General features: G+C 37.5%; 6 protein-coding genes and 2 long non-coding RNA genes across 14 annotated transcripts; 3 read left to right on the plus strand and 5 right to left on the minus strand.

Moving 5' to 3' along the window:
* Positions 1-27,437: 27,437 nt before the first annotated feature.
* Positions 27,438-29,881, plus strand: LOC131537555 (uncharacterized protein C2orf16-like). The gene is made up of 6 exons (XM_058771092.1): positions 27,438-27,526; positions 27,872-27,971; positions 28,245-28,843; positions 28,934-29,142; positions 29,237-29,396; positions 29,586-29,881. Exons 1-6 carry the CDS (start codon positions 27,448-27,450, stop codon positions 29,735-29,737), a joined length of 1,299 nt encoding a protein of 432 aa, XP_058627075.1. The 5' UTR covers positions 27,438-27,447; the 3' UTR covers positions 29,738-29,881.
* Positions 29,882-40,194: 10,313 nt separating this feature from the next.
* On the minus strand, positions 40,195-50,580 carry LOC131537569 (uncharacterized). 3 transcript variants are annotated; one of them, XM_058771124.1, is made up of 10 exons: positions 49,194-50,580; positions 47,265-47,612; positions 44,233-44,547; positions 43,818-44,123; positions 43,670-43,738; positions 42,756-42,797; positions 42,297-42,377; positions 41,980-42,008; positions 41,681-41,752; positions 40,195-41,493 (listed from the first exon to the last, which is right to left on the minus strand). In XM_058771124.1, the coding sequence occupies exons 2-10, from the start codon at positions 47,293-47,295 to the stop codon at positions 41,452-41,454; spliced, it is 987 nt and encodes a 328-aa protein (XP_058627107.1). In that variant the 5' UTR covers positions 47,296-47,612; positions 49,194-50,580; the 3' UTR covers positions 40,195-41,451. The 3 variants fall into 3 exon arrangements, with proteins under 3 accessions (XP_058627107.1, XP_058627106.1, XP_058627108.1); XM_058771123.1 differs by lacking the exons at positions 47,265-47,612; positions 49,194-50,580 and adding an exon at positions 45,071-45,449; XM_058771125.1 differs by lacking the exons at positions 42,756-42,797; positions 47,265-47,612; positions 49,194-50,580 and adding an exon at positions 45,071-45,449.
* A 140-nt stretch (positions 50,581-50,720) lies between these two features.
* On the minus strand, positions 50,721-57,879 carry LOC131537594 (rano class II histocompatibility antigen, A beta chain-like). 3 transcript variants are annotated; one of them, XM_058771163.1, is made up of 8 exons: positions 57,628-57,879; positions 56,248-56,345; positions 56,051-56,162; positions 54,522-55,958; positions 54,014-54,286; positions 51,686-51,967; positions 51,403-51,528; positions 50,721-51,316 (listed from the first exon to the last, which is right to left on the minus strand). In XM_058771163.1, the coding sequence occupies exons 4-8, from the start codon at positions 54,589-54,591 to the stop codon at positions 51,261-51,263; spliced, it is 807 nt and encodes a 268-aa protein (XP_058627146.1). In that variant the 5' UTR covers positions 54,592-55,958; positions 56,051-56,162; positions 56,248-56,345; positions 57,628-57,879; the 3' UTR covers positions 50,721-51,260. The 3 variants fall into 3 exon arrangements, with proteins under 3 accessions (XP_058627146.1, XP_058627148.1, XP_058627147.1); XM_058771165.1 differs by having other exon boundaries at positions 51,403-51,516; positions 56,248-57,875; XM_058771164.1 differs by lacking the exons at positions 56,051-56,162; positions 56,248-56,345; positions 57,628-57,879 and having other exon boundaries at positions 54,522-54,708; positions 54,804-54,823.
* A 1,959-nt stretch (positions 57,880-59,838) lies between these two features.
* On the minus strand, positions 59,839-61,900 carry LOC131537623 (uncharacterized). The gene is made up of 3 exons (XR_009270345.1): positions 61,793-61,900; positions 60,775-60,934; positions 59,839-59,976 (listed from the first exon to the last, which is right to left on the minus strand). It is a non-coding gene; the product is annotated as an uncharacterized LOC131537623 (long non-coding RNA).
* An 80-nt stretch (positions 61,901-61,980) lies between these two features.
* LOC131537627 (uncharacterized) lies at positions 61,981-63,181 on the plus strand. Its single transcript, XR_009270350.1, has 4 exons — positions 61,981-62,059; positions 62,160-62,211; positions 62,493-62,573; positions 62,843-63,181. It is a non-coding gene; the product is annotated as an uncharacterized LOC131537627 (long non-coding RNA).
* A 255-nt stretch (positions 63,182-63,436) lies between these two features.
* Positions 63,437-88,434, plus strand: LOC131537600 (H-2 class II histocompatibility antigen, A-U alpha chain-like). 2 transcript variants are annotated; one of them, XM_058771176.1, is made up of 4 exons: positions 63,437-63,494; positions 79,878-80,123; positions 83,989-84,279; positions 84,387-88,434. In XM_058771176.1, the coding sequence occupies exons 1-4, from the start codon at positions 63,464-63,466 to the stop codon at positions 84,506-84,508; spliced, it is 690 nt and encodes a 229-aa protein (XP_058627159.1). In that variant the 5' UTR covers positions 63,437-63,463; the 3' UTR covers positions 84,509-88,434. The 2 variants fall into 2 exon arrangements, with proteins under 2 accessions (XP_058627159.1, XP_058627157.1); XM_058771174.1 differs by lacking the exon at positions 63,437-63,494 and adding an exon at positions 78,235-78,619 and having other exon boundaries at positions 84,387-88,433.
* A 4,844-nt stretch (positions 88,435-93,278) lies between these two features.
* On the minus strand, positions 93,279-96,050 carry LOC131537596 (H-2 class II histocompatibility antigen, E-S beta chain-like). 2 transcript variants are annotated; one of them, XM_058771169.1, is made up of 6 exons: positions 95,908-96,050; positions 95,365-95,640; positions 94,959-95,240; positions 93,640-93,775; positions 93,515-93,537; positions 93,279-93,384 (listed from the first exon to the last, which is right to left on the minus strand). In XM_058771169.1, exons 1-4 carry the CDS (start codon positions 95,987-95,989, stop codon positions 93,642-93,644), a joined length of 774 nt encoding a protein of 257 aa, XP_058627152.1. In that variant the 5' UTR covers positions 95,990-96,050; the 3' UTR covers positions 93,279-93,384; positions 93,515-93,537; positions 93,640-93,641. The 2 variants fall into 2 exon arrangements, with proteins under 2 accessions (XP_058627152.1, XP_058627151.1); XM_058771168.1 differs by having other exon boundaries at positions 93,515-93,542.
* Positions 96,051-99,663: 3,613 nt separating this feature from the next.
* LOC131537597 (H-2 class II histocompatibility antigen, A-F alpha chain-like) lies at positions 99,664-101,955 on the minus strand. The gene is made up of 4 exons (XM_058771170.1): positions 101,819-101,955; positions 100,912-101,157; positions 100,410-100,694; positions 99,664-100,245 (listed from the first exon to the last, which is right to left on the minus strand). The coding sequence occupies exons 1-4, from the start codon at positions 101,874-101,876 to the stop codon at positions 100,064-100,066; spliced, it is 771 nt and encodes a 256-aa protein (XP_058627153.1). The 5' UTR covers positions 101,877-101,955; the 3' UTR covers positions 99,664-100,063.
* Between the last annotated feature and the right edge of the window lie 9,703 nt (positions 101,956-111,658).

The raw sequence follows: 111,658 nt of genomic DNA on the forward strand, positions 1-111,658 counted from the left end.
AGATCATAAAAAACTAAAACAATAAAATTCCATTTATAAAAAGCATTCAAAACAATTTCATTCATTTTTATGGTTTGCCTCTGTAGTTGAAAAACCGTAAATGTTGTAACCTTTTTTTTTTAATTCACGAACTCCAAAAGACCTCAAGGTTAATAAAACAGTTTGCACATGAATCCATATGCACATGAAATTGAAACTCTAAAATACCTCAAGAACTGTTTGTTTCATGCAGTATTGTTTTTAGCCTACATTATGAACCTGTTGTTTTTAGTCTACAGTATGAACACAAAAATAAAACTATGAAATACGTTTTGCCAGTAAAAATTTTTCACAAGAAATGTCATTGATAATCATCAGTATGTGCACATAAAGTAATACTCTTGCTCAAGCAATAAAACAGTTGTTTATACAAAAAACAACAACAAACAAACAAAACTTGTGCGCAAATAAAATGCAAACTAAAATGCTACCTTATGTACTTGAACCGCTGCTTGTTCAAAGAACCTCTTATCATCTACTTGCAAGAATGTAGGGCCGAGTGTAAAAATTTCACTGTTGGGGATTCACTTCTCTCCAACTCATAAATATTTTGAATAAGCCCAACTATAGAAACACTGTTTTGAGTAGTTTGCATCAAAAACATAAAACGATTTGAAGCATACATCTACTGCCCCAATGAGAGTGCTTTGCTCCAAAGCTTCTCCTGCGAGGATGACAAATGCCTGCGAGTCAATGTGTCCATTTTCAAGTGACAGGACATAAGGGTAAGGTCTTGATGCTTCAGTCTGCTGGAGGTACTCCACCTAAAGGACAGATAATGCAAATGAATAATGGTGAAAGAACGGGGGTGTCGGGTGTGGGTATGGGTGGTGTGTTGGGGAGTTAATCCGAAATGTTTATTCAATCAAGCAGTCTTTAGAAACAATACAGTATGTCTTGTAGGGCCAGAGCTTTGGATGTAAAATATACATTTTAAAATATATTCAAATAACAAACATTAATTTATTGTAACAATATTTCACAACATTACTCTTTTTGCTGTATTTTGGATCAAATAAATGCCTTTGTGAGCAGAAGAGACTTCATTTAAAAACATTAAAAATCTTACAGATCCCAAACTTTTGAATGGTAGTGTATTCAAATACCTGGTAAAGTCATAAAATGATTGAAGTAAATTTCTTGAGTCGTACTTACAGGCTTAATATCAATGAAAGCTTTTTTGCTTTCGTCAGTGCTGGGCTGGACTGTTTTCTGCCAATTTTTTTGTCAGGTGGAGGTGGAAGCAAAACAGGTAACAGCTTTAGTGCAAGATTTCCCTTTGCATCTGTCAGAAAATAATTTTCCATTTATCAACACTACTAAAAACAGAAGCAAGCTGTCATTTACTAATGTAGAATATAGGGCCATATTTACTAAACAGGGCAAATTAGCGTGAGACCAAAATCCCATAAAAGTGTAGACTGAAGTGTAAAGTTCTGCTGTTGATCCACTGACAATGTGCAAATTAAAGAACACGGACACATAATGACCAACATAAGCTACCAAGAGCAGCAGAAATTAAAAACAATGTGGCTTGACGAGCGATATGTTCAGATAACATCTTTGTCTGGCATTTCAAATAAAAGAAAGCATCTCCCAGCAGCAATTATTGCCAAGCATAAAAATGGGTCAAATGCACATGCAATAATGTTAGCTGCAAAAATAATGTCCCAAATTTTCTTCACTAATTCTTCACTGTGTGTCTTTAGTAAATCCTGACAGTAGTATGGTGCAAGCTGGCCTGTAATATCAAAATGGTGGATAAACTTTTTAACCTTCTGTCATCTCTTCAGCTGAACATGGAAGCTTTGCTTCTCACTTCGCAAAATGCAAGATCCTGTCAGTATACCAAGTAGGCATGGGCCGGTATGAGATTCTGACGGTATGATAGCCTTAGATAAAAAAAAAAAATATATATATATATCACGGTATCACGGTATTGCGACTACAGCTCTAAATGTGTGGGGGTTTTTTATGTCTGGGTAAAAACAACAACTTTTTTTGTAACAGTAAACATGTCAGGCTAAATAATTAAAATAAATAATTGAATCCTTCTAAATGGAAAAAATGCAATTACTTAAGTGAGCCTAAACCTACAGCTCAATAATCAAAAACATCAAAACATAATTTCTGTAAAAAAAAGGCAGTCAACCTGCAGCTCAACAAGGTTTTTGGAGACATGCTCACTTTCTACACATTCATCGTTCAGTCCAAGTTATGAGTTAAGTTTGGAGCAGTGAGGTACGAGGATGTGTGCACATACACATAAAGAGCGAGAGCGTGAGTGTGTCACGCACACACACACACACACACACACACACACACACACACGGTCTCTCTCCGTAGAACACTCAAAGAGTGGCAAAGACCTGAAAGCCAGCACTTTGTTTTTTTAAATGATGTAAACAATGGCAGGAGGCTTAAAATTATTGACGTAATACCAGCTAAATTTAATTATTGTACTAAATCGTAGAAACGTAGTACTTTAGTCTGCTATTCCCCGCTCTGTGAAGTAACGTGAGGGAGGAAACTAGTTGACGTTAGCTAGTTAATTAGCCATGTTATCTGCCTCGGTAGCAAGCCAAATAGTATTTAAACACTGAAACAAATGGCGGGTGGGTCTCTGTCTTGATTGGGGGTGAAAGAGGGAGAAATGAAGATGACACAGATATATAGTTTATGTACGACCTGGAAGTATTTATTTATTTAGCGATTGGCGCTAAAACATCATCTGTACGGAACATAGTCTACGTTACCCGAAAAATTCCCATATGGCAGACTTTGTCTTTTTCGACGGGGGAAAAAGTTCCAGGGATTCACCTCCTTCAGCCATCATCCTACACACAGGTGACTCTCACTGACCGCTCGCACCAACCGGAGGGAGAAGGGTCATGTGACTCGTTACATTCGTCGCTGCTCACAACTGAGGGAGTACTGCACTTTCCGTCTGTGACGACACATTAAAAATGAAATGGAAAACTTTAGTGGTTTTGAAACCGTGAGTTTTCCAAACCGCGGTATAGCTTGAAACTGGTTATTGTCCCATGCCTACTTCAAAACAATGGCTCTGTCATCCCTCTTCACAGATACCCTTGTCCTTCTGATTTTATCTTGGTTTGTCAGCCCACCTGGTTCTACCATTAATTTCCAGGCCTGCAAAAGAATCTTCACTTCTTCGGCTGCACTTTGGTCTTCCCAGCTCAGGATTAGTTCTCTGATCCCCCTTCTCCACCTTCTCAACTCTCTGGCACCTGCATGGAAGTTTTCCTTGTGGACGTTAAGGCATCAAGAGCCACCTTCAGGAAGGAAAAATGAATATCTGAAGTGTTTTCTTTGTTTTCCAACACTGTTACTCACCTGCATTTCCTTTATGCCCTGCAAAAAATGCTTTTCTAACTTAGAATTTTTGTCTTGTTTCCAGCCAAAATATCTAGAAATTCTTAAATAAAGAAGGATTTTCTAGACAAGTCAAATTTATTGTCTTGTTTTCAGAAAAAACTTAAGTGAATTAAGTGAGTTTTTGCTTGAAACAAGCAAAATAATCTGCCAATGGTGTAAGCAAAATAATCTTGTTTTCTGTTTGAAATAAGATTATTTTGCTTACCCCACTGGCAGATTATTTTGCTAGTTTCAAGCATTTAATCATCTCATTAACTTTAACTCTTTGAGGACTTGGGATTTGACTTCAAATAGCAAACTAGCAAATCCAGGTGATTGGAACAAAATACTGAGGAGGACTTTTACCTTTAAAAAAGGTGCAAATTTGACCTTTTAAGGGTACTGCTCCAGTGACAAGCCTTTTGTACCTTTTGATGGCAAATCTGTACTCCATACATCACATTAAAAAGGCCAGAATGTTGTTTATCACATTTATTAAACATTCAAAACTATTACATTCTCACATTTTTCACAGGATTGTTTAAAATAACATTTAAAAAATACAGGCATACTTTAATACATTCGCTTTATGTTTAAAAGTTATTATCTTGATTCTCTGCATAATCAATAAAATGTTGATATGTCAATACTGTTCAGAACTACTCAGTAAAGATGTACGTGCGTGGGCTCTTAAATATATTTGGTTATTTTGTGTATCTCTTCCAAATAACCAACAACTCATGAAAATTATTATCTTTGGGTGACCGTTTCATACACTTTGGCTTACTCCTTTTGTCACACAAATGATTGTACCTTTATTTGGGGATTAAATGGTCCAAACATGGACCCTCTGACAGTTGGAAACATATTTGTACCTTTTTTACCCTTAAATGGTACATATGAGTAGCCTAAGGTGCAACTATGACCCATTGAGGGTACAACTTCACCATTTGTACGCTAAGTGTTCACAAACGGACCCCAACCGTACCCTTTTTTCTGACAGTGAAGGGAACCCTTGTTAATTTATTGTTAATTGTTGTTTTTGTTTTTTTCTACTTGGAAATTGTTAGTAAATTTAAAAAAATTACAAAGATACACATAGTTTATATTTTGTTTTCCTTGTATTTTAATGGGGTCCTATTATGCTCTTTTACAAAGTCTTGATTTTGTTTTGGGGGTGTACTAGAACATGCTCTCATGCTTGGTGGTTCGAAAATTGCATTGTATTTCACATAATTTACATTATTACAATACCTTTCTCCCCAGCCTGGCACAAACGGCTCGATTAGTTCCGGGTTTGATGAAGTCCCACCTTCCGAAAAATGAAATGTTGTGATTGGTTAGCTGTCCCAATGCATTGTGATTGGCGAACAGTTTAGACGGCGTTTCAGTGCTGCCCCGCCCCTTGCCAAAACAGACAGTTCGTCAATATTGCCATATCAATTCAGACCTCGAAAATATTGAACAAGAGGATCACGCAGAATCTTTGCACGCACAGATATTGCAAGACATATTAAAAGTGGTAACGTTATTGTTGTTGTTTTTTTGGCTAAATCACGTTTTAGATAGGATATCAACAACAGCTTATAAATAACTGCATTTACTATATAGGCCTACAGATAAGTGCAACAGTAATATGTTTACTGTTCTTTAAATCTAACATTATAACATGAATTGCAGTGAAGTGAAACTGTTATACAGTTGAATTTATTTATACCATAGTCCCACAGACTTACACTATTTGTGGTGGCATACAGTATATAATTCAAATTAATTCTCTGCCAGCGGGAGGCTGTTGGAGCGGGAGAGAGCGAGGTTTTCCCGGTAACGCTGTACACAAAGCAGAGGTCTGCTCACAAACGTTGCTTTATCAGACATTACATGCAAGATGAAATAAAAATGAAATTACTTGGTTTCCATCAGAAATACAGTGACATAAAAACACCCGCACCGGGTTTCGGTTTTGAAACTCAACCAAGCATTCTCCCCACCCGCCAACCATTCGAATTTCCGTAGGCGTGATTTATTTTTGTGATATCAGGACAACAACTTTGTAGTCCAAACAAGCTGTTCATTGTAGTTCTTGAAAAGGGATTTTTTTAAAAGAAAATATCTCCCTTTGGAGTGGACTTTGAGATTTGTAACTTTGTAGATCTTTTTATGCCCAAAAATACACACTGACTAAAATTCAAAAAGTTAAAAATCATAATAGGACCAATTTAAATCAGGAGGAAACTGACACAAGTGGAGATTCTGTTGAGGAACAAGATCCAGAATACATTCCAGACTCCGAATCAGATACAGACGATGACCCTACAAGACCAGTCAACACTATTGGAAAAAAAATCAACAGATAAAACTGCTGTTTCAAGTGGAGGGCAAAATTTCTGCTTTGTTTGCCAAAAGCCAGTTTTCAAAATAGCGCAACACTTCAAAACACAAAGGAGATTTTTAGCAGACAACCAGGAGGCGATCAGACAATTAACGGAAACTTCAAACATTGAAAAAGAGACCGAAATTAACCGCATATTGGAGGAAGTACTCCCTGGGACACCTGAGATTCCCAGGTCGATAGGCAGACCCAACAAACATGTATACACGACCAAGAAAAACCAGGATTGGCGTCTAGACGTAAAGAAAATATACATTATTATCGGGGATTCCAACTGACCTACAAATCGACTATTTCCCGGGAGCAAAATTCCAACATGCGGGTAATTTAATGGAGAAGGCCACTATTACGTTAGAGCCAGAGATACTCATTTTTTCCTTTGGCATTAACAACAGGACACGAAGGAAATACAAAGAACCTACAAAATGGCACGTAACAGATTACCACACAGAGTTGTACTTCCCACTGATCAACTTCTCAGAACAATTACCATGGGAAGAACAAACGTATTTAGACAAGATGAATGAATACATTAAAAGCCCACTCAACTTCATTGTATAACTCCCTGCAGAACGATTCAAAGTTGAGCATGATTTAATTCACTGGACCACAGAAACAGCAAAAGCGATCCTCGATCACTGGGTAAACAATTTAAACTTCCAAGGAACTTCAGGCCAATAGATGGCACTGAGAAGCTAATTGTAAATATTTTGTCATCATTCGTGCTAATAGAGGCCCAGAGAGAAGTCCTTTTGAGGGGACTTATCATTTGTTCCAGCACCGAAGAATCAAAACACACAGAAAACAGAATTATTGAGAGGCTTACAAGAGTACCACAGGAGAGTAAAACTTGAAACTTTCTTTGAAGGAAAGAGGAAACGAAAAGAGAAGGTTCCCTTCACTTGTGGTTCTGATTGGACCCCTCCCCTTTCCAGATTGCCAATGCAGATCTCTCAAATTATAGAAGCAGATCTTTACGCCTACAGACACTTGCATTGGAGGAAGGGAGAAACGCGGATACATATGATTTTATACGGAAGACCCAGGACCTTAAGATACCCTCAGATGCGCTGTAGTTTACCATTGACATAGATAGCCTCTACACGAACATAGAGACTCAGGAGGGCCTTGAAGCCGTACGAGGGTGCATGCTGAAGTACCCAGACAGTTAAATACTGGATGAATACATATTAAAATTACTAGAGATCAATCTGACGAAAAATGACTTTGAATTTGATTCTAAATACTTCCTACAGATAAAAGGTACTGCCATGGGGAAAAAGTATGCACCCTCGTACGCGAACATATTTATGGCCCCTTGGGAGGAGACAGAGTTGGCCACGGCCCCTTTAAAACCTTTCTCATGCTTCAGATTTCTGGATAATATCTGGGGGGTGTGGACCCACCCCAGAGAAGAATTCATGAACTTTGCACAGCATCTCAATCAACATCAGAGATCGATAAAAATAAAGTTTGAGTTTGACAGTGAACAGGTGAATTTCTTAGACGTGGTCACCTATAAGGGACCTAAATTTAAAGAAAAGAATCAGCTCGACTATAGAGTATTTTTCAAGGAAACAGACACGCACTGTTTATTGCACAAAGAAAGCTTTCACCCGAGACACACTTTCAAAGAGATTCTTAAGTCACAGTTACTTAGATTTCACCACATCTGCTCAAAAAAAGAAGAATTTCTAAAAGCAGTTAAAACACTATTCAGAGCACTAAAGAACCGAGGATACACTAGACAGTTTCTAAGAGGAGTAGTCAGAAGGTTTAAGAAATTCATAGAAGAACCTGCACTGCCCAATCAAACAGAAAAGGAGAAGACCATCCCACTGGTTACGTTCTACTCATCTCGGAGCACCCAATTGAATTTAGCAATCAAACAGAACTACACTACCCAGTACCTACTGAAACACAAACCCATTGCAGCCTACAAAATAAACAAAAATTTATTGGACACACTAGTCCAGAGCAAAGTACAGAAATTACGTGACATCAAAACCAAAAAGGGAACTTGTAGATATGATGTACTACTGAAATGGGTGAAGAGCCATACCAGGAAGCAGAACTTCAAGACTGATTCAAACACTTCACCGGATACTTCAAACTGTATATATTTGATTTTTTGCATAAAGTGCAACAGACAATACGTGGGACAAACTAAAAATGAATTTAGATAAAGAATCTATCAACATACCCATAATATAATTCACAAGATTGAAAAACGTAGATACGTAGTACAACACTTTTTGTTCCATGGCCTCCTCTCTCTCAGAGCCACGGTCAAGGGCCTTAATGAGGTCTGAGAGATGGAAGGCCTTTCCCTGACTTCTTTCCCTATACATACCTACGCATTTATTGTAGGTCATAAACACACATATAACCACACTAAAATTAGGTAGAAATGCTGTTAAGAGGACAAACAATATTAGTATTCTCATTGTACATTTTTTAGTCCTCGTTGAGTCCTGCACACGATGACTAAACCAACACTCACTCTAAACCTACCCATCATCTAGCCCCTGAGGGATCAAACCCATCTGTCTCAACCCTCGGGATCTATAGTCTACTCTTTCTAACCCCTTTTGACTTTCTTAAAGAAAAAAATCACTCATTCTACCCTCTTGATCTGAAATCTACCCAATTGAACCCCGAAATTTAATAAATCTACCCCTTCTAACTTAGAACCTACCCATTAGAATCCCACAATTTTAACAAATCTACCCCTTCTAACCTAAAACCCACCCATTGGAACCCTAAAATATTATTAATTTACTTAATCTACCCAAATATAATATATAATAACATTCACCCTACCCATTATTTAAAGAACAATCCACTGACTTTACCTTTTTTTATTCCAAAACCTACCCATTTGAACCCTCAAAATTTATTAAATTTACTCAATCCACTCCAAATTGTTTCCTCTGACAGCAGAATTTATAGAAAAATGCCTTTACACATACATATTCAAAATAAGAAGTGGAAAACATTATGATATGCTGGGATGATGGGCTCTGGCCCGAGCAGGACCGGAAAGTGGCCAGAAGGAGTTGAAGGACAGCGCACAACCGAAATGGAACTTCGTTTCGATTTCTGGATTTGTTCATTCCCTAACCTAACCCTAACACTCACTGAAGACATCCAAAAACTTAACAAGCATCTTGACAAAAGTGCAGAATTGGCAACTGCAGAACCGGAGAAGGAGGCAACAGTACATAACTATTCCAGTCTAGCACATACAACATTGACCAAGATAGTCCTCTTCAACAGAAGACGCATTGAAGAGGTGTCAAAGATGAAACAGGAATCTTGAACGAGATCATTCAAACACACATGAAGGAATGGGACTGTAGGAATACGAACAGAAGCTGTGCAACTATTTTGAGCATGTTGAACTTAAAGGGAAAAGAGGGAGAAAGGTAGCAGTTCTACTAACTCCCAAAATGTCAACTGCACTCTATCTGATGATTGCAAAGAGAAAGGAATGTGGTGTGCCAGATGAAAACGAGTACTTATTCGCTGTAGCTTTTGCCAGCAACACAGGATATTTAAACTTAGTTTATTTTAAACTAAATTTAATGTATATTTAATTTATTTGGTGTTGTGGGCTCTTTAGTTTGTACATTTTTATTATTCTGTTGATGAGAAAAAGCTTAAGATTATTAAACTTAAGTAATTGTTTTTGTAGCAAATTGTGCATTAGACAAGGAAAGTGTGGTCAAATATGCTGGTCTTCTAGTCATAGTTTTAGCACACTAAGCCACATTTTACATTTTGTTTTTAGATGATCCACAGGGCTCGCAAAATTTCAAAATCCCTGGTAGCCCTTCAGGCAGCTACTCTTCAGATTTTGGTAGCCCGAAAATTAATTTAACAAATAAAAAATATATATTTTTTTAAATATACAAAATCAGATAGGAGTCTAAATGTCAATATCAACAAATATGAAGGAAGGAATTTTATTTCACTATTTACAGGGAATCTTAAAATTTTTACAAATAAATTTAAGGCAATTTATGACAAGTAAAATGAACACAGAATGAGCGAGGTTGGACAATATCTATGATAACATACAGTATTAAGCCATAAAATGACATGATTTATAGTTCAGATACAGGTTTTCACAAAAACAAAAATCTTATACAATAGCATTTCAGCCTTTAGACCATTTTATGAAAAGGGATAAATCAAGCATATAAATTATTATATTAATTTAAAACGAATAAATATTACTGTCTTAATTGTTTAGATTTTTAGAAGGCACATTAACTTCTTTCTCATTTACACTCTATGTGTTTGCTGCTTAAACATGGGTCGATATTTGCATTGATCTGACCATAAACAGCAAGAAAAGCTTATTGGAAATGCAAATTCATTCTGTGCCACGAGGTGTCGCTTTAGTGGTTTCCCTCAGGGAAATTCCCCGTTAGCGACTTTATCTGGCATTATAGGTAAGATGAAAAAAAAAAGCCAACGACATTTCTGTAGACAGTCGTACTCTTCAGATACATTCACATAAAGACATCCACGCCGCGTTTTGACTTGAAACGTGCAGTGCTCATATTTATTCAATGACATCATTGCCTTTTGAAGTTTAATCCAGCTGTATCGCGACTCTTGTCTTTCCGTCCCCAACTGTAAGACCTTTTGAAATTATAGTTAAGACATTTCTTATACCATTTAACATATTTAAAACTTTTTATGGCCTTAAGTTTGATACAACTCACTTTAAGAGTTTTTAAGGACCCGCAGGAGATTTGTATTTAAGGTAGCCCGTCGGGCAGGCGTTGATACATTCTGGTAGCCTGACTGGAAAACACAATAGCCCCGGGACGTCGGGCTAGCGATTTTGCGAGCCCTGATCCAGAACCAGGGCCAGATTTACGCATAGGCATTCTAGGCACGTGCCTATGCTCGCTCGTCCAGGGGGGGCCCAAACACAATGAAGAGATATATAATATTTTTGTTATATGGGATATTTACAACAGTAAAAGAACCAAAACCCCAAAAGACATTGAACAAATAAATATAACAAACAATAGGGTAAAATGACAAATTATTTCCATGTCTTCCACCTTTTTATGTACGGAAATCATGCTTTCTTTCTCCCGCGCGCTCTCACAGACGCACTCATAGTACAGAAACACAATCGCTCACACACGCAGAGACGCGGACAGAAACTTGTTGTCAGAGCAAATGTAAATAATACAATAAAAATACAATGTCATAGTCATGCAGCCCTAGTTCGAGTCAGTATATATGCTGAAAGCCTATAAAAGTGCTCTAATATTACTATTATTTCTGAAATGATACAGAAAATGTAGACAGACTGACACCCAACTTTATCAACTATTGTAATTTGTCCATATGAATCTAAATATAGTTTGATTCCCTACTGACTACATTCATAACAACAAATTACATTAGTCCGCTAAAATCTTACCGTTTTGTGTGTGTGAAGAGAAACAGGCAAATCATAAAGCCTGTTTTAGTTAGCAAACACAAAAATAGCACAGAACCCTATTGATAAAAACCTGTCAGAAATGACACTGTAAAATATTGCTTAAACAAACAGTGCTATATACCATGAACCGTTTACCTCAGGAGACTTCACACTGAATGACGGGAGTGCAGCACTGCACTGCACAGACCGTTCTGTGTGTAACATCAAAGTAAATTTTTACATTTTTGTTTTGATGTAAAATAAGTCTTGCTGCTTGGCTTTTTTGTTAAAGCAGTGTTGCTGTTGTAAAGTTATACAGCTACAGTTGTGTTGCTGGGTTTTAAAGCAGGTTTGATTTTTTTTTCTTCCTTATCACTTTGTATTTACAGCAATTTCACTGTCCACTCTGTTCAAATGTGGATGAATGACTAGATGTGTGCACACACTGTCAGAGCAGTGTGAGATCACTACCATCCTGCTTTTGCGGGAGTGGGTAGGGGTGATAAATAATTTTTGTTTGTTTGTTTGTTTTTTTTTTTTTTTCCCCATAGGTTTTTAACATTCTAAAAGCTGTTTATTCCAAAGATACTACAAGCTAGTCCGTGTATTCAGTAGGTGTAATGTATTGTAAGTTGCTTCAGAGGTATTGCAAGTATTACGTACAACAATAATAAAACAAAAGGAAAAAGGAAATTTACTTTTGGTACTTAAGTACTTTTACAAGCAAGTACTTCTGTACTTTTACTTAAGTAAAAGTCTGTCTTTACAACTTTTACTTGTAATGGAGTAATATTTGACCAGCAGTATCTGTACTTTCACTCAAGTAATGGAGTTGTGTAATTTGTCCGCCTATAAATAAAAGTATCAAAATAACACCTATATAAAAAGAAAACACACTCTACAAATCAATCAATGTCTATGATGTTCAATACTTTTCAACCAGTGTCTAACATTTCACATAAAACAATATTTTTAACTTTAAGTGTGGAGCTACAATAAAAACGACTCGCCCACAGCAGTTCTCCATAGCTCTGCTGCAGACTGTTAGAGCTCATTGGGCAATAGCGTCACCAGTGCAACCAATAGGAAGCGCGATCTCATTAGCGCAGTATTTACTTAAAGAACCTAAGAACTGATATTTATATAACATTTATCTCGTTACAACAGCATGAACAAATTAAAATACAATATAGTCCTCAAACAAAATAAACAAAATTAAATTGTTTAAACACCAAGTTAATTCGTTCTGATATTTTTAACACTTTTTTTGTTTTTTCTTAAAATGTTTCAAGACTCAAAAGTACTCAAAGGACTGAAAAGGTAAGTATAATCACCCTTGTTTAACAATGTTTATGTAAATTAAGTTAATTAACCTTTGATTTTATTCCCTTCTAGATTTCACTCTTATTTCTTTCAGTTTCTCAAAAAAAAAAAACTAACGCTGAATTCACCTTATGAGTGAAAAACAAAATTCTATGAAATAATCAGTTTAAATTCCTTATTTGATACCTTTTTTAAATTTGTTAAATGTATTCTCCTCGTTTTGAATTTGCAAAACAAAAGACAGAAAAGAAAAAAAAAATACATTTGATCAGTGAACAATTAGAAGGGGAAAAAAAATCCAAATAGATTCACATATAAATCCCTTCACAGAAATTTAAACCTCGGTTTTAAAAATGAGTTGATTCAAAATGAGTAATTCAGTCTCAAGTTATATTCACAACTTTGTGAACATGATCAATGAAGGACAATTGAATTGTTCGTTACTCAGTCTCTCTGTGATCGAATCTTTCCTAAGAACAGTGAACCCAGTGTATGTGCTGTTAGTTCAGTTTCCCACCGTCCAAATCGGCTCGCCAGTCCCGACTCCCTCCACGAACACGGGAGTTAGAATGAAATCCAGGAATCCAAGAACTCCACTCCAGTAAGCACCGGTTCAATGCGGCATCGATTCAGCAGTTCACAGCCTGCACTTGATCAGACAACGATGATATCAAATTGGGGAAGAAAAAAAACCTGACCTTGAATACAAGGTCACAAAATCACCATTAGTATTCTTTCTATATCATACACATGTGTCACTACTGTTTAACACAGCATCAAAATGACAATCACATTTTACATACGAAACATGCAAACACATTCGCCACGTTATCTTACATCACACACTGGCAATTAAATAAACTTAAAATACAGCTTTCCCGTTTATATTTCACTTGTATGAGCATATAATTAACTTTTTACCCAAATTACCCTAAATTAATTTAATTGGCATTTAAATGCCCATGAAAATAATATAAAAAACAAAAGAGAGAGAGAAAAAATTCGTCTTATCTCATTTAATCATGTTTTAATGCTGCTGGTAACCTGGCATGCATATGGCTGTGTTGTCAGCACTGACAAGGGGTCACCCGGTACCATGACACATTTATTGCTGAATAAATCTAAGGTCTTGTAATAAATCTTGTACTAAGGACTGAACCACTGAAATTAAAGGATTGCCTAAATGAGGACAGTGAAATTTCTTTGGGGGTTTGATCTGCCTTGCAGAATGTCTAAAGCCCCTTTCACACAGAGAAAAAATACACGGAAAATACACGGATAATGTGTTCCGTGATTTGTCGCAGGATCGTTTGATTTTGGTTCATTCACACTGCCAGTGATTTTCCTGAATCTGTGTGTGCATTCACACACATGCCGTAAAGATCCCGTAAAGACACCTGAACCTGATCTAAACCAGGTTGGATTTGTTTGGTTTTGTCAACTCTAAACCTGCTCTGAAACTCAGAGTTTGTTCATCTCGCTTCATGCTACAGGCCTAAAGATTTTTACACCCGTCTTACTATTTTCTGCTTTTATTTTTGCTGTTGTTTTAGCTTATTTTGTGATGTTCAGAATGGATTGGTTTTCTGAAAAATTGTTTTGATTTAAACCATTGTAGAGGCTGGTATGATGAGCGTTGATTTTTAAGTCTATCTAAGCATTTATGCAAAAGATGCTGTAGATCTATTTATATTTGTAGTGTCAATGCATTATAGTGACTTTTCAATCTCAAGAGAAGAAAGTGGTTTCTAGTTTGAAAGTCAGTTATGAAACTACAAAAAGCAGTTTAAATCAGTCATTAAAGCAAACAGGTTGATCAACTTTTCCAGCAATCTTTTTTTTTACCAGTGCAGACATGTTCTTTGAAAACAGGATTGCAACAGTTGAAAGAGAAATAAATAAACCAAGCCAAGGACCAAGTATCCAACTAAAGCAAACACTGATCACCATGATGGTAACAAATGAAATTCAATAAAATGAAAATAAATTTGTTAATTCTCAATAAGAATCTTTGCATGACAAATAGTCTAACTGGTTAGTAATAAGTGAAGCTGGTGATGCTGTTTGTGGAGTTGTTTAATCTTCCTCTGCTGAGATCTTGAGAGATTTAATGCATTTTATTTCAGTTGTTTTCATCTAAGGCTGTGACTGTAAGTCACTTGTAGTTTCAGATGATCTCTATTTTTTGTATAGACATAAAGACATAGAGTAGTGTTCATTTAACACTGAGAATTTTGCTGCTTAGAATGCCGAGTTGTTACTAAAAATTAAGTTGAAACATTTCAGGAATATCTTACTAACTTTTAAATTATGTTCTATTAACATTAAGGAAACTGGACAATTTTACAGGTGCATCTCAATAAATTAGAATGTCGTGGAAAAGTTCATTTATTTCAGTAATTCAACTCAAATTGTGAAACTCATGTATTAAATAAATTCAATGCACACAGACTGAAGTAGTTTAAGTCTTTGGTTCTTTTAATTGTGATGATCGACTTTTATTGATGTTTTGCGACAAGGAGCTATTTTAGCTATATTTAAATAAAAATAGCGATTTTTCTTTTTTTTTTGTGGAGATTTTTAATTTTTTACTTGGCCACACCCATCCGTAGTCCCGTGACCTCTCACATTTGCTCTCAATCATGCCAATGAGTCTGCGCAGTGAACACACATCAATCAGTACGCCACGCCTGCCATGACGCACACCACCATTTCATTATAAGCTTCAAGATGGCAGAGAAAAAATATGAGCAGCACTTTAGAAATTGCTGGTTGCAAGAACCTGCATTTAAAGACTGGCTTCAGCCTATTATTGGAAATTCATCAAAAGCTTTTTGCAAATACTGCAAAGTCATACAAAATGCTAAGAAGTCAGATCTCATTAAACATTCACTGACCTCCAAACACATGGCGATTGCAAAGCCTTTTTCTGATCAAAGGCAGGTGCGTATGGACTCATTTGCATTACCTAGAAATCTCTCTGTTGCGGAAACGGAATGTTCTTTAGCACTTTACGTTGCTGAACATGGATCAATCAGCAGTGTTGACCACTTATCAGATTTATGCAAAGCATGTTTTAAAGATGCTGCCACCATCAAATTACACAGGACCAAATGCACTGCCATAATAAAAAATGTGATTGCCCCCCACTTTGTCAGTGAACTTGTCGCAGACATTGGCGACGGACCCTTCAGTCTTTTAAGGTGTTTTGGGGGCCTGGAGAAGTTTAGACATGCCCTGACATTTGTGCTTTTTTCAGTTGCTTATAAACATATAAATGGCTAAAGTCTTATATCACTGTAAACAGCACAAACTGGGCTACAATAATATGTTAGCAGCATTTATGTACATGATTTTGTTTTTGAGAAAGAAACGTTTATGCGTGGTTAGTGAAAAACTAAAATTTTGAAGTCACTGAAATAAGGCCATAAAACACATACAGAACATTTGTTCACAAGACTTTTGAGAACTGGATCTTGTGGCCTAGAATTTTTCCTTCAAAATTATATGTAAATCATCTTGTTTACTTGCTCACATAAAACAATATATTGATTTAAAGATTCTAAGTCACTTTTTGAGTAAAAAGGCTCTATGCGAGAGGATGTGACTCACACCTGAGAAGACAAAGGCCTGCATAATGAGCTCCATAATGAGCCATTCAGTCAGGTGTGTGACTGAGAGAGAAGAGTTACAAGAAAGAATGTGAGGAAAAAAGAAATGTGTATACGTATAACTATCACATAAAATAACTTGAGATTCACTTGTGAGTGCAGTTAAACAGTTTATTAGGAACAAACAAACAAATAAACAACAGAAGAGCCAAGACATGATGGGTGCAATATCCAAAATATCCAAAACAGTGGCAGGAAACTGGAACCCAGGAAAACAGGAGACAGCAGAAACTGCATGAGAAAACAAAATGTGAGCAACACAATGAACGGACAAAGACAAAGCAAACATGGTGACAATACATACACTACCAGTCAAATTATTATTTTTATTATTTTTTAAGAAGTGTCTTCAGCTCACCAAGCCTGCGTTTACTTGATCCAAAGTACAGCAAATACAGTACATTATATTTATTATAATATATAGGCCTACATATTTTTACCATTCAAAATAAATAAAGCATAAAACATATAACTATCCTCACGTCGTGCAACATTTAAATGCAATGAAAGGTTGCCTATCATATTTCAAAATGTTGCACTCGATTTTACACATTTTGTTCTGGAGTTATAGTTTGGGAAAAGTTCAAATTAATTACATTGAACTTTGTCACAACAACACATTATCGAATGCCAATAAGAAACATTACTTACTCGATATAAAGTATCTCCTCCGCGGCTCCAGCTGCGCTCGCGTTCGGTTTGTGAGGTAAACAAAGCTTTTTCCTCTCAGCGCGTTTCTGAGGTAAATACAAGGCTTTTTCCTCACAGCATGTTCTTCCAAAACTGAAAAGTATCCGAGATGAACGCGTTGCTGCTTTGTTTATGGTGGTGTGGGCGTTTACATGCCGCGTGGCTCGCGTGGAGATTTGTAATAACAATAGCGCGAGCAGCGTGTGGCCGTAACCTAATTAGAGATAATGAGACCAGACGGAAAAACTGGACATGTCCTTGGTTTCATACGGATTACTTTATCACAGAATATTTGTTTTCGGTAAGACTTACTTCATTTAACAGAAGACATGTCAAGCTTTGTATAGATATATTTCTCAGCTCTGTGTGAAGTATTTGCTGAGTTACAGTTCATTTTAGTGACGTGTTTCAAAAAGCAGTTCGCGGAGACGGAGAAGACAGAGAGCACACCCTGTTTGTTTTCTTTATTCTTCAAAAGCACAAAGTTTAGTTGTTATTATGAGTGTATACAAATAAAAGTAGACCCCTTACAGATTCGAATGGTGTATTGCTCTTATCTGTACGATCAAAAATGGCAGAGTAATTTAAGCTCATTTCGGCCTTATCAGGAAAATCTGCCTCAAAACGCATATATGCGTTTGTCGAATTAAATGACATTTCTGCATCAAAAATTCTGGGCATTGTGATCCGCTAATTCAGTCTGTCTCAAAACTTATCAGCGTTATCAGCCGTTACTTGGCAGCAGTGGAGCTAGAAAACTTCACAGCAGATGGAATCGTTAACTCGTTGAAGTCTTGCCTGTCTTCTCTGGGCCTAGATATAAAGAAGATGTCAGGACTAGGAACTGATAATGCATCAGTAATGACCAGAATAAATAATGGCGTGTATGCAAAATTGAAGCAAGAAATTCCTCAACTGGTGTTGGTGCGTTGCGTTTGTCATAGTCTAGTTCTAGCTGTTTCTCGCACTTACGAGAAGACATTGCCGAAGTTTCTGTATTTCTTAGTCAGAGAGACATATAATTGGTTTGCTCACAGTGCTTCAAGGCAAATTACATACAAAGCTGTGTATGCTGCAATTAATGACGGTGAAGAGCCACTCTGCAGCGCTCTCTGATTGAAGAGCCAATCAGAGAGCACTGCAGAAAATTTACCGTTCTCCTTCTTGAAGAAATAAAACACCGCTTACCGGAGAATTTAGCGAAATTAAAGAAAGTCAACACACTATCAGCTCGTCATGCCCTGACTCCCTCAAAACCTTCAATTGTTGAGCTGGCTGAAGCATTTGTGACCTCTGCAGAAGAAATTGGGAAAATTGAGAGACAATGGCAAAACCAACTGAAGTGTACTTGTACAGAGACGCAGCAGGTGACAATCCATTTAAAGAGCTGTGTAACCTAGCTCTGACAATGCTGGCACTCCCACACAGTAATGCAGACGTGGAGAGAGTCTTCAGTCAGTTAAACATTGTAAAAAACAAACTCCGGAATCGTCTGTCTCTCGGAACTGTGAACTCCATCCTTCACATAAGATATGGACTTTTGGCTTGCGGCAAATCTTGTTGGGATTACAGACTTCCACGTAATGTAATTCAGAAGGTTGGGACAATGGCATCATATGAGGAGGAGAAGGATGATCCCAATGAAGATATTCTTTGCCTGTTTTAAGATGAGGTTAGCACACATTTACTTTATACTATATATAGATATGCTATTTATTTATTTATTTATTTATTTTAATATGCACAAATCAAAGAATTTTAAGAAAAAAGAATCATGGTTTCCACACACAAAAGGAAAAAAAAAATATATATATAATATATATATATATAAGCAGCACAACTATTTTCAACAGGTTAACATTTCTATCTCCCTGTTTCTCTTTCTTTCTTTCGGCTCTGTGTGTTTTCTCAGTGGGATGGTTGTGAAGGTTCAGGATAAGTTTCGTCACCCAGACTGTTTCGTGTGTACAGACTGTAAGGAAAACCTAAGGCAGAAAGGATCCTACTTCATTAGATGATGAGCAGTACTGTGAAATGTGTGCTCGCATGCTGTATTTTGCACTTACTTTGTAGTAATAGAGTGTTGACTGAAATAAGTTTGTATGAATAAAGTTTTTGTTTTTGGAGAATCATCTCTTTATCTGTTGTATTTGAGCAGGACAGGGATACACTTTGGTGGCACATGAAACAAAACCTCAACATTATGTGTCTTTACATCATTTCCATCATGTTCGATGTGCTTGCAGATCACAAGCATTTCCTAATTTCACTTCAATTTTTTGTTATACTTAATATTTTATGTTTTTATATTGTCATCATTTGTAAAGTGTGTGTGTGTGTATATATATATATATATATATATATATATATATATATATACACACACACTTTCCTTGACCAAATTTACCTGTATTTACTTACTTTTCATATTTGGCGACTTTTTGTGAAAAATTGAGACTTTTGAGGGTGGTTCTAGAGATTTTCTGAGGGAGGGGTTTGGCAACACTGGCAGTGACTTTGGTTTTCAAAAAACACAATGGACCAACACCAGCAGATGACATTGAACCCCAAATCATCACAGACTGTGGAAACTTAACACTGGACTTCAAGAAACTTGGGCTATGAGCTTCTCCACCCTTCCTCCAGACTCTAGGACCTTGGTTTCCAAATGAAATACAAAACTTGCTCTCATCTGAAAAGAGGACTTTGGACCACTGGGCAACAGTCCAGTTCTTCTTCTCCTTAGCACAGGTAAGACGCCTCTGATGTTGTCTGTGGTTCAGGAGTGGCTTGACAAGAGGAACACGACAACTGTAGCCAAATTCCTCGACACGTCTGTGTGTGGTGGCTCTTGATGCCTTGACTCCAGTCTCAGTCCATTCCTTGTGAAGTTCACCCAAATTCTTGAATCGATTTTGCTTGACAATCCTCATAAGGCTGTGGTTCTCTCGGTTGGTTGTGCATCTTTTTCTTCCACTCAACTTTCTGTTAACATGCTTGGATACAGCACTCTGTGAACAGCCAGCTTCTTTGGCAATGAATGTTTGTGGCTTACCCTCCTTGTGAAGGGTGTCAATGATTGTCTTCTGGACAACTGTCAGCTCAGCAGTCTTCCCCATGATTGTGTAGCCTAGTGAACCAAACTGAGAGACCATTTTGAAGGCTCAGGAAACCTTTGCAGGTGTTTTGAGTTGATTAGCTGATTGGCATGTCACCATATTCTAATTTGTTGAAATAGTGAATTGGTGGGTTTTTGTTAAATGTGAGCCAAAATCATCACAATTAAAAGAACCAAAGACTTAAACTACTTCAGTCTGTGTGCAATGAATTTATTTAATACACGAGTTTCACAATTTGAGTTGAATTACTGAAATAAATGAACTTTTCCACGACATTCTAATTTATTGATATGCACCTGTAAATCCAGATATTTAATAGACAACAGTAACATTATTTGTATCAATGATTCTTCATTAATAATAGGCTAGTAAAAAGATGCCATTAAACACATATATAAAATATACCATCTTCACCAAGTTCAGTGTGAAAATATGACAACACAAATATATTAATATGCGTTTAGTCACATTTTTTAAAATTAATTACAAAACAAAATGTGTGATTATTTAATTGAATGGCAGACAGCACTAACGTTAACCTTTTATAGATGTTACTGTTGGTAATATTAGTTAATTTTACTGCTGAATATGTATTTAAATTTAATTTCCAATTTTATAGGCCCCCCAAAAAAAGATCGGGACGGCCCGCCACCCCATTGGCCCCCTTCAAATGTTCAATTTGATAATCCGGCCCTCAAATGAAGTTAATTGAATAGCCCTGCTTTAGATGGTTGGGAGGCTACACTGCAGCAATGTTATAGATTTGCTTTCAGATTTGTATGATAACGTCTCCATACAAAATATATAGCCTACTTAAAACCTTTTCACTTGTTATTTCTCTGGATATTTTATTGAATTTATTTCAGTTGTTGCTGTTAATATTGTAATAGTGAGTACACTGTGTAAATTCTCTATATATTTACATGCAAGTGTAGTTGTTCTGCTATAAAAATGACAAACATCATAATTTTTTTTTTACTACGGGAAAAATTACATGGACCCAAGTCATACTTTTTAAATAAATATTCTCATATTACAAGTTTCACATCACATAAATGCAAGTGGTCTGAAAAGAAACCCAGTATTATCCAGTTCAAGAATAAAATGGCTTTATATTGAAACAATGCAAGAAGGACCGCCGTCAAGCTGTAGTGCTACTTAACTATGGACCTCTACAATTACTTAAATTCCTCTTTACATGTATACCCCTTTTTAGTGAATTATTACTGATTGATATGATTGATCATATTTTATGTTCGTTAAAGGCTATATGCAATGTGATCTTTAAAAAACAGCTGATGTGCGTTTTATATTTATTTACATAAATGCTCCCAAATCTGTTTTTAACGGTAAAAGCTTTTATGTAAACTTAATATATTTATTTAATTAAACTGTATCATGTTTATCAAACTAAAGTGGAAAAATATAGACCCCATTTTATTGATATTTAAATAGTAGGAGCTTATGTTGAATATTATTTGTCGTACATACAGACGCTGTATTAAGCAGTACCAGTACATAAATTATTGAATGAAAAGTCTTTCCGTTACCACATGCAAATATCTAAAACTTATTTGAAAAATATATCTAACTGCAATAAAGACAGCAACTCAGTCGTGGAAATCAAAAAGTACAACTCCAGTGCTCCATTCACAACTCTTCCCTCGGCTTCAAGCGGCAAATCTCACCGATCGGTAAGTTCGTTTGAGATGCCAGACGCCTTGCCTTGAATGAGGACGAGAGTAGAAAGCTGCAGTCATCCTTCAATTGTATTTGTGGCAGATGTATAAGTGTCTGGGTGAACTCCATGCTATAATAGGCCAGTTATAATGGTGATAATGGGCCAGTTAGTATTGTTGTTGTGTGCTTCTTCTTTATCCCAACCTTGAATATTTCTGAAACTCCTTGATAGTGTAGCGTTTGGACCAATCAGACACACAATCTTTCATTAGATTTAACAAATCAATTAGTCATTAGATTAACAAATAATCACAGACCCCTCACCCAATACACATACTCGATGCCAGTATGTCTGTGAATGACTCCAGGCCCCCGGCTACCATGGCAACCAGGACACCTCAGCCAGACCAGATAAACTTTATGACCTAATGGCATGTTGAGGGTTCTCCCGCTCTCCATCTTTGAACCTTAGGAAAGACATTATGCCATAAAAATTGACTCTTCTCTAATTAATTCATAGGAAAACCTTTCTTTGAATGAACACACATATCCTACAGGTCACTGTGTATATTATTACTGTTCTTGTGTATGGCATCCTGTTTTATGCATGCTTGTGATAGATCACTAGTTAATATCACCTCACTTATAACATGTTTGGTCTCTATCAATTCGTCTTCGGATGATCTAATTGAGAGTGCATCCCTAACTTCCGGCATCCCTGCGAGCACTTGCTTCATTCCTAGAAGCTGACACCGGTTCCACCGCACGTGCTTTTAAGCTTCTTGGACGTTACATCACCCCGCCCGTGACGTCTCGCCCATCTATTGGACTGATTACACATGTGATTCAGAGCGTGGTCACTCTGAAGGCGTTCTCCGACGGGGAACCATGGTTACATACATAACCTGGGATGTTTTACCTTTCATCTTGTTGCGTTTACTCCTCAGTCCCCTAGACCAGTGGTTCCCAACCTGGGGGGCGCGCCCACCTATGGGGGGCGCCAGAGTTCACAGCGGGGGCACGGGAGCAGATATACTTTGAGCAGTGGGGATTTCTTTAAGACTGCAAGGGAAGCTCAGCTTCCCCTATAATGTCAAAAAATTAATGGTAAAATATGTACTATTGTGTTAACATTTTATTGACTAAAAATGCGTTAGAACACGTTCATCTCGAAGACGAGTTCGTTCAGAATCAGCTACATATAGCAGGTCGGCTGACTCGATTTCCTTCTCATACACTCCCGTAGCTTCAGTGTATTTCTCTGTTGAAGCCGAGCATCCATTGACTTCAATGGGGCTGCTTTGAACAGTTTTCTTCAGCGCTTCCAAACTAGACGGCCATTGGATAAATGCTGCGATTATGTCCCGCCCCCGGACGCTCAGTGTCTCTGGGGGTGAATGGAGGAGTGGGCTGGCCTGGACGCTGAGCTTCTGCGTGATGATTGGAGGGTCTGTATCTCCTTTTGATTGACAGCGATTCAGCTTCGCTGACGCTGAAGCTATTCGAGCTCAGTCCCATCGCGGCTTTGCTCTTGGTTCTTATCAATCATTATATATATTTTTTTATTTATTTATAATGTTATGTTTTAATATACATGCTGCTAACTCGGAAATTTCAAGATATGCGAGCAAAAAATGCTCCTGACACTTAGGCAATACGACACGAGCAAGAGTGCTGTTTTTGTTTCGTTTCTGTGTTTGATCCAAATCCGCGTTGATTTGGGCGAATCACTGATTCAATGAACCATTCATAAAAACAATCATTTGATTCACTCCTGAAGGATTCAGCCGTTTTGAAAGAATCATTTGAATGACTCAGCGATTCAATCACGAACTTCTGCCACCTGCTGGCCGTTTTTAAGTTTCCCGTCTAAAAGTAGGCATATTACATTATTTTCCAACATATTTCTATATTCAGAATTTAGTATTTAAAACATTAATCTCATAACATTATTTATGAAATTATAAATACGGTCTAAATGAATAAATGCCACATCTAAATGTCACTTCATGCAGCTTCAATAATATTTTCTGTTGTATATTGTATAAGATCTGTGTAAACTGGCATTATATGATATGAGAAGCATTAAACTGTCCCGTTTTTGAATCGTTGTACCAGAGCGTCAGCACTTAACGTTACTTTAGCTGCTTACTGCTAGCATGTTCACCAAATCGAGCCCATTTCTCTGACCAAACCATGTTCCTGTACATTTCCAGAGATTTCTCCGGTGATTATCAAGAGCCAAGTAAAAGTAAGGTAATTGTGTTTTGTATGTTTTTAACTCGTTCTATGTTGCATTTTTTTTTTTTTTTTTTTGTAACGTTAGGCTATGGTTCAGATTACACGATTTTTTGTCCGTTACGATAGTACGGGCATACCGCGCAGCTACATTTGAAATAACGAACTTGAGATAACACGATTTTTTTTTGTCTGGGGCATACCGCGCGGCTACATTTGAAATGACGAACTTGAGCGCGCAAAAGACGCGATATGTGAGCAGGCCCTTAATTTGCACACTGTCACGCGCGCGAACTCTCTCTCTGTCTCTCGCTCTCTCTCTCGTCCTTGCTAGCTATAGCAGAGAGAGAATGTGTGCATGTGAGACGGCACGCGATGACTGATCGGAAAGCAACATGTAGTCTGACCATAGACTCTAAAAAATAGAGTCTGACATGTTTCTTGTCCACGACAAGATTGTAGTGAGTCAAAATCGCGTAATCTGACACAGTGACTATCGGAGCACACAAAAAAATTGTGTAATCTGAACCAGGCATTAGATGACAGGAATTTGATGAGAAAATTGCAAATGGCGTATGGATTCCCTTACGAAATAGAAGTATACTTCAAGTTCATTTTATGAAGTATACTTAAGTAATGTTCAAGTATATTTTTAAGTATACATTATGCAGTAAGTATACTAATGTCAATATGTACTAGTAGTAAACTTGTAAGTGTACTATTTTATTACTGCTTGAGACTAAATTGGCCCACTTTTAGTATATAAAAGTATGTTTAAGTGTACTATAAGTTTAACAGTAGTAAACTTTAAGTGCACAACTAGTTCATAATTACGTTTCTCATTTGTACTGCAAGTGAACGTATACTAGTAGTTTACTATTTTAATACTTGTAGCAAATTTTAAGCTTATGAAAGTACACTTTGAAGTATACTCTCAGTAAACTACTAGTTTAGTAGTTTTATACTGCAAGTTTTCTTTAAGTGAACTTAACATTATACTTATAGTTTACTATTTATATATTATTTTTGCACTTGCAGTAGGCCTATACTACTATGTTTAAATGTTATTTTTTATACTTGAAAAAATACCTTTAACTGTAGGCCTACTTTAATTTTAAAAACATTTTATTAGCTTCAAGCATCCTTTTTTATCAACACTTGAATATTGGTAAGTTTCACAAAGAAAAGCAACATTTTAAACAAAAAAGTTGAGAATCTCATTTTTGTCAAAGACTACGGCTTGATCAGATTCAGAACGATGATCAAAACACAGATGGACTACTTGGGACATACACTGTTCAAGACATGCATACAAAGAGCTTTCTCCTCTTTTCTCTCTAAATAAATCAGTAGTGTTAACAAATCTCTGTGTTTGTTTTTCCCCAGTTCACAATGGAGCGGTCCCAGTGGAGTAACATGCAAGCGAGCCATAAAAGGACAAATGAGAGAATTTTAGAGGTACAAAGAAGTCTTTGCACAGGTGTCGTAGAGCACAATGAGGTGGTAAGTAGTGACTTTGGTGAAGTTGTGGACACTGAGATGGTGAGTGAGGATGAGGTCTCTGAAGATGATGAGGAGGATGATGAGATTTCTCGTCCTTTAGATTTGTCCACTGCTCTGTCTGACTGGGCTGTTGAGTATGGTGTATCATTAGTGGCATTGTCTGCTCTTCTGTGCATCCTTCGAGTGCATCACCCCTTTCTTCCAAAGGATGGAAGAACCCTTTTAAAAACGGCAACCAAGTACACTCTGGAAAGGTTGGCTGGTGGGGTGTTTTTCTATTTTGGTATTTTGAACATGTTTCAAAACTTTTGAGTATTTGTCGTCCAAATTTCCAGATAGAAATGTGTTTATGTTGCAGCTTAATTTTGATGGATTGCCTCTGTTTAAGAGCTCGTCGACTCAGTTCTGGCAAGTGTTAGGCATGTTGCGTCACAAAGATTATGTTTCCAGCAGGCCACTGTTAATTGCTTTGTTCTGTGGTGAGACTAAACCCACTTCATTGCAAGAGTATCTTGGTGCCCTTGTTCAAGAATTGACAATGCTGAGAGAGGGATTTGTCATAGGCTCAAAAACCTTGTTTCTGAAGGTAGGTTCGGTCATTTGTGATGCTCCTGCTAGAGCCTTTATCAAACAGGTGAAAGGCCATTCAGGTTATGCAGGATGTGATAAGTGTTTACAGCCAGGTGTTTATGCTCGTCACCGCATGACATTCCCAGAGGTAAGTGCTGCTGATAGGACTGATGAGTCATTTGCGAGGGGCACAGATGAGGAACATCACATAGCAGTTTCCCCTCTACTTGAAACTGGTATCGGTATGGTCAGTCAGTTTCCTCACGATTATATGCATTTGGTTTGTTTGGGAGTAATGAGGAGGCTCTTAGATTTGTGGTTTGGCAGTTCTGGCCCTCTTCGGTGTCGTCGTTCAGGTCGTGACATGCATGAAATCTCTGAAAAGCTGGTAAGTTTGAAGGCATTCGTCCCAGTTGAATTTGCTAGGAAGCCAAGGAGTCTGGCAGAAAGACTAAGGTGGAAGGCAACTGAACTCAGGCAGTTCCTTCTGTACACCGGTCCTCTTGTTCTTAGGGGTGTGTTACCTGAGGAAATGTATAACAACTTCATGCTGCTGTCAGTTGCCATCTCGATTTTAGCCAATCCCCGCTTTTGTTCAGCTCTGAATGGTTTTGCGAAAAGGTTACTTGTGTCATTTGTGGAGCACTTCAGTAAATTGTATGGTCCTGAGTTTGTTGTCTACAATATACATGGGTTGATTCATCTTAGTGATGATGTAAAGATTCATGGTCATTTAGATGTGATCTCTGGGTTTCCATTTGAAAATTACCTGTGTACATTAAAAAAAATGATCAGGAAACCACACAGCCCTCTAACTCAGGTGATCCGTAGAGTGTCTGAAGTTCACAACCAAAAACATAGCGTTGAAGTTAAGTGGCCAAAAATGCAAGTAAATATAGAGCATAGAAATGGGCCTGTACCAGACTTGTTTGAAGGGGATGTTTTACAATTCAGAGAACTGGTAGTGAATGATGTGCACGTCAGAATTACAGGAGACAATTGTGTTAGAATCAATCAGATTGTTGCTTTGGTGGAAAATATTATTGTCTATAAAGACCAGGAGTACATCATCTACCGTGAATTTGCAAAGATGGAGACATTCTTTCATTACCCAGTTGATTCTCAAGAAGTAGGAGTTTTTGTAGTGTCAAATTTGTCTTCAGATTTAAAATGTACAAGGCTGAATGACGTATTAAAATATTTCAGGATGCCATTTGGGGAACAGGGCAGTTTTGTTGTCTTTCCCCTTTTACATCTAAAATAACTTTAAATTCCCCCCAAACCTCAGTGTATTTTATAGTGAGCTTCATTAAGACAAATGAAGTGGAGGTGGTGCCAGGTGTGTGGGTTGAAGGAGAGGTTTGTAAATGGCCTAACTACAAACTCGATGCCATGTTGAAGGCCATCAAGAACTGTGAGATGCCTAAGGAGACCTGGACAAGTTATGACATCAGGGTTCTTTACAAAGCAAGTGAGTGTTCACTTTAATCCATTGTTATGGTTCAAGACTAAATCAAGCCATCTTTTTTATGTATTTCTTAAAATTTAAATGTAACGTTAACACTTTATTTGAAGGTGTCTACATAAGAGTGAGCCTTATTAGCATGACGCACATCATGAACATTAATGACACTTATGTTTATGACTGGTGTCATTAAGTGTATTTATTTGTTTTTTTGTAATGTAAAGTTGACACTGGGATGCAGACATTACAAGAACCGAATGATTTAATATATAACAATCATGATCTAATCTCACAACACTAATACCGGTTTGGGTAAAGCTTTGTTTTTCACTTGGTTCCCTTTCTTGACAGATAGCTTTAGTGAGGCAAGGTTGAAACTTCGCCGGGCAGAAGATGACACAGACCTCCAGTCAGAAGCAGAGGAGGGGAGGCCAGAAAAAAGAAAAACCAGGTATGTCGCAAATCTGCTGAATCGAGGATAATGTGTGTTTCACTCAGATTTTTCACTCTGTTTGTCTACATAATGTTTGTCTCTAATCTAAGGCTTGTAAAAAGATTTAAGCATTTAAGTTGCCAAATTTCTGTAAGAAGTAGCACTGAAAAAAATAGTATGTGGGGTAGTTGGTGAGATGAGTAGATGAGTCTCTTCATAGTAGGCAGTGTAAACGGGCCTTACATGGCTGTAGGGTTGTGAATAATTGTAGTTATTTTTCTCTCTTCAAAGACCAAACCAGCGCTTCCTCTCGAGTCAGGAGGAGTCTGATGAGGAGCCTGTGAAGCACAAACCAGTCCTCCCTAAGGTGCCCTCCATTCCACCTCTGCCGTCACTGTTGCGTGACGCCATTTCCTCATCAAATGAATCTCCTCCAGCTAGTCAACTTGCCTCGCTGCAGCCGTTTCGCGCCCTTGGACCTCCTGAGCCATCCTACCATCTTGCCCCTCAATCGCCTCGCCACCATGTAACTCCTGAGCCATCCTGCCATCTTGCCCCTCAATCGCCTCGCCACCATGTAACTCCTGAGCCATCCTGCCATCTTGCCCCTCAATCGCCTCGCCACCATGTAACTCCTGAGCCATCCTGCCATCTTGCCCCTCAATCGCCTCGCCACCATGTAACTCCTGAGCCATCCTGCCATCTTGCCTCTCAGCGATCTCGCCACCATGTAACTCCTGAGCCATTACATCTTTCCCCTCAATCGTCTTGCCACCATGTAACTCCTGAGCCATCCTACCATCTTGCCTCTCAGCCGTCTCGCCACCATGTAACTCCTGAGCCATTACATCTTGCCCCTCATGCTGCTTCTGACATGGACCTGCACTCTGGTGAGACCTTATGCTCTATTCCCCTTTAAAACACATTTCTATGTTATAGCTAGCAAGGACTGAACAGTTTTTAAAATGTTGTGGTTTCAGCATTACTACGAGAGATCATTGCCAAACAGGAGGTGATGTGTGATATGCAAAGAAATCTGCTGCGCATTGTTCAGGATCTCTCTTCTACTTCTACACCTACACCACATGGACACCACATGGATGGAAGTTTCCTGCCGTTGAGGGATGCTGAGGCTCTTTTGGCGCTGGACCGTGAAATTAAGACCGAGCCAGAGAAGAGAAAGGACTTGGTAATAATTACTTTTATCTTTTTTTTTTGGTGCATTTTTTTTTCTCTGCAATGAACATTCATATTTTCAAAACTTTTATTTTTTATTTTTCCAGGTGCTGACACTGGGCCTGGCTGGGGGTGTGACCCTCAAGGACACTGTGTGGAGGGTCATGAAGATGCTGCTTCAGAATGACTTGGCCTGCAAAATTAATTGGACAGGCCTCCATGGCAAAACATCATTCCGGGGCCTAGAAGTCAAAAATGTTGTTACAGGTAAAAGTGTTGATTAGATGTACACTTTCCCTTAAGTCTGTCGCACAAAGTCAACAGAAGAATAGGACTTAACTTTAAGGCCTAAATTAAATTTAAGTTTAAATGGCATTGCCTGTCTTTACTTTTTCTTTAAAAAGTCTTATATTTAAACTCTGAAACCTGCCATGATATCTTTGTTTATGTTTCTAGAAGCCATTCGGAGAAATCCTGGATGTAGAGAATCCACGAACCAGGAGGTGGAGCAATGGTTGAGGCGTTGGTTGTATTTGGCTGGCGATCGAGAGGGGGGTAGGAGGAGGAGAAGCACAGTCCTCCACCACCAGCCACCCACCAACACATAACACACATAAGACACCAACAGACACACACTAACACACCAACAGACACACACTAACACACAAACTCTAACACACTAACACACACACATACATAACACACACACAAACTCTAACACACTAACACTGACACACTAACACACACATACATAACACACACATAATAACACACACACATAACACACACACACATACATAAAACACACACTAACACACACACACATACACACACACATATACATAACACACATATATAACACACACACACATACATAACACACACACACACACACACACACACACACATAACACACATACATAAAACACACACTAACACACACACAAACATAACACACACACATACATAACACACACACACACACACACATATATATACACACACACACATAACACACACAAACACTAACACACAAACTCTAACACACTAACACACACATACATAAAACACACACTAACACACACACATACATATATATACACACATATATATAACACACACACACTAACACACACATAACACACACACTAACACACACATAACACGCATAACACACACACTAACACACACATAACACGCATAACACACACACACACAAACACGCATAACACACACATTAACACGCATAACACACACACTAACACGCATAACACACACTAACACACACACTAACACGCATAACACACACACTAACACACACACATAACATGTATATATATACATTATATGTATGTGGTATACATTCCACTTTGGCCCGTTTCTGTTCATAAGTTTGACACACAAACACTGACACACTAACACACATACATAAAACACACTAACACACACACAAACATAACACACACACACACATACATAACACACACACACACACACACATAACACACACATACATAAAACACACACTAACACACACACAAACATAACACACACACATACATAACACACACACACACACACACACACACACACATAATACACACATACATATAACACACACTAACACACACAAACATAACACACACATAACACACACACACACACACACACACATACATAACACACACACAAACACTGACACACAAACTCTAACACACTAACACTGACACACTAACACACACATACATAAAACACACACTAACACACACACATACATACATAACACACACACACATAACACACACAAACACTAACACACACACTAACACACACATAACACGCATAACACACACACTAACACACACATAACACGCATAACACACACACACACACACACACACAAACACGCATAACACACACATTAACACGCATAACACACACACTAACACGCATAACACACACTAACACACACACTAACACGCATAACACACACACTAACACACACACACATAACATGTATATATATACATTATATGTATGTGGTATACATTCCACTTTGGCCCGTTTCTGTTCATAAGTTTGACACACAAACACTGACACACACACACTAACACACATAACACGCATAACACACTAACACACACACTAACACGCATAACACACACACTAACACACACACAACACACACATACATAACACACACACATACATAACACTGACACACAAACACGCATAACACACACACACTAACACGCATAACACACACACTAACACGCATAACACACACACTAACACGCATAACACACAAACACTAACACACACATAACACACACACACACACACACACACACACACACACACTAACACACACACACACACACACATAACATGTATATATATACATTATATGTATGTGGTATACATTCTACTTTGGCCCGTTTCTGTTCATAAGTTTGTGGTCTTTCATGGTTTAGTGTGATTTCAAAAACCAAGCTTTGTATCAAATGTTTTTACATTTATTTTCTTACATTTTATTTGTATTAAAAAATGTATTGTTTAAAATGCTTACCTATTTAGGTAATATGTTTGTTGATTGAAAATAAACACAAATTTTCAGCAGTTATGGTTTCCTGGTTTGATTTCTCTTTGAACTGCATGGTTGCTGTTGAGTGCAGATATTTAATATGGGCCAAATTAGTTTTAATAAAATCTGGCAGAGTTATGGCCTTTGCTCGGGAGACATCTGGCTTTTCAATGGCGATATCATGGCATGAATATGGGCCAATTTAGGGTCTTCTGGCTCTCGTCTGGTAAGGCATTGGCATTTTTCTGGCAGCTTTCTGGCGTGCTTTTGGCAAAACTGTTTGGGCCGGTTTTGGCCCTGCATTCCCGGCGGTATGATTGCCAAAACTAAGAACAGTGTTTGGGCCATAAAAGGCCCAGAACAATTTTGCTATCTGGGGCAGTGCTAAGATGAGTTTTGTTTAGATCATTTCATGGATAACAATAGCTAGTCATTCATTCACATTAATTACGAATTCAGAGAATAATATTGTCTGTTTTCACTTACATCTATTTATTTATTAAATTTTGATTCATTTTGTAGAACTGAATTATAAATTAAGCTGGTATAGTATTGTAAGACATTTTTATGGTATCATGACAACCCTATTATACACCACATTCCTTGTTTCAGTTTAACCTAATTCCCACATTTCCTCCGTCGAGTTTAATATCTTTTTTTTTTTTAGATTGTTCATTCATTCATTCATTCATACAGTAGGCTAGCCTAGCGTCACTGGAAAAGAAGCCTAGTTGGTACGAAAGGGTCACAGAGCATTTTCTTGAAAAGGAACGTAGGGCAGAATTTACGTATAAATAAATGGACAATTTTTATGATGTAGGCCGAAAATGAGCTTCCCCTCTTTGAAAGACCAGCAGCCGCCACTGACTTTGAGGTAGGGCTGGGTGATAAAATGATAACTACAATTATAGTGATATAATTTTCCTCGATAAAACAAGTTCGATAAACATTCAATGTAATGTTTATGCGGGAAAAGCGGAACAAAACAGCGCTACTCATTTGAACCGCGCCACATGGACCATATCCGCTCGGTTCAAACAGCGGCGCAGCGCAGAGCATGCTGACTAGAGCAGATGTGTTTACTCACCGATCACGCAAACCACTAAACCACGCTGTGAGATCCAGTGAGAAGCCTTGAATTCAGCGAAGAACACAAATGACTGGTATAAACTATCAGTAGATATCAGTCAACTGATATAAACTAGTTTAAATCCAGATGAAACAGCGCTGACAAACAGCAGAAAAAAAAAACTGTGCAACGATACAGTCAGAAGGCTTTTCAAGCTACAAATCGCCATCATTTACCAAGGATTTACTGTAGTAACATTAACTGCACCATGGTATTGTGGCAGAAATGTGTGGTATTTATGTCAAATTTATTATATTAAAGGTGCTGTATGTAAGATTTTGACTCTACTAAAGCATAAAAATACCATAATACGTTTGCAGATATTTAAGAAACATGCTAAATTAACATACTTATTTATCTGAAAAACAATGCTACAGTCAGTTATTCTCCTTTGAAAATGTGTAATCCGGCCCGGAATGTCTGTGTTTGTTATGGTTTGTGAAATCCGCCCACTGCCAGTTTACCCAATTGTATTTCGGCACCCCGGGTTGCCAGTTGGTTGAAAACACAGCGTATTTAATTGTATTCATCGTCATGTACGCTCATTCCTGTTGGTGTAGTTAATCTGGCAACCTGCGTGTGCGTCAAGTCTGAGGAGGAGGGGCCGGGTGAAAACAACCGTCTCCAATATTTTGAATTTGGACTGCAATACCTAGTTCAACCACTCGGTGTCAATCCTACATACAGCACCTTTAATGTAGACGTGTATTAAAGGAGTAATGGAATGTAATTACACTATATTTGTGATTAAGCTATAAGTTATCATTTGTGCATTTATAATAAATTTATTTAGACTACTGTTTTACATATAAATATGCTACATATGATTAACATATAGTTGAATTTTTACCCCAGCATTGAGGTGCTATATGTGTGGTTTTAACTCTGGTTATCATGATGTAAATGTATGCTACTATGGAAGAACAATGGTTAATTTTAACTCAAACAGTCAGAAAATTAAAATTTCACCATATAAAAAAAGGAGGTTGTTGCAATTTTTTTTACAGATGTTACTGATTTTGAAAATGAACATAAATTTACATCTGCATCCTAACTCAAACTACTACTGTCAAATCAATGTCAAATGTGCATTTTTAAGAGACAAATATAAAAAATTTAGATTATTATTATTGCATATATATATATTAGTGCTGGGCATAGATTAATCTAGATTAATCTCATCCAAAATAAAAGTTTTTGTGTACATAATATATGTGTGTGTATTGTGTACATTTATTATGTATATATGAATACACACCCATGTATGTATATATTTAAGAAAAATGTGTTATGTTTATATATTAAATATATTTATATATCATATAAATTATATTAATATAAATATATACATGTAAATACATGTAAATATTTTCAAAATATATACTGTATGTGTGTGTCTTTATATACACATAATAAATATACACAGTACACAGATATATTATATAAACGAAAACTTTTATTTTGGATGAGATTAATCTAGATTAATCTATGCCCAGCACTAATATATATATATATATATATATATATATAAAAGCGTGTATAAATATAATATGGGGGCATATGTCAGATTACCATATGTGTACGTAGGGGGGCCCATGAAAAAAGGTTGGGAACCACTGCCCTAGACTCACAAGTCGCAAAGAGGAAAAACGTTATTTCTTACTTAAAATTAAAGACATTTTTAATTGGTAGAACATACAAAGTCTTACATAATTTCACATTTTGTTATATTTCATTTTGTTTCATATGTTTCAGACACAGGCCTGTCATTTGTATTTACTACCTGTAGGTGACAGCATTACACCAACAGTAACAGAACCCCTTACAGTATTCAGAGCATACTCTCTTTAGAGTTTGAATAACTCATTGGATTAAATAACATGTTTTAACCACAGGTTTACAGTCTGGCATTTTTTCTCAAAGTTATTATATTTTTATAGTTTTTGATTTAATGGTTTGCTATGTGGAAGACATTATGTAACATTGTAAAATCTCAGAAAAAAAAAAAAAGAGAGAGAATCCTGCTGTTATTTGGCACAACTGCTCACAGAAATAGTAAAATAATGGATGCTTTTCATATTTCTGGGGTTCTCAGAAGTGGATGTTGGAATGGATGTTTTTTTATTTTTATTTTGGTATTTCCATTTGCTCCAATAGCAAAAAATCCATGATAGCGTTTCTATGACTTTCCAAAAGATGAAAAAATATACAAATATATATATATATATATATATATAAAAACTTTCACCTCCTGTTTTGTAATAAATGGCAGAAGAGAGTGTTTTGTACGTGAAAATGGTCCGTTGTCGTGATTACTGTATTATGAAACTATAGGGAAGTTACCCAAGTTACCCCAAAAAATTCCCATGATTACAAGCCTCACGGTTCCTGTTTGTTTGTTCACAGGAATCACGGTAAACCAGTTAAAAATAAAAATAAATAAAAAAAATCCCAAAGATGCATGACTGTCACGAACACAGCCAAAACTGCACCAAATACTTATCTTGTTATACTTCCTTATACAAAAGCACATGGGGTGAAAAAAAACATTCATTTAATCATGTTAAAGGTACTGTATGTCATCTTGATGAATGTACAAAATTCATCTATTTATAATATTTAGTCATGGCCCAGCATTTACAACATTTGATGCCCTTCATACATTAATAGAAAAAATTGCAATAAGGCTTTTTAATGTGGAACATGATTACTATCATTACTTGATACTCTCCCTATGATTTTTTGTATCATGTTTACCACAGAATGTCGACAATAAACTCTAGTTTCACAGTCCAGCAAAAACACAACCATGAATATTGCATTTCCTTCCTGAACCACTTTCTAAAACCAGTTTTTTCAAAGCTTTTCCAAAGACATTTTGTTACATATTGAGGGAGATTGAAATTGAAACATTATTTAATGACATACAAGTAATATTTAATTTTAAAACACAAACAGTTTTCCCTGAAGTCAGGCTGCTCACCTCAAATGTAAAGTATACAGCATAAGTTAGTGAACATGCTATTATTAGTGGGCATTTGCACCTGGTCTTTCCGTGATCGAATAGCTATGGGATCAGTAAACTGCACAAAGTGCCAAGTGTAAAAACTGTAGTCCCTGAATTGCAAGTAGTATTGGTCGCTATGTACAGTATACGTAGCATCTAACACTATTTACAAGAAGAATTTTTTTTTTGTTATTTACACTGTGTAAATAATTACTATCACAATTTGCACTTACTGCAAGTACTGTTAAACCATAGTGCTTTAAAATAACACAAAATAAAGTACATAAAAAGATTGTGCAAATAATATTTTCCCCACAGGTTATATTCATCTTTTGGTTTGGGTTACACGTGTGGTATTTTTCATAAGAAACTTCCGCCACAAACCAGTTTGAGGAACTTCCTCTGTTAGTGATCTGCTGCATCTACCAATGAAAGGAGAGAAATATTTATTTCACCAATTGACACAAATACTAGTTTCTTTCAAGGGTTCTTAAAAATGAAAAATGGTAATGTAATGTAATATGCAAGTTACAATATCTTTAAATGGTGTAGATTTGTACCACTTTAAATCTGATCTTTGGTACATTTCAGCATGCCATGTTTTATGATCCTGTCACTAGATAATGCAGACTTTACAACGAGGCTGTTAAGGATGAGTGAGTTAAAATCATATTGGACACAAAAGCAAACTTACAGTCAGTCTGTGAGCACTAGAGCATACTTATTTAAGCATTTATTAACCCTCTGGGGTCTGAGGGTGTTTTGGGGGCCTGGAGAAGTTTTGACAGACATTTGTGTTGTTTTCAGTATCTTAAAAACATATTAAATGGCTAAAGTCTAATAACACTGTAATCAGCACAAACTGGGCTACAATAATATCTGAGCAGAATGTATGTACATGATTGTGTTTTTGAGAAGGCAACGTTTATGTGTGGTTAGTGAAAAATCTAAATTTTTAAATCACTTGAAGGCGGCCATAAAACACGTACAGAAGATTTGTTCACAAGACTTTTGAGAACTTGATCTTGTAGTCTAGAGTTTTTGCTTCAAAGTTATGTGAAAATCATCTTGTTTACTTGCTCACAGAAAACAATATATTGATTTAAATTTTCTAAGTCACTTTTTGAGTGGAAAGGCTCTATGCGAGAGGGCGTGACTCACACCTGAGAAGACAAAGGCCCGCATAATGAGCTCCATAATGAGCCATTCAGTCAGGTGTGTGACTGAGAGAAGAGTTACAAGAAAGAATGTGAGGAAAAAATAAGTTTATATATTTTTGTTTGTAGTTTATTTAGTATATATACACAGAATAGAATAAATTTAGCTATCACACAAAATTTGTGATTCACTTGCGAGTGCAGTTAAACAGTTTATTAGGAACAAATAAACAACACACAATTCAAGACGTCGCGGGTGCAATATCCAAAATAGTGGCAGAAAACTTGAAAGCAGGAAAACGGGAGACTCTGCACGAGAAAACAAATGGATGTGATTACCACAATGATCTGACAAAGAAAGAGCAAACATGGTGACTAATATATATATATATATATATATATATACAGTGGGTATGGAAAGTATTCAGACCCCCTTCAATTTTTCACTCTTTGTTATATTGCAGCCATTTGCTAAAATCATTGAAGTTAAGTTTTTTTCCTCATTAATGTACACACAGCACCCCATATTGACAGAAAAACACAGAATTGTTGACATTTTTGCAGATTTATTAAAAAAGAAAAACTGAAATATCACATGGTCCTAAGTATTCAGACCCTTTGCTCAGTATTTAGTAGAAGCACCCTTTGATCTAATACAGCCATGAGTCTTTTGGGAAAGATGCAACAAGTTTTTCACACCTGGATTTGGGGATCCTCTGCCATTCCTCCTTGCAGATCCTCTCCAGTTCTGTCAGGTTGGATGGTAAACGTTGGTGGACAGCCATTTTAGGTCTCTCCAGAGATGCTCAATTGGGTTTAAGTCAGGGCTCTGGCTGGGCCATTCAAGAACAGTCACGGAGTTATTGTGAAGCCACTCCTTCGTTATTTTAGCTGTGTGCTTTGGGTCATTGTCTTGTTGGAAGGTAAACCTTCGGCCCAGTCTGAGGTCCTGAGCACTCAGGAGAAGGTTTTCGTCCAGGATATCCCTGTACTTGGTCGCATTTATCTTTCCCTCGATTGCAACCAGTCATCCTGTCCTGCAGCTGAAAAACACCCCACAGCATGATGCTGCCACCACCATGCTTCACTGTTGGGACTGTATTGGACAGGTGATGAGCAGTGCCTGGTTTTCTCCACACATACCGCTTAGAATTAAGGCCAAAAAGTTCTATCTTGGTCTCATCAGACCAGAGAATCTTATACAGGTGTTTTTTAGCAAACTCCATGCGGGCTTTCATGTGTCTTGCACTGAGGAGAGGCTTCCGTCGGGCCACTCTGCCATAAAGCCCCGACTGGTGGAGGGCTGCAGTGATGGTTGACTTTCTACAACTTTCTCCCATCTCCCGACTGCATCTCTGGAGCTCAGCCACAGTGATCTTTGGGTTCTTCTTTACCTCTCACACCAAGGCTCTTCTCCCCCGATAGCTCAGTTTGGCCGGACGGCCAGCTCTAGGAAGGGTTCTGGTCGTCCCAAACGTCTTCCATTTAAGGATTATGGAGGTCACTGTGCTCTTAGGAACCTTAAGTGCAGCAGAATTTTTTTTGTAACCTTGGCCAGATCTGTGACTTGCCTTCAGGCAGTTCCTTTGACCTCATGATTCTCATTTGCTCTGACATGCACTGTGAGCTGTAAGGTCTTATATAGACAGGTGTGTGGCTTTCCTAATCAAGTCCAATCAGTATAATCAAACACAGCTGGACTCAAATGAAGGCGTAGAACCATCTCAAGGAGCACCTGAGTTAAATATATGAGTGTCACAGCAAAGGGTCTGAATACTTAGGACCATGTGATATTTCAGTTTTTCTTTTTTAATAAATCTGCAAAAATGTCAACAATTCTGTGTTTTTCTGTCAATATGGGGTGCCGTGTGTACATTAATGAAGAAAAAAAATGAACTCAAATGATTTTAGCAAATGGCTGCAATATAACAAAGAGTGAAACATTTAAGGGGTCTGAATACTTTCCGTACCCACTGTATATATGTTGAAATATATAAATGAACATCTCATACCTGGCATTTCCAAATGTTTGTTTATGTGCTCCTAAGAAAAAAAAAATCTTACCTGCTTCCAATCAGTCAGTATACTGTATATAACTCTGTAATCTATATAAACCTACACATAGCAAACCTACTGAAAAAGTTGGTCTTACTTATAAATACACATTAAATATAACTTAAGACATACACTTGAATTTACACATGAAAGATGAGCACACATGAAACGTGGTGGTACAGAAGACACAATCAGGGCAAAACTGTGCAAAAAACAGGAAGAGTGCAAGATAAACAAGGGTGTAAGGTTTGAAGAAGCCCACTCTTATACCCTATGTATAACCTACTCTCTCACATAGTACACAGAATTGAACAGTTAGACATCTTTGTGCCACTCTAGGAAACAGTTCCTTTTCAGCTGAACACACAAGTGAACATCACATGCCTGGCATTTCCAAGGACTCCTGCCTCTTATCATGCTTTGCTTTGCAAAGCACACATGTCCGGCGACCAGCAGTGGCATCTGAGGCATATGGTCAACACTGGTCTGTTTTGGTGTTATTTTCTGTGACACACCACAGAGCTCTGCAATTAGTTCTTCCATAAACTCCTTGTGGCTCATGGTGCCATAAAGCTCTTTGTGTACAATAAAAGCATTGGTGGAAGCAACGTCCAAGAAGTGTAGAAATAGCTTTCTGTACCACTTCATGGTTTTCTGCTGTGTACTGTAGTACTGTAACAGCTGATCAGACAGATCAACGCCCCCCATGTGCTGGTTGTAGGCAGTCACAGGTGCAGGACATGGAAAACTATTTGTCCATTTTGTGATTTCACCCTCCTCTGCACAGTGTCTCCTGTATAAGCAGCATGGATGGTGGAACAGACAGACACCTCTCGTGTGTCCATCCATTTCACAAACACAAGATGTTTGTCTCGAATCCACCTGATGGAGCCCCTCAGATTTTTAGCTGCATTCTGAGGGCAATCCTTCCTGTTGTCTCTGTAAGTCCCACATGCACCAAACTTCAAAGCAAACAAGTCTGTTAGGAGCTTGGGACTAGTGTACAAATGATCCATGTATACATGGTACCCAGAGCCTGAGGTGGGTTTTTGTTAAATGTGAGCCAAAATCATCACAATTAAAAGAACCAAAGACTTAAACTACTTTGTGCACTGAATTTATTTAATACACGAGTTTCACAATTTGAGTTGAATTACTGAAATAAATGAACTTTTCCACGACATTCTAATTTATTGAGATGCACCTGTATACATAAAAATCTATCAGTTAATTTCGAGCATAATCTTTATTTATTTATTTTTTTACATACTAGATGTAGTCATTTTTGCAGTGCATTGTGGGATAGACTGAGTGTATGTGATATCCACTATGGTTCATACACCACTACAAATGACTGCCCCCTCAAATAGGTTTTAGGCGAGGATTTCTTTTGCCAGTGCATTTATTTTCAAATGTTTCTTCCTTGAAGTCCTTAAACAATAGTCAACAGAACCGTTTAAGTACCAGAATCATTCAATCATAAAATGATTCCCTAGACATCGTCTCTTCTGTTTCTTCAAAACTAACTCTCAGCTCTTAAATGAAGCATTTCTAGACATTTCTGCATTACTCACAAATGCCTCAAGCACAGAAATAGTTTAAAAGAGGATGTGGAAACAGTTACGTTGCAACATACAGTATTTACAGTGAAAAAACAAAAAAAGTCCCTCACAGGCACAATCTGACACTAACAGAGATAGTTTTGCACAAACTCCACTGCATCCACTTTATCCTAAAGGTTTGAACACACAAACAAGAGGTTTCTGTATGATGTCTACCAAATCTGCAGAAGAATAATTCACTGTAAATATACATGTGTGACACAGGCTGCTTCATGCTTTACTTTTATTATTGACAAATAAAATCTGATCTTACACGTGTTACTGAAAGCAGCTGCTCAAGTGGTTCAAACACCAAATTATCATTCTTGTCTTATTGTGATAAACGTTTAAATCATCACATAACTCTTTCTGTTTTCATAATTAGCGCAAGCTGACAGCTAATTAGTCTGCAGTAATCACTCAAGAAAATAGATGATATAATGAGAATGATCTAAGAGAGAAACTCTTTCATTTTCTTTGTACAAGCACAGAGGTTGATCAATCATCCAGAATTAATAATAAAGGTACTAACATTAATTCAACAAGCAGACAGATACTTTGAAATAAACATCCCAAATTGACCAAAATATTACAGTCAGATCACCACTTGGGATCGTTTGTAAAAATGTGAGAGACAGCATTTACAATAGGACTGACTGAAACCCTTAGGAGTCAGTTATATGAGGTTAATATTCCTCTACGATTGATATTAGGAGGTCTTTGTTTAATTAATGACTGTTTAACTTATTTGTGATGGTTCTTGTTCACAAATGGTCATCCAGCTGTGGCTCATCTGATAGAAGAATAAGTCACTTTATCCTCGCCATGAACCTGAATGAACATCACAAATATTGTCAAACAAGGTGCAAGTGTTAACTCACAGATATTACAGCGTGATGTTAGAGCTTAACTCGAGCTACAAATTCAGAGGACCTGCATCTAAGAATAAAACTGATTTATGTGTACAAACTATTATGTTAGTGGCATCGACAGAAGAACAGGGAAGTGTTTTTCTTACCTCATTCTTTTTGGCTTTTTGGATTTTACAGTGTGTGGCAACCTCAGTATAAGTCACTTCATCTTTCTGCTCCTAAACATTAACGGAAACATGGCGAAGTAAGTTATGATTGCATCAGTGGGTTCCATTTTATGTGATATTTCAATAAGACACAGTACAAATACACTAACGTTTCACTCAGCTGAAGTATTTATTTAACCTGACTAATAAAAGTACACATATAACTGAGACAGTCTGATTATAGACAAAATAATAGCTAATGTGTCAACCTCATGGGTCATCGGCATTATGATACTTACCACAGAGTCATAAGTCCCTTTTCTGTTATCTGAAAAATAATGGGAATATTTATGATAACTCGCCAACAAAACACAGAATGCAAACGATAAATTATAAAAGTCTCGAAGAATTCTAATGCTGATACATTTTCTTGTTAGTTTATGGATTGCTGTTCACTCAAGACAAACATTTCATCACAACACACACAGTATTTAACATCACATCTAAATAAATGTATGTGACAAATCTACAACTGATGTGCCTATCTGTAAATACATTAAGTCTGATACTTTGAAATGCTTGTCTGTTGTAATTCTTGTAAACTCTGAAAACTCACCAGTTCTTTTTTTACGAACCACCCAAAGAATAGCAGCAGTAATCAGAACAGCCAACGCAGCAGCAACAACAATCCCAATCACTGAGGAAGACAACAGCAGAACATCTACTGTATATTACTGAATTTAAAGTTGTGATCAGCTTTTCTAACATCTCGGCAGAGAAATCAGTTGGATATTTAGAGACTGATTCTGGAAGGACCCCAGAATGTGAATAAAACCACTGAAATCACTCACAAACATACAGTATATGCATAACTGGAATCAGTGCTCTTGCTGATAGTAAAGAGGAAGGATTTTTAGTTCACCATATTCAAATATTATATTTCAATGAGAGAGAAAACAAGTGCTTGATGTCTACAAATTAAATAAGACCAGTGATAAGCTTCTCTTAAAGTCTACAAAAAAAAAAAAAGAAGAAAAAAAAAAAACACTGAAAAGAGTAAGACATACATAAATACCTTGCTGTGTAGTAGCTGAAGGGTTTGGGGTAATCTGTGTAACTGTATAAGGTGGAGGATTTTAGTTCAGATGCACCATATTTTATAAAATACATTAAACAAAATCACTTTTTTCCCCCCCTTCAATGAATGTTAAGCAAAAACAGCCTCATATAGCCTCAGATGCTTGGATCAATTACAGGTGCATCTCAATAAATTAGAATGTTGTGGAAAAGTTCATTTATTTCAGTAATTCAACTCAAATTGTGAAACTCGTGTATTAAATTAATTCAATGCACACAGACTGAAGTAGTTTAAGTCTTTGGTTCTTTTAATTGTGATGATTTTGGCTCACATTTAACATCCTTTACATTATATATACATAATATCATACACAAAATGTGAATTGTATAGCCTACTGATTACCATTATTGCGTACCATTATTACCAGTACTTTTGTAGTCGTTTAGCATAGCCTACATTTTCCCAGCGATGTAATTTGATTTATAAAATCAGACAAACCGCAGATCCAGATCGCTCCACAAATGAGCTCGTCTGTCTCATGTAATTTTCAACCGATTTATGAATAAGAATGGAAAATAACTGCTCCACTTCATGTATTGTCCAATGAAATTTGAACTTCTTGTGCCAGATCATGATTTGTTGGTGTGTTATAGCTACATGATTAATGGGCATTGATGAATTATGTATTATTCTTATGTAATATATGGATCTTTAATTAAATCGACACACTAGCTTTGATTATTGATGAAAAATGTTTAAAATATTGTTTGCTTTATTTTTTCCTTCCGTCGACCCACTCACTGAAAGAAGCATGGCTCGAGAGCCTCTGAACAGACTGGAATATCAGTCAATTGAGCAAAACACACGAAACCCATATCAGTAAACATTCATCTTAACAGCTGATTATGTACCTGGTTCTGTAGGAGCTGCAGCTGATGTAGAGCTGGTGACCGGAGACGGTGTCTTTGTTTCGGTTGGAGCTGAAGATGAATGTTCAGATACGTCATAGACTACAATCATATTTAAATGAATGATAATTAATTGTTACAAATGATTTACCTGAATACTTGACAGTATATGTGGCTGAGGTCTTCAGCTGATTTCTCTGTGTAACCTGACATCTCCACTCTCTGTTGTGATCTTCATTCAGGAGTGTTGTAGTCAGAGAGCTGAGACACTGTTCTGAGGAGAATATCTGAAATCTGGAGTCTGTCTGCAGATTCACACCAGCCTGATTCACCCAGATCAGCTCAATTCCCTCAGAACGAACCACAGTATCACAAGAGTCTCGATCATTATATAACTGACAGGAGAGAGTCACAGAGCGGCCTGATCTGATCTCAGACTGTGAGGATGATGAAGAGACTGAAACAGAAATCAGACAGAGATTACACGACTGATTCCAATCTTTTCAGGGACAACAATATTACTGTTTAATTCAACATATAATCATAATATTCACAGAAACACTGACCATGAAGAACATGCAGATAAACACGTGCATCAGTTCCTTGTTGTACTCCATTCACATATTGTCGACAGGAGTAAGGTCCACGATCTTCTTTTGTGACGTTCTTGATGTTCAGAGAGCAGTCAGAGTCCAGACTCAGTCTCTCATGTCTCTCTCTGTCAGTCCTCTTTATCCCTCCAGCAATCAGTTCAACTGCCGCTGAATGTCTGTCATAGGTCCATGTAGTTGATGAGCAGCCAGAAAGAGCATTATTACAGGACAGACGGACATTTTCACCAGAACTGAAGAACACATGAGTCACTTCTGCTCCACTGGTACCTACAAATGAGAACATATTTATATTTACTCTTACTCTAATATATTTACTCATTTTTTGTCCTGTTTTAAGCAGAAAATTAATGCAGAGTAAACAGTTTAGTTCACTTTATAACAATCTTAACATGAACAGACCTTTGCATCACATTTATGAGTGTAACACTATGACACACAACAGGGTTCTCAAAACGACGTCCACTTTCCTGCAGAGTTTAACTCCAACTCTAATCAATCACACCGGAAAAAGCTAATTAAGGTCTTCAGGATTGCTAGAAAGTTACAGGCAGGTGAGTTTTTATCAAGGTTGGAGCTAAACTCTGCAGGAACTTGGACCTCGAGGGCCAGAGCTGAGAACCTCTGACATACAACATCTCAAATGTGTGAAAATGTCAAACACCTCAATTTTCACATTCAAATTCCAGCCAGACTCACTGCTAGAGGGATTAAATGAATTAAATCATTTTTGAAATGGTTCATTATACAGATCTTTTATAGTGTATTATAGATCATAAACAGGTTTATTTACCTGTGAGAAGTGCACAGAGAATGATCAGTCCCAGCAGACACATGTCACACTTATCAGCCATTTTCTGTTTCTCTTTCTTTTCATTCTATATTTACAGCTCTTCCTTTAAACATCATCAGCTCCTCCTGCTGTTAACTTCCTCTGATCTGAAACAACTGACCGTTTATTCCTCACACTATACAGCTACATTTCACTCACACTATACTGATGTGAAAAATCATCTACAGGTGCATCTCAATAAATTAGAATGTCGTGGAAAAGTTCATTTATTTCAGTAATTCAACTCAAATTGTGAAACTCGTGTATTAAATAAATTCAATGCACACAGACTGAAGTAGTTTAAGTCTTTGGTTCTTTTAATTGTGATGATTTTGGCTCACATTTAACAAAAACCCACCAATTCACTATCTCAACAAATTACAATACTTCATAAGACCAACATGAATTGTTGGCCTTCTGGAAAGTATGTTCATTTACTGTATATGTACTCAATACTTGGTAGGGGCTCCTTTTGCTTTAATTACTGCCTCAATTAAGCGTGGCAGCCTTAAAGAAACCCGGCCTTGACCCTTCTGATATGGCTAATTACAGACCAATTCCAAATCTTCCGCTTCTTTCAAAGCTACTCAACTTCAGTCATATTTGTCATCTCATTACCTCTATGAATGTTTCCAGTCCAGTTTTCGCACTCTTCACAGCACTGAGACAGCACTTCTCAAGGTTGTCAATGACCTCCTTATGGTCACTGACTCAGGCTCCATTAGCATTTTAATTCTGTTAGATCTTTCCTCTGCTTTTGACACAATCTCTCACAGTATTCTCATCTCACGACTCTCTGCTCTTGGTATTTCTGGCACTGCCCTATCTTGGATCATTTCTTACTTGTCTGACCGTCAGCATTACATTGCTGTTCATCAGGCTAAGTCCTCTACTGCTCTTGTCTCTCACGGTGTTCCTCAGGGTTCTGTGCTTGGGCCTTTACTCTTCATCATCTATATGCTCCCTTTAGGTAACATTATCCGTCATCACGGCTTCAACTTCCACTGCTATGCAGACGACACCCAGCTCTATATCAGTTCTCAACACAACTCTCCTTTTCCCACCAACTCCATATCAGCTTGTATTAATGATATAAATGCTTGGATGACCAGTAACTTTATCGAACTCAACACTGATAAAACAGATCTACTACTTGTCGGTTCACCAAAAAGTGTTGCTCCTTTCTGTGCTGAAAATGTTAACAATGGGATCTTGGTTTGACCTTCCACCACTGTTAAAAACCTGGGTATAATCTTTGACTCCTCTCTCTCCTTCCTACTTCACATTTCTTCACTCACTAAATCTTCCTTCTTTCACCTCCGTAATATCACTCGTTTAAGTCCCTTCTTAAATATCAATGATGCTGAGACACTGGTTCATGCCTTCATTACATCTCGACTCAATTACTGCAATTCTCTTTTCTATGGACTACCAAACACAACATTAAATAAGCTCCAACATATCCAGAACTCTGCAGCTAGGGTTCTCACTTTTTCAAAGAAATCTTCTCACATTACTCCCATCCTACACAGACTTCATTGGCTACCCGTTCATTTTCATTCCCCCCCCCCCCCCAATATATATTTCTGATCTCATTCATACTTACTCCCCAGTTTGCACACTTCACTCTTCAGATACTGTTTTACTGTTAATCCCACGCCACAGGTTAGCATCGTTTGGTGGACGAGCGTTTTGTATCTCTGCCTCCACACTTTGGAATTCTATTCCCAAACACATTTGTGATCTTTCTTCATTACAGGATTTCAAAACCCACCTTAAAACATATTCTTTCCTTTCTTGTTTCTCTGATCTCTCACTGTATGATCTAAATCATGCCATAGATTTCATGTTTATCTATATCTTGTTTTTTTTTATGTCATGTGTATCTGTTTTGATATTGTAAAGCGACCATGAGTTCGCAGAAAGGCGCTATATAAAATAAAAGTATTATTATTATTATTATTAATAATGGTGACAATAAAAAACAGCTTCATGCTGCAATGCATTCTAGGTGCACCACTCAAAACTCATCCATGGCTCCCAGAATGCATTGCAACATGAATAAATTATGCACCTGAATTGTCTTATTATTTTCTTTTATTCTTACTATTTGCTTTAATTTATTAGCTTATCTGAATAGTTTGTTGATTCTCACCATTGTTGAGATTCATATGCCGATTCTTCATGTCTATGTGTGCCGAAAATGAAGCCTTTTTGTTTGTGATGGGAAGAGCGGATCATTTGAATCTCGTTCAACAAAATCAGCCAAGTCCAAATTATAGGAAACAGAAATGATTAAATCACTGCTTGAAGGGTCTTCAAGCTATGTAGATTGTTAGTTTACCTCACCTCCCGTCTGAGTCCTTCGTTCTTTTGTTACATCATATTCACATTAAGCTGAAACCATGCAGCTTGTACCAGAAAAAGTGATTCATCTCCCGAGTCTTTGAGTTCGAGTCATTCGTTCATCATGTGACAGCCCCATAAAATCAGGCTATGCAGTCTGTGCCAGAAACAGAAATGATTAGTTCATCTCCCCAGTCTTCAGGTCTGAGTCGTTCTTTCTTTTGTCACGTGATGTGACAGCAGTATTGGATACAGAAATTAGTTGTTAATTCCCAACCTTCCTTACAAACACACACACACACACACACACACAGACACAGACACAGAGACAGACAGACACCGTGAGTTCTAACTTCTACAGTTACATGATGGGTTTCTGTATGATGGGAAATACCAATTTGATACAGCAAAGATACTTGTTTACGGTGGATTCTAAACTTCAGATTCGGTACAGAAAATAGAAATGTAGTATTATGTATTTAGGATTCATACATAATTTTAAGTCACTCATTAACCTCCTTAATATTTTTTTTTAACTGAAAAGTCACATGGAGTTAGCAAAGTATTTCACCATATAACTTCATTTTGCAGGTATTTAATATAGATTGTCTGTGTAACCTGCACCTTTATAACATAGCAATTATGCTCTAAACATTATAAACACTGTATGTACACACTCTTTAATTGTTGTTTATTGGTTATTTTTGCAAGCAAAGCTTTATAGCAAAGGGGATCATATTATTTAATGTTTATCAATAAAAAGAGACTAACAGGAACAAGAACAGAACATTTTTATTTTTCAGAAAATGTTTATTGCACGTCTTTTGATAAATATATGATAATTCCTGATTATAATACAACATTACATTAGTATTATTGACTGTGAGATTCTTATCCAGAAAGCGGTCACGTGACAAAAGAATGAACACCTCGAGAGGTGAATTAATCCCGTACAGAACCTATAGGATGTTGCACATGCACGGTCAATACAAAATAAACAAATCACTCTCGTTGTGAGACGACTCGTTGTTCCCGAGTCATATTAAGGATTAGTTCAAAATGAACAAATCATTCATGAATGGCATATTACTACTACTTGTGCACGATATATTTATAAATTTGTTCACATTGTCAAAAACTCAATCTGTAGAAACAAATCAACAATATAAAATGTAACAATCAGTGAATCATAATTCTGTCAGCATTAAGCAGCTGTAACGTAATATATAATTTAAAGGGAAACAGGTCAATTTAGATCAAAGGGAATCATTTTTGATTTTATAGATTTTATAATTTGAACAGATTCACTGTTTCACAGCGATTCACTGAACGAGCCGTACAACATAAACTCTGCACTGGATATTAAAATCCAAAATATAGTGTGAAAACACTATTAATAAACACAGTAACAAGATCGGCAGATTAATACATTAACTTGTAAGCACAAAACACAAGATACTTCTCTTTTCAATATAAATACGAGTTTATTTATGTAAACCTAAGACATAAACTAATCTAACACATGAACACACGCATTCACACGTTGCAGAAGGAGAGAAAGTAATGAAAGGGTGAGTTTAAGAGAATGAAAAAGTGATATCCCAAGTTTACAGTAATATGTGCTATTGCATAGACCTGAACAACCATCAATCACTTAATTAACCCTCGCATCGAGTTTCTCAATGAGGCTAAAATTTATATTAAGTGCACCAGCTCAGCAAAAATCTGGAAGTTGTACTTGCTTGCATTGCTAAGGGGTTCCCTTTTGTCGTAGTCTTTGCAGAAAGGGTTGATTGGCTGAGAGTTCAGTAGTCGTTGAGGTGATATCTTGGGCATTGGCTCTTGGCTGAAGTTGTGGAGTTGTGGGCTGGTTGAAGTTTAGACAGGCGCTCGAGGTCAGACTCGGAGACACGGCGTTGGCAAACTTAACTTAGCACACGAAACTCAACAGAAAGAAAAGAAACTAAAGTAAAAGGATAAAAGGATGTAGCGAGACTAGGTGGTTTTCTTCTCATTGTGGTAGCAGCTGGCACGTAGGCCAGAGCACGCTCAAAGAGCTCTAAATAGCAGCGTCAAAACGCAGTGGCAAAAGTTGAAGCAAAAAGATAAGAGAAGAAGAAAAAGAGGGGGTTTGATGGTGTCCTGAGTTTTTAAACTCGGCTTCCAACACATCCCATCTGGTGTCTTGACCAATTAGATCCTATTCTGGCTCGGGGGGTTGCTTTGTTTCTCCACCCAACCAATAAATCAACATGTCGTGGTCAGTCACATGGTCCGAATTTTACACACTCTTGCAAAGTATACTTTTGGATGTGATTTCTATAACCAGAATATGATACATTTGACAAAGAATCAATTGGAAGAAACGTTTAAAGCTAGAATTGTCAAACTCATACATACCAAACACGAATAACCCTTAAAATCATTCAATAGTTATTAAAAAGACATAATATGTGCTTAAAACATGATAGTCTAATGTGTGGGTTACATGCATGACGGCTCCTCATGTTTCGATGTTCTGATCGAATCTTAAATTTGTCTGATTCAGTCTGATATCCTACACAGCCAACATCACCTGGTCACATTTTCTCCTGGTTTTCTTTGCTATAATAATGTGTTTTGTAAACACAGAAATACAGCAACCAGAGAAGAAAAAAAATATTATAAAGTCAAGGGTGAAGAGCCCAACTAAAGCAAACACTATTCACCAAAATGGTGACCTTCAAATGAAATTTAATAAAACTATGAAATAACCTTCTGTTAATTCTCAGTAAAAACTTTTGCATGACAGAAATAAAGTCAAACTGGTTATTAATAAGTGAAGCTGGTAATTTGTAGTTGAATCATCCTCTGCTGAGATCTTGAGAGATTTAATGTGTTTTATTTCAGTTGATTTCATCTAAGGCTGTGGCTGGAAGTCAGTTGTAGTTCTTGTGTTTATCTTTTTTCCTGTTATTTTTTTTTTTTCCTCTTTCCTTCAGTGATTCTGTTTGTTAACAGCAAGTATTCATCACTAATGCTCAATCATCACTTAATTCTCTCTTTAGTTTATCACTTTATAGAGTGGGACCAAATACAATCTGAGTTAATTTAACTCCGGTGTAAATACACTCAACTAATTACATATTACAGTGTTCTGCAAGCATCTCCTAATCAGCTAAAAACTCCATTTATCTTTCCTTTAACTTCTTTTCATTAATATAGAATTTTTTTTTAAATGTATTTTTCTTTTCAGAACAGAGAAAACATCAGCATGCCCAAGGAGGACTGGTAAGTTTTTAATGCCTATTATAAGTCTAAAAATGACTTATAATAAAAGATGAAGTGGTTAAAAAACTAATATTATCTATACCTTGAATAAAATTTTACACAGTTTCTAAAGAAACACGTTGGACCATATGTACATATAGAACATGAAAATCAAGAAACAGTTTGTAGTCAGCCACATTAGGGTCATTTGGGGACACATTGGACAGACAAATTAATCTCTGAACAGTTTTCCTTAAAGAAAGAAAGATGAGTAAAATATACTCATCATATATACTTAAGTATAGTTGTTTTATTTATTAGGTATAGTCACAAAGACTTGTATCTTACAAGGTACAATATTGTGTACAAATACAAAAGATGAACTTAGCGAGAGCAATAATCACTATTATATATATATATATATATATATATATATATATATAGATAGATAGATAGATATTTCACACATGATTTTTTATCAATATTACATTCATATAGTGCTTGTCAGGAAAAAAAAAGTATCCACTTTTGTGCTTTGATTTTCTTGTTTTAAATTTTAGTTGAGAATTGATTGAGAAATTTTCCATAGAAAATGAGGTACTAGCATCCTTCCTGTCAAAGACAAAAAAAGATTGACGAGTCAAAATGATGATATACACAGATTAATATCAATCTAAATTATTCTCCTCTCCATTGACCTGTTGACTTCTTCTTGTAGTAAATGAGTCCAGCAGCTGCTATGATGATTCCCAGCACCAGACCAGATGCCCCGAGGGCGATTGTATTCCTTTCAGCCTCAGAAAGAGACGGATCTGTAGGGTACACTAATGTGTCAAATTATGCCACAAACATAGTTTTAATAAGACAGTAGGTGAGGTGAGGACTATTTCATATTTTCTATTTGATCTTAAATTGGCATATTGAAATAAACCATTCACAAATATAGTACTAATATGAGATTAGGTGAGTATCTCCTCTTACTCCAGTCATAAATCATGGGTTTATTGAAGCTGGCATGCTCCACCACACAGGAGATCTTCTGTCCAGATCTGGGAGTATATTCCAGTTCAGAGTGGATCTGATAGTACCAATCTCCATCAGCCATCTCCATTACAGAGGTCACATCTGAGGTCACCACTTTACCATCTCTCAACCAGTACACTTTGATGTGTCGAGGATAAAATTCATATGCGCTGCACATCAACACAGCTGGATGTCTGCCACCGGCCTGCTTCACTAAACTGAGCATAACCATCGGTTTCACTGAATCAAGAAGAACAATATCCTAAATACACAGCTGTCAATTCATCAATGAATGTCTCATAATGGGCCTCATTTATCAATCTAACGTAGAAACGAGCGCAGATCCGAGCACACAAATCAACTTACGAGCGAGTTCACGTGTGATTTATGAAACATTCGTATAGTGGGTAATTAAACACATTATTGAGGGAACAGTTAAAGCAGCTAACGTTACTCTAATCAATCTGACCAGGACTTTATTCCACAAAAAGTGGGACAGGGAAAATGGCTTTCTCTTTAAATCAGTGTGGCCGAGATAACATGCTGACGTTTATTGTTGTAATAAAGACCCCATCATTTAAATTGTTGACTATTTGATATTTAAGGCTTAATGTTGTAAAATTTAAGACATTTTAAGACTTTAAACTGCATGAATATTTCGCCAATCCTTACATATTCGAGGTGCTGATTGGCGGATTCACAGATAGAAACTTATAGAACCAAGTTAGAGTTCGACTTTGTAGATAGAACCTTTTTGTTTTCTAAATAAAAAGTCCTAAAATGTACAAAACTTAAAAAAAAAAAAACATTGCATAATGTAAATAAGTTGTTACTGAATAAGAATATGTGAGTAACTAAATTTTGACAAAAATGTCAGATAGAACCCTATAATTCCAAGGGGACGAATGGTCAATTGAATATCGCGCCCCTAAAAACACCCCGGTTTAGAAGTCTCGCCCCTAGAGTTTACGACACGGAGAAACGAAACCCGGCCAAAAAGAGGAAGTAATCTTATAAAAGAGAAACTGATCTTACTCCAAAAACACCCTTTAACCTTATAACTGCAAACAATGGCATTTATTTATATGTATATTAAATACCAGTAAATATAACAAAACATTAATAAACATTATAAACACTTAATAGATTATTTAGTTCTCTTTAATCCAAAACAAATCCTTTAAATTTAACAGTATTACAGAACTAGAATGAAAAAATGAGTAGCTATAAAATGTTATATTAAACTATGAAGTACAACACAAATTAGGCTATAGTGGCATCCATTATAAACAGAATACAACGTCAAGCTAAAATGAATTTATTAAAGCGTAACTAAACAGCATTGGGCTCACAAGCCTCTCTCATTCTACATCCAAATGTTTCCATTTTTGCCATGTAACATTTGGTTGCTAAACTATTATCTTTGTACTTCACTTGTGTTCCAATATCCACGTAAAATATCACCCTTCACATGTGTATTAAATGTTTGTTTAATATTGTGAGATTTGATCGTAGCCAGCGCTCATGTCCATATCGATAAGTCAAGTCAAGTCAAGTTGAGCTTTATTGTCATTCCGCTACATGCGGGGCATACAGTGGAACGAAATGTCGTGCCTCACAGGACCACGGTGCTACATAAATACAGGCATACAGCAATGAAGTAAGACAATATAAACCTATACACAACTATCCTACTGATAGATTTTGACTATAAATATACTATCTATAAAAAAGTACCTATACAAACTAAAAAATACAAACTATACGAATGTTTCAGATAAATACTGTACATGTGCAAGGAGAAACATTGAGTTCAAGCAGCTGGCTGGGGAACAGTGCAGGATGATTTGTAGTGCATGAGCATGTAAACATACATATATTACGGAGTTCTTTTTGTGGGATTTGTGGACACACAGCAGTGTGTGTGAAAAGTGACTAAAGCAAAACGTGGATAAATTCCACGTTTTGCGTAGAAATTACTGTACGCCCAATTTTCGGTCGTACATTCATTTTGTAAATGAGGCCCATTATGTATGTGTGTGTATGGTGAGTGGGGTGGGGGGGTGAAGAAATTATTATTTTTTTTCTAATTTAATTCTTACTTTTTTTTTATTCTAGAGTTTAATGATTATCATTCAAGGTAACATTAAAACATTTTTCCCATTAATAATTATTTTCTATTTAGTAGCATATGCTTCTGTAAAAATAACAAATGAAAAAATGAAATGAAATGAAAATGAGAATTCCACTTGTCAGTAAAGATCAGAGAAGTTTTGAGCCACTTACCATCTTTAGTACGGTCCGGCGTGTCCTTGGTTTTAATATAAAATCTGCAGTATATATCAACACCAGCTCTCTCTGTTAGCAAAAAGGTGCTATTGTTCCAGTTCTCAGCATATTTCATTCCATTCTCACTAAATCCCACAAACCTCCCCAAAGTACTGTTGAACTGTGCGAATAGAAATTTATTTAAATAAAAGTTGTCAATATACACCATGTCACTGAGATCAGAGGAGCTGTAGATGCATCTTAACTCTCTTGTGTAATAATATTGATGAGCTGAAAAAGATGTAGATGCAGAACAATCAGTTAGATAAATGTAAAAAAAAAGAAAACAAAAAATTAGAAGAAACACAAATAAACAAAATAAATTGGATACATCAGCCAGTTACACTGTTCTTTTCCCCCCAAAAAATACTTAAGTAATATCCACTATACAGACTCCATCTATCACACAATTCACTCTTCTTAAATGTTGCAGTAGTATGGCTTCAATATCTCTCATTTTACTTACCACTTTCTGTTCCAGTCAATAAAGACAGTGTCAAAATGAGATGACAGCTCAAGTGCTTTAGCAGTGACATTTTCCTCTCACACAGTGCCTTATGCTCATGCCAGGCGGATGTTTAAGGTGACTCTCGAACCAGTTGAGATCCGAAGAGTTGAGGATCTTAGTGAAGAAACAAAACCAGAAGACAATTCTAAAAAACAAAATCATCTAATGAGTGTGGTGTTCGTTAAATAAACACTCTGAAAAGTAAACGTATGAACTGGCATGTAGCCTTAAGCACACAACCTCGCTTTCAGCTTAAGCTTTACTCTCACTTCTTTGTTCTGTTTTTACTCCTATGTATCTCCTACCTATGTTTATTACCATTGCCATCTTGTGGACGATAACAGGAACATCAACTAATCACTACAATAAGATGATCAACCAACACAAAACAGAACAAATTCAGAAGTGTAAATACACAGGATGATAACTAACTAACAAACAAGGGAATACTCAGCAACTCCATAAACTAGACATGACAATATCTCCCACTTCCAAAATATGGAAGCATATGTGTAGCTAAATTTGAAATGTAATATGCAAAATGGCAATACAATGTATTTCTGTGTTTAAATGTACATTTTCCCATTCATATGTGCAACATTTAGTGGAAAATAAATTCAGTTATATCATTTAAATTTGCCATTTTCTAGCTAGTTTTAATATTTTCACTTAGGGGTGTACTCAATTTTGTGGCCAGCGGTTTAGACATTAATGGCTGTGTGTGGAGTTATTTTGAGGGGACAGCAAATTTACACTGTTATACAAGCTGTACACTCACTACTTTACATTGTAGCAAGGTGTCATTTCTTCAGTGTTGTCACATGAAAAGACATAATAAAATATTTACAAAGGGGTGTACTCACTTCTGTGAGATACTGTAGTTATTGATCCAGTGAAGTGGAACTAGAATTTGGGAAGATAACCACACATTGTGTGCTACCAATGCCAAATAAAATGCATGTACACATGAAAGAGTGACATTCATTATCCTTTATTAAAGGATAGGCAAAATCAAAACAAAATTAATTGAAATATTTAGCTATATATTGTTCTCTGACCAGTCTATAATTTATGTTATCTGGGAAGATGGCAGCATTGTCCCAGTCAATTTCCAAAGCGACTCTGGGAGCCCTTTCTTTTCTTAGGCTGGCAATATTGTGCAGCACTGTGCAGGCCACAGTCATGTCACAGGCCTTGTCTGGGGAGACCCTCAGGTGGTGCAGGCACTGAAATCGTGATTTCGGGAGGCCGAAGGTCATTTTGATTTGAGCCCTTGTTCTGGCATGGGCATGGTTGTAAGCCTACTGTGCTGGAGTTTGGGGGTCTACAAGGGGAGTCAACAGGAACGTCTCACGGGCATAGCCTTGTCTCCTAGCAGCACACCGGAGAACTCACCTGAGAATACAAAAAATAATTCTTACAACTAGGAAAGTAAAACTTCTGACACACACAATGTCCAAGGTGCTTAAAAAATTGTGGTGGCTTACCTAGTGAGAGTCTCTGGTAAATTCTACTGGCACGAAAGACTCTGGAGTCATGGACCGAGCCAGGCCACTTTGCCTCTGAATTTGTGATATGGCAGTCAGCATCACAGATCATCTGTAACAATAACATGTAACCAATTAAAATCATTATTGCACAGAATTAATTTATATAGCCGACAGTAACCATAAATCATTCTTACCTGAACATTGATACTGTAGAAGGATTTCCTGTTAACCCTTGAGGGTCGTTTGATACAGATATGGGTGCAATCCACTGCACCAATGACATTAGGGAATGCTGTAACACAAAATAATGAGTGTCCTACTGTGACTGTGCTAATGTAACACTTTTTTTGTTGCAATCTGTAATTTGTTAACTGCAATCTTGTAGAACTTGTGGAGGGATCTTCTGAGGCCAGGGAAGGTGATGAATATGTGTGCAAATGATTTCAGTGCTAGACTAACATTTCTTATCGTGTGGCAAATAGTGCCTTTATTGAGGTTTTCAACATCTCCAACAGAATAAAGGAACGTGCCACTTGCTAAGAATCTCAGACCATCTGTGGGACAGCTCTCACTGTCCCTGTGTTGTATCTTTGGACCAAGCAGCCTACACAAATATCGGATGCCATCACCTGAGAATCTGTACCTCTCAGTCAGATATTCGTCTGCAAAGGCCAACAGGTCTGACCTGTCCCGGAAGACTCTTTCATGCCTGAATGCTTGTATTTTAGGGTCTCTTAACTAGTTGCTTATTAGCATGCATATTACTAGAATATTTGCCATTTATTAGTAGTAATTAAGCACATATTAATGCCTTATTCTACATGACCTTATTCTGCATCCCTAATCCTACCAAATACCTAAACTTAAAGGGGTCATATGATGCGATTTCTTGTTTTCCTTTTGTTTAGTGTCTTATGTAGCTGTCTGTGCATGTATAAGATCTGCTGAGTTACAAAACTCAAAGTCTCCCACAAAAGGATTTATTCTATCTAAAATAGTGATGGGTCGTTCTTGAACGATTCGTTCTTTTTGAACGAATCTTTAATGTGACTCGGGAAGAACGAGTCGTTCTCGGAGAGTAATTCGTTCAGTCGCGCATGCGCAACATCCTATAGGTTCTGCACTGAATTAGTTCACCTGTTTCGAGTCTTCGGGTTTGAGTCGTTCGTTCATCACTTGACAGCCCCATACGCGTAACCTATGCAGTCATGTGTCTGGGCATTCTTGACTTAAACACAGGCTCTACTCTTCAGCACAATGGTAACCCCAAAACATACAACAGAAACCCTATTAAATCCCAACAAAACATTAAACACTATCAGACTGTCCCCTATATCATTATGTGCAAAAACACTTAAGTTCAGCATTTACTCTCTTTTTACTGAGTTCACATAATTTTTTCTATTAAGTGCAATGAACTTTCACTAAGGTTTGAGTGATATAACTTGTGTCATGGAGTTAATTTGACTGGTAGGTTTTACAGTAAATTTCTTTACTTTTGTGATTTCGCAGCAATTTCATAGCAAAACCAACTACAAATAAAAAAAATACAATAGTCCAAACGCCCACATCACCTCTGTAAACAAAACAGCAAGACTTTTCATCTCGGCTTCTTCGTTTCTGGAAGAGAATAAGACAGAACTTTCCTCAGAAGAAGATGCTGAGAGGAATAAGACAGAATTTACATCAGAAGAAGATGCGCTGAGAGGAACACAGCACAGCCAGACTAACTGCCCAGCTAAAGCAAACACCATAATGGTGACTTCAAGCAAAACACTTATTTTTCTAGCTAGTCTTTTTAAAAACTAGTCTTTTTGTCAACTGGTGACATATAAATATTTATCTCCTTTCATTGGTAGATACCGTAGATCTCTGACAGAGGAAATTATTCAAACTGGTTTGTGGTGAATATTTTTATCATGAAAAATACCACCAGTGAAACCGAACCTGTGGGAAAAATAAATAAATACATTAGTTTACCCTCAATTTTTTGTTTTATATTATTTAAAAGGACTGTGGCTTAACAGTACTTGTAACAGTACTTAACAGTACAAATTGTGATAAAAGCTATTTACACTCATTGCAAAAAATTATCTTCATGTAAAAAGTGTTAGATGCTACTTAACATAAGTAATGGCCAATACTATTTGCAACTAAGCATCTATGCATGCTCCCTAATTACAAGAGAGCAAAATTAGCTGCATTCATTGCAATCCACGTGCCAGCTCATCCAAACAACTTGACTTTTTGAAATCAGGGAAAACTGTTCATGTTTTAAAATTTCATATGTCATTGAACAATGTTTTAATTTCAGTCTCCCTCAATATGTAACAAAATGTCTTTGGAAAGGTTTGGGTTTTATATGGGAAAATATGGGTTTTAGAAAGTGGTTCAGGAAGGACATGCAATAACTAGTTTGCGGTTGTGTTTTTGTTTGACTGAAACTAAACCATATGAAGAGTTTATTGTGGCCATAGGGACCATAGGGAGAGTATCAAGTAATTTATATGAACACTAATCATGTTCCTCATTAAAAAGTCTTCATACATTTAAAAAAACAAAACAAATGTAACTAGATAAAAAAAAGTTTGTCTGCACAAACTTTAAGTTGGCTTGAGAAAGCCAGACCAGAAAGTTTGAAAAAGTTTGAAAAGTTCAAAAAGTTTTTAGTTCGATGGTTTTCAGTCTGAAATAGTTTGAAGTTCAAAGTAGTTTTAAAAGCTTAAAAATAATAGATACATAGATAGATAGATAGATCCATCTGAGCTGCATTAAACAGTGGGTAAATATATCTATTCCACTTCAGACGCAGCTTCTGTGTTTCCTCTGCATTGCAAAGATGATGATGATGAATGAGGCATTTATATAGCGCTTTATTGTGTATTGCTATACACCCAAAGCGCTTTACAATCATATAGGGGGTCTCTCCTCAACCACCACCGGTGTGCAGCATCCACCTGGATGATATGACGGCAGCCACTGGACAACAGCGCCAGTGCGCTCACCACACACCAGCTACAGGTGGAGATGAGAGGGTGATGGAGCCAATTCAATAAATGGGGATTATTGGGAGGCCATGATTGAATAAGGGCCAGTGGAGGGAATTTGGCCAGGACACCGGGGTTACACCCCTACTGTCAGACTGTGTCTCAGCGTCTTGTGTTTCCCCTCCTCTTGTGACCTTATTTGGAGTTCCTGTCCATGTCTTCGTTTATGTCATCATTAGTTAATCAGTTCCCAGCTGTGTTCTGTTAATTATCTAGTTTCCCCAGCCTTCTTAAGCCTGAGTTTCCTTGCCCCTGTGTTCGGTCTTGAATGTCAAATGTGTATGTCAATAGTTTGTCATGAATTGTCTTTCTGTAAGGTTAATAGTTGTTAAAGTCCATTGTTTGAAGTTCCTCATCTCCGCGTTTCCCCAGCTCTTGCGACTACGTGACACCTACTCTTTACGAGAAGTGCCATGGGATTTTTAATGACCACAGAGAGTCAGGACCTCGGGTTAACGTCTCATCCGAAGGACGGATGAATTTTGTTGATACTAATTTGATTCGATTATTTTACTAAAAAAGAAAAATCGAAGTAAAACTAAATGTGACATGCTGACAAAATCTACTACATATACTCTATAAACACTATACTATGTTATATGTGTGTGTGTGTGTGTGTGTGTGTGTGTGTGTGTGTGTGTGTATTACAAAAACTCACCAGATTTTAACAGCTCCTGCCAGGACAGCTTATGTTTAGTTTCTTCTTTAATACACATTTGTATTATTAAGAGTGCTCGCTTAAGGACTTTTTTCGAAACCCTCACCCATTCTGGGTGGGATTTATTGACCCACTTGAAGAAGTGGGAGAGATCAGTCAGTTTATGAAGAATTGTTGTAGCACGATCATTTTGAGATTCTTTGAGCTGCTTGACGTATCTGAAAACATAAGACAGACAAAATGGATCAGCCATCTTCAGTGTGAGGTGGATGGGCTGTAAAAATATTTGTGATGAAACACCTTTAGTTCAGTTAATTAAATCATGAGACATTCTACTATGAGCTGGATAATTAAAGGGGTCATATGATGCTGTTTTAAAAGTTCATTATTTTGTTTATTATTATACTAGAATAGGTTAACATACAGAGCCTCTCCTTCTGAAAAGCCCAGAGTGCTCTGATTGGCCAGCTGACCCATTGCGCTGTGATTAAGCCTTTTCGTATTATAATATTTTTGTGCAATGAAAGATTAATAGCCTTTCTTGTTCGTCTCATCTGTCATATGGTGCTGCCTCATTACTGTGCTATACATTTAAAAGAAATGTCTTTTATTTTACAACAATACAAAGAGGAATGTTTATCATTTTACCAGATTTAGTCCTACACTTATTCACTTTTATTTGTTCCCCACTAAATGTTTTTTTTTTTTTATCGCTAATTTTAGATTTTATATAATTATTGTGCACTCATGGTTTTTCTATAGTAACTTTAGTTATTTTTCTTTATAATAAAGTTGTCTATATTTAGTAGATTGTTTAAAAAAAAAACATGCACTGCTATTGGATCGATATCGGTATTGACAGATACTCAGAATTTTTGGTATCGGATCGGGATCAGGATCAGAATCATTAAAACCGAATGCACACTAACCACTACTGTATTGTATAAAGTGCTACATAAATAGAATTTTGACTTGATGTGTGCAACATTTATTAATTACAGTATTTTGACACTTACCCAAAGAAAATTTCTTCTCTGAGAACTGAGTCCCATTCTCTTGTTGGATTTCCTTCGAATGCGTCCCTAAAAAACTTCTGAATGGTCTGCACACGTTGTCTTCTTTTTGATGTCGGATTTGGACCACTTATGAAGTTTTCATATGAATTAAGTAATTTGTCTAAAAGACAAAGAGAAAGACATAAGTGTTACCATCTTCAACAGAAAAACCTAAGAATGAACGATTTGATTGACAGAAGTGTTTCTTAAGGCAAAGTTGTTCTATCACATATGAATTATGTTATATAAGTGAAACACTGCGTAATATATAGACATTTTCTCTACATTGGGGTAATTTACCATAGAAAAATATTGTTTTAATAGTTACAGCACCACCTGTGGTCCGATCATTATGCAAATTTGGCATGCTTGTGTGAAAGAGAACTATGATCAGCTGAATGAATCCAATAGCTGTAGGCATACTTTCATGACCAAATTGCTCAATATGAGAGGCAACGTGAAAAGCAAATACAAATGAAATAAATCGTCATCATGATTTAAAGAGTGGCGTGAATAAGTGGTGGAAATAAAGGATGAGACATCACAGGTGTAGTAGTGAGCAAACTCAAAATGCGTGTGGGTTTGTGTGGGTTTCAGAGATATTTAGATAATAAAACTGTTGCATGTTTAGTTAGACTTATAATCTGGTGTTTAATTAGTCACGTGTTTGTTACATCAATAAGAGATAAAGAGCGCTGGTCACTTTAAGAGTTTGGAACGAGCAATGATGTTGACGCTAGAATGTTTTCACGCAGTTCAGTGATGTGAGTGTTCAGTGACACAGTTCAGTGAAGTTGATGAGAACAATAAAAAGTAAAATAAGTTCCAGTACGAGTCCTCTTTACAGACGTAACAATTGGCGACAAGGATGGCTGAAGACTTCCCCAAGTTGTCGTTATCTCCCCCGAGCCCTTTTTTGCCCCATCCTGGTGAGCCGACGGTCCCATGGGAGCAGTGGAAAACGTCGTTTGAAACTTACCTGTTAACAATGGGCCTCGATGGCATCCCGACGAAGCGGAAAATGGCCATTCTCCTCCACTGTCTTGGTGCCGAAGGACAGCGTGTTTTTCGCACACTCGGAGACAAGTACACCCGGCTGCAGCATGCAGATCGAGGCGGGGCTGCACGTGTCGCCCCGCCCACAATGATTCTCATTGGTAAGTGGCAATTACCATGGTAACGGTGTCAACTCACTCAGCTGACAAGAAGGGAGAGGCTGTCTCTCTGCTGTTTTCACTGCTTTCAGGTAAGTTTAGTCCCTAAAGTTACACAAATAATACATACAGCCGTTCCTGACACTTTCTTACGTGTAACTGACACGTTTCTGTTGAATCTTTACTTTACAGGAGTGGTTTAGTGTCTTCAAAAAGACCGTTAGCATCAGGCTAACAAATAGAGGTAAGCTAACTTATAGATTTGAGCTCTTATTAATGAACGTTTGGGTTTGTAAGCACCTGTTATGTGTAGATGAGCGGCTTTGATAGTTTTGTAAATGTTTTGCTGATACTTTGTCAATAGATAAATGGAAGTCACTATAAGCTAATTAATTTAACCTAAAAGTCTGCACTGTGGGGTCAATCGGTGACGTCACTTACATGAACTAATGGGCTGGAACTATTTCAAACACGTTTTGAACTTTCATTGCAAACAAATATTGATAAATTGTACTGTGATTTCAGGAGCGTCAGAAAAAAAGACCTAAAACGGGAAGTTACAAGAAAATTTGTAATGGGAGCTGCTGACAGAGATGCAGGAAACAGGTGATCTGAGAAATCTTATTAAATAACTTTATATGAATTTTTCACTATATATTTCAACTATATCATCATGCATCTGTAAAACCTAAAAATATGAATTCTGGTATCTTAATATTTTTTGTATGTTTGTTTATTATTATTATTATTATTATTATTGCATTTCACCTCTGCTGTAGTTTGTTTATTTCTAATAATCCTGACATTGAATACTACATTTTGTTGGCTATGTGACATATTGTTCCTATTCTTCCATGCTTATGGTTGTGCTGCAGAGCTGGAGCGGAGCGGATCTCCTGTCGAAGAACATCTCCATCATTGTAACGACTAGGGCAAAGCAGCTGTTCTCCGCTAGTAGACGGTTACAATAGAACGCCATGAAGTAGCAGCTTAAATCGCGAACGCGCAATATGACGTTGGAATGCCGTTGCCGTTCCAGCAGTGGAGGCTGCTTAAAGTCCCTATTGTATTGACGTCGACGCCACGGATGACGTCGACGCTGCGGTAAATAGGAAATGGGGTTGAAACAATAGACCTACATGGTATTAATACTTAATTATATAAAACAAAACTGTGAACCCGTTAATTACTTATACCTGGTAAAATATATAGTATTAAACAACAAATTTACAATGTATTAATTTTTGAAAAACGTTTCATTATATACATTAATTACTGCTTTTGACTTGTCACATTGCAATCGCAATGTCAACGAATATAGTTTATTTGCAACTTAAGTTTTAAGTTATTTCTATTCATGTGCATTGGTCATTTACCACTTATAAGTTATTTATGGTCGTTTTTTTTATTTTAATTTCAGTATATGCTTTACTGTTACATGTATTATTAACATTTAAATAAAAGTTAAATATTCTCAGCAAGTGTCATGTCTTAAGATGTTATTAAAATTAATGGTCACACTTTACAGTAAGGTTCATTAAACATTAATGTATTAACTAACATGAACTAACCGTGAGCAATACATTTGTTATTGTATTTACTAATCTTCGTTTACGTTAGTTATTGAAAATACAGTTGTTTATTGTTTGTTTGTTAATTAACAGAGCGTTAACTAATGTTAGCAAGATTAATGATGTATTAGTAAATGTTGAGATTAACATTAACAAAGATTAATAAATGCTGTATAAGTGCAGTTCATTATTAGTTCATGTTAACTAATGAACCATATTGTTAACAAATTAATAATTTTTGGATTTACTTGACAATGAAAAGCTTATGGTAAAAAATACCAGCATTGTTTGTATATGAATAACATGCCAAGACAATTATTTCCTTGTTATTTATTTAGGTATGAAAGTTTAATTCTGATAAAGAAAGGTGAAATTTGTACATCTGTATATAACACATCTTTTTGTACATATAAATCTCTGGTTAAACATTAACATCCTTTACACACTTTCTTCAGAATCAGAATCAGAAAGAGCTTTTATTGCCAAGTATGCTTGCATACAAGGAATTTGTTTTAGTGTCATAAGCTTCCAGTTTACAGAGACAACAACGACACACAGACAATAAAAATAAGATGAGAATAAAAAAATACACATATATAAATATAAATAAACAAAAAAATAATAATAAGTGAAACATAAATGATTGTAGATACAGCTGTGCAATAGATAAAATGGGATGGAATAAAAGGTGATACAGGGATGTACAAGGATGGAGGTGGTAGCAAATAAATGTAAGGTCATTGCACATTGTTATTGCATAACTGTTCATAAGTTGGATTGCCTGGGGGAAGAAACTGTTATAATAAATACATGTAATAATAAATACAACAACAGCTGAGAGTATTAACATTCTGAACACTGTAAGCACATCTACAAAAGTAAGTATACTTCAGCCAAGGAGCTGCGTAAAAGGATAGTTCACCCAAAAATGAAAATTTTGGTCTATGACTGTACATGTATATACTTCCATAGTATTTTTTTCCCCCCAATAAAATGGAAGTCAATGGGGACCACCAACTGATTGGTTACCAGTCATTGTCTTCATCTTTTGTGTGAACTCCAAACACAAAAGACTGAGGCAGCGGCTGCTGGACCGAGGAGGAAGACTGAGGCTGCGGCTGCTGGACCGAGGAAGATCGAGGCAGCGGCTGCTGGTCCGAGGAGGAAGACTGAGGCTGGATTGGTGGTGAAGCATGGGTGGCAATGTGCTTCAGCAAATGTGGACCACATTTTAAAATGGTGAAATCTGAAAGGGTAAAAAAAAGAAAATAAGTTTGTTGAAAATTGCCTAAATTGAACCTTCACTTGTTTGCTCTTTTTGCTCTGGACGGTGGACAATCGCAAGACAGAATTTTCATCAGCACCATCCATGTGCAAGCACATTTTTTTGTGATTTGAGCAACAAAGACCCAAGGTCAATGTGCGGAATGCAGAAAATGAAGTTTACCTGAGCCTTAAAATTAAACATTCTACTACAAATTCACAAGCAATTAAATCAGAAGCATGCACAGTGCATTGCTGGCTGGTTCGGCACCATATTAAACTTTAACTAAAGTGACATAAGCAAAAGAGAGTTAAACTCACCATGATGTTGCACTGCCCACTGAAAGTGATTTTTGATGTGATAATACATCAGCTGTGGCATACTGGTGTAATTGCAGAATGGGCACTCACTAGTGCAGTTTTTTAGTGCAGGACAGTGGTGCTTCAGGAGCAGGATTTGGCACCTGCTCTAGTGCATATACTGTATAGCAGCATAACAGTATGTAATATAAAAAACGAGCTCTACTTTCAAGGACTGTTAAACTTAATCATACTTTTTGTTGAATTATTATTATTAAATGTAGTTTACTGTTTATTTTAATAGATGTTTAATTAATAATAATAATAAAATCTAAATATTTTACATTTAATCATTTTATTCACAGAAAAACAATATAAATTTGTATGTTAATATGAACTTGTCCTATATTACTTCTGCTGGTTCAGTTTTGCCACTGTATTTCTTTTTAAGGGGCTTATTTTGGGAACACTATATCCTAATCATAATCCCACCAAAACCACACACACTAACGTTTCTAATGCTGCCTTCAAGTGCTCTCGGAATTATCGTAAATACGAGTTTCCTAGGTAATCATGAACGCTCTTCCATTTCGTAATCACATAGTGAGAATTATCAAATTTCCGATAGAACGTGAAGGCGGCATTAGGCCTGATGCTTTTGGGAAACGCAGACCTGGTTATTTTAAAAGCAGACCTTCACACCTTGCGTGACATGGTTGAGTGAGTAAAGTTATGCGATTTTATTTTGAAACTACTTCACATTTCCTGTTAACAACACACTAAACGCCACTTTAGAATTAAAAATTGTAATTAAACAAATTAGACAAGTGATGTAGCTCGCCTGTACTCACCATGCAGCAAGAACAGCGTAAATGAAAAACCGCTAGAATCGACCTTATGACTTGAGCCACTAACCAATGAGAACAGTTGTAGGCGGGACGAGACGTGCAGCCCCGCCCCAGATACAGCCCCGCCTCGATCTACGTCATTACTTTGCCACTAGCCAATGAGAAGTATTGTGGGCAGGGCGACACGTGCAGCCCCGCCCAAGGTGCAGCCCCGCCTCGATCTGCAGGCTGCAGCCGGGTGCTTCTCCTCGGAGATGCGGACGATTACGCCGCGGCGATTACATTGTTAGATCGACACTTTGAAAAAAAACAGTCTCCTGCTAAAACGGCTGCAGTTCCGGCAGCGCAGACAGCGCGCTGGTGAGTCGATTGCCCAATATGTTGCTGACTTGAGAGGACTGGCAAAACCGTGCTGTTTTGGCGAATTATCTGATGAGATGATACGAGATCAGTTAATCGAGAAAACAAACAATACACTCGTTCGGGAGCGGCTGTTATTGGAAGATGATGATCTCACTTTAGAGAAAGCTGTAATTCTGGCCTCTCAAATTGAGTCTGCTGCACAGTGCGCTGCTAAATTAAATACTGCGCATGAATCAAGTGTAAACAGTGGGGACACGATACAAGAATGCACACAAATTCACGGGGCAGAGGCAGGTATATCAAGTGCAGACATACAATATACACGCCCTCAAGTTCAGCGACGATGTGGAAATTGTGGGTCTGGTAGACACTCGTCACGTGCTCCTGACTGCCCTGCACGGGGACAAACATGTCGACGTTGTCAAAAGCTGAACCACTTTGCAAAATGGTGTCGGTCTGCTCCAGTTCAAGCTCCTACACAACGAAACCCACGTGCTAACGCTACAACCCCTGCCATTATTCATTCAATAAACACCAATTCAGCAGGTTTTTCTACATGTGCTGTTAATATAGCAGATTCTTGTATTCCTCTACTTCTGGACACAGGGGCTAAAGTCTCACTACTCAATATGGCCACTTATGAACGTTTCCTGCCACACTTTTCCTTCAGCCACCTGCCCTGAATCTGTTTGGATATGGAAGTTCAGAAATTGATGTTATCGGTCTTATACATGCGCCTGTCCAGTTTGGCAACAAGACCCTACCCAACTTCCCATTTCACATTACACGCCATGGCAGCAATATCCTTGGATTGGACCTGTTTATGAGCCTGGATTTTTCTCTGTTGGACAATAAGGGGGCTCAAATTCTGACAGTTAGCTGTCCCTGGCAACAAGAATGGCCAACGCTGTTTGAAGGCCTTGGGTGCTTAGCTGCGTTCACTCACCAGCCTCTCTTGGAGCCCACAGTTAAACCAGTCATTCAGCCACTTCGCCGCACTCCGCTGGCAATGCGTGAGGAAGTCACAACAGAACTTGTCAAACTGCAAGCAGAGGGCATCATCGAACCTGTTGACGCCTCCCCATGGGTGTCTAATTTGACAGTGGCTAAGAAAAAATCTGGCGGACTGAGAGTTTGCGTGGACTTAAGGGCCGTCAACAAAGCAGTAATTCCAGATCGTTACCCTCTGCCATCAATCGAAGAGTTGACAACACACTTTCACGGCTCAACAATTTTTTCCAAACTTGACCTCAGCTTGTTCTGATGCGGTGCGCACACTTAAGGAACTGTTGACAAGCCCACCTGTCTTGGCACACTTCAGTCTTGACTGCCCCACACTGGTCACTTGTGATGCTTCAGCTATTGCTGCTGGCGCTGTTCTTTCACAACTCCAGAATGGCATTGAACGGCCTGTGGCTTTTGCATCTCGTGCATTCAGCCTGACTGAACAAAAGTACTCAACTGGAGAAAGGGAGGCTCTGGCTTGTGTATGGGCCTGCGAGCGCTGGCATGCCTACCTTTATGGCCGAAAATTCACCCTTCGAACCGACCACCAAGCCCTGAGTGCACTTATGTCTCCTTCTGGGTCTGGTCACAAACCACTGCGAATGTACCGTTGGACTGACCGTCTCCAGCAGTATGACTTTACAATACAATACACCTCGGGCAGAGATAATGTGGTGGCTGATTTGCTGTCCCGTTCTGTGTCATCACCCATTGCCTCCTGTCAGGTGGCTGAGGACAGTGACCTTGTTCAACTAGTGCATGCACCCCTGACAGCTTTTGTGTCCTTGGAGGAACTCACAGAGGTGTCTGCTGCTGATTCCACAATATCTGCTGTCCGTGAGTATATCCTGAATGGCTGGCCAGCTCAAGTTGCGACAGATATCCAGCCGTATGCCCGAGTGAAACACAAATTGTCATGCTGGAATGACACATGATTGGCCCGTGGACACTGCGCCATTATCCCTGCTAAACTCAGAGGACGAGTGCTGACCATGGCGCATGAGGGCCATCTCGGCATAGTCAAACTAAAACAGCGCTGTAGGGATCTTGTATGGTGGCCAGGGTTGGACAAAGACATTGAACAGCTTGTTCGGGACTGTGCTCCATGTCTTGTGAGCGGGAAAACAGGCCCACCAATTCCGCCGCCACTAGGGTCTTTGCCTTGGCCAACTCGACCCTGGGACCACATTCAGCTGGACATCTGCGGTGAACTCCATGACGTGCCCCATCATCTGCGTTTCCTTGAAGTAGTTTATGATCTACATTCGAAGTGGCCGGAGGTTACATCTGTGGGCTCTGTCACGTCCAGTTCCATCATTGACTTCCTGGAGTTGCTCTTTGCCCGCTGGGGCCTTCCGAGGACCTTGACGACAGATAATGGCCCTCAACTAGTGTCTGCTGAGTTTACCAGCTACATCCAAAGCAAAGGCATCAAACACCTACGAACAGCTTACTATCACCCACAGTCAAATGGGGGCGTAGAGAGATTCAACCAGTCGCTTAAAATGGTCTGAGAGCCCACTTGGCACAAGGCTGCTCTTTCAATGAGGCTTTGTCTCAGACTCTTCTACATTACAGAGCAGCTCAGCATGCCACCACTGGGGTGTCACCAGCAAAACTGATGCTGGGGCGAGAGCTGGAGTTACCCCTGCATAGACTTTGCCCTCCTACTTCTTATGATGGAAACCCTGTGGTGGAAGCCAGGGTACGTGAACAACAGCTCAAAGCACGGTACAGATTCGATGCAAAGAAAAAGGCCCGGATTCCCAGAATATCCCCACTGGACTGGGTGCGGGTTCAGCGGCCACACCGGAAAAACAAGCTCCACACTTTCTGGTCTCAGCCCCAGCAGGTGCAAAAGCAGTTAGGCCCAGTTACATTCCAGCTATCAGATGGTTCCCGTTGGCATGCCAGTCGACTTAGGAAAGTACAGTGCCCTTCTGATGCAGATCACACACAAGACACTGTGCTTCCTTGCTCTCTGCTCAGTTCTTCATGCCCTCTGCCCCCGGCACAGCATACAGTGACTCCGCAAGCAACATCCATACTACCATCTGGAGCATCGCAAGGCAGGCCTACCAGATCGCACACTCGGCCTGCTCGCTTTCAGGACTACTTAACGTCCTTTCACACTTAGTTCCCCGGGAGGGGAGGGGAAATGTTGCATGTTTAGTTAGACTTATAATCTGGTGTTTAATTAGTCACGTGTTTGTTACATCAATAAGAGATAAAGAGCGCTGGTCACTTTAAGAGTTTGGAACGAGCAATGACGTTGACGCTAGAATGTTTTCACGCAGTTCAGTGATGTGAGTGTTCAGTGACACAGTTCAGTGAAGTTGATGAGAACAATAAAAAGTAAAATAAGTTCCAGTACGAGTCCTCTTTACAGACGTAACAAAAACTTTTTTAATATTTAGTTATAAGATGTTTAAATGTTCAAAATTAAATTTTGCTTTCATATTATAATAGTATCATATTAAAACAAACTGAAGGATTTGAACTGATGTATCAGTTTAAATACTTCAATTATATTATATTATAAAGCTAATTAGAACACTGGAATACTGGTCCGGACTTCAGTTTTGTTTGATGTTTGCTACATTGAGGAAGTACTTTCTTGGAGCAGATAAAATAAAAGGAGTTCATATCTGACAGCTGAACTGTGATGCATCGTGATGCTTTGTGATATCAAATTGAATCGTTGACATGATAATTGTACTCAAATCGAATCGTGAGACCAGTGAAGATACACACCCCTATTTATGGTACAGTGTTGCCATATGGCAACAATTAAATTCTACTTATTTCCTTGTTATTCAGAAAAAAATATACAATATATTGCATTAAGGGAATTAAAAGGGCAGGCCTTTAGGTCGCCAATGATGTGCTGATTTTAATTAAGATGCCATTTGAACATCCCTCAAAAGCTCTCTTTTCCACAGTCACCCTCTCATGGAAGACCCTGTTGAAGTGCCCAGAAATTAGCCTAATTTCTAAACATCTCTTCTCCAGGGGGATTTTTTTGCAGCATCTTTTATAATAAATTATATATTTTTATTCACAAATCAACTTTGTCTAACATAATTTTACTTTAAAGGTCCAATATTGTCAATCAGATTTCTAATATGAAGCTGTATTAAGTTGATTCTGGCACCCAACATCACAACAAGATGATATTTAAACTCCTTATGTAGCTGAATCTGCGCTGGTTTGAATGGGTCGCCTCCAGTTTTCCCTTTGTTTTGCCTCCAGCAAGCGCTGTGACGTCGGACCTAAAAGGTCTACTCTGGTTGGCCAGGCCATGCATCACTCAGAAAACAACAGGCCAAAATCGACCTGTTCGTAGCAGAGCTCCTCAGAAAGCAGCTATAAAAATATATTGAGATGGTTTTTGGTACTTATACCGCAAATATATATTCTTAAGGACATCAACAACAAAAATAAAACTCCAAAAAGGTGTACAATATGGGATCTTTAAATTGAGAAAATATCAATGTTATCATATAGCAACGCTGTACAGAAAAATATCTATGTTGCCATATGGCAACGCTGCACCTCAGTGGAACTGTAGTAATGTATTTCCCTAATGGGATTTTTTATAGATAGTAGCATCAACAATATGATTTCAGTTATTTACTTATTTGAAGCGTTTATTGTAGTTTAGCTGTATTTATGTATAAATAACAAAATTGTTTGTTTTCAGAAAATGAATACAGCATAAAAATAAATAAATAAATAAAAATAAAAGAATAATGATAAAAGGATAATAAGGATTATGTCTCGTACCTGGCGGAAGTGTGAAAGGTTCTGTCTCCTTAAACTAGTTTGTCATGCATTTCTTTTTCAACACATTTACAGGTACATCCTAGTATTTTAAATTTGCGATTAATCATGATTAATCACAGTCCATGACTGTGATTAACACAATTAAAAATTTTAATCGATTGACAGCACTAGTTAAGATATATGAGTGTCACATTGCCAGAAGAGGAGGATGGCCAATTGAGGTTACCAGTTATATGCATATGTGGGTAACACTTTACAATAACAGGGGGTTTTCAGTGTTGACACTAATCTTTTGCAATGTTCTAACAGCCAGGATTAGCACACAATGCGTCCACGTCCACTAAAATTCCAATTTTACTAGACACTCTTGCTAAATGGGTGTAGGATCAGAATGAATCAGACAATTTAAGATTCGATCAGAACATCGAAACATGAGGAGTCGAAATTCCACAGAGGCCCCGAGGCAACAGGACGTCATAAATCAGATCCCTAGCTCCAGCCCATCTGAAGAAAGCCTAACCAGCAAGCCTCTTTCACAGAACAGCTTACAACATTAAGACAAAAAAATACTTATTGATAAGTCCAATGCAGGAAGGAGATCGTCAAAGTTGGGGCAAGTAATCAAGATTAATGGTCAAAGAGATGCACCGTGTGACTGTCACATATAAATCTGTGATAGAACTCAAGAGCTACAGACTTTCTTGGGCGGGTCCTCCCCCAACCAAGGTACAGACCAGACTGAAATTCCTTTGTTCACAGAGACTGTCTTTTCTGTATGCACCTAAAATCATCCTAAAAGGACTTATGAGCAACTAATCATTTCTATGCATAACTCCATATCATGTATGTAACCCACACAACTGACGATCATGTCGTAATCACTTATTGTGTATGTCTTTTTAATAACTATTGAATAGCTTAAGGGTTCATATCCTTGTTTGGTATGTATGAGTTCATCATGCTTTAAACGTTTCTTCCAATCAATTCTGTGTCAAATGTATCGTGTGGGACATGTCCAAAGTTTAAAACTCTGAGTTTAAAACTTCAGGACATCATCAAATCTTTTTCTCTTCTCTTCTAACTTTTAGCCATGCTTTTTGTCATCACTTTCTGCGATCTTTGAGCGCTATTCCAGCATGCTTCGGCCTGTACGCCAGCTGCTACCACGATGAGAAGAAAAACCACCTAGTCTCGTTACATCATTTTATTCTTTTACTTTAGTTTCTTTTCTTTCCGTTGAGTTTCGTGTTCAAAAGTTAAGTTTGCCGCAAAGTCCAGCTTCGACGGCACCCACTTCAAACTTCCAACTAGCAGCAACGGACTCTGAAACCATCTTCAGCCAACGCCCAACCATTGGCTTCCCAAGACTTCACTACGAACGACCGCTGAACTGTCAGCCAATCAGCAACCTCGGGAAACCCCCTTTCTGCTGATCTTGTTACTGTGCTATTTAATAGTGTTTTCACTATATTTTGGATTTTAATATCCAGGGCAGAGTTGATGTTATACGGCTCGTTCGGTGAATCGCTGCCGACTCAGTGATCCGCCGCAGACTCAGTGATCCGCCGTAAAACAGTGAGTCTGTTCAAATTCCCTATAGACCCTTTTTGCGCTGACGTCACGATTACGTCACAGCGCTAGCTGGAGGCAAAACAAATGGAAAACTGGAGGCGGCCCATTCAAACCAGTGCAGATTCGGCTACATAAGGAGCTTAAAATATCATCTTGTTGTGATGTTGGATGCAAGAATCAAGCGTCTAAAGATTTCTTATGCATCTCACAGCTATGAAATAATGTCTGCGTGCATGTGTGTAAAACAACAAACTGACGATTTATATGCTTAATCATCTGTAATATACATTGTCATGATTGATAGCGGCTGGATTTTCTAAGAACTTAGTAAGAAAGAATTAATTTCTGGAATTTTTATTTCTAGAAACTATTCACATCTTCCTTTAAATGTACTGTATGTAAAGTATTGTAAACTTAACTTACATAATTTACAGGATAGCCTACTTTAAAATAACTATTTGGCCATGATACATACATCTTCAAATAATATATGCATCACATTGAATGTTTAACTTACTTTTTGTATTTTGGCCCAGTTCACTCTCACATCTCAACATTAGCTGTAAAAATAGTTGCCTGCTGAAATTGAAATATATGTACATCTTCATGACTAGATAGACACAGGTGAGTTTCTCTTTACTACTCGTTAGGTTTCTCTAACGTTATGTGACTCGAGTCACTCAATCGGAGGTAATCATGTCAGATCATCCATCCATGAGCATAGGGTTGGCCAGTCTGATTTTGTCCGTTAAAGTTAACTTATTTAAATAACAATCATGGTCCTGCACAGTGAGTGACCTTAAATATGCAGGTAAAATCGGATTTTCTTCAGCCATTGTTAAAAAAACAAGGTAACAAACATCATAGCTAGCGTTAGTGAAGCGGTCAGGGGAATCTTTCTGCCTCCACCTAAGCCCTGCCCACAGAAAAACGTCACAATGTTTACTAACAGAAAAAGGGTCTATAAAATCATAAATAATTCCCTTTGAGCTAAATTGACCTGTTTCCCTTCCATTACATTGCATTTATTGGTGGAGAATGCGGGCAGTTTAATCTAAATTGTGACCATAAACCAAGTTATTTAATCTTTTCTATTGCTGCGGATGAAAGATGAGAAGCTTCTGAGCCGAGACTAGCATATGTGACGTCAGCAGCGCCTGCTTGAATGAATGCAGAGAAGGCTGTGACTGGAGTCTGCCTCTCAACTGCAGTAAGTGAACTTAAAGATATCTGAGATTGTACAATAGGGTCGAAATTGAGCGTTTTCCTCTTTTTCTGTAATGCCTTGTTTATAGCTGAATTGATATCATTGCGTGTTCCAGTGTGTTTCATTCAATAGCTATACTCCCTGAATCTCAGTCATCGTTAGCCGAACTGAGCTAAACTGCAGTAATTAAAAGGGAAATAAATCGGTGGATAAAAAATAGTGTTGAGCGTATTCCTCAATTCTATTTATCAAAGCCTTATTATTCATAGTTTGATTGTCAGTGCATGTCCCATTGTAAAATCATCTATGATATTTGACTCCCTGGGTTAAACATTAGAGAATAAAAAAGCTTGATCAAGTAAAGTTTAACTTTGAACCAACAGCGAAGAAACCCTGTTGTGTTTACGTGTCCAGAGAAACTGGCACAGAGATTTAAGATCCACCGAGATCTCTATCACTGTTTCCCTTAACTGCAGCATAAAGCTGTTATTTGAATAAAGTTTGTTTAACTCTGAACGAACGAGTTTAAGCGCCACATCGCAGAACCAACTAAAAGCGGTGTTGTTATTTGTACAGTGTTGAAATGCGCCGACATTTCATGTAACATGCTTAATAATTGAACGGGAGAATGCATGTTTTAAACAGCCTATAGTACAGGTCAGTTAATCGCCATTGTAATATAATGCGCTGCTGCACTGTAACGCACACACATAGGCTACAGACAGTAGCGCGTACATCATGTGCAGATCGCGTTGTTACTAATTCGGTTCGTGGCCTTCCGTCTGATTGCCACCAGAGGTCACCCTTCCATCATATTGACTCTCACACTACACAAACTGTTGCACGTCACCTCTGGACTACAGTTCCCATCATCCATTGCACTGACGACACACATACAGCTGATTGCACTGATCACACACAGCTGATTCCCATTTGCATGCCTTACTTAAGCCATGGACTTTCTCCCCCTCACTGCTGAGTATTGTTTAGCGTTTATCTCAGTCTTTGCTGATAGCTACCTTACAGAGCCGGTCCTAGTCCTAGTCCTAGTCCTAGTCCTAGTCCTAGTCCTAGTCCTGTCTACGTCTACCAGTGTTTTGGATTATTGCTTGTTTATCTTAGATTTACCCTTTGCCTTGCTGTTTGGATATTGTTTGCCCCAGCCCGGACCATTGCTTATGTTTTACGGATTACCTCTTTTGTCTAAGCCCTCTGGATATTGTTAGCCGACGATTGACCACGCCTGTTTAGGATACTTCTCTTGCCTTGCCCTCTATATACCTGTTTGCCATTGTTTGACCCTTGCTTGTTTCCTGACCACGCCTTTGCAAATAAAGCTCGCACATGGATCCGCATGTCTCTCATCTCGTTGGCTCCGTAACACGCACGTGCACAGAATCGTTCAGCGTGGAAATGTATTGTCAACACTGTTCTGTGATTTCTCAATAAAATAGCTTAGAAACTGAAAAGTTCAAGCATATATTTCTTAATAACTAAATCCCACAGCTTCACTACTAGTAGAGTCGCTGCCAGATAGAATTAATTCACACACGCAATCGCTCTCACTAATGCATTCATATGAATGTAATCTTACTGTGCTACTTTATCTGTATCTGATTTAGAACGAGCAGAAATCTGTGAGAAATATAACGACCCAAAGACAAAAGAACTGATCAAAAGTAGCTGTTATAGGAGCAATAGCCATGCGGGCAGCACTGTGTTATATGCCATAGCTGTGCACAAGGTGTTTGAGTCACAGCTCCAGACTTATTTGTTCATTAATGACATCATCAGCGACTAGTCGACTTCGACTCGACTTTAATCACATAACTTTAAAAAATCAGAAGTCGTTCAACCCTACTGCGCGTCAAAATGAAGTAACGGTGCCGGCTTGGAGTTATACGGTGTTCTGCTTTTTTTTTTTTACTGTCCATTAATGTCTGCCGCATTTAAATTACGGTGTAGACAAACGAATTAGATAGATCGCGATCTACCAAACAACTCCATATAGTGCTGGGCGGTATACCGGTTCATACCGAATACCTGTGTTTATTTTTCTTATGATATGAATTTTTAAATACCGCAATACCGGTGTCATTTAAATAACGTTCGGAACGCGACACTGTTTGAGAAGGGTCTCTTTTCACTATTGCATTGTGGCGAGGACACAGCTGTATGTGTTGCTAAGCGTGAAAGTTCTGAAGCTGTAGAACTAGTAGAACGTGATGACACAGAAGAATTCATCCACAATATCCACCGCCCGCCACCATCAGCTCCCGCATTTCACACACACGAGCAACTTTAGCGCTATATTTAGCCACTTTCAAACCCTTTTAGCGTCTTTTTTCCATAGAATATACTGACAAACCTAGCGACTTTTTGGGATAAACCTTAGCTATGGTTCAGTTGGAAGATGTCTCCAGTGCTGCCCCGCAAGCGCGAGATCTGACTCTCCCGGCGCAGTGTCGCCTCTCTCGGCGTCTGTTCTGTGCAGCGAGCGGCAGAGAAGCACCGCATTTTCATTTGGCAGTGAGCGTTCTGCGCGCCGTTTATGCGCCCTGGGCACCTCGCGTTTTCTCGCATTTTTGATTAGACTGACAGGACAGCTGATTCGTTGGTTGCCTAGCAACATAAACGCAGCGCACTGCTCTTTTTTAAAAAGTCACCAAAAAAAAAAAGCAATACGGTGCACCTCGCGTTTTCAGAATTTATAAAAAAACGCGTTCGGTGTGATCAGGGCCTAAGTCAGTCTACTGCAGTTTTTTCCTGCATGAAAAAAAAAAATACCGTCATATACCGTGAAACCGGTATAATTTTGAAAAATACCGCGATATAAATTTTTGGTCATACCGCCCAGCACTAACTCCATATAACAAAGCACTGTAAAGACTAGATACCTTGGCAGCAATACGTTATCGTGAATAACCTTTAAAATTTTTTTTTTTTTCCTTTTTGTAATGTACAGTAGATTATTCACCAGGCTGTCACTTTTAGTTGGACGCATATGGACTCAAATGCCGTTGCTAGCATGAAATCAGTAGACTAACAGTTCGCAATTATACAGGTGTTCCTATAACAATTTAGTAAATGGTGATCAGCAACCAGATATTGATAATGTGGAGGTTACTGTCTTTTGCCTTGGTGTGACTTCTCACTTTTTGCAGACAATGCAAAGGCAGAGTACATTAACTTAAAATTATGGGTAAAAATCTATTTTTTCAACTTTCTCAAGCCAACCTAATAAGAGCATCAAAACAGTGTAAAATGGAGGCGTTTACTGCTGTTGTTGATTATCAAATGTTAACATTCTGGGTCATAACTACATATTTTAAATAGCTGAATATTATGAGGTAACTTTATCAAGATGACAGTAACTTTCACATGATTATATGGTGTGGTTTGGGCTGTGTCATGCATCTCTGGGATTTTAAAGAAACTGGTTTAAACATACAAACAAGTTCTTTTAAAGTAACTATGAAGCTTGTAATCATGCAGATGTTTTGGGGGGAATTACGGGGAATTATCAAAAATTACCTGTAGTTTCATAATACAGTAATCGCAACAATGGACCCTTTTCACCGTTTGTGTTATATTACATTAAATTATTACATTAAATTGAAAAAAATAAAAAATAAATCTCTTCTGCTGTTTCTAATAGAACAGCTTGAGGGAGTGACAGTAAATTTTTACTCTCTTCTGACTGTCATAATCAGTCTTTCTTCATCTTTTGGAAAGTCACAGAAACACTATTGTGGATTTTTCTTCTTTTACAGTTGGAGTAAGAATACAAAAAATGTGTTGTTGTTTCCATTCACCAGTATAAAGGTTTACCCAACTATGACAACTTCCACTTCTGAGAACCCCAAAAATATGAAAAGTATCAATAATTCTACTATTTTGAGAGCAACTGTGCCAAATAACAGCAGGATTCTCATTTTATTCTGAGATTTTGAAGTATTTCACATAGCAAACCATTAAATAAAGTACCATCTAACTATAAAAATATAATTAATTTGAGAAAAAATGCCAGATTGCAAACTGGTGGTTAAAAATGTTCAGTTATCCAAACTCTAAAGATCAATTCCCTATCTAAGTGTATACTGTAATATTTTGTGTTACTGTTGGTGTAATGCTGTCACCTAGAGGTTGTACATACAAATGACAGGCCTGTGTCTGAAACATACAGTATGAAACTGAATGAAATGCAGCCAAATCAATGAAGAGCAAAGACTTCTGACCATAATTTTGTCTGAGAAATAGATTATTTATTTATTTAATGTTTTTCTCTCTTTATCTATCTTTTAAATTTTAATTTAAAATAAAACTCTGCATTGCCACCCAGTGGTCGAAGTGACTGGATTACAATACATAGATGCATTTGGATGGTTTCCAGTTTGAATTACTAGGCATTCTAGTTACTCACCAACACTAAAAAATGACAATATTATAGGGTCTTTTCCAGAAAAAGAAATAATTAAATTTACACTCACATTTTAAGGAATCACAACATTAGATTTGATTATACAGCAGCTTTACAGCTGAAAGAGGAAGTACTTTTTAGTCCTCCTAGATACAGTAATGTCACTGTGTGAGTCAAACTCTGAGTGGATGATGCAAAAGCCCTAACAGAGGAAGTAATACCTGCTCTTTTCGCCTGTTCAACGCTTAATCTATCCAAGATGGAGCTGTACATAACCATTCTCACCCTAACTATTGTTCTTTCAACAAGTGCTGAATGTAAGTTGCAACAATTATTTCCTTAAAAACTTGCTATTGTCTTATATTAGGATTTTGAATGTTTGAATGTTTTTTTTTAATGTTTCATTCATTTGAATGTTTCAACAGTCATTGTTTAAATACACAAAAAGTAAAATGAAGTGAAGTGACGTATGGTGATGGTGATCCATACTCGGAATTTGTGCTCTGCATTTAACCCATCCAAGTGCACACTAGGGGTTGAACGACTTCTGATTTTTTAAAGTCGACTTTTATGTGATGAAAGTCGAGTCGAAGTCGACATCGTTAATGAACAAATAAGTCTGGAGCTGAGACTCAAACACCTTGTGCACAGCTATGGCATATGACACAGTGCTGCCCGCATGGCTATTGCTCCTATAACAGCTACTTTTTTATCAGTTCTTTTGTCTTTGGGTCGTTATATTTCTCACAGATTTCTGTTCGTTCTAAATCAGATACAGATAAAGTAGCACAGTAAAGATTACATTCATATGAATGCATTTGTGAGAGCGATTGCGTTTGTGAATTAATTCTATCTGGCAGCGACTCTAGTAGTGAAGCTGTGGGATTTAGTTATTAAGAAATATATGCTTGAACTTTTCAGTTTCTAAGCTATTTTATTGAGAAATCACAGAACAGTGTTGACAATACATTTCCGCGCTGAACGATTCTGTGCACGATATCTATTCTATGTACGCGCTACTGCCTGTAGTCTATGTGTGTGCGTTATAGTGCAGCAGCACATTATATTACAATGGCGATTAACTGACCTGTACTATAGGCTGTTTAAAACATGCATTCTCCCGTTCAATTTCGAGCATCCAGTAATATAATCACACATGGCTTGTGGAGCGCTTTCACAGTATGCATTTATTTGTCATTTTAACTGATTGGAAACGCAGCGTAAATGTGGAAGTTCTTCAGAGATTTCTTATACTGTTGTGCCCTCTATAGGATCAGCGACTAGTCGACGTCAAGCTTAAAGCGTCATGCCAGAGCATTAAAGTCAACTAGTCGATTAGTCAGTGCAATCCCTACAATGTAGTTTTTTTCTAAAAAAAATAAGGTTGTTACGTTACCAAATTTTAGGTAGGCCTTCCAGTGAAATTTCTAACTTTTCAACACAATTTCACAGTTCTGAACAAGATGTGAGTGTGTGTGTGTGTTTTCTCAGCTATCTAATGTAACTTGTCAGCTTCAAAACTGAAGTTTGTTCTTATATATTTCTATAATTTTTATGATGCTCAATCTATTTCAGTTGAACATGAAGCATTCCAAATTACAACATGCTCTGATACAGAAGAAGAGTATTACATTGGATATGATGAAGAGGAGTTGTGGCATGCTGATTTTAAAAAGAAGAGAGGAGTAGAGACAATCCCTGATTTTACAGAACAGACTACATTTCCTGAATTTTATGAACTTGGTGTTGATAACATGGTAGGATGTAAACATGACTTACCAACTTTCACTGATGCTTTTAAGAGCATACCACAAGTAGCGGGTAAGATATGAGAATGTACTAAACTTTTACATTGTTACAGTTGTAAACATTAATATTTAAAGATTAAACAGAATGTAAACATTTTAAACACTTCCCTTTGTTAAACGTTTATAAGGGGTTTTCTTAAATAAGCAATATCACATGAGCAACAGTGTGCTATATGGCTGTATATCAGCAGTATCCAAAAAAATCTCCCTGTGTGTGTCTGAATGATGCAGTAGCTCAAAATGTTCTGTGTATTTTTAAAATCTTTCATAATAAGTGATTTTCACAACACTGCTGGATCTCACACTGAATCACAGGGCTACTATAATCAATAATATACAGTGGCATGTGAAAGTTTGGGAACCCCTTGCAGAATCTGTGAAAATGTGAATAATTTTAACAAAATAAGAGAGATCATACAAAATGCATGTCATTTTTTATTTAGTACTGTCCTGAGTAAGATATTTTATAAACAAAACAAACTTTCACATGCCACTGTAAAAATTAATAACACATCATTCATGCATTTAAAGATTAGACACTGGTTGAGGTCAGTGAATCAGGCCACAAAATGATTACCTCAACAGTCAAGTAAAAGCTAATCAAATTTTATCTTGACTTCTTTTTTTGCTATAACAAGTGTGCCTTAAACAGTCAAAGAAAAACTAATGTTAAAAAAGTCAAGGGTTAAGAGCCCAACTAAAACACTGATCACCATAATGGTGTTATGAGACATTTTCAATAAAACATCGGCATCTAAACCTGTTAATCGCAATAACTCAAAACATATCACAGAAATAAAGTTAAACTGCTTTCTAAAAAGTGAAGCTGGTAATGCTGTTTTTGGAGTTTAATGAAAAATTTTGAAGAAATTTTGGTTCAAAACTATGTTAATTTCAGCCCTACATGGTTGAAATAAGTCAAAACGGACATGATTTACTGAATAGAATCCTGCTGTACATAAAGCAATCAGCAAAACTAATTTGATATAAAATAAGTGATTTAACTTAAGTTGATCAAATATTGGTTTTATGTTCATCTTGATAATTTTTTATCATTGAAATTATTTCAGGGTCCGAACTTGATTAAAAAATACATTAAAATAAAATATATATTAAATTAAATCAATATTAAATTTCAACATTGATTCAATGTTGTAATAATAATTTAAAAAATCAGTAAGACTTCAGTATAGGGACCAATTCTCTCTAGCAACTAGTTGCTTATTAGCATGCATATTACTAGCATATTGACTGTTTATTAGTACTTATAAAGCACATATTCTGCATGACCATATTCTACATCCTTAATCCTACCCAATACCTAAACCTAACAACTACGTTACTAACTATTAATAAGCCGTAATTAGGAGTTTAATGAGGCCAAAGCCATAGTTAATATTTAGTTAATAGTGAGAACTGGACCTTAAAATAAAGTTTGACCCAAAAATCACAATAAAGATTTTACATACTTATAATAAAAAAACTAATTCATTTACATCATGACTTAATTTTTTTTATAATTTTTATAATAAATAAAAAAATTGAATATAGTGAGTGTTCATTAGCACACTCTGTTTGATGTAATTTTTCTTATTATTAATCAACGAATCCTGTTATAAAACCTTAACAAAGGGAACAAAATGAAAATCTCTTATGCTCATCAAAGAACAATTTATTTGATCAAAAGTATAGTATTGTGAAAAACTATTAAAAATAACCATTTTCTATTTGAATACATTGTAAAATGCAAGTTATTCCTGTGATGGCAAAGCTGAATTTTCAGCATCATTACTCCAGTCTTCAGTGCTACATGAACCTTCAGAAATCATTCTAATATGCTGATATGGTGATCAAGAAACATTTCTGATTATCATCAATGCTGAAATCAGTTGTGCTGCTTAATATTTTTGTGTATACTACTGTTCAAAGGTTGGGGGTTGGTAAGCTTTTATTTATTTATTTTTTGGAAGGCATTCATATTTTTATTTAGCAATGATGTGTTAAATTGATGGCAGTAAAAGTGGCAGTAAAGACCTTTATAATGTTACAAAATACTTTTTTTTTAATCTATTTATTTATTTATTTTTTACATTTTTGGAATTTATGAAACTTTCTTTTCCTCAAAAAAATCCTTAATAAAATGTGTCACGGTTTACACACAGCTGTTTTCTACATTGATAATAAGAAATGCTTTTTGAACACCAAATCAGGAAATCACAGGAATAAATTACACTTTAAAATGTATTCTACTATAAACAAACAAAAAAAATAATAATAATAATAATAAATAAATATATATATATATATATATATATATATATATATATATATATACCTGTATATATATATATATATATATATATACCTGTATATACAGGGCTTGACATTAACACCCGCCGGGTGGATTTCAGCTGTGGCGGGTAACACGGTCACTCCCACTGGCCACTCTGGCGGATTGAATTTTATATACAGTAACAGAGCTTGACATTAATGCTTGTTCGGGACAAGCAGATTTTTTGAAGGGGCAAGTGAAAGAAGAGAACTTTACTTGCCTGACTGGACAACTAATCTAAATAAAACATCTAATTACACCGAAATTTCGGAGAGCATGGTCCTGATTTTATTATATTCGGTGTAAACAGCGATTGATAATGGATAATCAGTAACGACAAGGTCGCGTCAGTTGAAGCTCACGTAGTCTGTCTATGTGAGAAAATCTCGTGGAGAAATAAAAAAAAAATGAACTGCACACAGAAGACACATAAAAATATAACTTGGTTTTTATATTTATAACATACAGCCTAGTTAAGCAACATGACACGACTAAGAGAGGGAAGTTCCCTGAAAATCACGATTGGAAATTTGACATTTTATACAAGAGTTAAAACGAGAAGTTAATGTACAGTACATTTTAGTTCAATATTTGAATTTGAATTTATTGAAAGGATATATTGTCAACGCTGACTGTTTTTGCTCCATTTGGTTAATGAAAATAGTTCTAAACAAAGATCACAGCAGAAAAGTCGTGTATATGAGCAACACACAGCGGTGTTTTGTTAATGAATGATTCACGGTTTTTAATTTTGAATCATTTGAGTCAATGATTCAGTGGTCCATACATAAGGACAGGCACTTGCTTCATTCTTGAATGAATCAGCTGTCTGAACGAATCATTTGAAGGCATGCTTCAATGACTCATTAATTAAGATAGTCACTTGCTGCCACCTACTGGCGGTTTACTTTCATAGTAGCCTATCTTTGCATTTTTTCAAACATTTCATATTTGTATATTAAAAAATATATATATTTTAAAATACAGAGCTCACAACATTATTTATGCTGTTATAATTTTGCATACAGTGTAAATGCATCTGAATGCCGCTCCACTCACTTCTGTTTCTTCTGCAGTGGAAAGATCGATTTTTGCCCTATATGATCTTATTATATTAAGTGAAATTATTAATAAAATGTAAAAAAATTGATATGATGCATGCATTTAATACGGTTAGGGAAAAATTCCCTTTAAATAGGTCAAAAAATGACCTGGAAATCAATTTTTGCAGTATTAAGTCATATAAAACTTAATTTTCCAATTGTGGCCAGTGAAAATGCTGAGTGGCTAGTAAATTTAGAAAACCACTAGCCACAGTGGCCGGTGAGCAAAAAAGCTAATGTCAAGCCCTGCATATACAGTATATTGTGATAATATTTCACAACATTACTATTTTACCTATTTTAGATCAAACTTTTAAATGGTAGAATATATATCATGCACCAGCGTCATGAGGTTTTGCCTTTAAAAAAAATGTATATAATGTACAGTATATTAAGATAACTTTGTTTACTAAAGAATGATTAATAACATTATTTGTGTTTAGATCTAGATGCACCCCAGACATCCATCTATCCCAAAAATATTGTACAGCTGGGCATTCAGAACACCCTTGTCTGTCATGTGACTGGCTTCTTTCCTCCATTTGTCAGCATCTCATGGACTAAGAATAATGTTAATGTAACAGAAGGCATTCGTTTAAGCCAGTACCGTCCAAAGAATGATGGTACCTTCAACATCTTCTCCACTCTTAAGTTCACACCTGTTGAAGGAGACATTTACAGCTGCACAGTTAACCACGAAACCCTCCAGGGTCAACCTCAGACTAAAATATGGGGTGAATGTGATTTTCAAATAGAATCAACAGACATTACATTAAAGTACAACTTTTTCTGTTACAAAAACTCATGTGTTCATCTTTTATCCTATGCATGTATTTTCCAGATGTTGAAGTTGCCATGCCCAGTGTTGGTCCAGCAGTGTTCTGTGGAGTGGGTCTGACTCTTGGACTGTTGGGAGTAGCTATGGGAACTTTTTTCATTGTTAAAGGGAACAACTGCAACTGACTTGGAATCAAACTTTTTTTAAAAGTGGTTAATTTACTGTTTATTTATATCTGCATGTCTGAGACATTGTTGACATAATACGTTGCTATAGTTTGCATTTTGCTGCATTCTGACACCATGAGCTTCACGCATTCTAACCATTTCTCCACAATTTTTTTTTTTTTTTTGCAGTTATTCTGCTTATTGTACATATTAAGTACAATGCTGTTTATATTAGTAGTCCCATATTCATAACCACTTTTACTTTTGGGGGCACATAAAGTTCACGTTTGATTAAATCAGCATTTTATTGCTTCTCAAAAACGCTGATCATAAGTGAGATCAATTTTGCTTTCTATGTGACACCAAACATGCATATATTAAAGATCTAAATGTATTTAATTGAATGGAAAAAAATATTATATATATATATATATATATATATATCAGTGGGAATTTCTTTAAGACTGCAAGGGAAGCTCGGCTTCCCCTATAATGTCAAAAAAATAATGGTCAAATATGTACTATTGTGTTAATATTTTATTGACTAAAAATGCGTTAGAACACGTTCATCTCGAAGACGAGTTCGTTCAGAATCAGCTACATATAGCAGGTCTGACTCGATTTCCTTCTCATACATTCCCGTAGCGTCAGTGTATTTCTCTGTTGAAGCTGAGCGTCCATTGACTTCAATGGGGCTGCTTTGAACAGTTTTTTTCAGAGCTTCTAAACTAGACGGTCATTGGATAAATGCTGCGATTATGTCCCGCCCCCGGACGCTCAGCGTCTCTGGGGGTGAATGGAGGAGTGGGCTGGCCTGGACTCCGGGCTTCTGCGTGATGATTGGAGGGTCTGCATCTCCTTTTGATTGACAGCGATTGTGTACAATAAAAAGTCGCTGACACTGAAGCTATTGGAGCTCAGTCCCATCGCGGCTTTGCACTTGGTTCTTATCAATCATTATATATATATATATATATATATATATTTTTTTTTTTATTCATTTATAATGTTATGTTTTAATATACATGCTGCTAACTCGGAAATTTCAAGATATGCGAGCAAAAAATGCTCCTGACACTTAGGCAATACGACACGAGCAAGAGTGCTGTTTTTGTTTCGTTTGTATTAGATCCAAATCCGCGTTGATTTGGGCGAATCACTGATTCACTGAGCCACTCATAAAAACAGTCATTTGATTCGCTCCTGAAGGATTCAGCCGTTTTGAAAGAATCATTTGAATGACTCAGTGATTCAATCACGAACTTCCGCCACCTGCTGGCCGTTTTTAAGTTTCCCGTCTAAATGTAGGCATATTACATTATTTTCCAACATATTTCTATATTCAGAATTTAGTATTTAAAACATTAATCTCATAACATTATTTATGGAATTATAAATACAGTTTAAATGAATAAATGCCACATCTAAATGTCACTTCATGCAGCTTCTGTGCAGTGCTAAGATGAGTTTTGTTTAGATCATTTCATGGATAACAATAGCCAGTCATTCATTCACATTAATTAAGTATTCAGAGAATAATATTGTCTGTTTTCACTTACATCTATTTGTTTATTAAATTTTGATTCATTTTTGTAGAATTGAATTATAAATTAAGCTGGTATAGTATCGTAAGACATTTTTATGGTATCGTGATTATACACCACATTCCTTGTTTCAGTTTAACCTAATTCCCACATTTCCTCCGTCGAGTTTAATATCTTTTTTTTTTTAGATTGTTTGTTCATTCATTCATTCATTCATACAGCAGGCTAGCGTCACTGGAAAAGACGCCTAGTTGGTACGAAAGGGTCACAGAGCATTTTCTTGAAAAGGAACAAAAGGGCAGAATTTACGTATAAATAAATGGTCAATTTTTATGATGTAGGCCGAAAATGAGCTTCCCCTCTTTGAAAGACCAGCAGCCGCCACTGATATACAGTATATACATATATATACTGCCGTGCAAAGGCAAAAGACCGTAACTTCGATTTTTGTCGAAAATGAGTTATTGATATTTTTGGGACATTGAAGACATCCTTTATCATGTACATTAGTATCTTGAGTCAATTTCGTTGTTTTTCCGAGAAAATAATGGGTCGTCTCAACCGTAACTTCAAAAAGCCCCGGAGAAACGAAGGCAGAACACCGTATATCACCAGTAACGGCTCTTTCGCTTTGTTTGGAACGCGCACATTGAGTTACGGCGTTCTGCCTTTGTTTGACGGTGCGTCAAAATGAAGTTACGGTGCCAGCTTGGAGTTATACGGTGTTCTGCCTTTTTTACTGTCCATTAAAGTCTGACGCATTTAAATTACGGTGTAGACAAACGAATTTGATCGCGATCTACCAAACAAAGCATAGCCTACTCCATAAAGCACTGAAGACTAGACACCTTGGCATCAATACATAATCGTTAATAACCTTTAAAGAATGTTTTTTTTTTCGTTTTTGTAATGCAGATTATTCACCAGGCTGTCACTTCTATTTGGATGCGTGTGTACTTGAATGCCATAGCATGTAGCATGATCAATCATAAAATCAGTAGCCTAACAGTTCGCAATTAAATCCATATCCTACCTTTTCTTGTAACCCGATAAAATCCATCCATGGCGCTGAACGTCGTCAGAGATGTTTAATCCACACGCATTTCTGAGCATGCCTGGTTGCTGGCATTCACATAAATCCACAAGTCCTTCTTTTAGGTTAGGCTATAAATCAATATAAGCAATTATGCTATATGTCTAGCATTCTTTTTTTCTGTTACTGAGCATAGCAAATAAATTGGTTGCAAAATGGTATCCATTCACAATCACATGTTTAACTTTTAGTCTGCTTGTTACGGTCAAAAAAAAAAAAATAATAATAATAATAACAAAAAAATTAATACAGTCACATATGCAATAGCCTATATGAGATAGCCCATGATCACTAGATTTTATACAGGTGTTACTATAACGATTTTGTAAATGGTGATCAGCAACAAAATATTGATAATGTGGAAGTTACGGTCTTTTGCCTTGGTGTGACTTCTCACTTTTTGCAGACAATGCAAAGGCAGAGTACTGTCACGAATCCAGTCTGCACTTCCATTCACCCTCCACCAGAGGTCACTCGCTCACCACATGGACTTCACACCATACATAACACTGGACTTCATTTCCCATCATCCAACACTGATCACAGCTGTCACCAATCACTCATTGCACTAATCACACGCACACCTGATCCCACGCACACACTGATCACACACCTTATATAACCCTGGACGTTGTTTCCCTCGTGGTGGAGTATTGTATGCGTTTACCGCTCCCCTAGCTGTAGCTACTCTACAGAGCCCTTGTCAGTATCATAGTCTTGGATTACCTGTTCACCTGTGTTTGTTTCTAACCCGTGTTTCCTGGATTAACCCTTTCTGTGCCATTCCGTGTTTCTTTTTAGTTCCTGTATTGTTCTGCGTTTTTCACTCCCCAAGTGTTAGCTGCGATACGGAACTTTTGTTGTTTTCTAGTCTGTGTTCCTAGTGTTTACCCCTGTCTCCCTGTTCGGACCTTGATTCTTTCCCTTGCCTGGATTATAGCTCGTGTACCTGGATTATCTCTCTGCCTTGCCCCATTGGATACTGTTCGCCGATCGTCGACCCACGCTTGCCCTAGGTTTACTCTTTGTCTTGTCCCTGCCATACCTGTTTGCCATTGTTTCGACCCTGCCTGTATTTATGACCATGCCTTTAAATAAAAGCTTGCACATGGATCCGCACGTCTCACGTCTCGTCAGCCACGTTACAAGTACATTAACTTCAAAATAGGGGTAAAAATCAAGTTTGAGCTTACAATTTTTTTATGTAGATAATTTTCATTACTAAAACATCTAATTGCCAAATTTACAGTGTCCTACCTATAATTAATTTGGCTAGACAAGTAAAAAACTTTAAAGTCATTTTTCTCAGTTTCACACTCTAGCAAGTTAAGGTCTTTTGCCTTTGTAGGGGAGTATATGTTATTTATATATATATATATATATATATATATATATATATATATATATATATATATATATATATTAGGATGTCCCCATCAATTTTGTTGTGCCCCCAATTTGATCCGAGTCATTAAATATTGAATATCTGCCGAGATAATCTGCAGATAATGAATATCTGCCGAGAAGTCCCAGTCCAATACTTGTATTTGGCACTTTCAGGCACATTAAGGTTATTAAAATCAATCCCATGGAAAGTTGCTTTGACACAATCTGTATTGTTAAAAGCGCTATATAAATAAAGGTGACTTGACTTGACAATGTATACGCTGACAAAGAAAAAAAGGTCCAACCTGTTCTTTACAGTTTTATTATTATTTTACAAAATGAACAAATATGTTTTCTCTTATTTTGCTAACAGTTTAGCTTAGTGCAGGATTATAGTAAAACTAGTATAGTGTATCAAACATGAACGTCAGCATCTCTGCCATGTTGAGATTTAGGCATTATTGCGATTTAAGTTTTACCTCATTCAAACACAATACTTCGATTTAACTGATTCGTAGTAAGCTCATAATCATAAAGACCATATTAACTTACAACAATGACAAACCGTGGTTCACTGCAAAACTCAGACAACTCTGTCAGGCCAAAGAAGATGCTTACAGGAAGGGGGACAGAGTCTTGTATAAACAAGCCAAATACACACTGGAAAAGGAGATCAGAGTGGCAAAGAGGAATTATTGTGAAAAGCTAAGGATCCAATTCTCTTCCAGTGACTCAGCATCAGTGTGGAAAGGTCTGAAAGACATCACCAACTACAAGACACCATCCCTCAGCACTGTGGAGAATCAACAACTAGCAGACAATCTGAATGAGTTTTACTGCAGGTTTGAAAAAACACCCGACACCCGCTCTGAACACCTCTCTACACAACCATTAACACCTCCAGCAAACCCCCCTCTCCCCCACACCTGCACTTCAGATCAGCGAAGACGAGGTGCGCCAGGTCTTCAGAAAGAACAAAAGAAGGAAGGCACCAGGCCCAGATTGTGTTACACCAGACTGTCTGAAATCCTGTGCTGACCAGCTGGCCCCCATCTTCACACAGATCTTCAGCAGATCACTGGAGCTGTGCGAAGTCCCTTAATGCTTCAAACACTCCACCATCATCCCCGTCCCAAAGAAACCCAAAATTACTGGACTAAATGACTACAGACCTGTGCCTGTAATGTCTGTGGTTATGAAGGCATGTGATAGACTGGTTTTGGCTTATCTGAAGGACATCACTGGACCCTTACTGGATCCTCTTCAGTTTGCCTACAGAGCAAACAGGTCTGTGGATGATGCAGTCAACATGGGACTGCATTATGTTCTGCAACATCAAGACAGACCAGGGACTTATGTGAGGATCCTGTTTGTGGACTTCAACTCGGCTTTTAACACCATCATCCCAAACTTCCTCCTGTCCAAACTAACTCAGCTCTCCATGCCCACCTCTGTCTGTCAGAGGATCACCAGCTTCCTGACAGACAGGTAGCAGCTAATAAGGCTGGGAAAACGCTCATCCAGCACCCTGCGTTCTCTCCCCACTACTCTTCTCCCTGTACACCAATGACTGCACATCTAAAGACCCCTCTGTCAAGCTCCTGAAGTTTGCAGACGGCACCACACTTACCGGCCTCATTCAGGACGGTGACGAGTCTGCTTACAGACAGGAGGTTAAAGAGCTGGCTGTCTGGTGCAGTCTAAACAACCTGGAGCTCAACACGCTCAAAACAGTGGAGATGATCGTGGACTTCAGGAGAAACCCCCCTGCACTCCCCCCACTCACCATCATGAACAGCACTGTAACGACAGTGGAGTCATTCAGGTTCCTGGGCACCACCATCTCTCAGGACCTGAAGTGGGACACTTACATTGATTCCATTGTGAAAAAGGTCCAGCAGAGGTTGTACTCCCTTCACCAGCTGAGGAAGTTCAACACTTGACAATAATTGTGGAACACACAACACTATTTATAAACTTATACATTTACTTATCTAACACACATCTACATTTCTACTAGTCTACATGTTGAATTTGCACATAATATACATTTACATTTAGTCATTTAGCAGACGCTTGCATCCACAGCGACTTACAAATGAGGACAATAGAAGCAAGCAAAACCAACAAAGGAGCAACAACATGCAAGTGCTATGACAAGTCTCGGTTAGCCTAACGCAGTACATGTAGTTTTTTAAAAAAAGAAAACGAGTAGATAGAATATAGAAAAAAATAAACCTTTTTTTTTTTGGACAAGTAGACAGAAAACAAGTAGATAGAATAGAAAAAAGAAAGCTAGTTTTTCAAGAAAAGCTAGCAGTTAGAGAATAAATATGCAATTGATAGAGGGTCAAGTGTGTGTGTTTGTTTGTTTTTTTTAAATAAAAAGAAGACAGATAGAATTAGAATAGATAGTGCTAGAGTTAGAAGGTTAAATAAAGATGGAAGAGATGTGTTTTTAGCCGTTTCTTGAAGATTGGCTGCTCTGGCTGCTCGGACTGCTCTGATTGAGTTGGGCAGGTCATTCCACCAGGTGGGAACAGTTAATGAAAATCTGTGAAAGTGATTTTGTGCCTCTTTGGGATGGCACAATAATGCGTTGTTCACTTGCAGAACACAAGCTTCTAGAGGGCACATAGGTCTGAAGAAATGAATTTAAGTAAAAGGGTGCAGAGCCAGTGGTGGTTTTTAGGCAAAACATTAATGCCTTGAATTTTAATGCGAGCAGCTATTGATAGCCAGTGCAAATTGATGAACAGAGGTGTTGAGGTGTGTTCTTAAAGATTAATCTTGGATTAATTGTAGAGGTTTGATGGAATTGGCTGGAAGACCTGCTAAGAGAGCATTGCAATAGTCCAGTCTGGACAGAACAAGAACTGTATGCCTGTAGATACAAAACTGTCTATTGTAATATACCTGTACATACAAATTGCATATTTGTATATTGTTATTCCTTATTTACTTGTTATATTTTATTCTTTTATTATTTGTTTTGTCTTGTCACTGTCATTCTGTGGCACTGCGGAGACTTCTGTCACGAAAACAAATTCCTTGTGCGTGTAAACATATCTGGCAAACATAAAGCTCATTCTGATTCTGATTCTGATTCTACTGTAAAGTGTGGTGCTACTTTCTAAAAACACCACAAAACCGTTTGCAGCATGTTTTCTAAATTTTAGTCTTAGTCTTAGTCCCGTGGTAAAATGTCCTTGTTAGTTTTTATCATGTTTAGTCAACCTTATCCTATTTAGTTTTAGTCGACTAAAAGTCTCAACATTTTAGTCTAGTTTCAGTCCAAGAAAACCTGAAGTATTTTAGTCTGGTTTTAGTCAATGAAAACTTGACATTTTAGCTATAAGAATATTATTAATTAATCGTACAGCAGTATTAATTTTGGCACCCATTTGTAATTTAGTCTTACTCAAAAGTACATTTTAGTTATCGTATTTAGTCAACCTTGTCCTGTTTTTGTTTAGTCAAGTTTAAGTCAATGAAATGTATGAGCAGTTTAGTCAAGTTTTAGTCAATGAAATCTTCGTCATTCTGTGTAATGGTTAACCTGATAAAAATTATTTTTGCTCAAAATTATAATCGTAATGATTGTTGTCATTTGAGAAATTTAATTCTGCATTTCAGGTATTGCACTTTCACCAGTAAGCACAAATCATATAATGTGGACACATGGTTTATTTTACCTCATCTACTGTACTGATTTATTATAGGCTTTTTATTATATAAATTAATACCAAATAATTATGCACTCTCTCTGTCTACGTTATGAAAACTGGTAGAACAAACTAAAAATATTATAACAGTGAAATTCCTAGTAATTCTACTAATTCCAAATTGCAATAGCCTATTCCTCTATTAAAACAACAGCGGTTGAGTAAGTGCATTTATTCAGCGATCACAATTGCACACAATACAGTCGAGATCTCATAACTTAAAATAAGCAAAACACCGGGCAGAAAGTGTATTCATGTAACAGCGAAGCTCTAATTCAGGGATTTGAACTCTTAATATCTGGCAACCGCACTCATGAAAGCTTGCGTAGTAGAGTAACATTTTGACTCTTTTTTTTTCATTTTGACGAAAATAAAACGAGGTTTTTGGTAAAGATTTGATTTTTTTTTAATACATTTTAGTCTCGTCTTATTTTGTCAACGAAATTGCATGTTGATATAGTCATAGTAATCGTTTATCGAGCTTATTATCGTCTCGTCTTCATCTCGTCTTAGTCATGGGAAAAAAGCTTGCCAACGAACATTTTTCGTCATAGTCTTCGTTAACAAAATTAACACTACAAACACGTCAAACAATACTCTGTGAAGTTTCATATTCTCAATCACATATAGTATCATTACCACCAAATAGGTATCTGCAAGATCAGTAATATACACAGTGCAGAAAATGTAATTTACTAAACTGTTCACGCAGCTACAAAAATTATATTGTATTTTTATAGCTGCGTGAACAGTTTAGTAAATTACATTTTCTGCACTGTGTGTATTTTCTAACAGCTGATGTGAATTCCCAGCGCAAAGAAACTTAAGCAGAAAGTGGAGAAAGAACAAGAAAGAGAAAAGGTGGTGGAGCAGGAAGAAGGTGTGAAATGAGAGGAGGAAGAGAATGAGGAGGACAGAAAGAGTAAGATGTAGAAGGAGAATGAGAAGAGATGGTCGATGGAGTGTGAGTCCCTCAATCATTCACATTATTTAGTAACATTATTGCCTGAAGATGCTGAAATATTAGCCAGAGACATGTCTCATTTTGTCTTTTTATTTTGAAGCATCAGTTGAAGAGCTGGACAGTGTGTGATAGTCGTGTTTGTGCTTCTCCACGATGAGGCTCCTTTCAGTCAGAATCAGGACCTGCCGTTTGAGTGATTAATATTCATGTTACTGAGGCTGATGGTTCAGCATTTCATTATATGAGATCAGAAGAGGTAATGTTTGATCGCACAAAATTGCTAAGGTGCTAAGAGTAAAATGTAAAACTTACCATCACTGACGTGGTACTAGGAACTTCTCTATCAAAATAAAGAGTGATTAATTGAAAAGTGCTTTGATATTTATAGTTTATAGTTTTAGAACTGGACTAGATTTATATCAGTGGCTTGCTCTCACCTCTACAGTCCTGATGTTTTTATCTTGTAGTAAATGTATCCGGTAGCGGCTATAATGACTCCCAGCAGCAGTGCAGCAGATTCAATAGTGAATAATAGTTGAATATCCCACTCAAACTCAGGGGCCGGTGGTGGGGCTGTGAAGGACAGACATCGCTCTATTAACACAATGCACCACTATCCATGGATTATCCTGCTTATACCATGGTCATTTACCAGCAATGACAGCTTAAATGTTACATATTTACAGTGCAATATTTGACTGGAAGGGTAAAAGTGGTTATTTTTGTCAGTTTTAGCTCATTAGATGTAGTTTTCTGTCTGCTTTAAATCAGACCTAGAAATCAAGTAGTGCATGAAGTTACATTATTTGAATAAATAAATTCAAGTCACAGCGCAGCGATGAAAAGTTTCTGTGCTCCTAATGTTTCTGTGTGTGTGTGTGTACGTGCTTCGATAAACAGCACATTAATATAAAACAGTGGTTAAACAGACTTAGAACTACCTGTGCATTAGACAGTTTTATAGCACACCTTCCAGCTAGGGTGAGCACCTGGCTATTTCTCTGTTGCAGGACAGCAGATGTGATTTTGCGGGACATGAGGGAGAGATAACTTGCTATTATTATTCAATGTAAATAAATTGTGATCTTATATTACATGTCTTTTTGCAGTGATGCTTTAAATCGCTAATAGACTTAATGACAGCGCTGTGAACAGAAGTTGTGAATGTACGTCACTCAGTTTGTCAGTTTCTATGGTACAAAACTAATTTTAACAGCACAGACCTTTTCAATCTAAATATAAAGTGGAACTAATAATCTAATCCTTAAAAAGCACATTTCCAAATAAACACATAAATTCCATTAAAAAGACATAACGATTAAATGAGTTCTTACCGGATTCAACGCGTCTTGAATTTATATTTTGTGTCTGATCTGACCGCTTGGAGTAGGGCCTTCTCATTCATTACGTGTCTGTGTATTTTTTATTTTTTGTATTTTTGTCAGGTGTGCAACTTCTGATGAAGCGCTGATAAATATAGGTGAAACTATGCCGCAAAAAGAATAAATAGAAAGTTTTCTTAAAAAGGCAAAAGAACGCATGCACATTTTATTAATGTGACTATTAAAAGCCAATAGATTGATGAAAATGCGGGACATTTGTGGGTACAACGCAAAGCGGGATGGGTGGTCACCCTACTTCCAGCCAATCAGAATTGAGTATTAAGACCAAGGTTGAAGTGTGACAACTGGACAGTTTACATGCTGATGCTATATTAGTGTAAATCAGGTGTGATATGACAGGTGTTGGCTCTTACTCCAGTCGTAGATCATGGGTCTGGTGAAGCTGGCGTGCTCCACCACGCAGGAGATCTTCTCTGCAGATTTGGGAGTGTATTCTAGCACGGTGTGAATCTGGTAGTACCAGTCTCCGTTGGGCAGCTCCTCGGTGGAGGTCACGTCAGAAGTCACCTCCACCCCGTCCTTCAGCCAGTACACTTTGATTGGTTGAGGGTAGAAGTCATACGCGCTGCACTTCACCAGAGCTGGATGTGTGCTGTCGCCCGGCATCACTGAACTGAGCTTCACTTTCGGCCGCTCTGAAACAACAACAGCCACATCCCAAATCACTTCCTACTGTATGTATCATCACATAACAGACTAAATAAATGTGCTTTATCAAAAATGTTTAAAGAAGAGTTATGTGTGAGTCTTGTCACAAACCTTTTTTACTATGGATCGCTGCTTCGAAAACTTGAGAATTAGGCTTGCAGTATGTATCAACTTTAGCCTTGGTTTGCTGTAGGAATGCTGTATCGTTGTTCCACAATTCTGCAGTTTTTACTCCAAGATCTGAAAACCCCTCAAACATCCCCACGGTGCTGTTGAACTTAATGACTGGATATTTATTGAAGTAAAAGCCTTCAATGAGCTCCATGTCACTGAGATCATGAGTGCTATAGATGCACTGTGTCCATGTCTGGAAATAATATCCATTAGCTGCAAAATAACATCCGTGTGAGCTTATTTCAACAATAAAAAAACATAAGCACTTGAGCACATCAGTCAGTCGCAGCTATTACATCACCTCTTATTCATATTGATAAAGTATCTATATAGCCAGTACCTACTACATTAGATGGTCCACTACCAGAGAACCATCATAACTAACAGTGTTTAAGAAAATGTCACAGCATGTCCACGACTGCTATTACTACTAAAATGATAATTTCTTCAGTGTTTCTTAGTAAAGGCCATTTCTCTCACCTGCTCCAGTGAACACAGACAGCATTAGAATGTGTTGAAAATTCAAGAGCTTTAAAAGTGTCATTTTCCCTCTCTCTCTCATTCACAACTGAGAGCAGCAAATACACTGTTCATGCTAGTGAGGTCAGAGTCTAAAACGGCTGTCCAATCAGCCGCTTCTTCCACATGTGTCAAGTGTTGCTACACAATATCCTACTTACTTTTAAAACCACAGCTCAAATAAAGGTTAGATTGCAGTAACACATTAAACACAATGGCCCTTAAAATTACATTCCTGAAAATAAAAACTGTAAAGTTTTAGAGAACGCAAACTATTAACAGCTTTCTCAATTATTGATTGTACATCCAGCAATGTAACATACCTACGGTTCCTGGGCATGGTAACCCTAACCCTTACTGTTCAATCAACGTAATAAACATCCACTGAGGCGAGCTTCAACAACCCATGTGCAGCTTTATTAAAACAAATACAAAACCATAACAAAGGACTGTTTAGGACTGTAATGTCTATTCATCCTGATTATTTATCAAAAAATAACTGACAAATTTATCACAAGCAGACCAAATTTATTTTGCTTTATTTTAGATTTACATCAATAACAAGACAATTTTATGAAAACAGTAAGAAAACCGTATTGTAATTCGCTATATGGTAAGAATCATATTTATTTTAAAGAATCCTGATGGTTTCAATTGGCTTGAAAATGCTGTTGTTTATGGCTATCAAACAGATTCAAACAGAACTGGAACTGATGTTGACTCAGGGGGGTTTCATAGTATTTTGGTTTTGTTTTCCCTATTCCTCTTTTGCCTATGTTCCTGCTCAGTTTCTGTAGTATCACATCCCAGTTTCTGTTCCAGGTATTTACCTCACACTGTTTATAAGCCCCTAGTTTCTCTCTGTTTTGTTGGCCACCGTGTTTCTTTATCAGGACCTTTTTATAAATTTCTTCTCTGTATGTCTATTTCAAAAGAATCTTGAATGACACATCATTGCTAAAATTACTGCTTTGAATCACTGTGAAATATACTTTTGTATGATACACAGGGCAACTTTTTGAGCAATGCTGCTGGGCAACTTTGGGAAATGTTGCCGTCAACGGGCGACCAGGTGAGACACAGGGCCCACGACCGATCTAAAATATCCAGATAGAAATTGATCAAAAAGTTGCCCTGTGTATCATCAGCCTATGTCCATTTCTCTACAGTCTCTGTGTTGTTTATTTGGCATATGTGACATATGGAGTATATATAAATATATATTATATACACTGCATTCCAAATCATTATGCAAGTGATATATCAGTAGGATTTCGGTACAATAAAGAGTCAGATTTTTGTTTGTGTTGTTTTTCACATCTTTTTAGTTAACTGGTATCAATCTCAGACGAGTTTGTTCAATAGTTTGCCAATTCTTCTTAAGTAAATGGAAACCCTACTTAAAGAGGTTGTTCCACATTATTAAGCAAGTCACAGTTCTCATGAAATATGGTGAGGAAGAAAGATCTTTCTGAAGATGAAAAGTATGAAACAATGCAATGTCTAGCAAAAGGCATCAAAACAAACAATATTTCGCGAAAAGCAAATAGAAATTATTGAACTATCAAAAGATTTGTGAGTGACTTAGAGCACAGAAGATCTTGGTCAGGTAAAGATTTATTAAGGAAAGTTTTTGTCAAACAAATGAACTGTATTGTAATACCAGCTGTAAAAAAGCCACTGCGGAGCAGCAAACAGGTGTTTGAAGCTACTGGAGTCTCAAGATCCTCTTCATGCAGACTGTGTTTCAGTCACTGCTAACCAAACCTCACAAAGAGAAACCTGCACAGGCTTTTTTACAGCTGGTATTACAATACAGTTCATTTGTTTGTCAAAAACTTTCCTTAATAAATCTTTATCTGACCAAGATCTAAGTCACTCAGATCTTTTGACAGTTAAATAATTTCCATTTGCTTTTCGCAAAATATTGTTTGTGTTGATGCCTTTTGCAAGACGTTGCATTGTTTCATACTTTTCATCTTCAGAAAGATCTTTCTTCCTCACCATATTTCATGAGAACTGTGACTTGCTTAATAATGTGGAACAACCTCTTTAAGTAGGGTTTCCATTTACTTAAGAAGAACTGCCAAACTATTGAACAAACCTGTCTGAAATTGATACCAGTTAACTAAAAAGATGTGAAAAACAACACAAACAAAAATCTGACTCTTTATTGTACCGAAATCCAACTGATATATCACTTGCATAATAATTTGGAACGCAGTGTATATATCGCTTGTTTTGTTTACTGTGTGGAGACGTGCTGAAATTGCGTTTGGTCTCGTACTGTATCGCGTATCTTGTCAGTGTTGTGTGCTTGCTTGGCCATTTGTTGTGATTAAAAAAGTAAAGTGTGTCCAGCTGAATTCAATTAGTATTTTGTTAGACGGGTATAAAAAAAAAACGTAGTTTACTGCGGCAGCCGTCGTGTGAAGGCCTCCTTGTGTGAAGACCGAAGAGTGTAAAGACCATCAGCAGGGACACTGACAAGGGATATAATTATCACTTTTTATTTCCCCTCTTTCCTACTACTTGTTTCACTTCTGTTGCAGTTTTTTTATAACCATTTTTTACTATGTGTAAGTAAGTTGTTGTTTTTTTAGCATGTGTGTTTGGCTCAAGTGTTATTTTTTTAGGATTACTGATAAACTAATGTAGTTTGATTTGTTATCTATTTTAATTTTAGTTAAAGCTAGAATAATGTTTGTCATTTTATTAGTTCTTTTTTTTTTTTTTTTGTCTGTATAGGTTTTTTTTATTAAGTTTTAGTTTTATTTAATTTTAGTACTTCAACAAACTAAATGGAAAGGAAATATATTGAATTTATAAATGTGTGTATACATGTATGTGTGTGTGGCTGTACATACACACATGTAGTTGTTTTTTGGTGTTTGGCTTAGTGTTATGCTAGAATCATTATTATATTCTTATACATTTTGTTCTTAATATTTTGAATTGTTTTTAGCTTTATTTTTTTGTTTTCATTTAAATGTTAAGTTTTGAAATTTAGTTAATGCATTTGTCATTTTTTATTTAATTTCTTTATTTTTTTTTAAATGTGTGTGTATCTGTTGTCCTCATTTGTAAGTCACTTTGGATAAAAGTGTCTGCTAAATGACTAATGAAATATATATATACACACACACACACACACACACACACAGTATCTCACAGAAGTGAGTACACCCCTTTGTAAATATTTTATATCTTTTCATGTGACAACACTGAAGAAATGACACCTTGCTACAATGTAAAGGAGTGAGTGTACAGCTTGTATAACTATAACAGTGTCAATTTGCTGTCCCCTCAAAATAACTCAACACACAGCCATTAATGTCTAAACCGCTGGCCACAAAAGTGAGTACACCCCTAAGTCTCAATGACGACGCGAAAGTTTCAGCAAAGGATAAAAGCATTTCCAGCACCGAAAATCTATTGCAGTAGCTAGATTCATTAAAAAATGGGTTTCCTTGTACAGCTGTGATCAGATATTCCTCCATCTTGGCTGAGCTTTAATATTGCTACAGAAAAGGTAAAGCTGATTGGTTGATTCTCGTCACATGACCTGCGGTGTGGATGCAGCATTCTGGAAAGTTGAGATGTTTTCACCGCGGCATTGGTGCGCCTTGAAAAAACGAGCACTTCACATCGCTTACGCATCTCGACCATATCGCGCACTTGTCACGCGTCTACATGTTTAACAACAAACTTGAGAAGTCTCATGCAGTTTCCTTTATTAACCGCTAGGGGCAAAAAACGTACATAATATAAAAAAAGAAACATTTCAATCCATGACAAAAGCAACTACGTGTAGTATGAAAGTAGCAAAAGTGTCTTATTTGAATTAAGTCACTCATAATGAACAATGATTTATGTTACATTTGCAGTTCGTCAAGTAATCTGCGCAAAAACGTGTAGATATAATTATAAACAGTGCTACACAGCAAGAAAAGATTTTATGAAATGATTTAATCTGTTTCAACTTTCAAGGTTCACCCAGATTTTTGCATTTATGTATCTATTGATCGATTGATCTTCAACACCAGCAGTGCCGTCCATCACTGAAATGACACAAAAGCACTGTATCATTGCATTGAGAATCCGCGAGCAACTGTCTTTATTGGTAGGTCCACTGCATGAAAAGTTTTTCTTTTTTTGCTGTGTCTGTGTTGTCAGTTGCAGTTCCTTTAATAAAGAAGAAGATTCCCGTAGCTACTCCCAGTAGCGCCAGAGTGAACCCTGCTCCACAGAAGACCGCCGGACCCAGACTGGGTGGGACAGCAGCCGTCTCTGGGACACCTGTTGATCATTGTAAAGGGTGTGAACTTTACACTTGTCAGTGCTGTAATGCTGATGTAATCTGTCACAGAATGATGACTGCTGTTTTATATGTACATCATTTATATGCAAATAGCACAATTTAGTGTAATTTGATTTGATTTCGCTCTCAGAGTGGCACTTACCCCATATTTTGGTCTGCGCTTGGCCCTGGAGGGCTCCGTGGTTCACCATACAGCTGTAAATGTCTCTCTCCTCAGGAACAATATCCAGAGAGGAGAAGATGTGGAAGGTTCCATCATTCCTCGGTCGGTACCGACTCAGACTCGCACCTTTCGTCACAATGACATTGTTCTTAGCCCACGAGACGTTGACAGGTGGAGGAAAGAAGCCAGTCACGTGACAGATGAGCGTGTTTTCAACACCCAGCTGAACATCATTCCTCGGATAGATGGATGTCTCGGGGGGGTCTGTGAACACACAAAACCGTGTTGAACTTTGCAGGAGTGAATCTGATCTCATTCAAATAACATCTATACACAGGAAAACTAATCATGTAAGCCAAAGCTCACTCTTAAAGCATAATATGGAGCTCATTTAAGTTCTATTTCCAAACAGATTAATTTGAATGTTAGGAAATATGTTACAGGAAAACATTAAAAGTCATAGTGCAAATTTAAATCATACCCATTTCCTCTGGTGGGAAATTGTAAGCTTTAATGCATACAGCTAAGTTATTCTCGCATGTTTCTTGTTCTGAAATGCTTTGTTCATAAAATCCTGGAAATCTCAAAGCATCTGCAAAATCTGGTAATGTATTTACTCCCATCTTTTGAATAAAGTCAGCATGCCATATCTCTTCTCCATCAGATCCATAGACAGATTCTTTTTCTGTATCAGAACATCCATTAATTTTGAAATCGTCGTGAATAACTGAAATGGAACAAACATCAAAAGACAAAAGATAAATTAGAAATATCCAGAGGCCGAGAGAAATAAAGGATGTACTGCATATCATATGCTTTTCTTACTAAGTAGCTTTGTCTTGTTTCAATTCCAAATACCTAATAATTCTTAAATCAAGAAGCATTTACTGGACAAGTACAAATTATTATTTTTTAAATTAAATTATTATTATTATTTATTTATTTATTTTGCTTACCCCATTGGCAGATTTTTTTTTTCTCTTGTTTTAAGCAAGAACTCGCTTGATTTTGACACAAATGCTAAGTAAGAAAAGCATTTTTTTTTTTTGCAGTGAATAACTATTAAAGGATTTAAGGGGAAAAAGTATTATTTTTTGTCACTGGTTTAACACACCGGTAGTTTTTAAATGTAAGGATGTCCTAATCAGCAGATTTTAACTTCCACTGACCACTGAATGACCACTTATAATCATCACCTGTAGTCAACTAGTCATCAACTGTTTGAATGACAAGGTAATCAAAATACATCACCAAAAGTAAACGTATCACAGTGTATAAAAAGCTTACTCAAAGTATTAGTGTGCTTCATGAAATCACACATCTTTGTAGAGGATTTTCACATTTAAAAAATCTGTGGATGTATTTTAATATACAAAGCATGAACTTACTTTGAGCATCAGCTGAGAGACAAACAGCGAGGGTAAGAATGGCCAGATTCAGCTCCATCGTTACAGACAACAGTGGAACAAGCAGAGAAACAGACTTTGAAGGAGATGAATGAGAGTGGGCAGGAATTTAGTTCCAGTTTCAGAAGTTCATCCTCCACTTAGAATTTGGCCCTCACTGTGACACTGCTGTATCCAGAAACAAAATACGTTTTTCCTGTTTCAGCTCTCAGGCTACAGTCATATATTTATATATTTTATATTTAGTCATTTAGCAGACGCTTTTATCCAAAGCGACTTACAAATGAGGACAACAGAAGCAATCAATTGTAGTATTAAAACAACTAAAACAGATTCAAAACTAAAAGCTAAAACTTTATAAATACTATATATACACATTTTTTTTTTTAAATAAAGAAAGAAATTAAATAAAAATGACAATTGCATACACCAAAATTTCAAAACTTAACATTTAAATTAAAACAAAAAATAAAGCTAAAAACAATGCAAAATATTAAAGAACAAAAGGTGTAAGAGTATAATAATGATTCTAACATAACACTAAACCAAACACCAAAAAACAACTACATGTGTATGCACAACCACACACTCATATTACTCCTTTACTCAAAACTGTAGTCTGAGATTTGTGCTCTGGCCCTGTCAGGACCACTATCATCAACGATGACTGCAATTAGCAAACAGTTTGGATTGGTGGTATGGTTCTGTTCTGGGCACAAACTCCCTGCCCATCTATGCAGCTTAGCAAGGATAAGAGCAGGGAGAGCAGCAATAACCCCGCAAGGATAAACAGAATAGAACCAACATAAATGTATTGCAGATATCATTAAGTAAGGAATAATTGACGACGGGTCGTTGGATTATTAGAAAAATAATGCACACCCGAGGTGGTGATGCGGTGACAACGCGAAGCGGTGTGCATTATTTTTCTAACGGCTTGAGCCGTTGATAACAGATTAATGCAGTTAATACAGTTAATAACTAAGTTATGAGAGAGAGATTACCTCTGTGTGTCTCTAGTTATAGTGAAACTTAGTTCCTTTTGTTCACGAACAGCACCGATGTTGTTACCTCGCTTGTGAGAAGTCATGTAGTTTTTATGTTGTTTACTGATAAAATCGTCAGAGTAGCGCTAACAACATTAGCGCGATGTATGCTAGTGTGTGTGCAATATGTTATGTATGTGCGGCCTGTGAGGGAGAGAGTGCGAGAGACAGAGTATGTGCTTTCCGTACATAATAAAGCGTAATTTTGTGGCAAAAATATGGACACGATATGTCGTTTTTATCCTTTTATTTACTATATTTATTTATTTGGCCAGTGTCGTTGTGGGTCTTGGTTATTTTGCTGTTGTAAGACCTATGAAATAACAGAAATCATTTGGTGAAGTAATATGGTCATGTAATGCGGTCAAGAGCTGCCTGGAACTACGTTCGCCGTGCGGTTCCCTGAAAATAATTGCACACCTTAGAACGTTCGTCAGCCAATCAGATTCAAGCATTCAACGGCCCCGTAGTATAATGTTCAATAATTTAATGCACACGTAATTTTATAATTAGGCTGATTCAAAGGGGAAATCAGAAGGCCTGATGCTGGCTGGACGAAGGAGGAGTTGGGGATGGAGGAGGGTAATTAGCTAATGAGCAACGCGATAGTTGCTGATAATATTGAATGAACCATATATAGCAGGCTTTCTCAACCCTGGTCCTGGAGGGGCACTGTCCTGCAGAGTTTAGCTCTTACCCTAATCAAACAAACCTGAACCAGCTATCCCTGTTTTCATCCCCTTTGCATTGTCTTCTCCCTCTTTACCTTTGCTCCTCCCTCTTTTCATCTCCTTTACACTATGTGTATCCCCTGTGCAGACTGATCGGCGGCTGACATGACACAGTGCATGCCAGTTAGATATTTTGTCTGACTTGAGACAGTGCCGAAGCCACGTCACAGTGACACACAGCATCAAAGTATGTTACCTCCGATTCTGGAACCGAAAGCTGAGGTTATCCACTCGCTTATCCTCAAACATAACCGGGTATGTCACATAACCTGCTTTCTGGAATACACCCCAGTTCTGCTAATTCTCATTCAAAACACTTCGCTTTTCATGCCGTCTTCATCTTGTAAATCATGTTTACTAACAGATTACAATTATTTTTATTGCATTGACTTTATTATTTAACCCCTTTGCTGTCACCCCCCATTTTCAGCATGGAGACACAAATGACATCCCCAAAATAAAAAGGTTGCTGCTTATGAGTCTTTGTGACTAGATACATAATCAACATAAGTTCACAAAGCTGACACTTCAAAGTTTACTGTTCAAGAATCAGAATTACTCCGACTGTTATGATAATAGAGATACATAAGCTCAAACATAAAAATATTAAAAACATTTTTTAAATGTATATAAAAAATGTTGCTGTGGTATATGCTTTTAGAAACACAATGAAGCTAAAGCCACAAGTCCAATGCTTCTTTTAAAATTTCAGGACATAATCTCTAAGACTGTGAATTTTATGAAACAATTTGTAAGACCATGTCAATTGTGTTTTTAGAGAAGGCTAATGAAAAAGTTGATGTAAGGTCTCCTGCGTGCTGTCGCTTCATGTCTGGCTCGGCAAACTGCCCCATTAATGATTCTGTTGTTGTCACGCGACGAACCTTTCACACCTCCGCCAGGTATGAGACATGAGGTAAGTGGAACATGCAGGATTCATATTTAAAGTCTTTTTGCGTTTTAATATTCAGAGACAGTAGTCTATATTGCGATTCGAATTAAGTGACAGACCTACTTTTGATTTATTCATCCATTCCACACTATCGAGTAATTCTGTTTTTATGAATGAACTCAGTGATCCCGTCTGCATTTATCATATGCATAAACCATATGGCCCTAGAAATGTAACCACACTTCAGAACATTTCGGTTTGTGTCGGCCGTCTCCACACACAGACTGTGTTCACTCAGACGATACTTCAGCAGCTTTCTCTGACCATAGTCTTTAATACTGCTCAGGTATGGCGCTAATTTATAATCAGATTTTATACTGTGGAAGTAAGTTAATTTCTTTACTTGAGTTACTTTTTGCTGCCAATCATGAATGTATTCTTCCTGGGTTATTTTTTCTGTTTCTTTAATTTTTGAATGCTTTAACTGAATTGTTGAATTGAGTTGATGTTTTTCCACTAAATAGTGAAAGGGGTCAGTCTCTGGGTGTTTCTGTCGATAAGTGAAAGCACTGTGGTGGCAGCTATCTGTCGGCGCATCTGAAAGATGGATCCAGAGCTTCGCTGCTCTCTTCTGGATCTCAGAGAGCAGAGGGAATCTGCCCAGTTCTGCCCTGCAGCCGAGATTCAGGGCGTTTCTGTGAATTCCCAAGATGCTTTACAGAACTCAAGGTGGAAAATTTCAACAGGGTTTTTGTCCCATGATTCATAGTTTAATTTAAATTTGGGGCCCCAGATTTCACATCCATAGAGAAGAATGGGTTTGATGATGCTATGGAAGATTTTCAGCCACAGTTTAATGGGTGGGTTGAATTTGAACAGGGGTCGTCTTATACTGTAAAAAGCCCTGCGTGCCTTATCCGTCAGATCTTTGATTGCAGTATTGAGCCGTCCAGAGGCTGAGATCGTCAGACCCAAATAATTATAACAGGTGACATGATTAAGAATTGTTCCACCGATTGTGAACTCATGTTTTTTCTGAAAGATCATGATTTTTGACTTCTCCATGTTTATCGGTAAGGCCCAATCGTTACTGTACTTTTCCAGAATGGAGAGACTTTGGTGCAGCCCCTCTTCATGAGGAGACAAGAGCAGAAGATCGTCTGCATACAGGAGGCATTTGATTTCTCTGCCCTCGAGGGTCAGACCAGGACCAGAGGACTTATCAAGTGCTGATGCCAGTTCATTAATATAGATATTAAATAGTCGGGCTGAGGCTGCAGCCTTGACGGACTCCTTTCGTCTGACTGAAATTATCCGTTAGTTTCTCATTGATTTTGACACAGCATTTGTTCCCGTTGTATATGTCCTTTATGATGTCATATGTCCTTCCTCCTATTCCACTCTGGATAAGTTTTAGGAAAAGTCCATGGCGCCACACCGAATCAAAGGCTTTTTGGAAATCAATGAAGCAACCAAATATTTTTCCTTGTTTTGTCTGCTGAACGCATTTTTGTATGAGTGTGTGAATGTGATCTGATGTTCTTCGTTTAGGCATAAATCCAATTTGACAGTTGTTTATAATTTTGTGTTCTTGAATGAACTGAACTAATCTGTCATTAATAATCGAGCAGAATAGTTTTCGAGGTTACTGCTGACTGTGATGCCTCTATAATTGTTTGGGCCGTACTTCTCACCTTGTTTAAATATTGGAGTTATTAGATTTTCTTTCCAGATTTCGGGAAAGTGTCCTGATTTTAGTAAGAGATTGAATAATTTCAGAATAGCATCTTTCAATTTGGAGCTGCTGTGTTTCAGCATCTCATCAGATATTCCATCCAAGCCACAGGATTTTTAATTTTTTTTAGGGATTTCAATTTGCCTATTAGTTCATTTAATGATATGGGTTTGTCTAAATGGTTTAGCTGCTCTTTAATAGTGAATTCTAGGTTGTGTAGTTCGGAGGTCAGATGTTTTTGGGTAATGGTTGGTTCATTTTGTGAATAGAGTTTTTTGAAATGTTCAGTCCAGATGTTTGGGTCGTGGATGGGAATGTGTTTAGCTTCTTTGGATTTATCTAAATTATTTCATAATTCCCAAAAAGAATTTTGATCGACTGCCTCCTCGATCTTGTTGAGCTTTATTTTCATGTGATCAGCTTTTTTCTGTATTAGCAGTGACTTGTATAGTTTAAGGGTTTGTTGATATGTGGCTCGTGTTTGTTGGTTTGCAGGGTCTCTGTGTTTTTTATTTGATAATGATCGGCATTCTTTATCAAACGTGTTCAGACTGAGGACTATGTGACTCGTCTGATAACGGTAGCTGTGGCATCACTGTGAAATAGTTGATTTTGCTTTGGTCTAGATCTGTAATGGTGTAATCTACTGTGCTGCTGCCCAGATAGGAGCAGTAGGTGAGTCGACCCAGAGAATCAACCTTTATTCTGCCGTTAACTATGTATAGACCCAGGCTTATGCTGAGCTGCAGGACCTGTTTTCCATGTCTGTTTACTGTGTGTCATAATTCTGTCGCGCTTTTGTAAAACGTTTTTGTTGGTACGTATGTGAACTGTTAATATATTTATCTCCATCTGAACTAATGTAGTCCGCTTCTCTCCCTGTTCTAGCGTTCAGGTCCTCCATTAACAGAACTGGGCCTAGAGACTGAAAGTATATGATCTCTGACTGTAGAGTTGAGAAGATGTCTTCATTATAATAAGGCGACTCACGTGGGGGGGATATATGTGGCACATAGGTACAGGTCCTCATCTAAACACAAAATCTCTTTTTTAAGTTTTATCCAAATATGTGTTTTTCCTTTTTTCACAGGCTGAATATACTGCCACAGATTGTCTTTGAACCAAACTATGATTCCTCCTGAATCTCTTCCGTTTTTAACATTAGGCTGATTGATTGAGGGGATACGCAGCTCTCTGTAGTTTGGAGGGGTGTAGGATTTGAAGTCTGAACGACTATTGTAACGTGATTTTAAACGATGACATTGAGTATTATTGTAATTACCAGAATAATGTATGAGTTCATGACACAATCATGTAAATATAGAGATTAATCAATTAAAAAGGTAATATAGAGAAATACAGTGAGTGGATCCATTTTACAAATGTTACATTTAAAAATAAACAAGTAAATAAGCAAAGCAAATAAGTTAATAAATAAACAAATAACAAATCATTAAGAAATAATGATCATTCTTGACTATAGACCCATCGTGTGCTTAAACTAATAGATTATCACATATAATTTTCAGCGGCGTAGCTGCCGGGAAGCTGCCCAGCTCTCTCCTCTGGGTTCGGATGGGTCTTCTGAAGGCTGTTCAGGGTCGATGCCTTGATGGTTTTTGCAAACAGTCTCATGCCCTCTCGGTGGATGTGGATATGGTCGTAGAGATGCTGATGTGTGATTTGCTGATGGTTGGCTATGTGGACATTTGGTATTGGGGCACAGATGTTAGCTATCTCCACGTTGATGTTGTTGATGATCCTTTGTGGCACGTCTCTGCGAGGTAGAAGACTCGAGATGATGACTTTGGCTCTGGGGTAGATCCTGCTAGCTGTTTTCACCACGCTGGACACGGCTTTTGTGACATCCACCCTTCTGGTGCTGAGCTCGTTTGTTCCGGGGTGAATAATAATGTGTGACGGGGCACTTAACACACCCTCTTTCAGTAGTCTTAAAGCAGAGTGTGAGGTGGGACACCAGAACTTCTTCACGGATCTCCCCGGAAACAGTCGTCTGGGGTCAAGATGGTGGCCGTTGGAGTCGCAGAGGATGACGATGTTGTGTCTTCTCTCCTGTTCTCTGCCGTTGCTCGTGGATGATGATGTTATAGTTGGTGGATGAATCTGAGTGCTGCTGCTGTCTTTCCTCTGGAGGTTCTGATGGGCTTGAGGAGACTGACGGGTTGCAGGGGTGAAGGGACTCTGAGATTGTGTGCTGACACACCGCTGCTGTTGAGCTGAATTTGTGGAGGTGCTGTGTGTTTGTGTGCTGACATGCCTCTGGTTTGAGTTGTGGTCGCGGGGCAGCTGTGGGGTCGTGTGCTGACACACTGCTGCTGTTGTATTGTGTGCAGCTGGGTCCTGGTCTCCTCCAGCAGTCTCTCCAGTGTGTGGCCGTGTTGTTCTCTTCTGGTCAGTTCCTCTCTCACCCTCCTCAGCTCCTGCCGCAGCTCTTGATTGTCCTCCTCCAGGTGTCTTACAGCAGAGCAGAGCTTTTGAAGTTGTTGCACACTTGTCAGGTTCAGGAGCTGATGAAGGTTGTTGTTAGTTTCCTCTTTAAACAGGAAGAAGTCCTGCTCCAGCTCAGCGATGCTATCTCTCGAAGCCTTTATCTTGGGAGACGCAGGAGTGCTGGTGTGCCCATGTGTCCTTGAGCTGGGGTCAGTGATGGTAACTGAGGTTGTGCCGGCCTCATCTTCTGCCTGGCTCTTTCTTAATCTTCTGAACCTCCCCTTTAAGATTTCTGAAGTTCCTCTGGAATTCATTGAGGCTGGTTTCTAGTCCCTGGACCATGACTGTGCCATTGTGATAAAGGTTCACAGTCAGCTTTGTGTGAATTTTAATTTAATGTGAATCAGTACTCGGTAGTACCGATGCAATTCGGTCAGTACCCTTAAAAGTACCGAGTTCGGTACCCAACCCTAGTGCACATAGCCAGAAATGAGGGTCAGCTTCTCTAGGGTTATGTCACCCTCATTATCATCATCACCCTCATTATCATCATCGCCCTCCATTAGTTTTGGACATGTAATTTTCTGGAGGACAGTCTACAAGCATAGAATTAAGATGTGAGATCAAGAGTCTCTGCTCCAGAATAAACATATGGTTATGCTTCTGCTGTGTTCCTGTGGCTCAGTAGAGCATTGTGACCCAAGGTTTTGGATTCAGTTTCCAAGGAAAACACATACTAATAAAATGTATAGCTTGAAAGCATTGCAAGTTGCTTTAGAAAAAAGCATCAGCTAAATACATAAATGTACATGTTATAACACGATTTTAAAGAGGACTACTGTTAATTCACTCCTAATTAACTTTTTTTTCTCTTTTATTACGATATGCAGGATTCAAACACAAACAGGTAATCAAGAACATAAACAGTCACAGGAAGCTCACTTAACTGAAGTCACCAACTCTTTCTCAGTTTCTCTTCCAGAACTGTCCAAATGGAACTCAAGAGTCCAAGCAGGTAAATGCAACAGTGAATTAACAGGTAAGTACAGCACATAAGGATCGGGATCCAGGAGGTAAGTTAAAATAAAAAAATAAAAAACTACAGAGGAACTTGCAACCTTGAGACCAGCCGGTGATTGAATGAGCAGAACGTCCTTATAAGCAGTGCAGCTAAGTGATTGCAGGTGGTGCTAATTAGAATTCAGGTGATTCTGATTGAGTGTACGTGGTTGGTGTGGCTGCTGATTCTGTGACACCCAGGAGGGATCAACTCTCATCTCGAATGTGAATGAATGCAATACCTTGACATTACCTTGTTCACACTTGGGCTCAGTAGCGCCATAAGTATGTGTTCTATGTCTGGGTCAGTGCTGGTGCCGCCACACGCTCGCGTCATGGTACTGTCATGAATGCGCGTCCACAAGTGACGCAGTAGAGATGGAAACGTGGAATAAAGTTGTTGTTTTTTTTTTCTTTGCGCAAAAAGTATTCTCTTAGCTTCGTAACATTACAGTTGATCCACTGACGTCACATGGATTACTTTGTTGATCATCTTGGTACTTGTCTGTGTCTTGACTGTAGTAGTTCCCTTGCTGTCTATGGGAGGGTCAGAGAGCTCTCGGATTTCATCAAAAATATCTTAATTTGTGTTCTGAAGATGAACGAAGGTTTTACGGGTTTGGAACGACATGAGGGTGAGTAATTAATGACAGAATTTTAATTTTTGGGTGAACTATCCCTTTAAGAATTGCAAACACTTTCTGTATTACAAGATTCCTGAAATATTATACGAATATAAAAATTGGTGTAGGGACCCCTAAAATATTCTTGGGTAGTAATAATGCAGAATATTAAAAAGTATGTATTTTATTTCTGTTTACTTCTAAATGTGATAAAAGTACAAGCACTAGCATTTTTTTTTGTTTCATATTCAATGATATATTTTATTTAATGCAAGTGTATTATTGCTGGCCAATGACTGAGCTTCTGTAAGGTTGCGTCATGATGTGAGTAACGCGAGGAGGAAGGGAGGAGGAGCATCGAACATGACGAGCAGCGGCTGCATGTGAATTCTGTGCACGAAAAGTGTCATCGTCATTTTGGTAGTGATGGCGAAATGAAGCCTTATGAAGCTTTGAAGCTTTTTTAGCCAAGTGGTTTACAAAAGGGTTCATTTCTTGAGGCTTAATTTGCTCACAATACCACCTGGTGGTCGAAGAGTGTAAAACAAGCAGATACATTACAGATGACCTGATGTGATCTATTGGCTTGTTTCCACTGAGCGGTACGGTTCGGTACAGTACGCAATTATTTCCGTTTCCACTGTGAGAAGTTGTGAATGGTACCAAAACAGCAAACCGTACCACTTTTTTGGTACCCTTCAGTTGGGGTACCTAGCACAGCAAAGGGTACCAAAAGGGTGGAGCTAAACTCACTGCAGAAGTTGATTGGTTGACTAGAATCGTCACTTTTGTGTGATACAAGGGGATAAAGCTTCTTAACTCGTTCCGCTCTGCTGTCCATGAGTGTGATTTACATCAGAGTGTGCAAACGCTAAAAAATATAACAGTGTATTTTATATTTTCACACAGACAATAGCCGTTTCTCAATATGCCGCCTTGTCTGTTCTTGTGGACTTTGCCCAAAAACCTGCGTAATTTTCTAAATATACTGTTATTGTGTCATGAAATGTAGTTTTAAGAGTTTTTCAGGTGAGAATGTAATTGTTTAAAACTCAAATCTGCAATTTATTTATAAAGATAGCGCCTATTTGAAAATTTGCTATGCTGATTTCAGAGCTCCAGTCGATCACTGCGCGCTCAGTGCTCATGTATCCGCCTCTGATGTCCCTGTAGTGATTAAACATGAGATACAATTTGTTTTGGGTAGGCTATATTAAACAGGCATTCGTGCTCTCATGAATCTATTATTTGTTCCTGGTCGTATCGTTTTGGCTGAGCACAAAGT

This window comes from Onychostoma macrolepis, chromosome 03 (assembly GCF_012432095.1).
Source record: "Onychostoma macrolepis isolate SWU-2019 chromosome 03, ASM1243209v1, whole genome shotgun sequence".
In the NCBI taxonomy this organism is placed as follows: domain Eukaryota; kingdom Metazoa; phylum Chordata; class Actinopteri; order Cypriniformes; family Cyprinidae; genus Onychostoma; species Onychostoma macrolepis.

Coding starts and splice junctions, on each gene's coding strand:
- LOC131537555 (XM_058771092.1), top strand. CDS start 27,448: ATGTTGAAGGCCATCAAGAACTGTGAGATGCCTAAGGAGACCTGGACA. Junction 27,527..27,871: donor CAGGGTTCTTTACAAAGCAA/GTGAGTGTTCAC, acceptor CTTTCTTGACAG/ATAGCTTTAGTGAGGCAAGG. Junction 29,143..29,236: donor CAGAGAAGAGAAAGGACTTG/GTAATAATTACT, acceptor TTATTTTTCCAG/GTGCTGACACTGGGCCTGGC.
- LOC131537569 (XM_058771123.1), bottom strand. CDS start 45,131: ATGGCTGATAAGTGTGACATGTGTCTGCTGGGACTGATCATTCTCTGT. Junction 44,124..44,232: donor TTATCTGCATGTTCTTCATG/GTCAGTGTTTCT, acceptor TTTCTGTTTCAG/TCTCTTCATCATCCTCACAG. Junction 42,378..42,755: donor TTCAGCTACTACACAGCAAG/GTATTTATGTAT, acceptor TGTCTTCCTCAG/TGATTGGGATTGTTGTTGCT.
- LOC131537594 (XM_058771163.1), bottom strand. CDS start 54,591: ATGTCACTGCTAAAGCACTTGAGCTGTCATCTCATTTTGACACTGTCT. Junction 54,287..54,521: donor ATTGACTGGAACAGAAAGTG/GTAAGTAAAATG, acceptor CATCTTTTTCAG/CTCATCAATATTATTACACA. Junction 51,317..51,402: donor CTACAAGAAGAAGTCAACAG/GTCAATGGAGAG, acceptor TGTCTTTGACAG/GAAGGATGCTAGTACCTCAT.
- LOC131537600 (XM_058771174.1), top strand. CDS start 78,562: ATGGAGCTGTACATAACCATTCTCACCCTAACTATTGTTCTTTCAACA. Junction 78,620..79,877: donor TCTTTCAACAAGTGCTGAAT/GTAAGTTGCAAC, acceptor AATCTATTTCAG/TTGAACATGAAGCATTCCAA. Junction 80,124..83,988: donor GAGCATACCACAAGTAGCGG/GTAAGATATGAG, acceptor ATTTGTGTTTAG/ATCTAGATGCACCCCAGACA.
- LOC131537596 (XM_058771169.1), bottom strand. CDS start 95,989: ATGAGAGAGAGAGGGAAAATGACACTTTTAAAGCTCTTGAATTTTCAA. Junction 95,241..95,364: donor AGCGATCCATAGTAAAAAAG/GTTTGTGACAAG, acceptor TTGTTGTTTCAG/AGCGGCCGAAAGTGAAGCTC. Junction 93,776..94,958: donor ACCCATGATCTACGACTGGA/GTAAGAGCCAAC, acceptor TGTCCTTCACAG/CCCCACCACCGGCCCCTGAG.
- LOC131537597 (XM_058771170.1), bottom strand. CDS start 101,876: ATGGAGCTGAATCTGGCCATTCTTACCCTCGCTGTTTGTCTCTCAGCT. Junction 101,158..101,818: donor TCTCTCAGCTGATGCTCAAA/GTAAGTTCATGC, acceptor GTTCCATTTCAG/TTATTCACGACGATTTCAAA. Junction 100,246..100,409: donor AGCGCAGACCAAAATATGGG/GTAAGTGCCACT, acceptor AATGATCAACAG/GTGTCCCAGAGACGGCTGCT.